Here is a 136897-nt window from a genome sequence, read left to right on the forward strand (position 1 = left end):
GCTGGGCCAGTCTTGCCAACATGAAGCATTGAGTGCCCCTGTGTGCCAAACCTGTGCAGGGCGCTGGGACAGTGGGGACAACATGCCAAGGGTCGACAGGGACACAGATGGCAGAGGTGGGAGTTGTGATACAGAGCGTTCCTGAGCCCTGGGCCTCCTGTTCTTCCACCCCGTCTATACGTCTGCATCTCTGGGCTCTGGAACATTCTAGAACATGGCCCCTGACTGGTACAAATCTGCATTATTATAAAGGTACCTGCGTACGCACTTGTGAAGTTGGTTAAAGTGCTCCTGCCTTGGCTGCTTGGCTCTGGGTTTGCCTGCTGGCTCTGGGCCCCTGTCTCAGGGCCACTCCGCGTGCCCAACGGCTGCATCTGGTGCACTGGGGGGCAGGATGACCCCTCTGGAGGTGGCTGTGTGACAGCCCTTCTCCCTAACAAGGGGATTATAATCAAACTTGCCTCCGATAGGACTGAGAGATGGGAGACCCAAAACTGAGGGCTTGGTTCTTAGCTGGTCGATAACCATGAATTTCCTCCCTTCCATCTCTTCTGGTTTTACCTCCCAGTACATCCCTGTGTCTGAGGCCAGCACGACTGACTACTGCTCAGAGCCCTGATGCCACTTAGACTCCAGGTTGGGGCTCAATTCATACATCAAGAATTGCTGGAGGCCTGCAAGGTCTTGGCGCCCTGGCCCTGTCCTGTTGTCCTCTCTGGGGTCCACACTGGCCTAGAGCCCTTCCTGCTTGTGGGAGGTTGAGGACGGTACTGAGCCTAAACAAGGAGCCAGGGAGACCTGGTCAAGGGCAGAGGGAGCTCCAAGGGGTGCTGTCGTAGAGGAGCAGGTGCGGAGACCTTTGCGTCAGCCTGAGCCAGCCAGGTGTAGGGGCCTGGGCGGGGAGCAGGCAGAGTCCCAGCCAGGAAGTGGGAGCTCAGCCAGTCACCTTTCTCCCTGGAACAATGGACCCGAAACCGTGCACGGGAGTGGGGCCCTGTGAGGCTCTGAGGCTTGAGTGCAAAAACCAAGAGGCCCCTCCGAGAGCTGCGGCTTCTCCCCAGTCGGAGATGATGCATTTTAGGGGGGTGACCCTCACCTACGACCCCCATTCTACTTTCTGTCGATGAGTCCCAAGCAGTGGTCAGCCCGTGGGCAGGCAGCGGGGCAGCAGGACACGCCCTGCATGTGTGCACAGGGCTTGAATAAAATGGGCGAGGCCGTTGCATGCTTCCTAAAAAAAAAAGTAACTAGAGCTGGCAGGTGGGGCCCTGGCCTAACCACCAGAACAGTTGCTCTGGCCAGCCAGGAGGAGGTGGCCCAGGAGAGGAGCCCGTACAGAATGCAGCCCATTGTCCCCACTGCAACAGCTGTCACTCGCCCCAGGCTCAGCTGGCAGGACCCCACCTCCAGGGTGAGGTGTGAGCCCCACTCCTTTGGCAGGGGCAGTCAGCTGTTGGGACAGGAGACAGCTGCTCCCAGGACAGCGATAAGGATGGGAGGACGTGCCTGACATATTCCCTGTTGGGAGGGGACTGCAAGGCCCTAGGGAAACCATCCCACTGAGTCTGAGCCAGACCCGAATGCAGAAAACAAAAACATTTTCTACAGAGGGAGAAAGGAAAGAAGACCTCCGTGTGTGGACGAAGTCCGTGCTCAAGGCCAGGAGAGTGTCACGTTATGAATATTGCAAAGTCCTCCTCGCCCCCGACCACACGGCTCCCAAATAAAGCTAGAAGTTCAATGCAGCGTTTCTTTGGAATCCAAATCGTGCAAACCCAGACTGTTTTGTTTGTTTTCAGGGACTGCGCTGTTTATAAAATTTAGAGGGAAGAGAGAAGGGCCAAGAATAGCGAAGTAAACAGAGAAGAAAGAGGGGACAGGCTCTCCAGCACCCATCGGCTCGTCTGCAGTGTGGGGACCAATGCAGGGTGGCAAGACTGAGGACAGACACAGTGGGGGACAGCAGGTTAAGCCTCCATGGGCGAAGCCGGCATCCCATGTGAGCACAGGCTGGAGTCCCAGCCGCTCCACTTCTGATCCAACTCCCTGCTAATACACCTGGGAAAGCAGCCGAAGATGGCACAAGTGCTTGGGCCCCTGCCACCCCCGCTCCCCTGGCTTCATCCTGACCCAGCCCTGACTGTTGCTGCCATCTGGGGAGTGAACTAACAAATGGAAGATTCTCTCCTCTTTGTCAAAGTCACTTAAAAAAAGTAAAGAGTAAACACAGTGACTGAGGAACTGACCCAACAACATCCTAAATTCATAGGGTGTGAAATGCAGCTGGATCACTCGGTGGTGCACAGGGAGAAAGATACTATTTGGGTCTCTGGCACATCAAACACAAAAGTGAATTCTGGCACTGGAGACCTGAATGTGAAAAGTCAAACTGTCAAACCCAGGAGCTGATCTTTAGGATTTTGGGGTAGTAGGAATTCTGACAAAGATCGTTGCTATGGAAATCTCCAAAACTGTGAGCTAGCACAGTGAACCCCCAAGGAGGGGTTCCTGGTGTCAGCAGTAAGGAGAAGACTTTGGATCAAGAAAAGATTCTGGAAAGAGCGAGGACAACCCGTGCCCCAGGCTGGGAGGGGTAACTTGCAATCCACATAACTGAAGCGGACTTAGCATTAGTCAGACGTGAAATACTTTCATAATCGATAGCAAAACAGCCAAAAAAATAGGCGAATGAACAAAGGCCGTTTCCCGCAGGGGACGCATGCCTGCTCTGCAGTGTGGAAAGCTACTGATCCACACCCGCAAACAGGCAGGCGCAAAGCCCATCCAGAGAGAGCTGGGAGCCCAGGGCAGGGCTGCGGGCAGGCAGGACTGCGGGCCATTTGGCAATAGTGATAAGCCTGGGAAAGCAGGTTGACCGTTTCCCTGGGGGACGGGGACTCTGGAAGGAGATGTGCAGATAGCCTTACGCAGGAGATGAGCTGGGAAAGTAGCTCCCGGTCGCCTGTTTTGTAACCAGAACAACAACCACAAAATCTGGAAACGGTTTAAAAGTCCGCAAACAGCAGAACCGAAAAGTGCCCTGGGCTGATATGGAACGGAACCCTGAGGCTCCTGAAATGTGTCTAACCAAGGAGCAGGACGCACATCTGCCCCACATGAGCCCATGGAACCGCACACAGCGGCTCCCTCTAAGGGCAGAGGCCGGGGTCCGGGAGGGGATTTTTAAGCTGCGTCTGTAATGTCTTATCCCTTCAAGAACACTGCAGGGAGCATGATAAATGCCTACACTGCCTCATGCGGCAGCGAAGGCATGGAAAACCTACGACGTGTTGTTTGCCATCTCTCTGTGTGTCTCTGCTACCCTGCCTACCATCCATTCAACAGTGGGTCACGGGTTGTTCTTCCTGACCTTTGCCTTCTTTCTCTGGATCTCCCAAGCTCTCTTCCATCCATTTCTCTCCCTTTTCTTCCCTGCTAGTTTTTGGCCCCCGGGAGAAAGGCAGTGCGGCTGGAGTCCGGGAGTGTGGTGCGGGGACACAGGCCTCTTGCTCCCTCCTTGCTCTCCTCCGTCTCTTCCCCAGCGGGTCCCTCTCCCCCTCCTTCTCTTCTCCAGCCCCCCACCCCCACCCCCAGGCAGGAGCTGGTTCTTTGTGCCAGGGAGTGGGGAGACCTGCCCGAGATGAGGCTCGTCTCTGGGGAGTGGGGACAGAGTGGACACAGAAGGGAAGCCGGGCACCTGCTTCTGTGGGGTGACCACACTGCACCACCCCATGGCTGTCCAGGGGAGCACAGCCTGCCCCCAGGGGTCATGGCCCTGAAGGATTGGGGGCCATCTGACCTCTCCCTGTCCCCCTTCTACCTCTGAGGACTCAGTGGAGACCACTAGGCTGGCTCTTCCCTCTCTTCCTCACCCTCATCTCCCTTGGTGAGAGAATTCTGACAATGTGAGGTTCTGGAAATTTTCATCCTAACAGAGACAAGGACTTGAATCCTTGTTGGGTTTGAGAAAAATACACCTGTTAGTATCATCGAAGATAGATCCATGCCAATCATGACAACAGATGTCTGTGTTTATTTCTCCTGATAAGTACTTATTATCTGGCTCTGCTAATATGAGTGTCCATATCCAGAAAATATAGGCACACTCTTTTTAAAAAAAAATTATTCTTTGATTTGAAAGGCAGAGTTACAGAAAGAATGAGGGAAGGAGAGAGAGAGAGAGAGAGAGAGAGAGAGAGAGATCCTCCACCTACTGATCCACTCTCCAAAAAAGCTGCAATGGCCAGAACTGGGCTGGGCTGAAGCCGGGATCCTGAAACTCCATCCGGGTCTCCCACATAGTGGCAATGCCAAAGCACTTGGGCTATCCTCCAGTGCTTTCCCAGGCACATTAGCTAGATTGGAAGTGGGGCAGCCAGGAATTGAACCAACATTCATATGGGATGCAGACATAACAGGCGACAGCTTAACCTGTTGTGCCACAATGCCGACCCCAGTAAACTTGTCTTTTTTTTTTTTTAAGGTTTATTTGTTTATTTTAAAGGAAGAGTTACAGAGAGGCAGAAGCAGAGACAGTGAGATGTCTTCCATCCACTGGTTTACTTCCCAAGTGGCAGCAACGGCCGGAGCTACCCTGACCCGAAGTCAGGAGCCAGGAGCTTCTTCTAGATTTCCCATGTGGGTGCAGGGGCCCAAGGACTTGGGCCATCTTCTACTGCTTTCCCAGGCCATAGCAGAGAGCTGGGTCAGAAGTGGATCAGCCGGGACTTGAACCAGCACCCATACTGGATGCCAGCACTGCAGGTGGTGGCTTTACCCACTACACCACAGTGCCAGCCCGTGACTTGCCTTTTAATATTATTTTTCTATAAAATTTTTTAAAATTTTTATTTTATTATTATTTTATTTTTTGACAGGCAGAATTAGACGGTGAAAGAGACAGAGAGAAAGGTCTTCCTTCTTTTTGGCTCACCCCCAAAATGGCTGCTATGGCCGGCGTGCTGCGCCGATCCGAAGCCAGGAGCCAGGTGCTTCTCCTGGTCTCCCATAGGGTGCAGGGCCCAAGGACCTGGGCCATCCTCCACTGCACTCCCGGGCCACAGCAGAGAGCTGGCCTGGAAGAGGAGCAACTGGGACAGAATCCGGCACCCCAACCAGGACTAGAACCCAGGGCGCCTGTGGTGCCGGCTTCTATAAACTTTTTGAGGCCATCATTTAGTGTCATTTACTGGAAAGACAGTATGGGATAGTGGTAAAACAAATGGAGTCTGGAGCTGAGATGCCCACGTTCAAACCCCAGCTCCTCTTCTAGTGCGAAATCTTGGGCAAATATACCTCTCTGTGCCTCAGCTTCCGTTTCCGTGAAGTGGAGCTCATTTGCTAGGATTGAGGGCAGTAACACAGGTTCAAGGCTGGAACAGTGCCTGGTGTGGGAAACACACCAGCACAAACATTCAGAGGAGAGCAGCCCTCTTTTTTTTTTTTTTGACAGGCAGAGTAGACAGTGAGAGAGAGACAGAGAGAAAGGTCTTCCTTCTGTTGGTTCATCCCCCAATGGCCGCCGCGGCCGGCGCACCGCACTGATCCAAAGGCAGGAGTCAGATGCTTCTCCTGGTCTCCCATGTGGGTGCAGGGCCCAAGGACTTTTTCTGGACCACAGCAGAGAGCTGGACTGGAAGAGGGGCAACTGGGACAGAATCCAGTGCCCCTACCAGGACTAGAACCCGGTGTGCCGGCACTGCAGGCGGAGCTGGCTGAGAGCAGCCCTCTTAATAATACACCCAATACCTCCTTAAAATTTTTTTTTAATTAATTTATTTGAAAAGCAGAGTTACAGAGGCAGAGAGAGAGAGAGAGGTCTTCCATCTGCTTGTTCACTCTGAATGGCCATAACAGCCAGAGCTGGGCCCATCTGAAACCAGGAACCAGGGGCTTCCTCCAGGGCTCCCATGCAGGTGCAGGGGCCCAGGCACTTGGGCCATCTTCTACTGCTTTCCCAGGCCATAGCAGAGAGCTGGATGGGAAGTGGAGCAACTGGGACTCGAACTGGAACCCGTATGGAATGCTGACACTGCAGGCGGTGGCTTTATCCGCTATGCCACAGCACCGGGCACACACACACGTGTGTGTGTGTGTGTGTGTGTGTTGGGGGGTGGTGGCAATACCTCCCATCCATAGATCGTGTTACAAGTTACAGGCCAATGATTTCTTTGGCTCTTGCTATCTGCCGCCCATCCCACCCCCACTCTTCTTTGACAGATGTGTGTAGACTGAGAGTCCAAGGCCTCTGTGACAGTCAGAAGAGGGCGGGGGCAGGGGCAGACCTGGGAGCGTTCTAGTTCCAGCCCCGACATTGGCCCTTGGAGAGCGTGTGCGAGGCAGAGCCTTGAAGGGTCAGTCATGCCATTCCCGGTGTGCAGGCTCCTGAAATGCGTCAGCGAGAAAAACAATCCTGCTTCCAACCTACCGGTCAGTGGGGCAGCAGAGGAGTAAACAGGAAGTCGCAATGCATGCAGAAATCCTCTGCCTGGCGCCTTGCGCCTTAGGAGCCTGGGGCAGGCAGCCAGCGAGGGGCCCGGGAGGGGTGAGCGAGTGTCAGAGGTTTCTTGCAGGCTGGGCGCCCAAACTGAGGCAGAAGGAGGAGTGGCTTTTGAGAGGGACTCCGGGAGGAAAAGCCGGTGCCCCGCAGAGAAGAGCAGAGGGAGACGGTAGAAGGTGACTGTGCCTTCCCTCCCCAGGCTCTAGGGAGGCAGGCGGAGTCCAGGTGAGGCACGGCAATGGCAGGAAGCCAGCTAGAGTGCGGAATCAACAGATGCCCAGCGTGCGCAAGTCCCGGCCTCCCTCCTGATGGAGGCGGGGCGGGGGCGGGGGAGGGGGGGGGCAGCAGTCACAGAAGCTGGCCAGCCAGGCCGCTTTATGGGATGGGCGGAGGGACTCGGGTTTCCAACCGGGTGATTCTGGGGAAACCCAGGGCAGCACCTAACACTCACCTGCTTTGGGAGACAAAGCGAGTACAAGGGACGACCCGAGAGGTAGGAAAGGGCAGCCCAAGGGGCCCAGCGGATCTAATAAAGCTGCTTTGTAAGTCGGCACACACACAGGCATTAATGAAGAGCGGCCGTAGTGAACCTGGGAGACGGAAAGAGAGGTGAGTTTTGGTTTCCTCCTGGGTGATTTTCAACACCAGGGAACTTCAAAAAGTTCATGGAAAATGGGAGTGAAGATTAGGGACCCGCGCTGCGGCATAGTGGGTGAAGCCAGCATCCCACACCTGAGCACCGCTGCGAGTCCCAGCTGCTCTGCCTCAGATCCGGCTCCCTGTATTGCCCCTGGGAAAGCAGCGGAAGACGGCACAAGAACCTGGGGCCCTACCGCCCCTGTGGGGGACCTGGATGGAGTTCCAGGCTCCTGGCTTCAACCTGCCCAGGCCTGGCTGTTGAAGCCATTTGGGGAGTGAACCAGTGGATGAAGACCTCTCTCTCTGTCTCTTTTTCTGCCCTTTCTGATGTTCTACCTTTCAAATAAATAAATAAGTAAATAAATATTTTTAAAACATGAGTTTATTTTGGTGAAAAATTTTTGGAAATCCATGTGCGATTGCCTTATGCATATTTCATGAACATTTTAAAGATCTCCTGTATTTTCTCTGTTCTTATGAGAATATATAAGCCCCGAAATTAGAAGGATGTGATAAATGTTATTCACACACAAGGAAAGCCTTTAATCTGGAGTCAGATGTCACCAGCGAGAGTCAGGACCTACAAGGACTTTGGGATGTGGCTGTGGGAGGGGACAGGAGTTCCCTGGATCAAACAGAGTCCACGTGGCAGGCGTTCAAACCCCGGTAGATAGGGACTTAGACTGGAGGGTGGGGACCCCACGTGCCGCAGCAGAGTGTCTGGGTGCAGCGCCCAGCTTTGGCCCCTCACCTGCATCCTGTTAGTGGAGGTCCTGGGAGGCAGAGATGACAGGATAGCTCAAGTGGCTGGGTTCCTGTCACCCACGTGGGAAGTCTGGGCTGTGTTCTGGGCTCCTGGGTTTGGCCTGACCCAGCCCTGGGATCTCAGGCGTTTGGGACTGAACCAGCAAATAGGAAGATATTCCCTCTGTTTGTCTGTCTGTCTGTCTCTGTGTGTGTCTGTGAGCCTCTCAAATAAAATAACTAAAACTTCAACAGTTGGTTAAGGGGCAGGCGTTTGGCCCAGCAGTTAAGCTGCTTGGGATGCCTGCATCCTTATCAGAGTGCCAGGTTCCAGACACAGCTTCATTCCCCATTCCAGCTTCCTGCCAGTGCCCACCCTGGGAGGCAGCCAGAGTCGGCTCAGGCTCTTGGGTCCCTGCCACCCATGTGGGAGATCCCGATTGAGTTCCAGGCTCTTGGCTTTGGCCTGGCTCAGCCTCAGCTGTTGCAGGTATCTGGGGAGTGAACCAGTAGATAAGGGATCTCTCTCCATCTTTCTCTTGTCTCCCTGCTTTTCAAATAAAAATTGGTTAATTAAGGATTTGGTGAAGATGGCAACTTTTATAATCCATACATTTATTATAAAAAATGTGAAATATTTTTAAAAAGCTGGTGAGCCTGTTGTGCGTTCTGTTAACTTTTACTTAGCATGGTCCTAGCTGTGTGGCATCCAGCCTGCTGCTCTGACTGGCTGGCTGTTCCCTGGTTTTCCAGCACACCTGAGACCCCGCCTTCTCAGGGCCCAGAGGACGAGGCCATGGAGGGCAGGGTTGCGACAGCTGGGATCTCAGCCTTTGCATTTGGAAGCTGAGAGGGTTCTGAGTGGGCTGGGAGAGGGGCCAGCAGTGAGCCGCCCAGAGAAGAAGCCCAGACTGCCAAGTGGCCTCCATCAAGGTGGACCAGCAGGCGTTAGGGAAGGCAGGTGTCATGGTTAAGGGCATTTCCCCAGCACAACTCAGCCACTGGGGCTGGGAACAGAAGGGATGCACGCTGAGGGCTAGAAGGGGCGGGGGCTGCCTGTCTGTGGTTACACCTCCTCAGGAGACAGCAAGGACATGGTGGGAGGGGCCTTAGGCTGGGAGCAAGTAAAGCTGACCTGGGGTGGGGTCTAGAAGGGTCTCATTTTCCACATTTGAGCTAACACTGCAGATAGCATTGCTAATAATATTTAAGCCAGTGAATATTCACGAATGCCAATAGCTATGTGTTGCCTATGCATATTACTCATTTAACTTTATATCATAAGCTTCATGCCACTTGTGCTCCTCGTTCAGTGGCTTGATATTTCCTCATATGTACTATCTAACGTGTTAGCATTGAACACTTGTTTTTCATATGATGAACAGTCCATGGTACAAGGGTTAAGACATCACCAGGAAACCCACATCTGGTATTGAGCGCCTAGGTTTGAGTTCTGGCACTGTTCCAGCTTCCAGCTCCCAATTTTCTGCTAATGTGTCCTGGGGGGCACCAGGTGATGGCTCAAGTATTTAGGTTCCTGCTACCCACGTGGACACCCACATTGGGTACTCAGTTTTGGCTGTTGCAGGCATTTGGGAAGTGACCCAGCAGATGCAAAATTTTTGTCTTTCTTGCTCTCTGCCTTTCAAATAAAATTTAAAAACCTAATATTTAAAAGGAAAATAAAATTTGGAAACAAAACATATTTCTTTTTTCTTTTATAAAAGACTTATTTATTTAAATGTTAGAGAGAGAGAGAGAGAGAGAGAGATCTTCCATTTGGCAGTTCACTCCCCAAATGGCTACAATAGCCAAGGCTAGGCCAGGCTGTACCCAGGAGCCAAGAGCTTCTTCCAGGTCTGCCACATGGGTGCAGGGGCCCAAGCACTTGGGCCATCTTCTACTGCTTTCCCAGGCCATTAGCAGAAAATTGGATCACAAGTGGAGCAATCAGGACTTGAACCAGTGCCCATAAGGGATGCCGGCATTGCACGTTGCAGCTTAACCTGCTGTGCCACAATGCCAGCCTCTAAATTGCTTTTTTGAAAAGCTCATGGGAAATATGTATTATGAAAAAACCATGCATGAATTTCAAATTATTATTTTGCACCAAAATAAACATCTTTTAATTCAGTTTTCCATGTATTTTTAGAAGGACCCTCACAGATAATACTGGAGTGAAAAAAATAGAAAGGCAAGTCCAAGTGCGTCACCTCCGTTGTCTCAGCTTTACACACAGCCCCACACCAACCCCGAGGTAGGCAGAGGCACCCCTACCAGACCGACGAGATTCTGTGATGGGTGGAGAACTGTTGTCCAAGGGCACCCGGCGAGCTGCCAGTGGCTCTGTGCCTGGGGCCACGAGGCTCACGGTGTATATAGGCAGTCTGTCTTATTACAGCCAGAACCGATTGTCCTGGTTGGGGAGTTTCCTGCTTGCCTTCCATCCTGCCTTGAGGTTGGCAGCATGGCACCACAGGGCAAGGAACAAAGGGCTGAAGTCAGCGCCTTCCTGGGGCTCCCAGAACCAGCCGTGACTGCTGGCACCTCGCAGAACCATAAAGGGAGGCAGGGCACTGTGGCGCTGCTGCTTGCGACAACCACATTCCACAGCAGAGCGCCAGTCCCGGTCCTGGCTACCCAGCTTCTGATCCAGCTTCCTGCTGCAGCGCTTGGGAAGGCAGTGCACGATGACCCAAGTACCTGGGCCCCTGCCACCCACGTCAGGGACCAGGATGGAGTGCCAGGAGTCAGCCTGGCCCAGCCTTGATTGTTGTTGCCATTTGGGGAGTGAAACAGCAGATTGGAAGATCTCTCTTGGCCTCTCCCTCCTTCTGTCATCCCGCCTTTTAAATAAATTAACACACACACACACACACACACACACACATCTTGAAGGAGCTGTTAGTTTTCAGAGCTCACTGAGCTCCCTGCTCCTTAGCAGTTCTGTGGGGAACAGATGTGGCCAGAGGGCAGACAAGGGATACAGAGATGAGCCTTTTAAGAGACTCTGGGCTGTCAGATGAGACCAGGGACGGAGAGGAAGCAGGGAGGGGTGGCAGGACAGGAAATGGCTCCTGGGCGACTGTGGAGACAGCAGCTTAGACCCAGGCTGGCTGGGTTAAGCCTTTGAAGTTGCAAAGGAAGCAGGGAGCAGGGCTGGCACAGATCAAGGAGACGGAAAGGCCATCTCTAAGCGGTCAAGGTGGGCGTGGGATGGGTACAAAAGGCAGCAGGGCGCAGAGGAAGCTGGAGGAGCGCACAGGCTGGAGCGCTGGGTGGGGGCGGCTGGGCACCGTCTCTGCCCGAGGTGCTGAACAGCTTGGGTGCCCAGGCCCCATGGTGACCGAGTGATCTGAGAGGACGGGAGGAGTGCAGGTGAGGGGCGGCTGGGGCTGGGGCCGGGCAGGTAGGGGCAGAGCTTCCGGGGTCAGGAGCTGGTGGACCAGGTGCCCAGGGCTTCACAGTTCCTGTGAGGGCAATGACGGGCAGCACTTTGCAACCGCTCTCCACCCACAATTTGAATCTGTGCATCTCTCCCTCCCGCTCTGAGCTCACCTGCTGCCACCTGGGCCTCAAGGCTCCCAGTCTCAGCCCGAGACTGCCCCTTCCTTATATAGCCCGTGGGCTGCTGCCGCTGTGGGACTCGTTACCATTGCACCTGTACACGCACCACTGGGGGCTCCAGTTTGAGGGCACAGATGAGAGGGGAGGCTCAGGGCCTGCAGGCCCCTAACTCTGCCAGCCCTGATGACGGGGTTTGCAGGTGGCTGGTTCCCTAGCTGCACCCCAACTGAGGCACGCACGGTTCTCTTCATGACAGGCATTGCTGTGCACTCAGCATCTGGCACTGCCTGCAAGTGCCAGCGGTGTCCCCGAGTCACTGTGATGGCCACACAGTCTAAGTGCTCCCCGGAAGTGGGGGCTGCCACCCTTGCCCAACAAGCTTCAGGATTTGCTTGATGCTGGGCAGTGGACTTCCAGCCCAGCCAACCTCTTCCTGTTGTACACACACAGAGACATGGAAGCCAGCACATGTGTTTATTACGATAATGTCCAGGAGGCAGGTGTGAGGGTCCGTGGGTGGGCGGGGGGCGAGGCTGGGCCAGGAGGCAGGTGTGAGGGTCCGTGGGTGGGCGGGAGGCGAGGCTGGGCCAGGAGGCAGGTGTGAAGGTCTGTGGGTGGGCAGGGGTGAGGCTGGACCAGGAGGCAGGTGTGAGAGGGTCAGGAGGCAGCTGGGAAGCAGGAAGTGAGCTAGGAGCCCCTTCCCTATTCTTGGCCTCCCTAGTCATGGGGGCACCAGGGAAGCATCACTTCATTTGTAGTAAAATCTATCCAGAGAGGGAGGGAGACTGTGAGGTTGATCCAGCTGCTCCCCAAGCCTGGCTGGGGAAACTGGGAGGATGTGCACAGGGTAAACTTGGCATCTGCGGCCTTTCCCTTCAGCTGAGAGCTGCGAGGACTGGCCCCCTGCTCTGCCCAGCACCCTCGCTGCGCCTCTATCCCCACATGATCGCCTGCAGCCACTGCATGGAGAGAAGACAGCCCAGGAGACAGCGAGGAGGGGTGGTTTTAGGAGGGGCACAGGATGGGCGGGGCGACTCATGGGGGGGCAGGGCCGCGGGTGGAGGAGCATCCCACGCACCTGCTGCAGGTTCACGTGAATGCAGCCAGTGTTCTGGGGATCCATGGTCAGGAAGAAGGCTGTTTTGGGGGGTGGCAGGGGAGAAGGGCTGAGCTGAGTCAGCGGTCTGAGAAAGACCCACCCCTGGCTCGAGAGAATGTCAGGGCACACGTTCTTCCTTGCTGCCCCCCAGCTGGCTCCAGTGGTCCAGGGCAGAATGACCGACCACAGTTCAAGATAGCTCTGCTGGGTGCCAGACCCAGTTCTGAGCCAGCCGTGGGGATGGCTGTGGAGCAGCACTGGCTGGGGGGAGGTGCGGGAGAGGGCCAGAGTCCTGGACTGGGCTGGGCAGGGCTGGGTAGTGGGCAGGTGCCTGACTCACTGAACATGGCCTTCAGCTTCAGAAAACAGCTGATGAAGCTGTTAAAGTCCACGATCATGTTGTCATCCGCGTACCTCGCCACCACCACCTGCATCACCTTGTTGTTCAGCTTGATGCCTGGGACAAAGTGGACAGGGCAGGGGGAGAAGCCAGGCTTCCAGCCACTGCCCTCCACTGCCACCCTGCCCCAAAGCCATCTCCTGGCCCCTGGTCCCTGGCCACCTGCTTTCTCAATTGCCAAGCGCATCTCGTAGGAGTTCAGGGTCCCTGAGTTGTCCTGGTCACACTCTTGGAAGATGTCCTGCAGAGGTGAATAGATAGGGCTGTGTGCATGGTGTGTTGCTGGGAACAGTGAAATGCCTCAGCACACTGGGCTCACAGCAGCCTCTGGGGCCCTGGGGCACCCCTCCCCCTCCCAGCTCCCTGTGCTCCTCCCACCTAGTGATCCACAGGGGGTCAGTCGGCACCTGCTGAGACTGGCCGGGCCCTGGCTGTGCTGGCTGTTCAGTATTTTGGCTGGCTGGTTGTCCCTGCACTCCAGCTGACCGTGCGTGCGTGCGTGTGTGCTCATATTTGTGTGTATGTGTGTGTGCGCGCGCGCGCGTGCACACGCAGCCGGGGACTCCAGTTCTAGCTCCGCCCTTACTGGTTTCCACCCTCCCAAAGACACCCCCCCCAGTACCCTTTACCGTCCATTTCTTGATTTTTTTCCACAGGATCTGGAACTCCAGAAGCCCCAGCTTGCCAGAGCCATCTTTCTGGGGGGTGGTTAAGGATAGCCAAGAAGGGGATGAGGAGGGCCTGGTGGGGGCAGGGAAGCAGAGGGCCACACAGAGGGGGCACACAGACGAAGGTTCTTGCATGGCAACAGCTGGAAGGGCTGGCATCTTCCTTAAAAAAGACTGTACTTATTGGGGCCAGCACTGTGGTACAGTGGGTTAAGCCAATGCCTGCGATGCCAGCATCCCATGTCAGAGCGCCGGTTCAAGTCCCAGCTGCCCTGCTGCCCATCCTGCTATTGCACCTGGGAAAGCAGCAGAGATGGCCCAATGGTTGGGCCCCTGTACTCATGTGGGAGACCTGGATGGAGCTCCTGGCTCCTGGCTTCAGCCTAGCCCAGCTCCGGCTGTTATGGCCATTTAGAGAGTGAACCAGCGGATGGAAGATCTCTCTAAGTGACACACACACACACACACACACACACACAAAGAGAGAGAGAGAGCGAGCTTCCATCTGCTGGTTCGCTCCCCAGATGGCCACAACAGCCCAGTCTGAGTCAAGCTGAAGCCAGGAGCCAGGAGCTGCATCCTGTTCTCCCACGTGGTTGAAAGGGGCCCAAGCTTCCCAGGCAGGCCTGGCATCTTTTGCTATCATGGAGTCCAGTCCCCAGCAAGGACACAGTGCACCGCTGGCTGGAGAGGCAGCCTCCCCTGAGCCAGGTCAGGGGTAGGAGAGCACCGGGCAGGACTGTCCACTGGACAGGAAGATACATCCATGAGGTTGACCATGCAGCGGCAGGAGTCCAAGCCAAAGTCCTTGCTCTTGAAGTTTCTGACTGTGGGGAAGGGCAGGGGCGGGAAGAAGAGGTGGAATGGAGGGAGCACTGTGGAGACGCAGGGAGTGGTCGGGATGGGGCCCGGGGCATGCGCAAGACTCACGTTTCATGGCCATCCTGTTGAGCAGCCTTTGGAGCTCATACATGTCTATCTCGTTGTCCTAGAGAGCAGGACTGTCAGCCCCTGCTGGGCCCCTCGGCCCCACAGCTGCCTCCCTTCAGCCCTGAGCCGACGGCTCTGTCACCTCTCCTGCCACGATCTCAAACAGACGGATGAAGTTCTGGTCCAACGCCTCCTCGGAGACATTCTCCTGGGGGAAGGGGAGTGGCAAAGGGGTCAGTGCTAACCAGTCATGTACACCCCTGGGTGCCATCTTGCAACCCAACCCCGGAGCCTCCCCTCACCTCCTGAAGCTGCTCCAAGTAGTTGACTTCATCCAGCTCCCTGGCAAAGACATAGAAGGCTCGGGGGTTACTGGGGTTGGGGGAGGGGCGTTTCCATGGGCTGGCTCTGGGAGAGGTGCTGAAGCACCTGGGGACCCTCCCCCCACCCTGGAATCTGGGGTCTGGGCCTAGCTCTGGTTCTGTTGACAGCTGACTGGACCTCTGCCTGTCTCAGCTTCCCTGACTGTAAAACAGGGACAACGTGCGCAGACGATGACAGCACCCTGAACTTGACCTCCTCCAGCTCTGGAGCAGGGAGGTGCAGCCCCTCACCAGGACTCGCTGTGCTTCTCCGTGAAGACCCGAAGCAAGAAGTCGGCGTCTCTGTGCGGCTCGAAGGTGGAAGGGATGATGATGTAGTCCCCGGGCGGCAGCCGGAGCTGGCTGCTCACCTCCCGGGAGTTGGTGAAGATCTCAGAGAAGCCATGGTCCTGATACTTTGTGAAAAAGTCCTTCTTCAAGTGGACATCCTGGATGTTCTGAAACTACACACGAGCCCCGGAGGTGGGTACAGGACTGGCACGGGAGGGCAGGGAGAGAGGGTCCCCCAAGGTGGGTGTCACTCCCAAGGGACCTGGTCTGGACACCAGCCAAGTGGCAGGAATCCCAGTGTGCTCTCTCTCTCTCTTGTCCCCGATTCCCATCAAGGCCAGAGGGTGCTGGAATCCCAACCCAGTGCCCCCCAGAGCCTTTCCCCATATCCCAGCCCCTGCCCATCCCCATGCAGCCAGGGTTAGGGTGAGTGCTGCCCAGGATCAAACCCTAGGTCTTCATTTTCTGTACCTCCTTCGGGACCTGGGAAAGGGGGAGAGAGAGAGAGAGAGAGAGAGAGAGAATCAGGTCTCCAGAGTAGTAAAGGGGCTCAGAGCTCTTACACACCATGTAAGGTGTGTGCATTGTGTGTGTGTGTGTGTTGGGGGTATTCCAGGAGCACAGGGGCACTGATGGTGGCATGGGGCCTGGGATCGTGAGAGCTAAAAGGTCCTGGCGTTAGGAATCTGTCTGCTTTGGCTCACAAAGAACAGTTCACACAAAGCTTTGCCAGGGCCTCGCCTAAGGACGGGAAATGGAATCCCAAAGGTGAGGTGACTCGCCCAGGCTCACCCAGTTAAAAGTGAGAGCTGTTATGGAAACTAAGAACATTTTCCAGCTGCTATTCCAAGGAACACCCATATCCTGGAGGACGTTAATGGGTGACTCTTGAACTTGAGGACTGACGTCAAGTACATGTGCAGAAAGCTGAGTGAAGTCAAGGTGAACAGAGCAGCTGCTGCCCTGCTGGTGTTCCCTCCAGGACTCGTGCTGGGACTTCATCCTCACGGCGCCAGGTTAACGGCTTCCGGAGGCGGAGCCTTTTGGAGGTCATGAGGTTTGGACGAGGTCACAAAGCTAGGGCCCCCATGGTTGCATTGGTAGCCTCAGAAGAACAGGAAGAGAGACCTGAGTCAGCCCGGGGAGCGCTCACAGCCCTGTGATGCCTGTCCCCAGGTCATGACCCAGCAGGAAGGCCCGCACCAGATGCCATATCCTTGGACTTCCAGAAGCATGAGCTAAATAAACGTCTTTCCTTTATAAAATGACCTAGTCTGGGGTCTGAAGTGACAGCGACAGGAAGCTGAGCGAGGCTGGCGCTCCACGGCTGGGGCTGCCAGCTCCCTTAATTAGGCTCCTGCACTCCATCCAGCTGGGGCTGCAGCAGAGCCCTTCTTATCCTTGGACGTGGCGTCTGCAGACACATCTGTTAATCTGGCGTAGGCCAAGGCTGTGCGTGTCCCTGCTCTCTGTTGAGCCCCTGGAGACTAGACTGGGCCCTGGCATGGAGCAGGTGCTCTCTAAATATTGTTGACGCCACAAAGGAGCAGACAAAGGACCATTCCTAGGGTTTTTGCAAAGCACAGGTTGTACTGGGAAATACTTTGCGGGGGTTTCTCTTGGCTCCTCGGTGAGTGTCACGGGTGGGGTGACTTGGGGGACCCTTGGGGGGTTGTGGAGAAGTTCTGAGTGCCTGGGAATCACAGACTCCACCCCTGATCCCGGGACCTGGAAGCCTGGGCAGATGCCCTCACCTCTCTGCCCTCAGTCCCCTCCCCTTCCTGCTTGCTGGAAGGCACAGGAAGGCAATGTCCCTCAGGCCTTGGGAACCATGCCCCTGGCACCAAGCAAGCCCCAGTTCCCTGTTGTGAATGTCAACCTGGGTGGGAAGAGCCCTGCCTCAAGGGACAGGGCTGTGGATGAAGCCTGCTGGAGCTTGTCTCTCTCCCTGGGCGGGCAGTGGTCCTGGGGAGGAGGGGTTCTCCTGGGCAGAGGCCAGGCAGGGGAGCGAGGGTGGCCGGGGGACCGGCCGGGGCGCCCACCGAGAAGATGACGAAGCCAATGGTGTGGAGCTGGGAGCCCTGCGGCCGCCCGTGCCGCCAGTTCTTCTGCATCAGGGCCACAAGGCAGGTGCAGACGATTGTGTTGTCCTCCGAGTCCTCGTCAGGGTCGTCCTCCTCAGGGAGAGAAATCCTGAACTGGGGGTTGGTCCAGAATGTGTCTGTGGGGGAAGCGGATCCGCACGGCTATGCTGGAGGGCAGATCCTTGACCGTGCCCTTCCCAGGGCGGACTGAGCTGCCTCAGCCACGGAGCCCGGCGGGGGGTGGGGGTTAATGGGAATGGGCCTGACCCCTAACTCAGGCCCCCCTGAGCCCGTGGCCCGTGACCCTGTGCCCTGGGCCTGCTTTCTTTTTTTTTTTTTTTTTTTTTTTTTGACAGGCAGAGTGTACAGTGAGAGAGAGAGACAGAGAGAAAGGTCTTCCTTTGCCTTTGGTTCACCCTCCAATGGCTGCCGCGGCCGGTGAGCTGCGGCCGGCGCACCGCGCTCATCCAAAGCCAGGAGCCAGGTGCTTTTCCTGGTCTCCCATGGGGTACAGGGCCCAAGCACTTGGGCCATCCTCCACTGCCTTCCCAGGCCACAGCAGAGAGCTGGCCTGGAAGAGGGGCAACCAGGACAGAATGCGGCGCCCCGACCAGGACTAGAACCCGGTGCGCCCGCGCCGCAGGTGGAGGATTAGCCTATTGAGCCGCAGCGCCGGCCTGGGCCTGCTTTCATGTCGAGCCCGAAGCCCACCCCTCCCTTCCTGCCCTCACCCACCGGGGTTATTCCTGCAGCCCCCCGCGGTGCTGCCCCTGCGCCAGCTGCCCTCGTAGAAGGTGGTGTGCCAGTAGCTCTTGTATTCCCCGGACAGCGTGTCGGGTGTGAGGTTGCAGATCTCCAGGAGCGTGAAGTTCTTCAGGAAATCCTGGTAGGACATCCTGGGTGGGGGTGGGGGTAGGGAGTGATTGGAGGCTCACGGGCACCCCAGGCCCCGCCCCCAGAGGCGCCACAGCCGAAGGGCTGCAGGGGCCCCCGCCACACTGACCAGAACTCCCCGTCCTCCTTCTTGTGCAGCAACTCTATCTGCATGTCCGGGCTGACCTCTTCCCATTCCCTGGCGCTGGAGCAGACACAGGCAAGAGCAGGGAGAGGGGTGGGGGCAGGCAGTGCCTGCTCCCCCCAACCCCGGGGGACACCCCCATCCCTGAACGCAGGCCTTCTGGGGTCCTGAGTTAAAATGCAGGATCTAGAGGGAAGGACCGGCCCTGGTGCTTGGGGTGTCCTCCCAGACGGGACCCCGGGTGCTCCTTTGGTGGTCCTGCCTTGCTCTTGGGGTCGGCCGAGTCCCCTGCTCCCCTCCTTGCCTGGCTCAGGGGCGCCTACTTGTCACTCCAGGCTCCGTTCCACTCAATCCGGCCCCATGGATTCTGCACCCGAATCAGCGTTTCCGCCTTGCCTCTGAAGAGGACCTGGGGGTAGCAGGTTGACGGTCAGGGGCGTGGGGTCAGGAAGAGGTTCCTGTCTTTCTCAGGGAAGGTCACAGTGGTCCAGACTCACGTCCTGAAGTCCGGTCACTGCATACGCATGTCCCCTCACCAGCATCCTGTGGGTCACGGACTCCAGGTCACTGTCACTGTTGACCTGCAGGACACAGATGGACGGGAGGCAGGGAGGGTCTGGGCAGAGGGACCCGGGCACCCAAAGAAAGTAGAGAACTCTGGTTCGTTTGAATTGTCATGACGCTTTCTGTTTGGAAACGACTATAGGTTCACACGCAGCTGTAGCCCACACCCAGTTCCCTGGGGTTGCAAAGCTGCAGCGTGTGAGAGCGGGACGTCCATGTGGACATGAGCCACCAACCTCACACAGGTTCCCCCATCGTGTGCCGGGACTGGTTAAGGTGCGATCCATGTGGTTTGGACGCCTGTGTAGCTGAGACATGGGACATTTCCATCAACACAAGCACACACGTGCGTGCACACACACACACACACACACACACACACACGTGCTGGGCCGCGCTTCTGTAACCACGCCCACCTCTTCTCACCCTTTCAGAGCCTCCCACCATCCTACATCCTCTGTATAACTTCCTCCTTCCTGGAATGTCCTATGAGCGGAGTCGCGCAGTGTGTGACCTGGGGGGAAGCTGGCTTTTTAAATGTGGCACAATTCCCTGGAGCTACGTCTCAACAGCGGGTTCCTCTGTGTTGCTGCCTAAGTAGCCCACGGTGCGTGATCGCCGTGGTTAGTTCAGCCGTTCATTCATCCGGGTCATTTCCTGATTTTGACTACTGGGAATACATTTGCCCGGCACAGGCATTTAGCCTGGCGGTTAAGGCGCCCACATCCCACACTGGAGTGCTGGGTTCATTCCCAGCTCTGGCTCCTGACCCCAGCTTCCTGCCAGTGCAGACCCTGGGGGACGGTAGTGATGGCTCGAGGAATTGGGTCCCTGCCACCCACAGGGGAGATCTGCATGTGTTCCTGGCTCCAGCCCTGGTCCAGCCTTGGCTGTGCCGGGCATTTGGGGAGTGAACCAGAGGATGGAGGGTCCTCTGCCTATCTGCCTGTCTCTCTGCCTCTGAAATAAACAAACAAACAAAAAAGAAGAAAAATATCATTTCAAAAAGAGTGAAGTTGCTATGAACATTTGTGACCAGGCTTTGCCTGGACACAAGGCTTCACTCCTCTGTGATGAACGCCCAGGAATACAACCGCAGGGTCACATGGGGGACACTCGGGGTTCGCTTGTTCAAATAAATATTTGTTGGGTGCCTCCTGCCTGCGGGGCTGTCTGGAGTACTGCCCTCGTGGACTGCGAATCCATTCTGGAGAGGATGGGCCCGGAAAAAGCACACAGACAGGCAAGGTATGGCAGGCGGCAAGGAATGTCGGGAACGTAACGGCGTGGGGGCTCGGGGGAGGCTGGTCTGAGGGGAGAATGGCTGGGCTCAAATGTGAGGGAGGAGCCAGGCTCGCAGCTGTCTGGGGAAAGAACCCTGAGGGGGAGAAGCAAAGGCCCTGAGGTCGCCAGCCCCCGCTTACTTCGATGGAGCAGCCCATGAGGGAGGAGCGCTCCACTGCCTTCCGCAGGAGCCTCAGCAGGTCAGGCGGCGGCCTCTGCAGCTGGAAGCTCTGGGCCACGCCCCCGGTGAAGTCCTCCAGGCCCTCCATGGTGCTGCCCCCCGCCAGCGCTTCGTAGGACCCGCTCAGCCTGCGGGCGGGCGCAGAGAGGCCGCGGTGAGGGAAGCGGGCCGCCCCGCCGCGCAAGGCCCGGCAAGGCGCGGGTTCGGGGCACTCACTTGGCGTAGGCCTTCTCCAGCAGGGCGCTCCAGAACTCCGAGTTCTGGACCGAGTGCACGAACACCAGCTTGTTGTTCTTGGTGGGCAGCCGGTCGTCCACCACCACGTCCATCCATTGCCCGAACTGCCAGAGCTGGGGGCGGCAGGGGGCCTCAGCCCGCCACAGACGCGGGCACCCCGTACCCCAACACGCCCCGCACCCCAGCGCCCCCTGGTGGCCGGGCTTGGTGACACGCAGGCCCGCTGTCCCACGCTTCAGGATGGCTCCACAGCGGGAAAGGCAATGCAGAGGCTGTGTCTGCTGACGTGGGGGGGCTGCCCACGTGCTGCTAAGTTAGAGGGGCAGCTTACAACCAGAATGTGGCAGAAGTAACGAGGCCACACAGGCACACATAGACACAAATATACAGAGAGACACATACATAGGCACAAAAACCTAGGCACACACACAGATTCACACACAGGCACACAGACACATGCATACACACAGATGTGCACACACAGAGACACAGACACAGAAGTGCACACATACACACTGACACACATACACACAAATATACAGACACATACATATACATATATGCAACGGATACGTAAATACATACATATACATACATGCACATGGATACGCACATGCACACGGAGATGCACACAGGCATACACAGACACATACACGCAGACACATACACACGCAGACATGAATAATGAGAAGGCAGGATGAGAGCCACAAACTAGTAAGGGTGGTTAAAAACATTTGGTTGTAGGGCCAGTGCTGTGGCGTAGCGGGTAAAGCCGCCGCCTGCGGGACCAGCATTCCATGTGGGTGCCGGTTAGAGTTCTAGCTGCTCTACTTCCAATCCAGCTCTCTGCTATGGCCTGGGAAAGCAGTGGAAGATGGCCCAAGTCTTTGGGTCCCTGCACCCACGTGGGAGCCCCAGAAGAAGCTTCTGGCTCTTGGCTTCAGATCAGTCCAGCTTTGGCCATTGCAGCCACCTGGGGAGTGAACCAGCAGGTGGAAGACCCCTCTCCACCTCTGCCTCTCTGTAATTCAGCTTTTCAAATAAATCTTTGAAAACATTCGCCTGTGTGGTTTTTTCCATGAGCAGAGTTTGCTGTCACAATTAGACCCAAACACACCCCCCATGAATGCTATTCTGTGAAATCAAAAAGAAAAACCGGAAGCCTCAGCGCTGGCGTGGATCCTGTCTGTCTCTCCTACACTGGCCCCCACCCCACGCAGCAACCCCGCCCTCACCTGGAAGTGGAAGATGCCTGCATAGTTCTTCCTGAAGCTCTGCCCCCTGGGCACCACGCGGTACAGCAGTTTGGGGCATGTGGTGAGGGAGCCGATGGCGGCCAGCAGCCAGCAGTCCCCTGAAAAGCAGGAGGAGGGGTTGCCCTGGCCACACCTTGCTCTCTTTGCCACAAGCAGGGCAGAATGGAGGCTACCCGCCCCCCCCGCCTCGGGGTCATCCACATGGCCCATGGGAGGCTGGCCTGAGGCGGCTCCGGTCCCTCTGCGGATTCTCAGGAGGTGCAGTGGGGACCAGCATCAGGGGCACTGAGTATGCTGGGGCTGCCCCTGTGTGATCCCTAAGACCAGCTCGTAGGACACTCGGCTCGCCTTCTCCCAGGAATCGCTGGCTTTGGGTGGGGGGGGAGGGCGGGCAGCGGCCACGCTGCGTGGACACCCGAACAGCCTCCTGGGAAGTCCCTCGGGCGAGGCCTCCTGACGCGTGACAGCACCTCTGGGGAGGAGAGCTGCCAGCTGCAGCCCAGGCTTCAGATGGCAACAGCCCGGGCTGTGACCTCACGGGAGACCTCCCCGGCTCCGCATTCCCCGACCCCTGGAAGTGTGTGTCAAGCCATGCTGGTTTTCTTTTTTAAGTCCCTAAGTCTTGGGTAACTAATTATGTGGCAATCGGTGACCAATGCTGCTTCCCAGATGCCCCCACCCCACCCCGAGTGCAGCAGGTGGAGGTGGCACCAGGTGCGGGGTGGGGCTGGGGAACGCGCACGACGCTCCCGCAGCGCGGAAGCGGCGGGACCTGGAAGCGGAAGTAGATGGTCTGAACTTAGGCACCCCGGTTTTCCAGCCTCCAAAGACACCTTGCCACGCCCTAAGTCCTCTTGCCTGGCTTTCCCCGCCTGCCAACGGAGCCCGGCTTCCCGCCCGGCTCACCGAGTATCCCCTGGCAGATGTCAGTCGGAGAGATCCCGTTAGCGATGAACTGAGGGTTGCTCGTGATGTCCTGCAGGGAGGAAGGAAGCAGGGGTTCAGGGGGCCCAGGACAGGCCCCCTGCCTTCCCCCTGGACTGTGCGCCGGGGAACAGCGTGGGGAGGAGCAACCTGGCGTTGCCTCAGGGCCGTGAGAGCCAAGGCTCACGGGTGACCTCCCCAGGGCTGTCTGGGGCCTTTGGCTTAAGCACATTCAGAACTGTTCCAGCTCTGTTGGTGGGGGGGAGGAAGGTGAGGGTCCAGGCTGGGCAGCGGAGTGTTGGAGATGAGCAAAGAGACTGTGGAGTCGCTACAAACCCAACCACCACCACCCTGCCCCTACGCCCACCCCCGTGGCCGGTGCCTCGGCTCCCAGGGCGCACCTTGGGCCGCTGCCAGCTGATGGCCTGCACATGTTTGGAGTTGGGGCCAAGGTCCTTGAAGCCGAGCGAGCAGGGCTCCGCGGGGAACAGGGGGTCCTCGAACAGCTCACCCCTCCTCAGACAGGTGGCCCGCAGCTCCTCAAAACTCTGGTTCCTGTAGCAGTGGGCATTGTGGTGTTGGCCCACGCCCTTGGCCTTGAGTCGGCTGTGGTTTATGTAAGCCACCATGCCCTTGTCGGGAAAAATGTCCTCTGCTCAAAAACAAAGAAGACAACCCAGTGAAAGAACAGGTGTTTTTCAGGTTGAGATTTACAAAGGACCAGTAAACTCGGTGTTCTTAGTCGTCAGGGAAATGCAATTTAAGAACAAAGCGAGAATGCCACTTCACACCCATTAGGCGCAGCGGGTTAAGCCGTTGCTTACGACCCTAGGGGAGTGCCCATTTGAGTGCCAGCTACTCTGCTTCTGACCCAGCGCCCTGCTGATGCACCTGGAAAAGCAGTAGAAGATGGCCCAAATGCTGAGGCCCCGGTAACCCGCATGGGAGACCAGAATGGAGCTCCTGGCTCCCGCCTGGCCCACCCCTAGTTGTTGCAAGTGTTTGGGTAGAAGTGGATGGAAGATTCTCTCTCCCTCCCTCTCTCACTCTTTAACTCTGCCTTTCAAATCAATACATCTTGTTCTCTTTTTTAAAGATGATTTATTTATTTATTTGAAAGGCAGAGTCATAGCACTGGCCCCAGTAAATACATTTTTAAAAACATTGAAAACAAAAGACAGGGGTCAGCGCTGTGGCGTGGTAGGTTAAGCCTCCACCTGTGGTGCCGGCATCCCATATGGGCTCCAGTTGGAATCCCAGCTGCTCCACTTCTGATCCAGCTCTCTGCCATGGCCTGAGAAAGCAGTAGAAGATGGCCTAAGTCCTTGGGTCCCTGCACCCGCGTGGGAGACCCAGAGGAAATGTGTGGCTCCTGGTAGCTCCAGCCGTTGTGACCAATTGGGGAGTGAACCAGCAGAGGAAAGATCGATTTCTGTAACTCTACCTCTCAAATAAGTAAATAAATCTTAAAAATAAAAAGGCAGGCCGGCGCCGCGGCTCACTAGGCTAATCCTCCGCCTTGCGGCGCCAGCACACCAGGTTCTAGTCCCGGTCGGGGCACCAGATTCTGTCCCGGTTGCCCCTCTTCAGGCCAGCTCTCTGCTGTGGCCCGGGAGTGCAGTGGAGGATGGCCCAGGTCCTTGGGCCCTGCACCCCATGGGAGACCAGGAGAAGCACCTGGCTCCTGCCATCGGATCAGCGCGGTGCGCCGCGGCGGCCATTGGAGGGTGAACCAACAGCAAAGGAAGACCTTTCTCTTTCTCTCTCTCTCTCACTGTCCACTCTGCCTGTCAAAAAAATAAATAAATAAAAATTAAAAAAAAATAAAAAGGCAAATATTAAGTGCTGGTGAGGATGTGGGGAACCCAGAACCCTCGTACACTGCTGGTGGGTGACACAGCCACCTGGGAAAAGTGGAGAGGAGAAAATCTACATCCACGCCAAATGTGCATATCAGCCTCATGCAGACACCGCCCAGGAGGAGCAGCCCTCCCACAGCCCCCTCCCCAGCGTTTCAGGTTCCACCTGTGCCAAGATGGAGCCCCTTCCTTCCTCCCCTCTCCCCAGGCCAGAGCCCTGGGGATCTTCTGGACCCCACCCTGTACGCTCACCCTATCCTTTACATTGTCAGTTGCACCCTTCTGCATCTTGCCTCTTCTCTTCCTCCTCCAGGCTGCCTGCCCTGCTGCTGCCCCTAGTAGAGCCACACCACACTGCTGGGAGCACCTGGATCCTTAACAGCCAGGACCCCCCACCCCCAGACACACACACGGCTCAGTCTCCCTGGCCTCAGCTTCTCCAGCCGTGCAGTAGAGTGATGCTCTAAGATGCTTGTTGTAGTTTCTGGCACAAAGCCTCTTTGAAACGTTAACTTCCAGGGCGGGCATTTGGCATAGTGGTTCAACCACCACTTGGGATGCCTGCATCCCGTATCAGAGGGCCTAGCTTTGTGCCCCAGCTCTGCTCCTGATTCCAGTTCCCTGCTGATGCACTTTCTAGAAGACAGCCAGTAATGGCTCAAGTCATTGGAAACCTGCTACCCATATGGGAGACCCAGGTTGGTTTCCTGGCTCCTGGTGTCAGTTTTTTTTTTAAAGACTTATTTATTTGGGGCTGGTGCTGTGGCATAGTGAGTAAAGCGCCTCCTGCAGTGCCAGCATTCCATATGGGTGCCGGTTCGAGACCTGGCTGCTCCACTTCCGATCCAGTTCTTTTCTATGGCCTGGGAAAGTAATGAAGGATGGTCTGAGTCCTTAGGCCCCTGCACCCACATGGGAAGATGTGGAGGAGGTTCCTGGCTCCTGGCTTCAGATCGGCGCAGTTCCGGCCATTGTGGCCATCTGGGGATTGAACCAGCAGAGGGAAGACCTCTCTCTCTCTCTCTCTCTCTGTAACCTTGATTTTCAAATAAATAAAATAAATCTTAAAAAAAAAAACAGATTTATTTGTTTTATTCAGAAGGCAGAGGCAGAGGAGTGGGGGGAGAAGTCTTCCATCCACTGGTTCACTCCCCAAATGCCACAATGGCCGGAACTGGGCCCATCCGAAGCCAGGAGCCAGGAGCCTTTTCTGGGTCTCCCACGCGGGTGCAGAGGCCCAAGGACTTGGGCCATCTTCCACTGCTTTCCCAAGCCATAGCAGAGAGCTGGATTGGAAGAGGAGCAGCTGGGACTAGAACCGGTGTTCAGATGGGATGCTGGCAGCTGTAGGCAGAAGATTAACCTATTGTGCCACATTTATGTCTTTCAAAGAAATTAAATTCTTTTTAAATTAAGAAGAGGTACATTTAAATATCAAAAGCCATTTAAAAGTCTAAGCCAGAAAAATAGTTTCCCCTTCTTTTTACCAGTTTCCTCCCTCCCTACCCTGAGGTCAAAACGCACCCGCCCCTTGCATGCTTTACCTAGCTGTCTTCTTGGTCACGTGACCCGCCCCAACGTGGCTGGTGCCTTCCTGGACACAGGCTACCTTCCTTCCTCAGTGACATCGTACTGTTGTGCCTCTGTCTGGGGTCATGCTGGTCCTAGGCCCACTGGGTCCACTGGAAAAAAGTCCCACTGGGCCCCCAGACCTTGCTCTGTGGCCTCTTCTCAGCCAACCTTCTCCCACCACACTCAAGTGAGAAATATTTTCTATCCACTGGTTCACTCCCCAAATGGCTGCAACAGCCAGGGCCGGGCCAGGCTGAAGCCAGGAGCCAGGGGCCTCATCTGGGTCTCCCATGTAGGTGCAGGGGCCCAAAGATTTGAGTCATCTTCTGCTGGCTTTCCAGGCGCATCAGCAGGGAGCTGAATCAGAAGTGGTGCAGCCAGGACTCGAACCAGAGCCCACAGGGGCAATGCAGGCAGCAGCTTAACCCACCACGGCACAGCACCAGCTCCGAGGACAGGAATTTCTGTCTATTTCACTTGCTGTTGTAGTCAGCACCTAGTAGATGCTCAACAAACGTTCTTTACTTATTTATATGTGTTTGAGAGGCGGGGATTGGGGGATTCCATTCTCTAGTTCACTCCCCAGATGCCTGCAATGGCCAGCTCCAGGTCAGGCCAAAGCTGGGAGCCAGGAGCTCCATCCAACACTGCTATGTGGGTGGCAGGGACCCAGCTACCTAAGCCATCACCTGCCGCCTCCCATGGTGTGCATTAGCCGGGAATGGGCTGGGACTCACACCCAGGCACTGGGACACAGGGTGTGGGTGTCCCAAGCAGGGTCTTAAAACTGCCAGGCTGAACCCGCCCAACGCAAGGTTTTAAGAGTTGTTTCCTGGCAACTCTGGAAGGGGGGGTGTGTGTGTGCTTCCCTCACAGCAGGGGGAGCAGTGAGGCTCCTTGGAGGGGCAGATGGCAGGGGCTCACCTCTGCACTCCCTCAATCAGGGCGCACCCCCAGAGCAGGTGCCTGGTAACTGGGCGGGCCCACAGATGCCCCCACATCACCTCCCGGACACAAACAGAGCTTGGCCCAGCCCGGGGATGCAGAGGGTTGGTGTGGGGGATGAGCAAAAGCTGGCCTGGCACCACAATGGCCTCTCAGGGGTTCCTTCGGGGGTCACGGGGGCCTGGATTCTCCCGGGCCCCACTCAGAAAGTTCTATCGGCCTTAAGGATCAGGTTGAGGGAGGACTTGGGATCTTGCTTCTTCCATGAGCCAGTGGCTTGGAGGAGCTGCTGGGACTCTTCCTTCCATTATAGCAGTACCAGCACTCCCGTAGCAGTTATAGAAGTCACCACAGGCCTGAGCCTGTCCCAAGCACTTTCCATGCCCCTGCCTGCGCCCTCTACTGGTTATGTTTATTGCTACCATTCCCCTGCTCCAGCTGGGAACCGCACAGGGCGATCGAACTGCCCCAAGGCCACACCCAGGGTGGGCAGCAGAGTGAGGGCTCGCACCTAGGCAGGCGGATCCGCGTCCCCCCCCCACCACACTCACTGCCCTGCTGGGTGGGGGCTGCGGTGGAGGGGGCCTGGCAGAGTGGAGGGGCAGAGGCTTTGTTCAAGGCTGGGTGTGGTCAGCAGACCCTCACCCACTCTCCCGCAGTTTCCACGTGGTCTTTGTGAAGTCCCCTTCCAGGACAGCTTGGGGGGGGCGATGAAGGGAAGGGGAAGGGGTGGGGAGGCAGCTGGTGCTGCATCGGAGGTGGGGGTGGGGGGAAGGGTGTTGCAGGATTCAATAAGACAACATCTAGGGCAAAGGCTGGCGTTTAGTTAGGGCTCAGAAAATGCCAGTTGCCTTCACTGAGCTCCTACGAGGCGTACACAGCCCCCTGCTGCGTGCCACGTGTCTGTCACAAGACTTCCTGGTGACTTTCCTCGGCCCACTGGGGATCACCAGGAGATGGTCTTCTTTGCACTCCAGAGGGCAAACCCCAGCTCACCGCTGCCACCCTTCACTCTGGGCCGGGCATTCCCGCCTGGAGTCTGCGAGGACCTCCCTGGCTTCAGCACCAAGGCCGCAGAGGCAGGGAGAGGCAGCCGGCTTGGGTGGGAGGATCAGGGAGGCTGGGGCATGGCTGCCCCCTGTCCTAGGCTCACCTCGCTGCCTCCCACCACCCCCTGCCCCGCCCAAGGTTCTGGCTCAGGAAGTATTAGCTTTGGGGGGTAGGGAAGAGGAGTGTGGGGCCAGAATCCAGGAATTCCCACCTGCCGCCCTCCCTCTTCCCACCTAAGTCTCCAGGGGCTCTCTTAGAAATGGTAGAAGGCCCCTGGCAGGTAAAGCCGCTGCCTGCAGTGCCGGCATTCCATATTGGTGCCGGGTTCGAGACCTGGCTACTCCACTTCCGATCCGGCTCTCTGCTATGGCTTGGGAAAGCACTGGAAGATGGCCCAAGTGCTTGGGCCCCTGCACCCACTGGGGGACTTGAAAGAAGCTCCTGGCTTTGGATGGGCTCAGCTTTGGCCATTGCAGCCATTTGGGGAGTGAACCAGCAGATGGAAGATCTCTCTCTCTGCCTCTGCCTCTGCCTCTCTGTAACTTTGCCTTTCAAATAAATAAATGAATTAAAAAAAAAAAAAAAAGAAAAGAAGAAAGAAATGGTAGAGGAAGCTTCCTCTGTCAGACTTGGGCAAATGATGAAAGGTGTGTGTGTGTGTGTGTGTGTGGTGGGAGTGGTGGGAGGTCTAGTTCTTTGTTCAAAGACACTGTGGGGGGTGAACAGTGGGGTCCCTTTCACAGGAGAGGGTTCAGAGCAGAAGGGGAGGAGCCTCTGGGAGGGATGATGGGAGAGATGAGTTCGGGGGTCCTCCTCAGAGTAGATCAGGAACAACGGACTGTCCCCACCTGCCCCAGGGGGACCCCAGGGTCTATGCAGGCAGGTCCTGTCCAGAGTTCTCCATTAGGGGTTGCCGTGTCCCCCAGAGCTGGGTCTGCGGGCCTCTTTGGTCGTCACAGCTGGCAGTGGATGCTACCAGCATCCAGCAGGGAGAGGTCAGACAGGAGCTGAAGCCCACGTGGGAGACCAGGATAGAGTTCCTGAACCCTGGCCCAGTCCTGGCCATTGTGGCCAGTGAGGGGAAGGAGCCAGTGAATAGATGTGTGTGTGTGTCTTTGTCTCTGTAACTCTGCATTTCAAATAAATGAATAAATATTTTTTTTTGACAGGCAGAGTGGACAGTGAGAGAGAGAGACAGAGAAAGGTCTTCCTTTTGCCGTTGGTTCACCCTCCAATGGCTGCCGTGGCCGGCGCACTGCGTTGATCCGATGGCAGGAGCCAGGTGCTTCTCCTGGTCTCCCATGGGGTGCAGGGCCCAAGTACTTGGGCCATCCTCCACTGCACTCCCTGGCCACAGCAGAGAGCTGGCCTGAAGAGGGGCAACCGGGACAGAATCTGGCGCCCCAACCGGGACTAGAACCCGGTGTGGCGGCGCCGCAAGCGGAGGATTAGCCTAGTGAGCCGCGGCGCCGGCCAAATGAATAAATCTTAAACAACAACCCTCCCCCCCCCCCCCCACACACACAAACACCATAAAACACAAAGCTTGGGTCTGCCTGAACTTCTTGCTCATCACGGAGAAGCCCCATGCCCATACACACCACTGCAGTACCCACAGAGCCCTGCAGAGGGCAGCACACCCAAGCCCTGTGATGCTGGCCAGGGGCTGGGGCCGGATGACACAGAGGGACAGGACAGACAGACAGGGCTGGCTACGGGCAGCACAGGCAGAGGCTGGAGCGGTATGGTAAAATGAGACGTGAGTAAATGGGAAGCTTTCTGTTCTGCTAGTACATCCTGTCTCCTCCGTCAGACTGGGAGCCATCACCAAAGGTGGAGGCTCCAGCTCCTCTACCAGGTTAGGGACCTGCAGGGCCTTGCTTGCCCCAGTTAAATCTATGCTAGTGTGCTTTTCAGATGACAGAAACTGTATTTGTCGTGTGCTACATGATGTCTCGGATCATGTATGCACTGGGATGGCTCCTGGACCTGACTCACACATGCGTTACCCTCACATACTTACCTTTTTTTGTGTGTGTGTGTGTGTGGTGAGAACACTTAAAATCTACTTTTTCAATGATTTTCCAAACACATGGCTCCTAGGGGACCTGTGTCTGTGTGGACAGCTTGATTTGCACTGTGACATCTCAGGGAATGAGTGAAGAATGAGGAGTGGGCGAGGGGTCCGCTATGAGGCCTCAGCTTCCAGGGGTCAGGGGCATGTGAAGGCCCAGGGCTGGGGGGGGCTAGAGGCCGCTGACCCCTGGTGACCCCCACAGGAGGCCCCAGCTGTCCCCGGCTGACGGTGAGGTGTAGGGCTGAGCCCTTCTGCCGGCCAAGGTTGGGGCCCTCTGACCCCCTACCCCTTCCTTCCCCCAGCGGGGATGGCTCCTCTCTGCCAGCCCGGGCCACCAGCCCTCTCTCGTGGACCTGAGTCCATCGGGTGGGGCCGTTCCCCATCTTTCTGCACCGAGGGCCTTGGAGGAGGTCTTCTCTGTTCCCTGAGCTTGGCCCTGTTCCTCACGTGGCCGTGAGCGTGGTCCTTCTCCCTTCCACACCCAGCCCCTCTCTGACTTCCTGCCCTGGGTCCTGCCAGCGGGTCTGACCAGCGGCCGCCTGTTTCTTCCCAAGCAGCCGAGGAAGAGGCCTCTGCTGCCCATCAGCATCCAGCCTGATGGAGGAGTCCCAGTCCCCATCCTCCGGGGGCACACAGTCTGATGGGGGACACACAGCGCCTTCCCTGCAGGCATGGGACAAACCCCATCTGTGCCTACCTGGGGAGGACAGCATGGTGGTGGCCAGTGCGGTGCTTGGCAGTTGAAGGATCTGGGGGGAGGGGCAGAAGAGCCCTCCCCCACCCAGAACCCTGCAGTTGCAGGGGAATTCCATGGCCAGTGGGCCGTTTTGACCACTGCCTTTCCCCTCTTCCCCTCCTTCCCATCTGTTTCCTCCGGGTGCTGCCAGCAACCCAGCCCTTTCCAACCAACCTGCCAGTCCTGATGCCCGAGCTGAGGCCCACCCCAGGAGGTCCACCAGCCTGGCTGACCTCACCTGTCGTCCAGTCCCTGCCTTCAGCCCATGCCTTCTGGGAAGGGGTGGTCCCTGTCACTGCACCTGAGCTTTTCATCCTGAAACCCCCCTTTCTCACCGCTGCCTCTGTCCTCCCAGGGCACTCCCCTCTCCTCGGAAGGGCCTTGGTCTGTGGGGGTGAGGTCCACCCACTTCAGGACCTCATCTTGGTGAAGTACACCTGCAGCAACCGCTCCACTTCCAAACATTCGCGGGCACTGGGAGCTGGGGCGTCCTCCATGTCTTTTGGGGGACGCGGATCACCCCCAAGGCTCCCTTGGCTGGTCCGTCTGTCTGCCTTCCTCAGGAAAGGAATCCGCCCTGGGCTTGGCCAGACTGTGCAGCTGTTGGGGACAGGCACTGTTGAGGTCATCCCAGGGCTCCCCGGCCCCACCTGGCATTCATCACAGACCCAGCAGGTGTGGGGCAGCACAGTCCTACGTGAGCCGGCCTCAGGCATGGCACCGTCCCTTCCATTCCTGGACCTCAATTTTCTCATCGACAAGAGTATGAATTCATTTATCCAGTTCTCACTATATGCCAACACTGAGCTAAGCACTTCCTACTTACTTAGTCCCTCAACAGCTAAGGTCATGGTATCATTATTCCCAGTTAATAGATAAGCAAAGTGAGGTCCGAAGGTCTCCTGTAACTTGCCCTGGGTCACGCGACTGGGGAACGGCTGTGCCAGAACTTGAACCTGGTGTTGAGCCTCAGCCTTTGTCTCCTTTACTTCTGCTGCCCCCAGCTGTAAGGGGTGGAAGTGACACGGACTTAGGGGCTCCTGGGGCCTCCCCTATTGCTTCTGTGACTCCGTCCCCGCAGTGCCTGCTCAGTAAATATTTATGCAGCGACCAGGCTGTAGCTCTCTTCCTGACCTGACCTGACCTGGGACGAGGCGCCAGGGCAGGCGTGAGCACGACCATGCTTCTCCGTCATAGCCTCCCGTCCTGGCAAAGGCTCTCCTCCCGGGCTCTGTTCTGGGTGCTCTCTTGCATTGTCTGCCATTTCACATCTGTCAACACTTAAACTTGGTGTTGTTTTTTTTTAAACAACCAGGTTTGATTTAAAATATTTTTTAAAAGTTTATTTATTTGAAAAGCTGAGTAACAGAGAGACACAGAGAAAGAATCCTCCATGTGCTGGTTCACTCCTTAAATGCCCACAATAGCCAGGGTCGGGGCAGGCTGAAGCTAGGAACTCCATCCTGGTCTCCCACAAGTACTTGGACCATGATCTGCTGCCTCCCAAGGAGCGCATTAGCAGGGAGCTGGATTGGAAGCGGAGCTGTGACTCAGCCTAAGATGTGGGCATCCCAGCTGGCAGCCTAAGCCTCTGAGGCCCAAGGCCTGCCCATTGAACTTGGTGTTGAACTTCAGGCTCTCAGGAGACTCTTCAGGTGGGGTTAGGAGACAGACTCCCTGCAGGACATGTGAGGGACCCAGGGGCTCAGGTGCATCCAGGCCACTGTGCAGGCCGTGGGGCTTGCCGGGCAAGTGGCTGTGGCATGTGGGCCCCCACACACAGAACACAGGTTTTGAGAGCACCCAGGGGCCTTCCCATAACCACACCAGGCGCATTACTAGCTGCCTACTGGCGGGCACCCCGCTCCCCACCCCAGCAGCTCCCCTTGCCCCACCACTCTGGGGATTCCACCCGGGCGTTCAACCCCCCCGCCCCCAGGCTGCAAATGAAGGCCATGTGACAGCTAAGGCCAGCACTAAGACAATGCCCTCCATCTCCGTCACCCGGGCACCCAAAGCCAGCTGCCAGCAGCCAGGTCTGCCATGCAGAGGGCGTCTCCTGCAGCCTGGGGGCAGGCCCTGGACACGGTTTGCTCCCGGCTGTTGCTGGCGCCCAGGGAATCTTTGTCAGGCTCCTGTCTGTGGCTGTGGGCTGTCCCCTGCTGTCTGCAGGCCGTCTGGGACCTGTCTCCTTCCTCCCCCTCTTCCTCCTCTGAGGCCTGCCCTCTGGCAGCTCCTCGTCTCACTTTCCCATTTCTGGGTCCTAGTGGCGAGCGGTGGTGGGGGCTGCCCAGGAGGCTGCTCCCAGGGGCCCTGGGGGTCACCTGGCCACCCTCTCTGATTTTACTTATGAGGGAACAGGTGCAGAGAGGGCTCTCAGGGTTGTGCAGCCGTTAGCAACAGGAGCAGGTCTGGAAGGCGGGCTCTGCAGAACGCACTGTGTGTGGGGTGGACCACGTGGCTCTGTGGCAGTGGCCGGAGCAGCCACAGGAGACGTCTCAGAGAAGGTGGGTCTTGGGGAGAGGCCTCTGCAGGGAGGCACCCACGGCAGGCCCTGCTCTCCTGAGCCATAGGCCTGCCTGAGTGGCTCTCAGGGACTGGGGGCAGGGTCAGTGGGGCGGAGCTGGTGTAGAGGCCACTTGGGTATGAAGCCCCTCCTACCTGAGGCCCCCTGAAGTCTCTGCTTGATACAGAGACTCCGAGGAAGAAGTCCCCGCCCAGCCCCATGCGGGGACTGTGGCCGGGCCCTCCAGACCCAGGCGGGGAGTCTGGCTATGTGTCCTGGGCAGCGGTGCAAATCAGACACCTGCCTCTTTTCTTTCTGTTTTTATTTTAAAGGAAAAAAAAAAAAAAAACAGTGCAAAAACCCATTTTCCAGTGTCAGCCATGCCCACCCCCCACCCCAGTCCCCCCTAGCTTGGGCGACCCCTCCTCCCGCTCAGCACCCCTTGCCCCTCATGCATCCCCAGGGGCTGGAGGCTCTGCTTCTCCGGAGAGCCAGATCCCAGGGGGATTTGAGGGAAGAAAGAACTGGGGGGGGGTGGCAGCCCCTGATCCACCGGGCCCCCCCCCAGGTCTCCAGCCGCGGTACCAGGTACCCCTCTTGGCTCTCATTAACCCTTTCCTGGCCTCGCTCCTAGCAGGGTGGGGGGTACTGGTCTGGGGGAACTCCCTGCGCACCCCTCCTTGCCCCGGGGCCGGCTCGGGGCTGCTCCTCGCTGAGGTTGGGGGGCTCCCTCCCGCCCTCCCTCGGTGGTGGGGGAGAGTGGCGAAGTCCCCGGGTTTAAATACCGTCATGAAAGCAGGGGCCGGGGAGGGCTTTAGATTTTAGATCTAATAAATTATTAGCGTTTTAGTGTCCGTGGGGGACGGGGGCGGGGCAGGGCACGGCCTCCAGGGCCCCCCTGCCCTTACTGGTGAATCTCGTTGTCCAGGAGGCTGTCCTCACAGGACTGGAAGTCTGTGTCCGTCAGGCCCTCGGGCGGCATCAGCTCCTCGTCCTGGGACGAGGACGACGGGGGCTCGTCCCCCGAGCTCCCGGGAGCCCCGTCCCCATCCCCGTCCACCTCTGAGTCCTGCAGCACCTGAGCGATGTATTTCTGAAGGCAGAGAGGAAGGAGGCGGCGGTGAGTGGGGGTGACTGGGGGACCAGGGCAGAGCAGGCAAGGGCCCCCAGAGGACCGGCAGAGATCTGCTCTCAACCAGGCCTCTCCCTGCCTGCCCCCGCACTGGGGTCCGGCCCTCGGACTTCCAGCCTTGGGGTCGAGTCTGGGGGAGGGGCCCCTACCCAGCCTTGACCTCGGTGTGGAGCACTCACCGCAGATTTGGGGACAGCGGCAGCAGTGGGGGGCCGTCCGTTGCTTCTGGGGCCCACGGTATCTGTCTCTGTGTGCTCAATCTTGGGAGGGTCCAGAAAGAGGCAGAGAGTGGGGGGCGTGTCCCTGCCCGCAGCCCTCGGCACCCGCCTGGAGGCTCTGGAACCCACAGCCACCCCGCTGTAGCCCCCACACCTTGTAGTTGTGGGCACTGAGGTATTTGAAGTGTCCGAAGCAGACGTGGCAGAGACAGATGACGATGGTGATGACCAGGACGACGAAGGTGAACATGGACGTGGGGGCTAGGAACCCTGGGGGTGGGGGTGTGAAAAGTGAGGCTGTGCCCCCTCTGGGCCTGGTCCGAGGGGCTCAGGGCCCCAGCTTCCGCTGCCTCCGGAACGCAGTCTCCACACTGCCACCTGCTCCGGCCTCACCCTGACCTCTCCCAGGCCCCCTGCCTGCGCCCTCTGGCCCCCTGCTGTGTGTGGCTGTGGCTCTGCCTCGCACCCCCACCCCCAGCTCCTCACCGGTGCGCATGGTGGAGAAGAAGAGCAGCCAGAAGAGGCAGAGGATGGGCGCGGCCACCACCTGGTTCACGGCCCCCGAGTGGATCTTCTTGTCCAGCTTGGCCGGCAGGTAGGCGTAGTAGAGGTTGTACCTGTCTACCAGGTGCTTCAGCAGCATGTACATGAGCCCTGGGGGAAGCCACACGGGTCCTGACCTCGGAACCACTGTGTGCCTGCCTCGGGCTGGCTGGACCTTCAGAGATGGTGGGAGCGGCGGCCCCAGCCCCCGCCCTGTTTAGCAAGAGCGCAGAGCTCCTGCCTCCCCCGCTGCAGTCCCTTAGGCCGCAGCCCCCGTTAGGGTTGCCGCTGTGGCAAACACACATGTGGATCAACAAGCGTCCGCACGAGCCCTACGGCTGTTCTCCCTAAACGCGCTGAGTATGAAATGCCAATTCCACTCCCGTGCAGGCCGAGGGGCTGGGGGCTTCACAAGGGGTTAAGGAGGTTAGTCTTGGAGCCTGGGCCTTTGGCTAACCAGGGAGGCTGGTTAAGGGGTGAGGATGTTATTGGGGAAGAGGGAAAGGCTGGAGGGGTTGCTGATGGTTGAAGAGAAACTCTATTGAACTTCTTTAGAAAGGAAGAGAGATTTGCCCAAGTCATTTCAGTTCAGCTATGGCAAGACCTGCCCTGTCCTGCATCGCTAGGGTTGTGTACCAATGTGCCCTGGGATGCCCGTGGAGTGTCTGGACGCGTCCGTGGGTGTAGGATATGTGCTCAAGACATCTGGTGGCGTGAAGGCATTGGTGTGGGCGAGGATGGCTGTGGCGGGGTGACCGTGCCCGGGGACTCAGCACATCGGGCGGGTCCAGCCTGAGCTGGCGTGGCTCTCCCCCTCCTTCCCCAGGCCGGGGCCCCAGAGTGAGCCAGGGACCAGGCAGGAGACCGGAGGGGCCGGTCTCCCAGCCAGGGCCCTGTCCACTCGGGGTGGCCTGCCTTGCTAGAGTGGAGCGGGCGAGGTCCTGGGTCCCCCCGAGCAGGGCCCAGGTCCCGGCGCGGCGGTGCCTACCGAAGGGCACGATGATGGGGCAGGTGATACTGTAGGTCATGACCACCGTGAAGACGCACATCATCCAAGCGTAGGCTGCGCCAAACTGGAACTCGTAGGCCTGATGCTGGGGGGGAGATGGGCAGGAGGGTGGCTCAGACTGGAGATGGACAGGGCAGGTGGGAGAGGGGAAGGGGCCAGGAGCTGGGGGGCTGGGAAGAAATCACGGGGAGCAGAGAGCTAGGGGCTGGGGAGAGAGGGGCTGTGGCCGAGAAGGTGTCCAGGAGGGGGCAGGGATGGGGTGTGTTCAGGGATTGGCAGGTGTGGGCCAAGAGCTGGGTGGCCTTGCTCCTGTGGAGGGTTAAGGACAGAGCTGCCTCCAACAAACAGGATGTAGGACTAGGCTGTCAGAACTGCAGGGGCCTTCAGGGTTATCTGTGTTGACATATGGCTGTCTGTATGGGAAGAGGAGGCCCCGGATGAGACGGGGAACGGCCCAGGGCCAGAATCCCAGCAGCCTCAGTGCACCCCACCCACCCATCCTAGGCTAACTGCTGCTGCTTCTGGTCGGGCCACCAGGGGGCGCGGTGCGGGCCGCTGCGGCCCCAGGCGGCCGTACCCGCTTGACGTTGCGCCTCTCGGCGGCCGAGCGCGCCAGGCAGAGCCGGATCATGTACATGAGCAGGCCTGGGATGCGCAGCAGGTCCATGGCGTTGCCGATAAAGGCTGAGGCAATGACGTAGTTCACGAAGAAGGCGCCGTTGTCGGGCAGGAACACACACCTGCGGGCACCGGGCGCTCCAGCACAGCAGCTCTGGGGGACCTGGAGGCTGCCTGCCCACTGCCAGCCGGCGAGCAGCACACCGCGCCTTTGCCCCAACCTGCTTCCTCCACGCTGACGGCCCGGCCTAGCTCCCAAGCGCCTGTGTCCCAGGCCCCTCCCCAGCGTCAGCAGATACCACCTCCAAAGTCAGCCCCAGACACGCAGAGTAGGAACAGACATAGCTGAGTGTGCCCAGAGGAGCCAGCACCTAGGCCCCGTGAAGACCCACAGAGAGAGTCCCCAGAATGCTTGCAGGACTGCGCTGAGGCCTCAGAGACCCGCAAGGGGGTCAGCCTCAGCAACACCCAGCTGGTTCTCCTCCTTGAACCCGGACCCAGAATCACCCCGGAGTATGTGCCTCAGATGCCACACAACCCAGCTTCAAGCCCCAGGGAGCCCAGGAGCCTCTGCCAATGCCCAGACACCCCTCGTGCGAGCCCAAGGTGACGGCAGAGGGCCTAGAGCAAGAACCTTATGCAGCCAAGGAAGGTGCCCCAGCTCAGCCTCCCAGGGGCCCCTGGGGAAGGCAGCCCACAAGGACCTGTATGGCACACCTGAGCACCAGCCCGACACTTCAGAGATGCCCCCTAGACTTGTGCCCATCAATTCCCCAGTGCCCCCCACTAGACACTGCCAGAGTTGTGAGGCCAAGAGCTCGCCAGACAGCCCAAAGTATTCAGAGACCTTCGGGGCTAACCCTAGGAGCCCCCAAGCCACTCCCAAAGCAGGACCGAGATGCCAGTGCAGATCCTGCCCCAACTTCCTGAGATCGCAGACTCCCACGGCTGGTCCCAGGATACCAGCCTGGGAGGCGCCTACACAAACCCAAGTGCGGCCCGGACCCCTGTACACCTCGGTGTGAGCTCAGCATGCAGACGGGAGCCCATCTCAGACCCCAGGGACCCCGCCCATGCACACCCGAGACACCCATGGCTGCCTTCCCTGCGCTGACACCGTCAGCCCTGTGATGTGCGCACACCCCCACCCCAGCCCAACCCCACTCGGGGAAGCTGGCAGCTTTCTCCTGCCCACACGTGGGGGCTGGCAGTGTCTCGTTCCCCAGGTCACTCACTCAAACCGAATAGCTGCCTCAGCCAAGAACTTCTTGTCAAAGAGCCAGCGGAAGAAGAGGTCCAGGCTGGAGGAAGGAGAGGCGAGATGGGGCAGGGGCCGGAGCTGGAGCCGGAGCAGCAGGAGGCAGCTCCCCCGGCACGGGGCGGGTAACTCAGGGGCCGGGATGCCCAGGAGGCCGGGAAGCTGAGCTGCTCCCCACTGCCCGTGCAGCGGCCCCCATGCCCCCGGCTCTGAAACTCACCTGCTCAGTCCCAGCGAGGGCAGGAGCAGCACCATGAAGATGAGGAAGGTGTAGCACTTGTGCATGGTGGTCCTGTTCTCCCCAGAGCTGGGCACAGGGCACAGAGGCAGAGGTGAGGGGAGCCCAGCCCCCACGCCTGCTGTCCAACCAGGGCAGGAGGGTCCCAGGAGGGTCCCCTGCAGAGGGGGGGGCTCCCCAAGGTGACGATGCTGGGCCTCGTCCCTTCCCTGCCTGCTCTGGGGCTGGCCAGGGCAGGGAGCGTGAGGACGGTCAACGCCCGGGAGAGTGTCCAGTGGGGTGCGGTGGGAATGGAGGAAGCTCACCGTGTCCAGTGGGCTTCAAAGAAGGCAGAGTAGTAGACGATGGTGGGCAGCAGGGCCGAGAAGCACCACAGCAACAGGGTGGGGAAGAACTGGGTGATGATCGGGTTCTGCAGGGGCACCCAGAGGCACGTGTCAGGTAGGGGCAGGCTCGTGGGCCCAGCTCGCTTCGCCTGTCTGTCCTCCTGTACTGAGTGCTAGATCCCACATCAGAAGTCCAGAGCAGGGGCCAGCCTTGCAGTACAGTGGATTCAACCAGTGCTTAATCCCATATCTGAGCACCAGCGAGTCCCAGCTGCTCTGCTTCTCATCCAGCTCCCTGCTAACGTGCCTGGGCAGGCAATGGAAGATGGTCCAAGCCTGCACCCACGTGGGAGACCCAAAGAGAGTTCTTAGCTCCTAGCTTCAGCCCGGCCCAGTCCTGGCTGTTGTGGCCATTTGAGGAATGAACCAGAGGATGTAAAATATCATTCTCTCTCTCTGCCTAACACTGTCTTTTAAATAAATAAATCTTTAAAGAAAAGAAAAAGTTCAGACTAGCTGGAGGGCCAGGGGCAAGGCCGGGTGCCTGGGCCACGGGTACAGCTCCAAGAGGATGATACGGATAGCACGCACTGAACACCTACTACGTGCCAAGCACTGACTGTATACTGCCCACACCTTAATCCTCTCAACATCAACCTGTTTTACACATGAGCAAAGAGATGACTCAGGAGCCTATCCAGCCGGCAAGCAGTGGGATAGGGGCTTGGACCCGGGCGGGCAGTCTGGGCCTTATCTGTTATGCCACTGCCACTTAGTGATCAGCCGTCAGGGTGCCCAGGAGGTGCACGGGCCCACCCTTCTGTCTGCAGAACAGCCTTGCTCGGCGCCTAGGCTCTTGTGTTGACATAAGGATCAGAACGTAAGTCTAACAGCCAAGGACCTGATCCACCTCTTCCGTTTTCTAGCTGGCAAGACGGAGGGATGAGGAAAAGGCAGGTGCATGTGTGTCATGGTGCGGTACGGGGGCCGGGATGGGGCATGGGCCTCACGTTGAGGTACTCCACAGGCTTGGTGACGTTGAACTTGTCCATGGTGGTGATGATGATGGCCGGGGTAGTGAGGAAGAAGAGGAGGATGAAGAGGACGACGTTGATGACCAGGCAGCGCAGCCACCAGATGAAGCCACGGATAGAGAGGTGCTCCCTGGGAAGGCAGGGGAGGCGGTCACTCGGGGTGGGGTTCAAGGGCCCAGCTGGTCCCGAGACACCTGGGACCTCCCTGTCCTCCCCAGGCCCGGCACCCCCGAGCGCTCACCAGTAGATGTTCTGGGGGTCGGGGGCGTAGGACACGGTCCAGTTGGAGATGTGCAGGGACTCGCTGCAGGAGGAGGCGCGCGGCTCCCCGCGGCACGCGCAGCCCTGGCACTTGCACACGTTGAAGTCCTTGAGGATGCTGGGGGACGGGCACTGGTTACCGTGGCACGGCCAGGGGTCCCCACTGCGGACCGCGGGAGCCTGGGCGGGCTGCTCGGGGGCTGGGACGAGGGCTGGGCGGGGGCTCACATGGCGGTGATGGTCTCATTGTGGAAGGTGACAAAGGCCATGCCCAGAGGCTTCTCGTTCACCTTCTCCTTCTCCCGCTTATAGTCCTCCTTCAGCCTCTGCTCCAGCTTCGTGTAGTACTCAATGGCTTCCACCTGCCGTGGCACGGAGGGCTCGGGCTCAGGCACCGCGGCACCCAGCCAACGCCCACCCGTGCCTGCCCACCCCCGTAGTCCAACCCACTTAACGCGCACAACCTCCCAAGGCAGGTGCAATCCCCCCCCATCTCATGGACAAGGAAACTGAGCTATGGAGCAGGGAAGAAACCTGCCGTGCTCAGAGCTGACCTCTTCCAACTCGGGGTTTGACAACCTGGTCACTGTAGGGACAGGGACAAAGCCAGCCATGGGAAGCAGAGCTTCTGGGACCAGGGTCCCAGCCTTGTCTCCCGGGGAGTTCAGCCTGCCTTTGGCTCTTACTCTGCATCACGCCACTGTGCGTGTGTGTGTGTGTGTGTGTGTGTGTTGCTCCTAGCTTTGTGGGAATGGGCTCCACCAGAGGGGAAGGGCCCTGACTGCCCAGGGCCTGTCTGACTCCTCCCCACACCTGTCAGGGCTGCCAGAGCCCCGCAGCCAGGCCGTGTCCTACCTGCTCACAGCCTCGCACCACGCAGCAGCAGAGGTGGCCGCAGGGCTTGGGGTTGATCATGGTGGGCACGTTCTCCTTGCTCTGCAGGTTGGTGAAGTAGAGCTTCCCCCTCTCCGCCTTCTTCCTGTGGGACCCAGGTGCCCCGTCACCTACCACCCGGCCAGGAGGACAGACAGGGAGCCCAGCCTGGCAGTCACCTGGCCCACTCCCCAAGAAAGGGACTGTCTTGTTCTGGGATTCGCTTAGGACACGTTTCAGACACGCGCCTACCCCAGGGCCTCCTCACCCATCCCTCAGGGGCCCTGGGGTTCTTCCTATAGTCTACCCTCAGTTTATCATACTGCAGCAAGAAAGGGTACGCCCTCGGAGCCAGTGGGACTGTGGCCACAGACTCAACCTCCAGGTTTTGCTTTGTCCAGAGCTGAATTAACATGCACTCCAGGGTAGAACTGAAACCAGATGCTCTGGGAACCCCTGGAAAGGGTGCCACGTTCCCCCGTGGGCACGGGACCCTCAGGGCCAGCCACGGCTGCCCCCAGCCCCATTACCTCTCTGCATCGAGGAACATAAGGCGAGCCACGTTGTAACAGGGACGGGCTTCCAGCACCGTGCAGTTGGGGTAGGCCTCCCTGAAACACAGCCCAGCAGTCACGTTCCACGGGGACCCCACCACCTGCCCTGCCCCAAACCCAGCTCCCTCTTTCTCAGTCTACAAAAACGAGAGTGGCCCAAGGTGGACACTCTGCAATCCCGCCTCCTGCTCATCTGAGCAGGCAGCGGGTGCATGGGGGCCGGGGGACTGTAAGGGCAGCGGGAGCTGCTGGGCTTGGATGTGGGAGGACACCGCCTGGGGCCAGCCAGCCATGGCTGTAGGCAGATTCCCGGCCAGGGCTGAGGACTTTAGGTGCAGAAGAGCTGCTTCTAGTCACTGGCTGCTGTTCCCTTAACCCTGTTCCCAGCACTTAGCCTTGACCACTGAGTAACGCCAACCAAGTCACAGCCTTGCCTGTAGAACGAGCTCTCCCTAACCCGGGCCCCAGGCACACCACACACTGATCCTGAATCCTGACCTGAGACTCACACTTAGATCCATAACCTAGGCCCAAGGCTGACGCCTTAACCCCGAGCTGAGAGTGACCTACACCTTGACTTGAGACTGATCTGGCAGGGACTTTTTCCATCCAATCACACACTCTTGATCCTAACTCCAAATCTCGACTGAGCCCCCTTGGCTGCACATTGCATTGGACATTTTAACGAAGGATTCCCAAGCACGAACGATACACAACACATGGTTCTGAATTAGGAGAGGCACTCAGAAACCCACGAGAACTTAGACAGTTACATCTGGGATGGGGGCCTTGCAAATGTCCTTCCTGGGGGCTACACACCTTTCCCTGACACTGCTGCTGCTCAAAACTCTTTAGGTTTCCTTTTTGGAAGGGTGAGCCCTCATTGTCACCAGACTCGTCTCTAATCTGCAACACCCGACCCATCCAGCCCCCAAGCCTCCCCACAGGCTGTCCCCTCATCCGGACAGACCACGGGCCCTGCCTAACACTGCAGGCCCAGCAGCTCCCGGAGGACGAGGCTGCTTCCTGCTCATCACTGCACACCCAGGCCTGTCCCAATGGCTTGCACATGTTAGGTGCTCAAGAAAACAGGTGCTGCGGCTGGTGCTGGGGTGCAGCAGGTTAAGCTGCTGCCTGCGACACCGGCATCCCATACGAGCGCAGGTTCCAGTCCTGGCTGCTCCACTTCCCATCCAGCTCCCTGCTAACACATCTGGGAAAGCAGCAAAGATGGTCTAAATACCTGAGCCCCTGCCGCCCATGTGGGAGACCCAGATGGAGTTCTAGGTTTCTGCTTCGGCCTGGCCCAGCCCTGGCCATTGTGGCCATTTGGGAAGTGAACCAGCACATGAAAGATCTCTCTAACTCTGCCTTTCGAATAAGTAAATAAATATTAAGAAAAATAACAAAACAACGTGCTCAACGAATGGACCAATGAAACGAGTCTTCCATCATGCGTACCCCACTGCTCCCCAACTATAGCTGGGACCACAGTCCCCCTCACCCCGCTTAGAGGCGCACTGCTGGACCCTTTCCTAAACAAAACGGCAGACCAACCCCTGACACCGACAGCTGAAACCATGAGCTCAAGGACACGGCTCAGGTGCAAGCCTCCTGTCTCCCGGGCACGAGGCACACAGCGGGCACCCAAGAGGTGGGTGCTGAACGAAGGGGAGGCTGACCGGCAGAGTCGGCTCCTCACTGCACTGGGCAGTGCCGCGCCCCTGCCCCCGCCACGGGAAAGAGCAGCCCTGCCTGACCCCTCACTGCGCCCCTGCCCTGCTCTGGTTTGCTCCCCAGTGCCTCCACGTGACTCAGTGTCTGTCAGCAGTTCCTTTGTTCACTGTCGGCCTCTCTACGCAAACGAGGGCAGGGCTTGCCCCAGCGTCCACCCAGTGTAGCCCACGATAGGTGCTCATGAGATATCTGAATTAAAAGAACAGACTTTTGGTACAAGCTGGCAACTGATTTCAATTACACTGTAATGTGTTTATTTTTATTTGGAAAGCAGATAGAGACAGACACACATGCATGGGGGGGAGGGAGAGGGGAATGGAGAGGGGGAGGGAGAGGGAGGGAGAGGGAGGGAGAGGGAGTGAGAGGGAGGAAGAGGGAGGGAGGCAGGGAGGGAGAGAGAAGGGGGAGAGGGAGGGAGAGAGAGGGGGGAGAGGGAGGGAGGCAGGGAGGGAGAGAGGGGGGAGAGGGAGAGAGAGAGGGAGGGGGAGGCAGGGAGTCGGGGAGAGGGAGAAGGAGAGGGAGAGGGAGAAGGAGAGGGAGAGGGAGAGAAGAGGGAGAGGGAGAGGGAGAGGGAGAGAAGAGGGAGAGGGAGAGGGAGAGGGAGGGGAGAGGGAGAGGGAGAGGGAGAGGGAGAGGGAGAGGGAGAGAGATCTATCTCCCATTGGTTGGCACCCTTCCCAAATACACACAACAACCAGGACCACTGCCAAAGCTAAAATGAGAAGCAGCGCCAGGACTTGAACCCGGATGCTCTGATATGGGATGTGGACATCCCAAATGGTGCCTTTACTGCTCCCCCAGATGCCGACCTCTAACAGTAATATTAAGCTGTCACCTAATTCTAAGCACACGCTGCTAAAGCTGACCGAGAGTGCCCCACGCTGATTATAGCTTGAAGCCCAAAAAAGATCCCAGAGAGGTCTCATGCTGACCCAGGATAATCTAATTGCTAAAAAGGATTTATTTATTATAAAGGCAGAGTGACAGGGAGAGAGAGAGAGAGACACACACACACACACACACAGAGAGAGAGAGAGCAAGAAAGATCTTCCATCCACTGGTTCTTTATCCAAATGGTCACAACAGCTGAGGCTGGGCCAGGCTGGTTTCCTATATGAGTGTGAGTGACAGGGGACCAAACACTTGAGCCATCTTCTGCTGCCTTCCAAGGTTCATTAGCAGGGAGCATGATCAAAAGTGGAGGACTCAAGTCAGTGCTCTGATATGGGATGCCCATGTTGCAGGTGGCAGCCTAACCTGCTGAGCCACAGTGGGTAATCTAAGCTGTATTTGATTTCTAAAATGGATTTACTGGGGCTGGCATTGTGGCATAGTTAGGTTAAGCTACCACCCGTGATGCTGGCACCCCACATGGGCGCTGGTCTGAGTTCCAGCTGCTCCACTTTCAATCCAGCTCCCTGCTAATGGCCTAGGAGAGCAGCAGAAAATGGCCCAAGTCTTTGGGCCCCTGAACCCATGCAGGAAGACCTGGATGAAGCTCCTGGTTTCTGGCTTCAGCCTGGCCTAGCCCTGGCTGTTGTGGTCATCTGGGGAGTGAACAAGCAGATGGAAGATCTCTCTCTCTAATTCTGCCTTTCAAATAAATAAATCAATCCATTAAAAAAAAAAAAACAAACCACAAAACTTCCTATTTTGGGGCCAGCAGAATGACACAGAGGGTTTAGCCACTGTGTGCAGTGCTGGCATCCCATATGGAGGCTGGTTTGAGTCCTGGCTGCCCCACTTCTGATCCAGCTCCTTGCTAATGCGTCTGGGAAAGTACCAGAAGATGGTCCAAGCGCTTTATCCTCTGCACTTGGAAGCTCCTGGCTCCTGCCTGGCCCAGCCCTGGCTGCTATGGCCATTTTGGGAGTGAAAAGTGGATGGAAGATTTCTCTGTCTCTCCCTCTCTCTCTCTGACTCTGACTTTCAAATTAAAAAAGAACTGTTTAAAAATTTTTCTTTATTTTAAATGGGGTCTCAAGAAAGTTCACTTTTTTTTTTTTTTTTTTTTTTTTGACAGGCAGAGTGGACAGTGAGAGAGAGAGACAGAGAGAAAGGTCTTCCTTTGCCTTTGGTTCACCCTCCAATGGCCACCGCGGCCGGCGCTCCGCGCTGATCCGGTGGCAGGAGCCAGGTGCTTCTCCTGGTCTCCCATGGGGTGCAGGGCCCAAGGACTTGGGCCATCCTCCACTGCACTCCCCTGGCCACAGCAGAGAGCTGGCCTGGAAGAGGAGCAACCGGGACAGAATCCGGCACCCCGACTGGGGCTAGAACCCGGTGTGCCAGCGCTGCAAGGTGGAGGATTAGCCTAGTGAGCCGCGGCGCCGGCCGAAAGTTCACCTTTAAATTATTTATTTATTCTTTTTAAAGATTTATTTATTTATTTGAAAGACAGAGAGACAGAGAAAGAGGGGGAGGAGAGCAGAGAGAGAGAGAGAGAGAGAGAGAGAGAGAGAGATCTTCTGTCCACTGGTTGACTCCCAAATGGCTATAACAGCCAGGTCTGGGCAAGGCTCAAGCCAGGTGCCAGGAGTCAGGAGCCAGGAACCCTATCCTGATCTCCTAGATGGGTGGCAGGGGTCCAGCACTTGGGGCATCTCCTGCTGCCTTCCCAAGCGCATTAGCAGGGAGCTGGATTGGAAGCAGAGCAGCTGGTACTGAAACCACACTCCAATATGGGATGCTAGTTTGCAAGCAGTAGCTTAATCTGCTGTGCTACAAAGCCAGCCCCTAATTATTTGTTTTAATGTATTAAACAAAAGAGAGAGGGCTGGTGCTGTGGCATAGTGGGTAAAGCTGCTGCCTGCAACACTGGGATCCCATATGGATGCCAGTTCAAGTCCCGGCTGCTCCACTTCCAATCCAGCTCTCTGCTAATGTGCCTGGGAAGGCAGTGGAGGATGGCCCAACTGCTTGGGCACCTACACCCACATGGGAAACCTGGGTGAATCTCTTGGCTCCTGGCTTTGGCCTGGCTCAGTCCTGGCTGTTGCAGCCATCTGGGGTGTGGACCAATGGATGGAAGTGCTCTCTGTCTGTCTTTCTCTCTCTGTAACACTTTCAAAATAAATAAATAAATTTTTTTTTTAAAGGCAGAGAGATACAGAGAAAGGTCCCCCATCTGCTGGTTCATTCCCCAAATGCCCACAGTAACTAGGGCTGCATCAGGTCAAAGCCAGGAGCTAGGAACTCCATCTGTGTCTCCCAGGTGGGACCCAAGTACTTGAGCCATCACCTGCTGCCCCTGAGGGTGGGCATTAGCAGGGAGTTGGATGGGAAAAGAACCCAGGCACTCTGACATGGGATGTGGGCATCCCATGTAGTAATTTAACTTAATGCCAAATGCTTATCACTAACTTTTTTAAAGATTGATTTATTTATTTGAAAGGCAGGGTTACAGAGAGAGAGAGAGAGATCTTCTACCTGCTGGTTCATTCCCCCAGTGGCTAAAACAACTAGAGCTGGGCCAGGCTGAAGCTGGGCCAGACCTGAATTCCATCCAGGTCTCCCAGGTGGGGTGCAGAGACCCAAGTACATGATCAGGGGCCCTGATCTACTGACCAGCTCCTCAAACAGACCCGCTGCTTTCCCAGGCATATTAGTGGGAGTTGGATTGGAAGGAGAGTAGCTGGGACTTGAACCAGTGCCCATATGGGATGCTGACATTGTAGGTAGTGGCTTAACCCAGCACAACACATGGAGACCCCATTATCACTATTTTTTTTTTTTTTTTGAGAGGCAGAGTGAGGGAGTAGGAGAAAGAAAGAGAGAGAGAAAGAAACAGAGAGAGAGAGAGAGAAACAGAGATGTGCATTTCTTTTCTAATTTGTGTATGCCCCAAATGCCTACCACAGTCAGGGCTGACCCAGGGTCAAAGCCACGGCTACAAACCCAGGCCTCCCAGATGGGTGGTCGGGACCCAGCTACTTGAGCCATCAGTGCTACAGGCAGTGGAAGTGGGTCGGGAGCAGGGCAGGCACTCTGATAGGGGAAATGGGCACGCCAATCAGCGGCCTGACTCCTGGCCAAACGGCCACCCTGGACGAGCTAACTTTGACAGCTGTCATGTTAACCGCGTGCCAGTAGAGTTGTTTTCTGTTCACTGACGCCTGGCACGGAGAAGATGATCAATGCACGCATGCTGTGAGACTGGGTGTCTTTCCTCTTGATGCACAGGGCTCTGGAGTGTGACCCTGACCAGCCCCTGACCCCCGCCCTGCTCAAGCTCTGTCTCTGATTCCATCTCAGAGGGCCTGCTGTAGGACAGTGGCTGAGCTCAGACAGCCGGCGGGGAACTCAGACTAAAGCTTGCTTCTGATTAGCCCGAGCCCTGATGCAGATCACCAGCTCCCCTGATGGTGACACTGGCCAGACCCTTCAAACAGATCTGCACACCATGAACCCCGAGGCTCCCCGCAAGCACTCACGTCTTGGTCCCAGAACGCCCCATGTGACTCACGATTAACCGCACCCGAGAAGCCTTGCCAAGCTAAGACACAAACGTGCGGCACAGCCCGATCCTGCACAAAGACTGTCCCTGCACGTCCCCGAGGGAGCCCTCTCCCCCACTGCCCCACCCGTGGGTGCTGACCAGGGGAGTTGCCTCTCCCTTGCCTTTTCTCTGGTTTCTGCCCAACTCACGGTCCAGGGCGCCAATCAGTCTGCACACCCTCTCCAGAAGGCACAGGAACCCTGGGGAAGCCTTGTATCCCCCACAGACCTGAGCCAACAACGTGTGACCCAGGCCGGGCTGGGAGGAGGGAGTACGTTTCTGTCACGGTCCTCCTGTTCTTAAAGGGACTGGCACCCAGCCCAAGCGCACGCGCAGTGGGAAATTAAGGATTTCTTCCTTCATCTATTCTCCGTCCCTGCCGCAGACCCCAGGAGTCAGAGGAGGGCGACACTGTCCTTGGGGTTCAAAGACAAAGGTGGATTTGCAGGGCCTGAGCTTACTCACTCAAAGTGCTTCTTGATCTTCTCCGACTCGGCGTATTTGGAGATGCCGTTGATGAAGAGGGTCCGCTTGACCTGGGTGGGCACGGGGTGGGAGTGGGGTTTGCCTTCCTGGAGCTCAAGCCCAGAGGTGTCAGAGGCTGCGGGGAGGGGCTGGGAGGGGGCCTTGTGTGTGTGTGGGGGGAGTGCCAGGTCCCAGGGGAAGCGGGGAGGAAACTAGGCAGTGAGCCCAACGAGACAGCCCCCTGGGTTACGGAGGGGATGCCACAGGCCTCCTCTCCATCCTTAGATCCTGACCCCCCAGTGCAGTGGCTGGCGTGGACTTGGACTTGGTGAGTGATCCAGCAGAGAGGGGGGGAGGTGCCGCTGCCATACTATCAGCCATGGCCACTGCCCGAGCGCCAAGCACAGCACAGGTGCCTCCACTCTCACCCCGCACACCTTCCCAGCCACCTGGGGCGGGGGGGGAGGGTCCTGCTGGCGTCCTCCCATCTCACAGGTGAGGAACCTGAGGCTTGAGTGGCGGGGGTGGGGCGGGGCGGGTTGTGTACCTGGCAGGACAGGAGCTTCTGCGCAGCGGAGCCAGGGTTCACAGCCCGCTGGCCTGACTCCCCTGGGCCCTGCCTCACTCACCAGATCGTCCTCCTTGTAGCGCATCTTGGAGGTGTGTCGGCGCATGCTGTAGACGGTGAGCAGCAGGTACAGGAAGGCAAAGGAGGTGTGCAGCCACAGCAGGTTGTTCCTGGGGGCACAGGGGCGCCGCTGGGGCTGGAACACACTCAAGACACCGCAGCCGCCCGGCGCTAAACCCTTGGTGCACACGTGGGCCCTCACTGCCACCAGCCTGCCGTGGCAGGCCTCACCCTCCCCTCAAAGCCCCAAGATCGTTCCCTGCCAAACGCGGTGTCCCCACGAGGGCTCCTCTTCTTGGTCCACCCACAGGCTACAGCACTCTTCTTGGTCCACCCACAGGCTACAGCACGTTCCCCTGGCCAGAGGCTGCACCCTCCTCTTCTCTACCTAGCCACATCAGGGGATCCACCTGTTCCCTCTGCAGCCCCAGCTGTCTGCCCCCCCCCACCATGAAGTTACAGCTGAGACCCTGGCCCCATCGGGGCCCCACCTGGACCCCACGGCCCAGCTTCCCAACCTCACCCTGATTTCAAGTTGGCAATGGTGGTTCTCCCAAAGCTGTAGGCATTGTTCTCTGGGGAGGGAAGAGAGGGACAAGATGATGGGGGGGTGGGCAGCGCACGTGATCACCTCCCCCCGCCCCAGCCACCCTGGGCCTTCGCTGACCCAGCAGGTCCCCTGAGAAGTTGACAGGCAGCACGATGCCCACGGAGAGGACGCCCACGACGACCAGCAACCCGATGATGTGCCGCTGGAAGGACAGGTAGTGCACGGCGTCGCCCCCACACTTGTCCCGGATCTCGTCATCCCTGCAGGCCACGCAGTGCACAGAGGAACTGGGTCAGGACCGGGGCAAACAGGGGCTGCCCGTCCCACCCACGGCCACCCTAGCCCCTGCTGAGCTGGCAGCAGTTACGGGAACTCTGGGAGGGGGAGAGGGAGTGGAAATGGCGGGGAGGCAGGGAAAGGGAAGGGTTGGGGAGCACAGAGGGAAAGAGAGGGGTGGGAGAAGGAGGAAGACTACAGGGAAGAGGGACATCGGGAATGAGAGGGGAGGACGGGGGGGGCAGCAGCACCTTATGGGTGCCGGCTGAGCTTGGGTGGGGAGCCCACCACACCTGGGCAGGGCCTGGGGAAGCAGGTGGTGGCAGTGCTGACCTGGTGAGCTTCCTGCCTTTCTCAGCGCTCACTGCCTGCCTGCCGGACTGGCTCGATCTGCTGGCTCCTGCCTGCTGCTGGCTGGCTGCCTCCAGCCTGCCTGCTGCCCCTACCCGCTGGCTGCACGGAGGCTGAGGCGGGGGGGTGGGGCAGGGGCATGGGGAGCTGTGGGCAGAGCCGGGGGGGGGTGCTCCCGGGCAGAGGAGATGTGGGATAAAGCGGGCGGCGGGTAGGGGGCCAGCAGCGGCCTTGGAGCAGGGAGCAGGGCGCTGGCCCGGCTAGGAGCTCTGAGGCCCTCAGCGCCGCAGGCCCCTGCGCTTTGGAGGGAGGTGGCAGGTTCTGATGTTCTCTGGCTCTACAGCTCGAAGACCCTTCACTTACTTTATCCGGAAGATGGCTGTCAGCCAGGAACAGAAACCCTGGGGGGACAGGGGGCCGTCAGCTGCTGTCCCATCCCACCAGCCCAAGCTCCCTTGCCCCTCACATCCCAGCCACCCCTTCTGATTACATCTAGGCTGTGGCTCACCTGGGCACACACACCCCCACACCCCCTCCCGTCCCTAAAGACACACCCTACACCCTGGGACCAAGCTCAGCCCCAGAGACGGAGGGAAGGAACAAGGCTGCTGTTCCTGCACAAACTGGGATCCGCACGTCCCCAGCCACAGACCCCTGCAAAGGGCGGGGCTTGGGAGTTCAGGACGGGTAGCAAGGTCCCCAGATCCCCAGAGAAGAAACAAATTTGCCACGTGGCTGCCAACAAGCACAGGGGTGGGCCCTGCTGCCTAAGTCCCAGCTGTGTCTTGCAGTCCACCCTCAAGGCATGAAAGCCATAGTCACGTGGCCACGGAGACGTCTCTGTCCTCTCCAGACCCCCAGGCTGCCTTCAAGCAGTGGTCCCTTGGGGGACAGCCATCCCCATCTCTTACCGGGAGAAGGCCCAGGATGCCCTTCTGCCAAGACAGGGCACCATGCCTCCTGCTGCCACGGCCCCTGAGCAGGGGACTTATCACAGCTTCGCTAGCACGGTGGGGGGGCCCTTTGCGTCACCACTTACCGGGGAGTCCAACTCAGCAAGCCGACGGCCGCCTCTGCTGAGGCTGCTGCAGGGCCCCTGGCCTGAGCTGCACCAACCAGCCCCACCCCACCGTGTGAAGGTTAGCGTTCAGCTCACGCCCCTCACCCTCGGCGTGACAGGGGCAGGTCGCAGCACCTGTGCGGCAGACCCGACGTGAAAGGGAGCTGGGGTCTGCGTGAATGCTCACAGAGAGGGGCTGCAGCTGCTCAGCTCCACCTCCCAAGCAGGTCACGGGACCCCATGAGGCCAGGGCAGCCTGCCTGCAACCTCTGGACGTGACAATGGCATCTGTGGGTGCTGCTGGGCAGGCCTGGAAGGCTCACTACGATTTCTAAGGAAAGATGGCAGCCTGAGGGTGCATCAGCAGAGGCGGATAGGGAAGTCCACCGCGGTGTCACAGCTTGGGATCCACGGGTGCTAGGGCTGTGCCAGCATGGGGGATGACAGAGAGGGCAGGAGGTCCTATGGATCCTAGACAAGCCCCTTCCCTAGCCGAGGAGGAGGCTAGGACCGCACGGCACAGGAAGCCAAGAGGGCACTGGGGAGGGGTCAAGACATCTGCAGAAGGGCACTCACGTTGTCCCTTTGGTCAAAGTCCACAGAGCTGGAGACAGAGGTGAGACGCTCGTACCGGTCATGACTGTCCCCGTGCATAGCTGAGGCCACACTGGGGGGTGGGGGAGACGAGAGACCAGGGAGCTGGGTGAGTCTGAGCCCCTGGGAGCAGGGTGACACAGTAGGGCTCCAGGGTTACAGAAGGCACAGAAAGCGCAGAGGCTGAAGCGAGAGGAATGACTGCCCCCCACCCTGCCTCCCTCAAGTACACCTCTTCCCCACAGAGGGAGGGGCAGCACGATGCTGGGTGGTGGGGCCCTAAGAGAGGAGCGTCTTCATCTTTCACCCAGGAGGTTGAAGGCAGAATGCAAAAGGGCCCTGCAGTTCCAAGGATGACCAGCAGGGGGTGGGGTGGGGTGGACCCAGCCAAAAGGATGCAAAGAGCAATGGGAAAGTGAAGGAAAGTAGGGACCTAGGGGGACCCAGAAAAGGACGGGGAGGGGAGGGGGCTGGGAGATGTCTCCTGGGTGGGGCCCTACCCTCCCTGTTCCCCAAACCCAGCAGCTGCTACAACTCCGGTCCTACAGACAGAGACCACGAGATAACACACAGGGCCAGACTTGGGGGGCTCCTCGGGCAGCCTCCACCTCAGGCTTCCAGAAGGAGTGAGCAGGGACCCCTGGAACGTGAAGAACTAGCTGTTAGGAGACAGGAAGCTGCGGGTGACGCCCAATCTTGTCTCTGCGTGACTGTGCTGAGGACTGTAGCGTGGGTTCCCTGGAGGACCACAAGGCGAGGGCACACAGGGAGGGACCTCTCCCAGGCAGGGAGCCAGAGGGAGAGGTGGCGGGGAGGGGGGGGAGGCAGAGACAAGCTGGGGAGCCCCCTGCTCTGCAAAGCACACCGCCCGCGTTAATCTGAAACATGAGCCTGCAGAGAAAACTGCAAAGAGAAACCAGCGACTTGGCAGGAAGAGAAGAGCCGCGTGAGAGAGAAGAAAAGGAAAAGCTGGTTTAGTGGGGGCGAGGGGGCCGGTGCCCCACATACTATTCCTGTTCCACTCGGTCTCCCTCCTGCCGCCGGTGCCTGGGGACAGAGAACGGCAGGGTTAGCAGGGGCGGAGGACGCTCCTGGGGACGGGCAGGGAACAGAGGCCCGGCGAAGGGTCCTCGCACACCCCACGCCCACTCTGGGACGAGGCCCTCTGTCGTCCCCCAACAGAGGGGACGAGAGAGGGCGGGCGCGTTCTTGTTCCTGGGGGGGTGTGGAACAAGGGGTCTTCGAGGAGAGGTGGAGAGAGGCCTTTACCTGTCTGCATCTGTCACCAAGGCCAGCCGCCCATAGTCCCAGGCCACCTTCCGGAGGATGGAGAATAAGAACAACAGTGCCTGGGGGAAGAGGGGGTGGTTGGCAGGTGGAGAGGCTGCCACAGATGGGGGACAGGGGCGGGGGGCAGAGGGGCTAGACTTGTGTCTCAGGAGAGGAGGGCCCTGGCTTGGTGGAAGGTGAGAGGTGAGGCTCGGGCTGCATTGGGGAGACAGGGTTATAGCCGGAGCTATCTGCCGGGCAGGTACTGGGCCTGGGTGCCGGAGGCAGGAAGTGGCATGAGGGCACTCACAAGGAAGCACATGAAGTCCAGGGCCAGCACGGTGGGGACACCCCCAAAGGGCAGGCCCTGCAGGACCGTGCTGCGGATGCGGGCGCTGTAGCAGTAGTCCTTGGGGTTGCTGCTGTTGAGGGCCGTGGTGCCCAGTGTGGCCAGCAGGAAGGGCAGCATGGCTGCTACTGCCGCATGGTCCTCCTGGGCAGAGGGCGAAGCAGTCAGCTGTGCCTGCCCCCCGCCCCCCGCCCCCCTCCAGCCTCAGGAGGGTGGGCATGGGGAGGGGGCGATGAGCCCAGATCACAGGGCTGCCGGGTAGGGGGAAGCTCTGGCCACTGGAGATAAGGGCCTGGGTGGGAGGGGTGAGTCACATGGACTTAGCTCCACTGCTTTAGAGCTGCGACCCCACCCCGGGTCCGGGGAGCTCAGCCCAGATGCCAGGCCAGACTGGGGAGACTGGTTCCACTGAACGGGAAGGTATCTGTGATTCTGGAACATCTACCTCCGCCCTCGTGCACACACCATAAATGCCTCCCTCTCTCTCTCCCCGGCTCTCATTCAGGGTGCAGAACCCGGCCTGAGTGAAGATAGGGAGGGGTCCCAGTTCTGAGGGTCCCAGGCTTCCAGGCCAGGGGAAGATGGGCCAGAACCAACTGCCTTGTTGGGATCTTTTCCTTCTACCCCATTAGAAGATGGCATGACTTCATGTGTTTAAAATTTGCAACTGGAAAGCACTGTAGCCTAACTGGCTTCGAAACAAGATGTTCAACTTCTGATCTGCCCCCGTCCTTGGAGTTGGGGTCCGAGGAGGAAGTCAAGAAGTAGGATGTCTGGGTTTCTTACCTGCCTGGCATCACCTATTCCTGCTCATCCTACACCTTTTCTCCCCTCCAGCTTCCTCACCTCTCCAACTATCTGCACAGGAGCACCTGAGTCGTGTGAGGACTACAACTCCCAGAATGCCACTGCTCCTGCCTCCAGAGCAGGGCACGCTGGGAATGCTGTGCCCTCCAGCGAGCTTTTCCATTGGCAAAGGAGGGGTGAGTGGGTGGGGGCCTCTTAGCCTGCCTAAGCCTCTGCAGCCAGGCTCCTGTCCTGCTGCCCCAGTCTGCAAGGCTGTTCAGCCCTGGATGCTCTGGGTGAATGGGCTAGAAGACAGTGGCAGCCAGCTGGGATGCATGCTTGGGTTCTGGAAGTGCGTGGGGACAGAGCTGAGCCAGGCCCCCGGGTGGTGAAGTGTGGTGTGGCTGCTGCTGCAGAGGCGGCGCTGCCCCACCCCATCCTCCCAGGGGGCCCCTGGGGACCCATCTGCTGACTACACCAGAGCTCTGCCGGGGGAGGGGGGACTCCCCAGGGAAGAAAAGGACTCAGACAAAGAGAGAGAACAACAAACCTACAATCACTGACTGCAACTTTGGGAGCAAGTGTCCCTCAGCCCCGGGGGTGACCAGGAGGGGTCCCCCATGGCTCTTCCTAACCCGGACCACAGGGCAAGGGGCACATGCCATCAGATGTGTGTGTGTGGGGAAGCTGGGGTTGTTTATGGGGTTCATCTGCTCCCTAGGAGCCTCCGCAAAGTTCAGGTGAGGGAGGCTGAGTAACGGTCCTGTGCGTGTGTTATGCTGCCCTCTCTTTTAGCCCAAGCCAGAAATACCAATTTAGTCATTGAAGCAGGTGCCACTTACCTAGTGCCTAGTCTTTCAAGAATAATATATGGATGACTGTATTTAATCCTCAGCACTCCTGTGTATCACTTCCTCAGGACGCAGGGCTCTGAGAGGTTAAGAAGCATTCCCAAGGTCACACTGCTAACAAAATGATGGACTCAGGATTCAAACCCAAGTCAACTTTCTAAAGCCTGAACCCTTTCCATAGCCTCAGGATGCTTTCCGACGTGCTTAGAACAGGGCTCTGCAGATCACGGCAGCTTCATCGATGCTCATTACGTATTTTCAGGGCACTGTGGGAACGTGTGTGGATGTGTGTAGTGTGTGCGGTGGGAGGCAGGTGACTGCCTGGCAGCCGGTGGAAGTGAAGGGAGCTCTAACTGGCAGCGTGCACATGGGTGTGTCTGGGAGCCTGGCATGCAAACAGAGGGCACAGAATCCAGAGGCACCAGGAAGGCTAAAGGTTAAGTGTAGGTATCTTGGACTGGCGGGGGATTGGGGTGGGCGACTCTAATTAGCACCTCTTTCTCATCTTCCAACTCCAACATACTCCAGAAATCTCACCAGCCCGCTCCCTCGCCTGTGTCCCTGAACCCCAAGGCCCCACCAGGTCAGAATATAATGAGCACCATCCTCCTCCTCCTCCCCTAGTGCTTAGCTCTTCTCCAAAGTGAGGCAGAGAATTCTGGGAGCTTCTACAAGAAGGTACCCCAGTGGGGAGGGGAGGCTCTTGATCCTCTCACCAGAGGAGGGCAGGGCACACTCACATCATTACCCCATTTCACGGAGGAGGAAGGAGAGACTCCCAAGAGGTCACAGGGCATGTTAGGGGCGGGGCAGGGCTGGTGGCTCTGCCAGTCCACAGGGTTAGGCCAAGCTCTTAATTGTGGGGGCGGGGTTGTGGCCGAGTTTCATCAAGGGCAGCTGCTCCCAGAGCCAGCACTGGGCTGAGCAGCAGAGAGGAGGAAAGAGCCTGAGGCGGAATAATGGGGGGGGGGGTGGAGAGGCAGGGGCAGATCTGGGGGGGGAGGGGGGTTGGAGAGGCAGGAGCAGTTCTCCCAGTGTACAGAAGTGCCTGAGCCAGCCTGATCCTGGGGTTTCTCTGTTTGAAACTGAGGCTTTAGCTGGGAGTGTGTGGAGAGAGTGACAGGATTTTATTCTGAGCTAAGGTTACTATTTTACCATTATGGAGTGTGTGCATGGCAGGGGCTGAGGAGTTATAAAAAAAATTTTTTTTATGTTGTTACTGGGGAAAGTTTAATTTTGGGCTTGGGATCCTGGGAAGGCCATGTGGACTGATGGGAGGAGGTAAAGATAGAGGCCGGCTTTGTTACTAGGTAATTGCGGACCTCAGTCCTCCAATATGTAACAAAGAGATATTAATATCCTTGTCTTAGACAGATAGGTAAAAATGTATCCACAAGTTAAGGATAAAAGTAGTAGTGAAAGAAGGCATGTATCAAATGCTTATTAAACTCTGGGGCAGGGAGCCCAAAAAGCCCCCGGAATATGTACATCATGAAAAATCTATGCATGGGGGCGGGTGGGTTAAGCCATGGGGGCGGGTGGGTTAAGCCCCTGCCTTCCATGCTGGCATCCCAGATGGGTGCTGGCTGGAGATCCAGCTGTTCCGCTTCCAATCCAACTCCCTGCTAATGGCCTGGGAGATCATCAGAAGAAGGCCCAAGTATTTGGGTCTCTGCCACTCACGTGGGAGAACTGGAAGAAGCTCCGGGCTCTGAGATTTATCCTCAGCCCTGGTCGTTGCAGCCATTTGGGGAGTGGACCAGCGGAGGGAAGCTCTCCCTCTCTCTCTTTGACTCTTCTCCTCTCTCTGTAACTCTGACTTCAAATATATTTTAAAAAGAAAAAACTATGGATGGATTTCAAACATTTTTTGCACCACAGTAAACTTCTGAACTTTGAATTCCATCTTCCACAAACTTTTTGAAGTGCCCTTGTATTTTGTGCCAGGCACTGTTCTAAGCACTGAATAAATCCTAACGCATTTGCTCCCCATCATGACTCCCGGAGGACACCCAGACACAGAGAAGGCACTGAACTTGACCAAGGTCACACAGCCAGTCTGTGGTAGCCCCAGATATGGACCCAGGCAGCTTGGCTGGAGTCTATGCCCTTAACCACTGCACTTTGCTGCCTCTGCAAATGTTACAGCCACTTCTACCAGGGAGCCAGGGGCTGGGGCGGGGGCAGGGGTACCACCAGCTACCACTCTGGAGAAATGCCATGCCCTGTCTCTACCCCCCTGCCTCCCCTCTTGCTCCAGACCCTGTACTCAGGCTGTGGGTTTGTGACTTCAGGGCAGGGGACAGGCACACCATCTGGGGGGTAAAAGCACAGTTTCTAGGATGGGAAAGATCTGACTGCCCACCTAGGCAAATTACTCAGTCACCCTGGGCTTTGGCTCCACTGGCTGGAAAAAGGGGACAGTAAACCAGTCACCTGGTCATTTTCAGAATTACACAAGATGACTTGTATAAATCTCTCAATACAGCTTAAGGCATATACTAACCCCCTCGTCCTAGCACCTATAGTTATCAATAAGATGTAGAATACCAGGGTTTGGTTTAGTGGAGGAAAATTGGTAAAAATAACAATAAAACTTAGAACTTAATGTAACAGAAATAACACAGAGCCCCTCAGTCAGGTCAAGGGCTTACCCTGGTGGAGGGACACTGCTAAAGTGGCAGCAAATGTTCCCAGGCTCTGGCAATACACCCCATGCATCTGTTTGAGGTGGGGCTGCAGGCGCAGGTGGGTGCTTCTACCCCAGGATGGGTCAGAAGTTCAGGGCCACTATCGGCCAGCTCCCAGACAAGGTGCCAGCGTCCACCTGTGCTACCCTGCTTGATCCCATGACCAAGCCTGTCGTGGCCACTATCGGCCAGCTCCCAGACAAGGTGCCAGCGTCCACCTGTGCTACTCTGCTTGATCCCATGACCAAGCCTGTCGTGGCCACACTTCTTAATGGAAACTGAGGTCCAGAGAGGTTAGGGAACCTGTCAAGGTCACCCAGTTAAAGAGTGGTGGAGCTAGGATTTGAACTCAGACCTCTCTGATCCTGTTATACTTGGACAGAACTTGTATGATACCCAGAAGGGGTTCTTAGTTTCCCGGGGCCACCTTCTGCCTTGCAACATCCCCACCGACCCACCTACCCACCCATCCACAGGCCAAGACTGCACCAAGCCAGCCAACAGCAGGCCCCAGCATGTGCGTCTTGGGGCACGCCAGGGCCTGGGCTTTCTGGTGCCCTGGAGGGCCATCACGCTGCCAGCACACTCCCACCTAGAGCCTGGCCGACACTTCCACTCCCCTCCTCACCTGTGCCTGGTGAGGCAGGCCAGGGACACAGTCTCATTCTTCCCGGGGTGGCTGCAGTGGTACCGGGTAGGGAGGCCCCAGCCTCTCAGGGCAGTGGAGTACTCAGGTTGGCCCCCAGCGTCCAGACCTCTGCCCAGGGGACCCAGGGAGGTGGCAGCACAGAGCCCCAAGGGCAGCCAGCCCCTCTGACCTCTCCTGCCCACTTCCCAAGCGTCCTTCCCTTTGCAGGGCAACAGGACGACAAGTGTTGGGACTGTCGCTCTAGGTGGTCAAGACAGCCAGAAGGGACAAAGCGCGCCCCCTCCCCCCAGCAGGGCCCTTGCCCCACTCGCCGTTCCCCGCCGCACCCTCCGCCGCAGGCATGAATGAACTGCACTGTGCGGGGAGCAGGCTGAGGACGCGCTCCCCGGGCCAGCCGCCTCTCCCGCCCGCCGACCGGTCCCCAGCCGCGCCAGGGGCAGCTGCCGGCCGCGAGCCCGCACCCGCGAACCCTGCCCTTGCCCGAGCCCGAACCCCTGCTCCTGGGCAGCTTCGGAGTACCCGGCCCCCGCACAGTAGAAAAGAGAGAAGGGCTCGAGGGCGCCGGACTTGGCGACCCCAGGATCCAAAACTCGGAGGCGGGGGCGGCGGGCAGGTGCGGTGCAGCGGGAGCCCCGGAGGGGCGCAGGGCGGACGCGCACCTGGGCCGGGAAGGTGGAAGAAGAGTGGCACTAGGGGGCCCGGGCGGGGGTCCCACCCCCTGGGATCTCCCTAGGGGCTGGAGACCGAGGGCGGGGCACATATGGACCCGCGACGGGGGTCGGAGGACTTGCATTTGGCTACGGATGGTGTGGGGTTGGGGGCAGCGGGGTCCCGCGGGCCCGGGCACCTCTGGGTCCCTCAGGAGGGAGAAGGGAGGGGACGCGCAGCTGAGTCCGGGTTTTTCCTCCGGGTGGTGGTGGAATCCTCAAAGACAAGGGAGGGGGCTGGGGAGGGGGTCGCGTACTCACCCCCAGGCGCAGACTCGGCTCCGGCTCCGAGCCCCGGGCTGGGGCGGGGCGGGGCTGGGGGAGGGGGAGGGGGGAGTCGCTGGGCGGCTCGAGCTCCGGGCTCCTGCGGCGGCCGCGGCAGCGGATGGGGGAGGGGGAGCGGAGGAGGGAGGAGAGGGGCGGAGCCGCGCAGGCCCCACCCCCACGCCGAACACGCACGGCGCGCGCGCACTCGGGGCGCTGGACGCCTGGCCGGGCCCTGGCGCGCAGGCGCCCGGGAGGCCGCGTTGTGGCGGGAGGCGGCGCTGGGCCCGCGGCACCCGAGGCGGGAGATTCCCAAGCGGCGAGAGCGGTACGGAGGGCGCGCGGGGGACGCCGGGTTCCCTGCTCTCCTTCTCTCGGGCCCCATTCTCCCCTGCAGAAGCGGGAGCGCCCTCCCCGGGCGGGGGAGGAGAGGCGGAAGTGGGAGGGCAGTGGGCTCTTTGGGGGCAGAGGGTCGGCGGGAGGGTCCCAGCCTGGAAGGTGGCCTCCGAGCCGCCGGGACTCCGCGGGGCGCGCGCTCACCTGCCTCCCCCGGGATGCGGAGCCCGCGGGTTCCCGGGGCGTCCCTCGCTGCGCTCTCTGCCGGGCCTGGAGCGGGGTCTGCTGGGCAGCTGTGGCGGCGTCTGTCGGGCGAGTGCGCGGCTCCCGGAGTCGGGGGTTCCCTGGTTTCTCCTTTCACGAGAGATCGCGGCGAGCAGTGATTAAGACAGGAGCGGGGGCGGGCTCTGCACATCAGATCCTCACGGCGGCTTGTCTGATTCCGGGTTCCTGGAAGTAGGCATTAAGGCCTTGTTCCTTTCCGTAGCGGGCTGTAAGTGAGCCCTGCCGCCCTGTGAGATTGAGTGGGCTGAGTGTGTGAAGAGGTTTAAAGGCATGGACACAGTCACCGAGGGTTGCTTGGGAAACGCCGGCCACTTGCGACTTAAACCTGGTCCTCAGAGCCATAGGACTCCCTCCCCGGGGTGCCCAGTTCTTGCAGCGGGTCAGTGGCTCTGTTGCCTACTAGCTTTTCAAGGGTTCATTGGCAGCTTGTCGAATGCACCTGTAAGGTTTGAATTGTCGCAGGTTTAATTTATTTATTTAATTTATTTTATTTGAAAGGCAGAGAGAAGTCTTCCAACTGCTGGTTCACTCCCCAAATGGCCATAATGGCCGGAGCTGGGCCGATCAGAAACCAGGAGCCATGAGCTTTGTCCAGGTCTCCCACGTGAGTGCAGGGGCCCAAGGCCTTGGGCCATCTTCTACTGCGTTCCCAGGCCATAGCAGAGAGCTGGTTCAGAAGAGGAGCAGCCGGGACTAGAACCGGCGCCTGTATGGGATGCAGCGCTGGCCCCCGAGTATTTTTTTTTTTTTCCTTAAGATTTTATTTGAAAGAGTGACACAGAGAGGGGAGAGACAGAAAGGGGAGTGAGAAAGATTTTCTATCTGCTAGTTCACTCCCTAAATGGCTTCAATGGCCAAGGCTGGGCCAAGCTGAAGCCAGGAGCCTGGAACTCTATCCAGGGCTCCCACATGGGTGGCAGGGGCGCAAGTAGTGGGCCATCTGCTGCTGCTCTCCCAGGCACACTAGCACGGAACACATCAGAAGTGCAGCCAGGACTTGAACTGGCACTGCTATATGGGATGCCTGTTGCAAACCGTGGCTTAACCTGCTGCACCACAACCCCAGCCGCGGAGTAGTGTTTCTTGACACCTGCTTCAGGTGTGAGGGTATAAGGAGGTGTTTCTGTGTGTCAAGTTAGCGAACTTTGAAAAGCACTGGTGTCTGGTATGCTCCTGCTTGCTTCTTGCTGTCCTCAACCTGAGTTTTCAGTGAGGGAGGTCCGTGAGCATGCTGCTAGTGTATTGTATACCAGGAATGTACGGTGCAGAACAGCCTGGTGCTGTCCAGGAATAGTTACTGCCAGAAGCAAGTTCAGTCTTCATTCGCTGGAAGTGCCTGCAGCTGACAGACAAGGGTTTCGCTGAGGGTAGGAAGTGAGTTGGCTTTTTTTAGAAAGGGCAGTTTAGATTTTCAGCTGTCACAGACAGGAAGATGAGGATGAAGCTGTCTGCCTGGTGGGAGGAGTCTTTGTAGGTTTAGGTTTAGACTCTGGTAGTTGGTTTGGGTTGGAGCAAGCAGTTCAGATGAGAAGGAATCTAGTGTTTTTTGTTTTTTAATATTTATTTATTTGAAAGTCGGAGTTACACAGATAGAAGGAGAGGCAGAGGCCGAGAGAGAGAGGTCTTCCATCTGCTGGTTCATTCTCCAATTGGCTGCAGTGGCCGGAGCTGTGACAATCCGAAGCCGGGAGCTTCTTCTGGGTCTCCGACGTGGGTGCAGGGGCCCAAGGACTTGGGCCATCTTCTACTGCCTTCTCAGGCCATAGCAGAGAGCTGGATTGGAAGTGGAGCAGCCGTCACTCGAACCTGTGCCCATATGGGATGCTGGCACTGCAGGCGGTGGCTTTACCTGCTACGCTACAGCTCTGGCCCCGGTTTGTGTGTGTGTGTGTGTGTGTTTTTTTTTTTTTTTTTTTTACTTTTTTAAAGGATTTATTTATTTGAAAGGCAGAGTGACAGAGATCTTCATCCACTGGCACAGTTTCCAAATGGCCACAATAGCTGGGGCATGGCCAGGCCCAAGCCAGGACTCAGGAACTCCATCTGAGTTTCCCACAAGCATGTCAGGAACCCAAGTACGTTGGGCCGTCGTTCGCTGCCTCCCAGGCTCATTATCAGGAAGCTGAATGGGAAGCCTGCAGTAGGCAGGACTTGAACCAGGCACTCCTGTATGGGATGCAGGCGTCATAAGAGGCCTCTTAACCTGCCACGCCACAGTGTCTGCCCTTGCTGCAGTTTTTTAGGAATTTTTTTTTTTTTTGTCTTAAAAAGTATACTCCATTTTATCCTTAGAGCTTCTTGGATGTATTTTTCCTGTGGAACTTTTTTTTTTTTTTAAAAACTCCATTCAAAAAATTATTTATTTATTTATTGGAAAGGGAGAAACAGAGAAAGCTGTTCCATCTGCTGGTTCATCCCCCAAATGGACTCCAGAATGGGATGCCGTTGACCCAAGTGGCAATTTAACCCGGGCGCCACTACCCTGGTCCCTCCCACGGAGCCCTTTGATTTGATGGGTGTGAAACCTGTGTGATCCATTGCTTGTGTCTAACGATAAAATTGACTTTGAAATCAAATAACTCTTGTAGTGGATATCTGGAAAGTAGTCAGCAGGTCATGGTTACCCGGTTTTTGGACCTCTGAAGATGACCAGAAGTCATTTCTTATATATTAATACTTTAACAGTGTTTTATTTTCTGTGTTTGAAAGGCAGAGACAGATACACAAATGAGTGATCTCCCATCCACTGATTCATTCCGGAAATGCCAGCAACAGCTGGAGTTGGGCTGGGCTGAAACCAGGAGCTGGGAACACATTGCAGGACGCCCACGTGGGTGGCAGGGACCCAGAGCTGATACCTGCTGGCTCCCAGACTGTGCCCCAGGAAGCTGGAGTTGGGGAGCAGAGCTGGAACTCAACCCCAGGCACCCTGATTTGGAATACAGGCATCCCAAGTGGCTTTTTTTTTTTTTTTTTTTAGATTTTGTTTATTTGAAAGAGTTAGAGATGTAGAGACAGAGAAGTCTTCTATCCACTGGGTCACTCCCCAAATGGCTGCACTGGCTGGAGCTGAGCTGATCTGAAGCCAGGAGCCAGTATCTTCTTCCGGGTCTCCCACATAGGTCCAGGGACCCAGGGACTTGGGCCATCTTCTGCTTTCCCAGGCCATAGCCGAGAGCTGATCAGTAGTGGCACAGCTGGGACTCGAATCAGTGCCTCTATAGGATGCCGGTGCAGCAAGCGGAGGCTTAGCCTACTACGCCAGAGTGCCGGCCCCTGTTTTGTTTTTTAAAGATTATTTATTGATTTCTTTGAAAGGCAGAGTGACAGGGATCTTCTGTCTGCTGGTTCACTCCTAAAATGGCTGCAATAACCAGGTCTGGGTTAAACTAGGAGCCCAAACTAGGAGCCAAGAACTCCGTCCTGGCCTCTCATGTAGGTGGTGGGGCCCAAGTTCCTGGGCCATCTGCTGCTGCCTTCCAGGATGTGCTAGCAGGAAGCGTCATCAGAAGCAGACGAGCTGGGACATTGGCGTTAAAAATGGGTGCTGGCCCTGCAAGCAGCAGCTTACCCTCCTGAGCCACCATGTCAGGCCTCTCCCTGCCTGTAGCTCATTAGGACCACCAGCTGTTAACTGTCGTCTGTCCTCAAGAAGGCTGTGAACTGTTTAGGAATGATTTCCAGACAGGAGGGGAAGCACCTCAGAAGTCCCAAATGAGAACTGAATTAGTGTGTTGTGGGGTCTGTGAAGGAACAGTGGCCGAAATGTTCTTACTGTTGCACCTGAATATCAACATTAACGTCCTTCCCTGAAGTCCATTGGAAAAAAAATGTGTTGAGAGGCAGAGAGCACACTTGCATCTGCTGGTTGATTCCCTGAACGCCCACAATAGCCAGGCTGGGCCAGGCTGAAGGCAGGAGTTGGGTACTAGCTAAATCTGGGTCTCCTGTGTGGATGACAGCGACCTAATGAGTGGTCACCTAGTGATTCCTGGGGCATGCATTAGCTGGCATCAGGAGTGGAGGGGGAATTCAGACCCAGGCACTCTGATGGGGGACGTGGGTGTCCAAGTGGCCTCTTAACTGCCGAGTCGCATGCCCCATGACTTTCCATTTCAGAGCTTGCTTTGTGGCTCGCCCAGGTGTGAACCAGTGTGATTTTACATGTATCATAGCAGGGACAGCTTGTGGTGACTGTATTCAGATCTCAGAAATTTTGTTACGGGTCAGTGAATGTGGCAGATAGCTTATTATTCACAGAACAGGAATTGCCTCCCTCAGAGGAGGGAGGAAGGCTGTCTTCTTCCATGGCCAGTTTTTTGTTTTTATTTGAAAGGTAGCGTTAACAGAGAGACAGACAGAGCTATCTTCTATCCTCTGGCTCACTCCCCAAATGGCTGCAAAGGTCAGAGCTGGGCCCATCCAAAGTCAGGAGCCAGGAGCCTCTTCCTGGCCTCCCACAAAGATCCAGGGGCCCAAGTACTTGGGCCATCTTCCTCTGCTTTCCCCAGGCGTATTTAGCAGGGAGCTAGATTGGAAGTGGAGCAGCTGAGGCTGGAACCACTGGGCAGCTTTACCCACTACGCCACAGCTCCGGCTCCCCACGTCCAGTTTAAACTGAAAACGTGCAGACACTGCTCGTGCTTCCCTAAGAGTCCAGGTGTGAGGCTGCCTTTCCTAGCCAGCATCTGGGAAAGGGACACTTATCCTGCAGACCTGGTCCTGCGGGACAGTCCCGAGAGCGGTCCCCCAGGTTGAGGTGGTCCCTTTGTGAGTGAAGGTAGGGCACTTGCTGAATACCCCTGCCTGGCCTGGAGGAGGGACTGACTGCAGGGTCACAGCCCTAGGGTAGTGGAGATAGGCTTCCTTCTGCAGGGTTTCCTCTCCTGCCTGCAGGCCTTGCCTTTCCCTTTCCCTCACTGTCGCCACCCGTCCCAATCTCTATACATCTGGCTCCTCGCCTTGGGCCCTGTGTAAGTACTAACAGGAAAGGATAGGTGTGTAAGTAGAACTTAACTTTTTTTTTTTTTTTGAAGATTTTTTTTTTTTATTTGAAAGAGTTACAGAGAGAGAGACAGATCTTCCATTCACTGTTTCACTGCCCAAATGACTGCAATGGCCAGGGCTGGGCCAGGCCAAAGCCTGGAGCTTCTTCTGGGTCTCCTATGTGGGTGCAGGGCCCGATGACTTGGGCTACCTTCTGCTTTCCCTGGAGCATTAGCAAAGAGCTGGATTGAAAAAGGAGCAGCTGGGACTCGAACCGCTGTCCATATAGGATGCCAGCATTGCAGATAGTGGCTTAACCCACTGTGCAACAGCACTGGCTCCAGAACTTAACTTTGCCTTGTGCAACTTTTCCTGATTCGACCATGCTAAGAATGTTACTTATATCTGGATTATAGGTGTTTGCATAACTGTGGAGTAGGAGCTTAGGAGGAGAAAAGCTAAAAGAAATGAAACCATACTGGAAAAGCAGCTTGGGGGCTGATGCCCTGGCTCACTTGATTAATCCTATGCCTGGGTGCCGACATCCCATATGGGCGCCGGGTTCTAGTCCCGGTTGCTCCTCTTCTAGTCCAGCTCTCTGCTGTGGCCCAGGAGGGCAGTGGAGGATAACCCAGGTCCTTGGGCCCTGCACCTGCATGGGACACCAGGAGGATGCACCTGGCTCCTGGCTTCAGATCGGTGCAGTGCCGACCATGGCGGCCATTTGGGGGGTGAACCAATGGAAGGAAGACCTTTCTCTGTCTCTCTTTTTCACTAACTCTGCCTGACAAATTAAAAAAAAAAAAAAAAAACCGGCTTGAATAACTGATTTTTTTTTTAAGATTTACTTTATTTATTTGAGAGGCAGAGACAGAGGTCTTTCATCCACTGGTTCACTCCCCAGATGGCTGCAACGGCTGGAGATGCGCCAGTCCAAAGCCAGGAGCTTCTTCTGGGTCTCCCACTTGAGTGCAGGGGCCCAAGGACTTGGGCCATCTTCTGCTTTCCTAGGCCAGGCCACAGCAGAGAGCTGGACCAAAGGGGAGCAGCCAGGATGGGAACCGGCACTCAAATGGGATGCTGGCACTGCAGACCAGGGCTTTAACCCACTGCACCACAGCACTGGTCCCAAATAACTGATATGTCTAAGAACCACTGCTTTAAAGATTTTATTTATTTATTTGAAAGTCAGAGTTAGGCAGAGAGAGAGGGGTCTTCTGTCTGATGGTTCACTCCCCATTTGGCCACAACGGCCGGAGCTGCGCTGATCAGGAGCTTCCTCTGGGTATCCCACGTGGATGCAGGAGCCCAAGGACTTGGGCCATCTTCCACTGCTTTCCCGGGCTGTAGCAGAGAGCTGGATTGGAGGTGGAGCAGCTGGGCCTTGAACCAGTGCCCATATGGGATGGTGGCACTTCAGGCCAGAGCGTTAACCCACTGCACCACAGCGCCGTCCCCAGAACCACTGCTTTAAATCCTCTGTAACAAAGCAAGGCATAAGTTAAGTAAGTAAACAAGTACAAGACAAGAACCCTGGACATGTTTTTCAAACTTGGGAAGGGAGATTTTCTCAGTGATAGCTGTGGTAGAAACATCCCAGCGTGCTGTCGAGGGATGCTTGGCTTACGATAGCAGTGCTGTGAAAAATCACAGCAGGCCGGGTGAATCAGATCTGCTTTGGTCCTAGATGTGGTACAGATATTTACCAAAAGGACAGCTTTTTGTTTCCTGAATTTTTTTTAATTTAAGATTTATTTATTTATTTATTTGAAAGAAAAAAAAGGTCTTCCACCTGCTGGTTCACTCCCCAAATGACCACAGCAGCTGGGGCTGTGCCAGGCTGAAGCCAGGAGCCTAGAATTTCTTCCAGGTAGGTGGCAGGGGCCCAAGTACTTGGGCCATTTTTCGCTGCTTTCCTAGGTGCAGGGAACCAGGTTGGAAGTGCCAGTACTCGAGCATAGGGAATGCCAGTGTTGAAGGCGACAGCTTAACCCACTGTGCCACAATGCCCACCCCTGTTTCCTGAATTTATTTAAAGATGATGTGCAGGCTTGACAAAGGAGGAGCCCTTGGCCCATGTGCATTGTGTGCTTCTGTGAAGTTTGCTAGTGGTTAAAGCAGCATCTTGCCTGTGCAGGGAGTGAAAGACACAGCTGTGGGCCTGGGTCTGGTTTGCTTTTCCTTCTGACCTTGGACAAATCAATACATCTCGTAGCATTTCTGACTTTATTTCTCCAACTGCAAAATGGTAATATGTGAAGCCAGCAGAGCAGTTCAGTATCCTGGGCAGATCAGTCCCTTGCAGACTCTGACTCTTGCTTATATATGTTTTCATTGGAGGCCCAGAGGTGCAGTTATCAAAGAAAGTGATGGATGTGGAAGTACTTTGAGAACTGTCTCATGTTATACTCCTGTGAGATTAAAAACACACCCATATACCCCAGCCACGGACTTTCTGAAGGTTGGACAGCAAAAACAGCCCTGAATCCTTAACCAACAAATAGAAGGCCCACCGGTTCAGAAAGATGGGAAGAGGCCTGCCAGGGGAATGGGGGTGGGGTCTGTGTGACCCCAGGAGGGTCCTGGGGGTTCCCTCTTTTGACTCCTCCAGGCTGCCAGGCCTTGGCTTTTCCCTGCTTTAAGGAAAACACTTATGTTCCCAGGCTAGCAGAGTTTGTCCTCTGTGTGGCTGGTTTTGTATTTGATTTCTCTAGATTTTTTTTTTCCCATTTGTGATTGAATTGAACATGTTTGTTTTCTTTCTCTTAAGCCCCTTCCTCTGGAAAGGCCTTTAAAATGTGGGGGCTGTGCCAAGCCTCTAGAGATGGAAGCTGCCCAGGTGGAGACAATGTGTGAGTCTGTAGATCCGTGTTACTCAGTATCATATTTGGGATCTTCAGCACTCGGTCACTGGCCCCTGGTTTTTTCCCCGAAGCATCAGAGGTGTCGGCTTTTTCTGCCTGCATTTCCAACTCAGACTATGTATGGAAACAAAAAACAAGCCCCAGTGCCTAGAAGTCTCCCCTAAGTCCCTGGGAGCCTGGGTGAAGGGCACAAGAGAACTTCCCAGCCCCAGCATGGAGCTTTTCTGGAGCTGGGGTCGAGTCACAGATCAAGTCTGTCCAGTTGTCCATAAGATAGTCCTCCGCTCTCGTGCACCAGGCACTGGCTTGGGCACTGAGTGTCTGGCCCGGAACCAGGCAGGTTCCCATCCCTGCCCTCGCAGAGCCTACATTCCAGTGGGACCTACACGGTGATGCCAAGTGAGCAGCTTGCTGGGTGTCCTCGAAACCCACAATCCTTCTCGCCTCTGCAGCGGGGGGAGAGGCTGAAGTTAAACGAGGATGGCAGAGCAGGCTCTTGGATTGTAGTAATTGTCTTTCCTTCCTCTGACTCAGATCTCCCCACCTCTCTCTTGTTGTGATTCACTCCCTGAAATGGGAGGCGGGTACTGGGTGCTGACCAGGAAGGTGTGAAGCCCTTCCTGGCCTTGTCTGAGTGCCAGGGTTGTAGAGAAGGAAACAGCACGGCAGTTCATCTCGGCATCAGATGGCGTCCAAGACATAGCATTGCATGTGCAGTAGGTCTGAAGTGAACCAGGGCCTATGTCCACAGGGTGGGTTTGTGCTAGGAAAGAACTTCAGGGCACCTTGCAGTTGCTTTGAAAGAAATTATTGGCTCCATTCCTGATCCACAGCAGTTATTTGGTGTTGGGATGAGGTATTTCCATGGTGGGCAATGCAGGCACCAGGCCCTAGAGAAGATTCCAGGGGCTGAAAGCAAGGAATGGGCTGTGAGGCCGTGTCCTGCTTCCTGTGGTATGGCTAAGAATCCCGCAGAGTCTGGGCCTCACTGTGTGGAGCTACGGGTAGGAGTGGCAGATTTGTCTTTCTCCTGGCTACCTTGTTTATTTTTTATTCTGCGAATCTTTATTGCACTCCTGTTTACCAGGACCTTCTGGGCTGGAAGTGGAGGGAACAACCCCCCCCCCCCCAATATTTTCTTTGTAAACATTTGTTTATTTGAAAGGCAGAGTTACGGAGAGAGGGAGAGTGCGATCTTCCATGACCACAATGTCGGGCTGGGCCCGGCTGAAGCCAGGAGCCTGGAACTACATCTGGGTCTCATGTGGATTGCAGGGACACAAGCACTTGGGCCGCCTTCTGCTACCTTCTGAGGTGCATTAGCAGGGAGCTGGATCCAAAACAGAGCAGCTGGTATTCCAACAGGTAGTCTAATGGGATGCTGGCATTGCAGATAGTAGCTTAACTTGCTGACCAATTTTCTCAAATATTCACAATCCACAGTTGATTGAACCCAGATTGAGAACCCATGAAAAGTTTGAAAATATTCAAAAAAGAAAAAGATCTGTACTGTCATTATTCCTAAGCAGTGTAGTGTAATGACCATTTACGTAGCATTACACTGCACTGGGTATAAAAACCATCCAGAGGTGCTTTAAGTTTATGGGAAGATGGAGGTTATATATGAATGTTGTGCTGTTTTATATAAGGGACTTGAGCATCTGAGATTTTGGTGTCTGGGAGGTCTCCTGGGCCGAAACTGAGGGACAACTGTATTCAAAAAGTGAGTATTTCATTCTGTGCTTTCAAGTTCATGGGAAGGCTCACTGTTGTCCACTTGATTCTGAGGCCTTTCGGTTTGGGTCTGGGGTTCAGTGTCAGCTCCACTGAAGAGCTGCTAGAAAGTCACAAGCGAGGAAGTGTTCTGTGGGTGCACGAATAGGTTGCTGTGTGTGAGTGCAGCCCAGGTCCCTCTGCCGTCTGAGTCCATGGGGCCTGGATCCCTGCAGCGAGCTTGGATGCTGTGCTGCCAGGAGCTCCATGGTGTCTGAGTTTGAGATAGTAAGGAGCAAGAAATAGGGTGTTATGGGACATCAACCTTCACTCAAAGAAAGCACCCAAACTTACTCAGCAAATGCAGCCACCTGTTGGCGTTGGGTGCACGGCCACGTCCACTGGTTGTGCATGAGGGCCAGCGGAAGGTGCTGCAGTTTGACATTAGGCTTCCTGAGGAAGTTGCCCTTGGAGCAGTGTCACAGGGCACTGGACAGTGGGCGTGGCTTATGAGCAGCAGGGTCTAGATCGGGGGCCTGGATTAGAGTTTGTGCACTGACAGCCCTACGTAATTTAGGGAGGTGCTTTGAATGGTGGGGTTTGTAAAGATAGCCGAGTCAGGACAGTTCTGGGAAGCCCCTCGCTGCTTCTGTAGTTCTGGACTTATGGCAAAGCTCTTGAGGAAGCAGGGTGGTGTGGAAGGGCCGGTGTTGCAACTTTTTGGAGAGGGCATGTAGGCGGTGCCAGCTGCATCTTGGGGCCTCCGTGGAGTAGCCTAGGAACCTCTGCTCTCCCAGGGAGTGAGGCCAAGGGCCTGCCACCATGAGGGAATGCTTGGCTGGGATTTGAGGAAGCTCCAGCTTGGACCAGAAGGACTGCTTTTCAGAGCTATAGTGCTGTTTTGTTCTGTTTTGTTTCGTTGCCAGTTTTTAGGTTTTGCTCAGAGTGCAGAGCCCGTCCTGCCACCTACTACAATTGTCTTCCAAACTGAAATTTGGCAAAAGTGAAGAATCTTCAGCTGGTGTTCGTGCGTTTCAGTTGGTTCGGCAAGCCCTGAGTCGGCTGTGAGGAAAGTGTGCTTGTGATAGCAGTATTCTTGATGGAACAAGAGTGATTGGAAAATATTAATAGTGAAAGGTTGCCGTGTTTACTCTGTTGTGTAAGAGCATGGGTTCTGAAAGCCGCTGCTGAAGTTCAGAGTTCAGTCTTGTCACTCCTAGCTGTGTGAACTTGGCCAAGGTATTTACCTCTCTGGGCCTCATTTCCTTGTGTGTAGCACTTAGACTTATAATAGTAAGCATTTCAAAGAGTTTTTGTGAGCTTTAGATGCAGTGGTCAGGGAAAGCACTCAGTCTGCTGCTTGACACGTGATCGTCAAGAAAAACTAGGAGAGGCCAGAGCCATGGCGTAGTGGGTGTGCTTGCAGTGCCGGCATCCCATATGGGCGCCGGTACAAGTCCCAGCTGCTCCGCTTCCTATCCAGCTCTCTGCTATGGCCTCGGAAAGCAGTAGAAGATGGTCCAGGTGCTTGGGTCCCTGCACCTGCGTGGGAGACCCCAAAGAAGCTCCTGGCTCCTGGCTTTGGATCTGCCCAGCTCTGGCCATTGCAGCCATTTGAGGAGTGAACCAGGAGGTGGAATACCTCTCTCTCTGCCTCTGCCTCTCTGTGGCTCTGCCTTCTAAATAAATAAATAATTCTTAAAACAAAAACAAAAAACCTAGGAGATCAGATGACCCTCAGAGCTCACAGACACACACATACACACACACACTCCCGCCGGGGTGCCCTTGTGCGCCCTGAGCCTGACAGGGCAGAGTGAGGTGAGAACTCCTTGGACTGAGGCCAGGTCCGCCTCTGGTTCTGATTGTGCCCTGGACTGGCTGTGGGGCTCTGTGCGAGTCACGCAGTCTGTGTCTCAGTTTCCTAACGTGTGAAATGAGACGTGACATGATGAAGAGGAGGAAGACAGCTAATAGGTACTGATAACCAGGCGCTGTGCTGAGTGCTCCTCAGAACTGGTCTCTGTGCATCGTCCTGTCCACCTGGCCAGGAGGCACTGTCCGGATCCCTGGGCTGTGGATGGGGAACTGCAGCTGGGCCGTGTGTTCCCCCTCCAGGGTTACTTAGGGACAGTAAAGCTGGCCTCATATGACAGCCTGTGCTTCTGAGTGCGTCCGAAGTGGCTGCCTTGTTTCACGTTTAATTTTCTGTCATAACTACGTTTTGGCCAGCGTGTCAGGGGTTGTTGTAAGGAAAACAGTTGGGAGTAAGTTTGGGATTTGAAGCTAAATTGTAGTTAATAAGCATTCCTGGAGTGGAGTGCCTAGCTATTCCTGTAGAAGTAAATAGTGGACTTTTTCCTCATCCTTGTTAAATAAAATCTTACCCACGGTGCTTTGAACTTGTGCAAAGCAAAGCTATGTGTCAATACTACAGTGCAGAGGCCCCTCGTGGCAGAGCTCTCGACTGAGGCCCTGAGCACGCAGGCATTTGGGTGGCAGGACAAGGTGCTTGGCAGTTGGCACCACCAGCTGGCTGTGGGCATCTCTTAGCCATGCCCCGCCGTGGGGGCTTGGGTTGCGGGACACTGGCGCCTTCCGTGTTTGTCAGTGCTCAGGAGGATGGCGTTGGGCTTTTGCCAGCTGGAGCCACGAGTGTTGGGCTGTTTGCTCTGCCATCTCCACCTTGCTCCCCGAAGCCTGCCTGCAGCTGGGGTGTGGTGGAGGTGGTTTTTCCATGGTGCAGTGTTGTTTGGGAGACTGGCCTGAACAGACTTTGGTCACTGGGCAAGGGCAGCCTCTGGCTCTGTCTGCTTTGCCGGCCTTGAGCTGTGTAGGTGCGCTGACCTTCACAAGTAGGAGAAAGGCGATGTGACAGGCGGCCTGGGCGGCTGCTTGGATGACCCACTGCCCTGTGGGTGCCAGCGGGCAGTCCTGTGCAGCTTTTCCTCTGCGGAGGACTTGGGAACGAGGTGCTGGCTGGCTGTGTGCATACAGAGGGTTCGTGCTCTCATCCTGCCCGTGGAAGACCGTCTCCGTGCTGCTGTGGACCATTCCGGCTCTCTGACCCCAGAGTCAGAACATGAGTCAGCAGAATTGGAGCTGGATTCCGGCTATTCCTCTGTGTGTCTCTTAACCGCTCAGAGTTCTGTTGAGTGACTAATGATCTTGTGCTAGGAGTGCCATCCTCCCACGCGAATCCCCAAAGAAAACTGGCTCTGAGTAAGGGCCCTGGCTCAGAAATCATCTGTCCCTCCCTCTTCCTGCAGGATTTGTCACTTTGGGATCCATGGCTTTCTTCCCTAGGCTCGGGTCCTTCGCCTGCGTAAGCAGAGCCCGGAGCCAGCGCTGTTTCAGGTAACTTTTCCCACCGAGTTCCAGGAACTGTGCCTTTGAGTCAGTCTCCTGTGCGGGGCCGGGTGTAGGGTGATGAGAATTGGGAGTGGCCATGGGGCAGGGGTGCTGACAGAGGAAGGCTGAGCTGGAGTTTGGTCAGCCACAGGGCAGCAGGGAATGGGTAGGGGGGAGGTGGTGTTCTTGGGGTGGGCTGGGGAAATGGCAAAGGCGGGAAGCTGCTGCTTGCATTCCTTGCAAGACTGATCTCTCGCAACCCTGTCATTGCCCTAGCACATGAAAACTCTAGCCCTTTTTTTTTTTTTTTTTTTTTTAAGATTGATTTATTTGAGAGGCAGAGTTACAGAGAGAGGGAGAGACAGAGGGAGAGGTCTTCCACCTGCTGGTTCACTCCCCAAATGCCCACAACAGCCAGAGCTGGGCTGATCTGAAGCCAGGGCCAGGACCTTTTTCTGGGTCTTCCGCATGGACCCAGGGGCCCAGGCACTTAAACCATCCTCTGCTGCTTTCCCAGGCCATTAGCAAGGAGCTGGATCGGAAATGGAGTAGCTGGGACTTGACTGATGCCCATATGGGATGCCGTTGCTGCAGGCAGAGGCTTAATTTACTACGCCATAGCATAGTAGGAGCATTGCTCCTAGCTCTGAAAGGAGCTTACATTTGGTCACAGGTGCAAACTTGAAAACAAATCATTCTAGAGAAATGTGAGGAGTATAACAACAGGCTTCCATGGTGCTTGTGAGGCTTGGGACAGGAGCTGCAGTTGCAAGAGGAAGCATGGAATGGAGAGGCTGCCTTCCCAGATGAAAGAGGGAACCATTCCTGCCCGCCCCAGGGGGGTGATAGCTGGGTGTGCTCAGAGAACTCTGGTAGTTCCCACCAGCCCCTGGGGCACAAGGTGCCCGTGTGAATGCTAGGGTGTGGAACCTCAGAAGGTCGGTGAATTGGGACCAGCTGGTTGATAGTGTAGATGGTAGGGAACCATGGAGCAAGTCTAAGCGGAGGAGTGGTGTAGGTTTTTTTTTTTTTTTTTAAGAAGTGAAGCAGCTGGGACTAGAACTGGCACCCATATGGGCTGCTGGCGCTTCAGGCCAGGTCGTTAACCGCTGTGCCACAGCGCCGGCCCTGGAGTGGTGTCGTTTTAAAGAGAATACTTTGTCGGCAGAGGGAGGTACAGTGGGACCCAGTTAGGACCCTAAAACCTTGGTATAGGTGTAGGGGAGGGAGCCTGAATGGAATAGGTTGTCAGTGAGGGCCAAGGGAAAGGACGGGAGCATAGGTAGCACCGTGAGTGGGACCCTGTGGCCAGGGGGTGTTGGTGGAGAGGAAGGTTAGGGCCTGGGAGCTGGAGGTTCCAGAGAAGCTGTTTCTGCAGGGATCCAGTAGCAGGGGGAGATCTGCCAGGCAAGGCAGCAAGGTCAGTTGGGACCTCCTAAGTCTGCAGTGCAGTGTGTGTAGGGTGTGTTGTAAGGAGTTCAGGAGAGTGGAAAACCAGGGCCAGAGTAGAGGAGGGAGGTGGGCCTCGAGCTGAGATTTACTAGTTGGCAGCAATGGGAATGGGTAAAATGGCCTGGAGCAGACATGGGAAGTGGGAGCAGAGTCCCTAGGATCCCCAGCAGAACACCAGCGCCTCCACGTGAGCACTGGCTACCGGATTGCTTACTCGGAGCTTGTCTGCTCTTTGTGGGTGCTCTTCTAAAACATTCCTGCTTTGCAGGGAAACTGTGGAAGCAGAAGATCGGGGCCTTGCTTCGACCAGTTTCTGCCACGCTGTGTCGGGGACTTCCTAGGAAACTCGTATCTCTTGACCCCCACCCCCCAGCAACATGCTTGTAGATGAGGAGATTGGGCACGAGGATGTGTGGGGAAGCGGGTTTTGCAGGACAGGCTGGGGTTAGGTCAGGCCCGTAGGGATTCGTTTATGTCCTCCACGTCCTTGTGGGAAGCAGAGGCTTTCAGTTAAGGCTTTACATAGAGTTTGTTCTAACAGGAAGATTGGGTTCTTGTTAAACGCCATCCCAATGGAGGGCTTGGCCCACCCGCAGGAGCTCTGGTTGTGAGCGGACCACTGGATATGGGCGTGGCGTCCTTGCAGGCCCTGCCTCCTGTCAGTTCCTGCTTGTGCTTTGCTCCTCGAGAGGTGCTGGCATGCTCGCTGGGCCCAGCCGTGGCCTCTGGGGGGCCTGCAGCCTGCCCTGGGGAGATGCCCTCACAGCCTTTTCTGTCTCCCTCCAGCACCACCGGGAGCCTCAGCGCAATTCAGAAGATGACACGCGTCCGTGTGGTGGACAACAGCGCCCTGGGGAACACCCCCTACCATCGCCCTCCTCGCTGCATCCACGTCTACAACAAGAGTGGGGTGGGCAAGGTGGGCGACCAGATCCTCTTGGCCATCAAGGGACAGAAGAAGAAGGCGCTCATCGTGGGGCATCGCATGCCTGGCCCCCAGATGAGCCCCAGGTTCGACTCCAACAATGTGGTACTCATTGAGGACAATGGGAACCCCGTGGGGACCCGAATTAAAACACCCATTCCCACCAGCCTACGCAAGAGGGAGGGCGAGTACTCCAAGGTGTTGGCTATCGCCCAGAACTTTGTGTAAGCAGAGCCCAGGCCTCTGGCTGCAGGGGCTCACGAGGGAGCGGGGCAGTTCTGGGAGCCTTGGCTGGGCTGAGAGGGCGCCTGGGGCCACGCGGCTGTTCCCCTCAAGCAGGGTAGCTGTCCTTCTAGCGAATAAACATTTTGTGTCTGTTTTCTTAGTTTTCTAGGGTGCGGCAGTGATGTAAATGACACTGAAGCAGGTGAGGATAGCCCAGCCGAGTCTGGCCACATGCAGTGGCTGTCCTTGGGCCAGGGTCTGGGTCCTTGCTGTCTTGTTTGAACCCTATAATGTGAGTTTATCCAAGATGACCAGGCTCTGAAAAAACTGGGCTGCAGACAAAATGTTGATTCAGTTTTAAAATTTTCATTTTGTTTGAAACACAGAGCTCTTCCATCCACTCGTTCACTACAGATGCCTTCAACAGTAGAGGCTGGGCTGGTCCAGGACAAAACCAGGAGCCTGGAATTCCTCACAGGTGGGCAGTACTCGAGTCATCACTTGCTGCCTCCCGGGGGAAGCGTCAGCAGGAAGCGGATCAGAAGCAGAGGAGCCCAGACTCAGCCATGTACCACGTGGCATGCAGGTGTGTGTCAGCGACCTAACTGCTGTACCAAACGCCTGCCCCACGAATGCCAATTTAGAAGTACCGTGGAGCCGGCGCCACGGCTCACTAGGCTAATCCTCCGCCTAGCGGCGCCGGCACACCGGGTTCTAGTCCCGGTCGGGGCGCCGGATTCTGTCCCGGTTGCCCCTCTTCCAGGCCAGCCCTCTGCTGTGGCCAGGGAGTGCAGTGGAGGATGGCCCAGGTGCTTGGGCCCTGCACCCCATGGGAGACCAGGAAAAGCACCTGGCTCCTGGCTCCTGCCGGCCGCGGCGGCCATTGGAGGGTGAACCAATGGCAAAGGAAGACCTTTCTCTCTGTCTCTCTCTCTCACTGTCCACTCTGCCTGTCAAAAAAAAAAAAAAAAAAAAAAAAAAAAAAGTACCATGGAGCCTGATACTTTCTAACCAAAAGGATTTTTAAAGGCTTTTAATTTTATTAATTTGAAAGGCAGAGAGAGGTCTCCCCCCTGCTGGTTCATTTCCCAAATGCCTACAACAGCTGGGGCTGGATTAAACTGAAGCCAGAAGCTGGGAACTCTATCTGGGCCTCCCTTGTGTGTAGCAAGGACCCAAATACTTGGACCACCACGGGCTGCCTCCCACGGCATGTGTCACAGGAAGCTGGAATTGGTAGTGGAGCCAGGTCTTGAACCCAGGCACACTGATACGGGATGCAGACACACCCACTGGCAATGTAACCACTGCCAGCCCCTCTGAAAGGTGGTGGCTCCCCCCCAAGCCCCCCACCCAATGTATTCTTCCCTGTGTGTGAGGGCTGGAGACACGGTTACAAAGATTACTGGATCAGCACGGAGGAAGAGCAGTGGGACATTCCCATTTAAAATACCTGGGTGCTTGGTCGTCACAAACCTCACTGGCCTCCGAGAGCCAGAGCAGGGAATGGTGAAGAACGCAGGCTATGTAGCCAGACAGCCTGGGTGTGGGCCCTCGCGCTGCCACTCATGCCTGGGTGAGTCAGGTGACTTTCCTGTGCCTCAGCTTCCTCATTTATGAAATGGGGACGTAATAATGGCACCCACTCCATAGGGATGGTGTGAGGGTGAGATGAGTTAGTACCTGAGAGTGCATAGAACAGAACTGGCGGTAGAAGTGCCCAGGGGGGTCTCATTTCCTTCCTGTCACCGCTTGCATACAGCACTGGGACATGAAGACAGTTCAGAGCAGATGTGGCCTGTGCCCTCATGGCATGCTGTCCAGAGAATGCTGATGAGAATCAGTGTCTCAGTTAATAAGGGCCTCTGATAAAGGAGGTACTTTCAAGAACGTTTTATTTGAAAGGCAGACACAGAGTGACAGGTAAACAGGTTTCCCTTCTGCTGGTTCACTCCCCAAGTGCCCACAACGGCCGCGTCTGGCCCAAGGGAAAGCAAGGAGCCAGGAACTCTGCCCAGGTCTCCCGCATGGGAGGCAGGGTCCCAAGTACTTGAGCCCAGCTTAGTCACAGGAGCCCTGGCCAGGCTCCACTGCCAGATGCGACACCCAGAGCCTCCCTGCTGCCTCCCGGTGTGCGTGTTAGCAGGAAGCTGGAATGGAAGCAAAGGAGCCGAGACTTGACTTTGTCAGTGGGAATCAAAGCAACCACAGTGGGAATGGGCGTTGTGATGGAAGTCAGAAGAGTGGCTACCTGGAGGTGGTGTGACCGGGAGGCAAGAGTGAGCCTTCTGGGTCCTGGGGTGTTCTCAGGTCTGAATAACCATGAGCTTGGTGGCTTTGTCCCCCTTACCCAACACTAGTGTAAATAAGTGCACAGGCATTTGCTGGGTGACAAGAGGGGAGAGTGCAGGCAGAGGGAAGAGCTGTGTGCAGGTCCTGTGGCAGGAGGGAACAGGATGAGGCCCAAGAGGAGGCCTCGGAGCCCTGGGGAGGAGGGTTTTTTAAGATTCATTTTATTTATTTGAAAGAGTAACAGAGAAAGAGACAGAGTGGTCTTCCATTCACTGGTTTACTCCCCAAATGGTCTCAACAGCCAGAACTGAGCTTATCTGAAGCCAGGAGCTTCTTTGGAGTCTGCCACCTGGGTGCAGGGTTCCAAGGACTTGGGCCATCCTCTGTTGCTTTTGCCAGTGCATTAGCAGGGAGCTGAGCTGGAAGTAGAGCAGCCAGGACTTGAACTGGCGCCCATATGGGATGCTGGTGCTGCAGGCCAGGGCTTTAACCTGCTGTGCCCAGAGCCCATCCCCTGGAGGCTTTCCTTATCCCCAGGGCATTGGATGCTGTTGAGGACCCTTAGAAGCAGGGTAGGGGTGGAGAGGGAGACAGGAAGTTTGAGCTGTGGAGCAGTTGACTGGGGAGGCCCGAGGGGACGAGTTTGGTCTCACAGCGGACTCTGCAAGATGCTGCCACTGACTTGGGTGGCCTGGGGCAAGTGGACACCTTCAGGAGGGACCTCTGGCCGCATGTGGCAGTGGGCTAGAGTGGTGGGAAAGGCTGAAGATAGGTCTGAGGTTCCTGGCTCCCGTTCCTGGGCGGTCAGTCACGTGGAACATTGGCCAGGGTGCTGTAGGGGAGGCTGAGGGTGGGCAGTAGCGGGCAGGCTGTGTGGAGGTGCCCAGGGTCATCACAGAGATGCTCCGTAGTACTGGGGATAAGTAAGTTTAGGTTGGAGTAACAGCGTCTTTAAAACGTGCACTTAACAAGGAGACCTCAGGAGGTATGTAGGAAAATTATAAGAAATTTATTTGGGTGCAAAAAACATTGAAGTCCAGGCAGTTTTCCACGAGTATTTTAGAGAACCCCTCATAGATTCTTGGTCTTCCTCATAGTCCCTGGGTTCTGCAGGCCCCCGAGTCTCACAGGTTAGTGGTTTCTCAGGGTCCCTCGGCTCAGCAGAGTCCGAGCCAGCCTCAGCCAGATCCTGCGACCCCCACTAAGGGGTTTTCCCACGCCTCCCAGGGCTGACCCTTGGGGCTCACGAGGCCTCTGCATCTGGACGTGATCCCTGCTGGCTGGTGCCCCAGCGGCCTGTGTTCTGATTTTTCTCCGTGCCATGGATGCTGTTTGAAGCTATCACCGACTCAGCCTGCACTGCAAGGAGGTGGGGGGCTCTGGGTGTCGCATCTGGCAGTGGAGCCTGGCCAGGGCTCAGGGTGCTGTGGGTGTGTGGGGAGCTAGTGTCCCACCCCATGGGCCCACTGGCAGGCCTGGAGGCATCTGTGACTGACATGCTGGGCTGCAGCTGGTGGACGTGGCCGCGGAGGGGGAGCCTCACCAAGACCAGCGATGGTTTCTCCCCCAGCAGCTCTGAACTTGGCTGCTCTGTGTGCTGCTTCCCAGGGGAGTGGCAGGAAGGGCCCCCTTGCCTGAGGGAAAGGAAAGGTGGCGTCTCAGGGCAGGACCTGTGCTGTGCTTTGGGGCAGCTTGACCCCGACTGCTCTTTGCCTGGTGGGCTCTCTCGGGTCAGCTCACTGCTGCTTCTGCCTGTGGTCGGGCAGGAAGTGCTGTCTTCCTCACACCTGCTCTGGGCAGCTGGTTGCTCTGCCACCTCCCAGCTGTGGGGGTTCCCCGGAGCCATGCAGATTGTCCTCTCTGTCCCTTCTGCTCTTCCCACTCCTCCCAAGGTGCTCCGTGCTGACCGCTGGAAGGCTGTGGTTTCCACACAGCCGGGTGGCGGGGCCTGTGACGCAGGCCCATGCAGCACACAGCCCAAAATAGCCTGGGCCTGGCCGCTCTCGCCACTGCCCTATCACTCTGCAGCCTGGGAGCCAATTTGCTGGCCACCCCCCCTCCCCCCCGCCCATTCTCAGCCAATGCTGCTTGCTTTCCCCATGAAATATTTAGACTCCGGATTCAGTTTCCCAAGGAGAATACACTTGGCTTTTGTTTTTTTTTCCCTTCCACGCCCTTAAGAAGCTGCCCCTGGCAGGTCAAGGGGCCCCATCTCTGGGTCCGTGGACTCTGGGGCAGTGTCTTTGCTGAAGTGCCCTGCTTTGCCTCTGTTAGGCCACTGCCAGAGATATGGATGGGATGTGGCTGGGAGACCTGGGTGCAGGCCGGGACCTGCTGCTAACCAGCCGTGTGGTTTCAGGCCAGCCATAGCCTCGGCAGGTGCTGTGAGCTTCTGTGAGAGGCTGCCGCAGGAGCCCTGACTGGTAGGATGCTGAGGGCCTCAGCAGGACCCGGATGCGCCCTTACAGCCTCTGTGAAGGGCACGCCCTTTGCTGCACCTCAAGCAGCCCCTACTTGGAATCCCAAGCCCAGCCCTGCTGGGAGGAGGGCAGAGAGCACAGTGGGGTCATTTGCCTGTGGCTAGGTCCCTCTGAGCTGGTGAGGGGGAGCCACGTGGCAGCCCCATTCTCCCACCTCACCCTGTGGCGCCTTGTCTGCCACCCCGCTCAGTTCTTTCCTTTCATTGCCTCATAAGATGTACCATGGGCATTTATAATTTTTTTTTTTTTAACTTGAGAGGCAAAAAGAGACAGACACACACTCCTCAAATGTCCAAAATGGCTGGGACAGGGCTGGGGGCCAAAGCCAGGAGCCAGTCTCCCAGGCTGGTGACAGGGCACAATTACATGAGTCATCTCTGCTGCCTCCCGGTGTCTGCCTGAGCAGGAAGCTGGAGCCGGGTATCAAACCCAAGTACTCAGGTGTGGTATGTGAGCTTCTTAGAAGCCAGTCTAAATGCCTTTCCCAGACAGTTTTAAAAGATTTTATTTATTTTTATTTGAAAGGCAGAGTTACAGAGAAAATCTTCAATCCACTAGTTCACTCCTGAATGGCTGCAGTGCCAGGGGCTGGGCCAGGCCTAAGCCAGGAGCCTGACATTCCATCTGGGTCTCCCATGTGAGTGCAGGGGCCCAAGCACATTAGCAGGGAGCTGGATTGAAAGTGGGGCAACCGGTGCTCACATAGCTGCCTGTGATGCCGGCTTAATCCACTGTGGAGCAATGCCGAGCCCTCCCAGGCATTTGAAAAATGAAAATTAAACATTTCATTTTGAGAATCTCACAAGAGCTCTTGAATAATCAGGATGCCCTTGGATATTATAAAGCAGCTGTTGTGAAGTCAAATGTTCATGCCAAGTGGAGGCAGTTCCAGGTGAACTGGGACACGGGACTTGGGTGTGGCCACAGCTGCCCGCCCTGCTCTCCACCCTGGCCTCCCTGTTGGTTTGTACTGACTCCCAGAGGGCTGCCCGGCCCAGGACTGAAAGCAGAACCTTCTCTCCCAACTGCTGGCCTTTTCACAGGACGCCATGTCGGGTCCCAGCTGGCTGGGCGGAGGCTGTGCTGCTCCATCCCACAGGTTGCCCTGTGCCCTCCTGGGTGGCCATGGCTGACGCCCACAAGGAGCAGGCATCCGTGGGCCAAGGAGCCAAGTTTTCAAGTGTCCTTCCACGGCCCTGCGTACTTCACTGACTGCATGGGCTTGTCGACTTGCTGCTAGCTCTGATCGGAAGTTGGCTGGCGAAGAAGAACCAACCTTTGCTTGAAGTGAGGTTTCTGGGGTCTCTGTGGGTCTCCTCTCTCTGGGCTGGGTCCCCACAACTGAGAGTGCTTGTGGTCTCCACTCACGCGGCAGCTTTGGCCACAGGTCTCCTCCCCCAGTCTTGCCTTCGTTCTTGGTTTGCGTAGGGAACTGCTAGTCCATGCTGGTGTATGATCACTTTTGTTACATGTGGAGTTCATTTCAGTCCTACCCAGGCCCTTTAGAAGATCACGTGTTTGTGGTTTTAGTAAGTCTGATGCTGGGGCAGTGTTTGGTGTAGTGGGTAGGACACCACTTGCAGTGCCTGCATCCGGTCTGGAGAGGGCTTGGGTTCCAGTGCTGGTTCTACCCCTGATCCTAGTTTCCTGCTAATCCTAGCCACCCCCACAGCCAGCAGGGGTGGCTTGGGTAGTTGGGTCCCTGCCACCCACATGGGGGACCTGGATTGAATTCCCAGCTCTAGGCTTCATTTAGCCTGTTGCAGCCCTGGCCATTTCAGGTGTTTGGGGAGGCAAGCAGTGGATGGGTGATCTGGCTGTCTCTGTCTCTGCCCTCCCCTGATCTCCACCCCCCCACCTCTTTGCCTTTCAAATAAATAGAATAAGTAGACAGACACACACACACACAAAGGTTAATGCTGAAGTTTTTAGGAGCACAGTGTCAGCATGTGTCCCAAAACACCAATTTATGACTCTAAAGGAGGGGATATGACAATTTCACTATTATTCCAACTTCGAAAATAATTTTCAAAGTAATGTTAGGGATAAAAGAAATAAAGAATTGTTGCTTTTTCTTTATTTTTTAAATCCTGATGTTAAAACCAAATCAGTGGCCGGTGCCGCAACTCACTTGGCTAATCCTCTGCCTGCAGCACCGGCACCCCGGGTTCTAGTCCCAGTTGGGGCGCCGGATTCTGTCCCAGTTGCTCCTCTTCCAGGCCAGCTCTCTGCTGTGGCCCGGGAGTGCAGTGGAGGATGGCCCAAGTGCTTGGGCCCTGCACCGGCATGGGAGACCAGGAGGAAGCACCTGGCTCCTGGTTTTGGATTGGCACAGCGCGCTGGCTGTAGCAGCCATTTGGGGGGTGAACCAACGGAAAAGGAAGACCTTTCTCTCTCTCTCTCTCTCTCTCTCTCTCTCTCTCTCTCTCTCTCTCTAAACCTGCCTGTCAAAAAAAAAAAAAAAAAGAATCAGTGTCTGAAGAGTGTCCCGGCCCGCCACTCCCCAGGACAGGGTGCTCAGCCTGGGCTCTCTGCCCTGCTGGTGGGGACTGCAGTTCAAGGTGCAGGGGCCAGGCCTGCTTGCTTCCATTCACCGCTGGCTGTGTGCCCGCTCTCGGGCTGCCTGTCACGTCTCCCCATCCCCCTGGGACCTAGCCTCCAGGGTAGGTTGGCAGCCATATTTGAACATCTGCCACATAGTGGGTTTGCAGTCAGTGTCAAGTTCCATTCATGTCTGGAGTGTAGCTCTAAAGGAAGGGAGAGCTTTGTGCTTCCTTGGTGTCCTGTGGGGCTGGCATGTCCTCTGTGTTCTCTCTGGGGACATGCATGGGGCACCCTTCTCCAAGGGCGGGGCTCTGAGTTACCCACAGTGGCTTAGGAGCAGTGAACTCCCACTGTGCTTGTTTGCACTCTTAGCATGACCATGTAGAGTTGGGGGCTGGAAAACCCCCTCCATTTCCCACATGAAAGTAGCAGGTGCAGGACAAAAACTAACGTTTCCTGGCTCCCCGTCTAGTTCTTGTCACCGCATCGCTGAAGTTAAAAATCAGATGAGCTTTCTGAAAAATACTTTGGAGGGGGCTGTAGCTCCCTCCCTTTTTGTGGCCAGTGTGGCTTCCACGCGTGGTGCCCAGGCCGGGGTGCAGTGATGGGGGGAGGCAGGGTGACCATGATGCTGCCATCTGAACCCCATCTCAGCCCCTTTGTTCCCCACTGGGCCCGACAGCCTCCGGGCCTGCCCCACTGCCTTCTGGGCTTCCGCCTGAGCTGCAGTTGCCTGCTCTCTGGATCTCGTAGCTTTGGGATGCTGCCACTGCAGGGTGCCACCTCCGGGGCCGTAGCCGCCTGGCACAGTGCCTTCACCTGTATGTCCTCCCGCTGCTAACGTTTCTCCAAAGCCTGGAACTTTGACTGCAGGCCCGGAGGGGCCCCTTCCTGTGTGGGTTCAGGAGGCTCCGGCCTTAGAAGCCATCTCTGGCTTGTTCACCTCCGGTGCCCAGCAGATGCACAGGAAGTACTGCGGTCACCAAGGTTAAAATTTAGGAGTCTGGCCGGCACCGCGGCTCATTAGGCTAATCCTCCGCCTTGTGGCGCTGGCACACCGGGTTCTAGTCCCGGTCAGGGCACCGGATTCTGTCCCAGTTGCCCTTCTTCCAGGCCAGCTCTCTGCTGTGGCCCGGGAGGGCAGTGGAGGATGGCCCAAGTGTTTGGGCCCTGCACCCCATGGGAGACCAGGATAAGTACCTGCCTCCTGGCTTTGGATCAGCGCAGTGTGCCAGCCTCAGCGTGGCGGCCACTGGAGGGTGAACCAGCGGCAAAGGAAGACCTTTCTCTCTGTCTCTCTCTCAACTGTCCACTCTGCCTGTCAAAAAAAAAAAAAAAAAAAAAAAAAGGAGTCCGTGTCCCAGGCGTGTGCAGGGACCTGTGCTGGGTGGGGTTGCCTCCCTCCACACAACCTTCCCCCCAGGCTTCATCCACTAGGCCCGTGTCTCCTGCTCATCTATTTTCTAGGCTGATAACCCAGTTAACTGGAGTTCATGTTCACGTCCAAAGCCCATGATGTGGTATGGCTTTTTGGCCTGAATGTTGCTGTTGTCCCAGGACCGCCTGGGCAGGAAAGAGGAGCCCTTGACCAGAGAGCCCTGTGACTCTCTGTGCCAGATTTGAGCCCTGTGCTGAGCTTTCCTCCGGTCACCCAGAGCTCAGACGCTCAGGCAGCAGGGCAAGACAGCCGTACAAGTGTGCGGCCTGGGCACATCGCCTCAGGCAGGACGTGTGTCTGTTGGGTGGATGGACGGATGTAAGGAAGGGGTAAGGGGGATTGAAATGGCTCCACCCTGGGCTCACCAGAACTTAAATGGTGTCTGAAAGCAAGCAGCCATCCTCAGAGCTGGGCAAGGGACGGAAAGGAGGCAGCGCAAGGAGCTCAGGAGGGACCGAGAGGCGTGAGTGGGCCAGGGGCAATGTCGCTGTAAGTCGGCTCCCGTGTGCCTTAGCGCCTTGGTTGTTGGCTGCGGCTTCTCTCTCTCTCTCTCTCTCTCTCTCTCTCTCTCTCTCTCTCTCTCTCTTTGAAAGAATTAGAGTTTCCATCTACTGGTTCACTCCCAAAATGACTACAATGGCCAGTGCTGGGCCAGGCTGAAGCCAGGAACTTTATCCAGGTCTCCCCCGTGGGTGCAGGGGCCCAGGCACTTGGGCCATCTTCTACTGCTTTCCCAGGCCATCAATAAGGAGCTGTATTGGAAGTGGAGCAGCCAGGACTCGAACCAGCACCTCATCCTCCCCACCAAACAAGGGCATCGAATAAGCAGGTTTACTGATGGACTGCAGTTGAGTCTTCTGCTACTCATGTCCAGGAGGAGAAACTGGGCAAGAGACAGGGCAGTGGTTCCCAAGTGGGGACGTGTCTGGAGACAGTGAAGGTTGTCCCCACCGGGCAGAGGCCAGAGCTGCTGCCGGTCAGGCTACGATGGGCAGGACAGCCTGCTCGACAGAGATGGACCATCCCTGAGCTTGGCAGTGCCGTGGGTGAGGAACCCTGACGTCAGACTATGCAGGCATGGCGTGGCTGGAGGGGACAGAGGGCATCTGGGCAGTGGTTCATAAACAGCCGTGTGGGATGATAGGAACGGAGCCCACATTGCAGTCTACAAGATTTCACACTGGACCATGGTTTCCTGTCCATTGCTGTGATGTGAGCCTGAAGCCGGGACAGGTGCTGGGGAATTTAGGACAGCTGCAGCTCACTGAGGGGTTCAGATGGTCCGATGGAGTCAGGGTGGTGAGTGGACTGGGTTGGGGGCAGGGCCCACGGGACTGCACGCAAGCTGGGGGCTGAGGGCCCGGCTCTGTCCTGGGCTTGGCTCCTCTCCTGGGTGTTGGGCCCTCGCGGCTTTCTCAGCACTTTCTTTCTACCCCTGCTCGCATCCTTTCATGGTTGTTCTAGCAGCGATCCTACCAGACGATTTTTTTAAAAGAATATTTGAAAGGCAGAGTTAGAGAGAGAGGGAGAGACAGAGATCCGCTGGTTCATTCCACAAAAGGCCACAATGGCTGGGGGTATGCCAGGCTGAAGCCAGGAGCCAGGAGCTTCTTCTGGGTCTCCCACGTGGGTGCAGATGCCCAAGGACTTGGACCATCTTCTACTGCTTCCCCAGGCCATTAGCAGGGGGCTGGACTGGAAGTGGAGCAGCCGGGACTCAAATAAATGTTCATACGGGATGTGTTGTGGCAGTGGTGGCTTAACCCATTGTGCCACGATGCCAGCACCGTGATCTTTTTTTTTTTTTTTTTTTTTTAAGATGTATTTTATTTATTTGAAAAGCAGGGTGACTCGGCCGGCGCCACGGCTCACTAGGCTAATCCTCCGTCTTGCGGTGCCGGCACACTGGGTTCTAGTCCCGGTCAGGGCACTGAATTCTGTCCCGGTTGCCCCTCTTCCTGTCCAGCTCTCTGCTGTGGCCCGGGAAGGCAGTGGAGGATGGCCCAGGTCCTCGGGCACTGTACCCGCATGGGAGACCGGGAGAAGCACCTGGCTCCTGGCTTGGGATCAGCGCAGTGCGCCGGCTGCAGCGTGCCGGCTGCAGCAGCCATTGGAGGGTGAACCAACAGAAAAAAAGAAGACCTTTGTCTCTGTCTCTCTGTCTCTGTCTCTCTCTCTCTCTCACTGTCCACTCTGCTTGTCACAAAGAAAAAAAAAGCAGAGTGACAGAGGAAAAGGACAAAGAAAAAAAAGACCTTCCACCTGCTGGTTCACTTCCCGAATGGCTGCAGTGGTGGGGGCTGGGCCAGGCTGAAGCCAGGAGCTCCATGTAGGAGCCACTCTTGGGTTTGTCTTGCTGCTGTTCCCTTTCCCAGGGTTGGTCTTCCAAGGTGCTGCCTGTTCTATGGTAGAAATGGCCTTCTTCCTTCCTTCCCTCATCCTCCTCCACCTCAGGACCCCTCCTGGGCTTGGGGCACTGCCGACTTACTGTGACAACCTGGCCACTCACGGGAGGGCGGCTCCAGGAGGTGGGAGCCGCGTGGGTCCGGAGCACATGGTAGGAGCAGCCGAGAAGCGAGACCAATGCACTGCGGGCTTGCTTTGCCCCTGCGTCGTGCTGGGCACCTCCCTGTTGTCTCACCGTGGTCCTCACAGTGGCGCCACTCAGTCCTCCCTGTGCCTGACTCCTGAGTGTGGGTGACCCAGGCCGGGAAGCGGTAGGATCGGCTGTCAGAGCTCCTGCACTCCCTGCTGCGCTGACCTGTGGTGGAAGCTTTTCTTGGTAGCAAGCCCTCCCTCGCTGTTAAAGCTGTTTTCCGGAAGCACGCGTTGGATGACCACTGCGGACACTTGGCAGTTGCTCCCAGCTGCCTCAGGTCAGCTCCGTGCCGCCCAAGCCAAGGGCACTGCTCCCTGCCCAGGCCAGCTCCCTGCCTTATGTAACAGCGCTGCTGCCTGTCACTCAACCACTTGGCCTCCTTCTCCAGCCTCCACTTACACACGGCCCAGGGGTCTTGCTCGTGACGGCGTCCTCCCATCCATGGCGCAGGGCTTCTCAGTGTCTGCGGAAGGAGTGATCTTAGCAAGAGTGGGGGTCCTTCCCCATCGCCAACCCCATGTCCTCATGGCCCAGAAAACCCCTCTGAGGGCGGCCTCCACAGCTCCGCCCTCCGGCGGTCAAGGGGAGAGCTTTGTCCCTCTCAGAGGCCACTCACCTGCGCCTTGGGCCCCAGCCATCCACGCACCTGTAGGAGCTGCCAGAGACCTGGGGCATCTGTGCACCTCTTTGGTCAGGAATGTTTTTTCACCCCAGGGAGAGGGGGTCGGTTGTCCCATGGCCCTGCTCAAACAGCTCCTTAGCCAAGTCCTCCTCAGCCAATGTCAGGTCCTCAGGGCCTCTCTGGGTTCCTCTTGTCCTTTTCCATCCTGTCCTGTGCCCTGGGAGTCAGAGCTGCTTCCGGGGGGCTTGGGCCTGCTCACCTCTCTGTGGGCTTGGCCAGTGGGAGGGGCCGGCAGGAGCTACAGGGACCTGCCAAGAAGAGAGAGCTTTGGGGTGTGTGTCACCCCTCCCCTGCAGGGCTGGCCACGCCCCTCGGCTGCCTGTCATGCAGTAGCTCTCCACGCTGCAGGGTTTGGGTTCCCCCTGGGTGCACCCAGTGGCCACAATATGATTCCAGCCCCGAAGATGCTCCTGGGCAGGGCCCGGAGCCAGGCAGGGCTTTGTTCTCCTGTGCAAATGTGGGGACACCTGTGTGCTGATGCCTGCAGCTGTGGCTTCTCGAGAGGCCTAGAACCTGGGGCCTAGGGGTGAGTAGGGCTCAGGTGAGTCCCACCCCAGCCTCAGCCCTTTCACCCCAGCCCAGGGCAGAGTGGGATGCCCAGGGACCTGCTGCATGGTGGGCTTCCTGGCGGTGGCAGGGAGGCCGGGACAGGGAGGCCTCCGAGGGTGGCACCACGGATGGGAACCTCACCCCACCGCTGCCCTGCCTTACATGGCCTCAGCATTCATGTCAGGGGTGCATCTGTCAGGATCACCAGCCGCTGCGCACAGAGCTGCTCTGAGGGTGCGGCGGGTGGGAGGGGCCAGGCAGGAGGCAGGGGCTCCAGGGAGCGCAGGAGGAGGTCAGAGCAGTGTGGGGGTGGTGTCAGGGGTCGGGGGAGTAGCAAGAGGTTGGTATAGAGAAGCCAGTCTGGGAAACAGGGCGTGGGTCCAGAAGTTCAAGTGAGCACCACCAGTGATTTTTTTTTTCAAAGATTTATTTGTTTATTTGAAAGAGTTTTAAAAAGAGGGAGAAACAGGGAGATCAATCTTCCATCTGCTGGTTCACTCCCCAAATGGCCCAGTGGCTGTAGCTGGGCCAATCCGATGTTGGGACTAGCAGCTTCTTCCAGGTTTTCCATGAAGGTGCAGGGGCCCAAGGACGTGGGCCATCTTTTGCTGCTTTCCCAGGCACGTTAGTAGGGAGCTGCATCAGAAGTGGAGCAGCTGGGACTCGAACTGGCACCCATAAAGGGATGCTGGTGCTACAGGCGGTGGCTTTACCTGCTACACCACAATGCCAGCCCTGCACCTGGAACCCTAAACCTACTGCACACCCAATTGTTAAATGTCCCCAAAGATGGACTGAGCAGGATCTGGTCGATGTCTGCAGGTGGAACAGGGGAAGGTAGGTAACTTCCAGGTCTCCAGGCGTGGGAGCTGGGTGGGGTTCCTCTTGGAGTCTGGGACCCTGGATGGTGGAGGGTTCCCTTCTGCCTGTTGAGTTGCTGGTGTTTAGGGGATACTGAAATTCTCTAAAGGTAAGGTCAGAGGAGGGAACAGGGGGAGAGACTTCCGAGGCCTCTGGACATGTGTGGCACTTCACATCGCGGGGTCACCCTAGGAGAGGGCAGGGGCAGGGAGAGGGGAGCCCAGGGGAATAGGAGAGGCAGGTGAAGCAGGAGGGGGCTGGGCTGGAGATCTGGAGGGAATGGTCAGGGAAGGAGAGGGAGGGGAAGTGGGGAAGCAGAGTCCCGGAAGTCGGGGAAGGAGGCTCTAGAAGGAAGTGGTCAGCCTCCCTGGACAGGGAGGTGGCTGCAGCTGTCGCTGGTGGACACTGGGGTCAGAGGCAGCCTGCAGCAGGTGATGAGGGGACCAGTACCAGAAACGTGGATGAGTCTTCCAGAAGCTTGGCTAAGCCGGCCACACTGGAGTCTCCTGGGGGTGGGAGAGAGACCTGAGCTAGTGTCAGTGGAGGAGTGGATCCTCTGCCTTGCCGTGGGGGGCTCTGGTGGGAAACAGCACGGTGAGGACTATGCATCAATGTTCTCAGCCAGGAAGACCCTGAGCGCCCTCCCCTGGGACACGTCTGCTGGGTGGCGAGCTGGGGTCCTGCAGGGGGTGTGCAGAGACTCCTTGTGGGGGCAGAATCTGACTCAGGTGGAAGGGTGCTTTGATGGGGACAGTAAGAAACCATCTGATGCTGTCCCCTGGGCCCTGTCCCTGGTCATCTAATGACCACTTTTGTGTTGGGTGCATGGCCACAGTTAGTGAACCCTCCCTGCATGTCCACCCATTTTATGTCCCTGTTAATGTCCTGCCTCCCCAGGGGCCCCAGGAGGTAGGTTCTAACAGCATCCCTGTATTGGACCTTGTGCTTCCAGTGTGGAAACTGAGGCACAGGGTGAGGGGGTGACTTGGCTAAGGCCACAGGGCTGGAAAATGTGGACCTGGCTGCTTCATGGTTGCTGTCTGTGGCAGCAGAGAAAGGGAGGAGCGGGTGGTAGGGAGGGGACATGACTAAGGAAGATGCCAGTAGGGAGAGGACACCGGGGGCCCTGACCAGCAAAAGGGGACTTCATTCCCTGAGCCTGGTGGGCAGGTGCATGGGATGGCCAGAGAGGCATTGAGGAGGGGCTGGGGCAGGCAGCGGGAGGCTGTCTCCTGGGAGTGTGGTTAAGGTGGGACAGACAGGGATCAGTTGCTGAAAGGGGAAGGCCCAGGGTCCCCCCCCCCATCAGAGAAGAATTCTGTTCTGTAGGGCCCGGTGGCCATGTAGGGGTGGGGGAGGGGAGGGGTCTGCAGAGCAGGGGCATGCCCTTTCCCCAAAAGGTTTCCTGCCCAGGAAGAGTCAAGCCCGCCCTCCTTCTTGCTTCCTGGGTCTTGCCCATGGTCTCTGTCCCTGGGAGCCAGGCACAGGACTGTGCTTCCTGGATGACGTATCTGACTCAGGAGGATCTGTTGTGTCTGGCTTGGAGGCCAGCAGTGGGTCTGTTTGTGTCTCCAGCCCTTAGAACCATGCTTGAACTTGGAAACATTGCTTGAGGGTGGGCTCTGTGGGACAGTGGTTGGCTCTGGCTTGAAGGGGCTCACACCCCTTATCAGAATCCCAGCCACTCTGTGCTTCCAATCCAGCTTCCTGCTGATGCACCTACAAGGCAGCAGATGATGGCCCAAGTACTTGCGGTCCTCCACCTATGTGGGAGATCTGTTGGGGCTCCTGGCTCCTGGCTCTGGCCTGGTCCAGCTCCGGCTGTCGTGGGCACTCGGGGAGTGAGCCAGCAGGGGGAAGACCTTTCTTTCTCCCTCTGCTACTCTGCCTTTCAAATAAATAAATCAGTCTTTAAAATAAATAAATGCATGCATTTTGCTTGAACCAACAGTCTTCTATTTGTCCCCTGTGATCCCAAGGACAGGAGCAGGACTTGGTGTGTCGTAGTGATCAAATATTGGTCCAATCAGCCTAGGAACGCCTCCAGGGGAGGGGTTGGGGCAGCTGCAGCTGCCTCTCTGGATACCCGTTCCCCTGTGGTTTCTGTCTCCCGGGCCTGAGGGCACACACACGTGCAAAGATTCCCCGCTACATGCACACACACACTCGCACAGCCACAACCCCCCCCATGCAAAAACACACACACAGCCACTCTGCCACACACATGCACACACACACGCACTGCCACCGTCACACAATGCACACACTCATGCAAGCCACGCCCCCCCACAGCCACACCCCTGACATTCACACACACATGCACAGCCACCCCTCATGCACACACACACAGAGCCACACACCCCCACATGCACAAACATGCACAACACAGCCACGGCCCTCACATGCACCCGCACACTCATGCACCTCCACCCTCACACAATGCACACACTCATGCAAGCCACCCCCCTGCACACACACATGCACAGCCACGCATCTCCCCACACACATGCATGCACACTCATAGCCACACCCTCCCACATGCACACACTCACACACAGCCACACTCCCATGTATACACACATTCATGCATAACCATACACCCCCAACATTCACACACACGCACAGCCACCCCCATGCACACACACACAGGCACAGCCACACCCCCACACGCACACACACACTCACGCACAGCCACACGCAGTCACAGCCGTTCCTGCAGGGCCCCTCTGCAGCAGCGTGACCCAGAGCGCCAGGCCCAGGACTGCGCTTGTAGCATTCTCCCCCTAATTTGCCCACGACAGATTTAAGCTCAGAGCCCGGGGAAGCTGCAGAGTCTGGGTAAGCCCCAGTGCCTGCCCTTGGGGAGGGCCCAGCTGCCAGCACCGCGTGTTGGAGCCAAGGAGGCCATGGGCACGGATGTGCAGCTGCGGCCACCGCATGTGCAAGCGCCTGGCTTCCCTCTCCGCAAGCGCTCTGCGGAGCAGCTCCTGTTCGCCTTGTTTGGCAGAGCGGAGACTGGGGCCAGGATGTGGGTCTGTGTCTGGCTCCGAAGGGCCTGTTTTTCAGCTCTGGTTGGAATCCTTGCCACAAAACGAGGGAGAGGAGGCTCTGTGCTGCCTGCGTGGTCCCCCTGAGCACTCCGCCTGGTGTTACCTGGAGCATAAAGCTAGGGCGTTAGCACAGCCCAGCACTTCCGGCTTTTATGGGGCAGGTGCTAGGCGCAGCAGTTGGGACACTGCATGGGGCACCTGCATCCTGTCTGAGAGATCAGCTCCACTGCTGATTCCAGCTTCCCACTACTTTGGACCTGGGGAGGCAGCCAGTGATGGCTCAAGCCCCTGAGCCCCTGCCACCCACGTGGGAGACCCGGATGGAGTTCCAGGCTCCTGGCTTGGAGCTGAACGCCTGTAGGGAACATTTGGGGGAAGATCTGTCTCTGTACCTTTAAATGAGTGATAATGAACAAACCTAGCCTGAAACCTGGTAAGGGTTATGTACGCTGTCCTTAGAATGCTTCAGGCATGCAGAGTCCCACGTAGGTAACCTTGGGTACCACCTCCAGGCTTGCAAGCCCCCGTGTGATGGGTGAGAAGTGGTGAGCGGCCGTGCCTTGCACAGAGCACATGGCGCAGTGGGCACAGAGGTCTGTACATGTACCAGGAGGCTTTCGAAGATGTGCATAATGAACAAACTATGAGTTTGTTTCAAAACTTTTTTGCACCTATGCAAACTTTAATTCCATTCCCCCTCCAACTTTTTGAGGTCCCTGCATATGTTGGTTTCAGCCTCCGTGTTAACACTGACAGTTGCAAACAGTCTGAATGCCTGTCTGTAGGGGACTGTGCACGTGAGCAGTGTCCATCCGTGCCCCAGGGACACCAGCAAGCAGCTCCAGGTAAGGGCGAGGTGGGAATGAGCAGATGTCCACTGTCCAGGAAAACCCATGCTGGGGAGTGGTGCATGGTTTGGGTAAAAAGGGAACAAAATGAAAACACTCAACAGGATTACTTATTTCCTCCGGCCGTAGGAAAATGTGTGTGGATGCACGCAGAAGGCACTAGGATGCTACCCAAGATGTTGCTGACAGCAGGGGCTCCTTTAGGGGCGGTAGATGGTTCTGGTCAAGGCGAGTCCGCATTACCCAGAGTCCTTTAATTTTTAAATAAGTAGAATGTATCCCTGTGTGTGTGTCTTTAAAACCCCAATTTAAAAATGTTGAGCACACCCTGGATGTGTGGAGAAAGGAGGGGTGGAGTTTTGAAAGAGATGGTGTGGCCAGCAGAAAGTCTTCATGTCAGGCAAGCCTGAGTTCTAGTTCTGACCTTGGTAGTGTTCTGCTCTTGACCTTGGGCGAGTCATTCACTCTCAGCCTTGACCTACTCGTTTGTAAAGTGGAGATGATCTCGTCCACCTGCCAGGGCCCTGGGGAGGATGTGGAGCGGGATGCAGGACTTCCGGCACACAGCAGGTGCTCAGCGCATCATAGCCAGTGTTGTTCTTCCCACTTTTGGCCAAAAAAAAGGCCTGTGTTCTTACTAGATGATGGTTGGGTTAAGAGCTTGGGTCTGTATCGGATTCAATCAGAGATGACTTCCTGGAGGAGACTGAGCCCCTTGGATGCGTGTGTGAAGCAAGGCGGCCGTGAGAGAGGACTGGGCAGAGGCCTGTGTTGGAAGTCATGGTGCGCCTTGTTTCTAGCTTGCAGACAAGGAGACCCCCAGGGGCATGGAACTGGCCACAGATGCAGAGCTAAGAAGATCGCATTGGAAGCAGAGAGCGTGAGAAGATGCCGAGAGCTGGGATGGTTTGGGGTGGGCGGGGTGGGGGAGGTACAGAACGGATGTTGTGATCAGAAAGGCTGAATGAGAGGGCGGAGGGGAGGGTTCCATGGGCGAGGCTGCCAGGGGAGTGGGCAGGACCGCAGCTCTCACCTTCACAAGATGCCCTTGCTGGAGGCCCGGGGCCAGCAGGGAGACTGTGGGCCAGCCCACAGGAAGGGCAGCCTGGCCGAGCAGCCCCTCCAGGGATCCCGTGGTGGGGAGCCTGGGGCTGGTTTCCTTGGGTTCCAGGCAGGGTCGTTCGGGGTCACACACAGGCAGGACATTAGAGCAGGTGTCCTGGGGATGACATGAGTCCACAGAAACATCTTTGAGCTGCAAAGGCACTGTTTGGCCTGGCGGTTAAGACAGCACTGGGACTCCTGTGCCTGGTGTCCCAGATTTATTTTATTTATCCAAAAGACAGAGTTAGAGAGAGAGGTAGAGACAGAGAGAGAGGTCTTCCATCCTCTGGTTCACTCCCTAGATGGCCACAACTGCCGGAGCTATGTCAATCCAAAGCCAGGAGCCTGGAGCTTCTTCTGGGTCTCCCACGTGGATGCAGGGGCCCAAGAGCTTGGACCATCTTCTACTGCTTTCCCAGGCCACAGCAGAGAGCTGGATTGGAAGAGGAGCAGCCGGGACTAGAACCGGCGTCTATATGAGATGCTGGTGCTTCAGTGCAGGGCTTTAACCCGCTGTGCCACAGCGCCGGCCCCAGTGCCCCTGGGTTTCTTGCCTGGCTCTGGCTCCTGACTCCAGCTTCCTGCTAATGCACACCCTGGGAAGCAGCAGGGGGTGAAGTAGTTGGTCCCTGTCACCCACGTGGGAGACCTGTCTGGAGTTCCTGGGCTATCTCCCCGCTCGGGGGCTGTTGTGGGCATTGGAAGAGTGATCCAGAGGACAGGTGACCTCTGTGTCGCTCCGTTTTTTTTTGCCTGTCAAGTAAAAACATTTTATTTTTAAAAATATCTATCTATCTATCTATCTATCTATCTATCTATCTATCTATCTATCTATTTGAAAGGCAGAGAGAGAGAGACAGAGAGAGAGATATTCTATCCACTGGTTCAATCCCCAGATGGCTACAATGGCCAGGGCTGGGCCAGGCCAAAGTCAAGAGCTAGGGGCTTCTTCTGGGTCTCCCTCATGGGTGCAGGGGCCCAAGGACTTGGGCCATCTTCCGCTGCTTTCCCAGGCCATGAGCAGGGAGCTGGACCGGAAGTAGAGCAGCTGGGACTCGAGCTGGAGACCATATGGGATGCTGGCATTGCAGGTGGTGGCTTAACCTACTATGCCACAGCACCAGACCAAAATAAAAACATTTAAAAAAATGGTGCCTGGGACCTGTGCTGTGGCATAGCAGGTAAACCCACTGCCTACAGCTCCTGCATTCCCTATGGGTGCCCATTTGTGACCTGGCTGCTCCACTTCCAATCCAGCTCTCTGCCACGGCCTGGGAAAGCAGTAGATGATGGCCCAAGTCTTTGGGCCCCTGTGCCCACGTGGAGACCCAGAAGAAGCTCCTGGCTCCTGGCTTTGGATTGGTACAGCTCCAGTCATTGCAGCCAACTGGGGAGTGAACCAGCGGATGGAAGACCTCTCTCTGTCTCTCCCTATTTAACTCCAACTTTCAAATAAATTAATTCATCTTAAAAATGTAAAAAAGTGCCAAATGGAAAAAGAAATATACAATGTGCTAAGAATGGGAGACTTTCAAAAAGTTTGGAAATGGAATTTAAAAATAAGTTTATTTTGTTGCCAATAATTTTGGCATTTTCCATGAACTTTTTAAAGTACTCGCCGATGAAACTAAAAGACATATGCGCCTGATTGACAAGCGCACATGCAGATGTTTGGCCCCTGGCAGGGGTGAGGATCTGGGATAAAAGTGAGATAAACACAGGGGTGGGTGGCCAGACTCCATCTCTCCGCGGCGGTGGTCAAACCACACTTGTGTGCACATTGCGCCATCTAGTGGGCACGAGGGGTCACAGCTGCCCTGGTCGCTGAGCTGCTGTGCTAGGGCGGGCCCTGGAGCAGAGGTGAGGCATGAGAGCTGCCGGCGGTGGGCGGGCGACAGGCACGCGTGGCGGTGGGCCTGGCCTTGGGGGCTTGCAGCCATCTGTGGGGTCAGCTTCCTGAGGCAGCAGAGCCTGAGGCTCAGATTCCCAATCCCCACCCGCAGCTCTTGATCCTGGCAGATCTCGGCGCAAATGGCAGGCTTAGCATGGCAGCCAAAAGACGGAGAAGTCAGCGGTGGGGAGAGACGCTCAGGGTCCAGAGACAGCAGTGCCTGCCTCAAGGCACAGCACAGAGCAGAGCTGCAACACCAAGCCTGGCACCAGACCGTCAGCGTTCATCCCCTCGGCAAGTCCCTCGTGCCTCAGTTTCCCCTCCTGGTAATGCAGTAGTACTTACCTTGCAGGGCTGGGGTGGGCAAAAGCAAAGCTCTTACAGCAGGGCTGCTCTCCATGTGTGAGCCCCCCCTCCAGGCCCTGAGGGGCCAGCACCCCAGAGAATGATGGCTGCAGGCTCTGGGGAGGATGATGGACCTGGGGCCAGGCTGGTTTCAGGGTTATGGGGTAAAGCAGGGTGGGGGCCTGTGCTGGAGATACCCCAGTCCTGGGGTCCACAAAATGTTGTCCTGGGGCCGGTGTTGTGGCATAGTGGGTAAGGCTGCCGCCTGCAGTGTTGGCATCCCAAATGGGCACCAGTTCAAGTCTCGGCAGCTCCACTTCCTATCTGGATCTCTACTGTGCCTGGGGAAGCAGTAGAAGATGGCCCAAGTCCTTGGGCCCCTGCACTGTGTAGGAGACCTGGAAGAAGCTCCTGGCTCCTGGCTTCGGTTCGGCACAGCTCCGGCCATTGTGGTCATCTGGAGAGTGAACCAGCGGATGGAAGACCCCTTTCTCTCTCTCTTTGCCTCTGTCTCTCTGTAACTCTGCCTTTCAAGTAAATAAATACATAATACATAAATACATACATCTTTATTTAAAAAATGTTGTCCTGGGGCCGGCACTGTGGTATGGCGGGTAAAACCGCCACCTGCAGTGCTGGCACCCCATATGGGCACCAGTTCAAGTCCTGGCTGCTCCACTTCTGATCCAGCTCTCTGCTGTGGCTTGGGGACGCAGTAGAAGATGGCCCAAGGCCTTGGGCCCCTGCACCTGCATGGGAAAACCTGGAGCAAGCTCCTGGCTTCCGGCTTTGGATAGGCACAGCTTCAGCCATTGCGACCAATTGGGGAGTGAACCAGCGGATGGAAGACCTTTCTCTCTCTCTTTCTCTTTCTCTCTCTCTCTCTCTCCCCCCCTTCCTCTCCTTCTCTGTGTAACTCCGACTTTCAAATAAATAAATAAATAAATCTAAAAAAAAGTTCTCCTGTCTACCGCCTGAGCATTTGTGTGCCCCCAAGCACCTTGTGGCTGGGCGTGGAGGGGTGTGGTTGGGAAAACAAGTCCCGGGGTGCCTCTGGGGCATGAGGGGCTCTGCCCCGCCCCTTCTCCCCCTAGCCCTCACCACCCCCCTCCTTCTTCCTCCTCTTCCCTCCACTTGGGCTCCTTCATTGATGCAGGCTTCAGAAAGTTTGTGGAGGAGCCAGTGCTGTGGTGTAGCAGGCAAAGCTGCCACCTGCAATTCTAGCATCCCATATGAGCGCCGAGAAAGCAGTGGAGTTTGGCCCAAGTCCTTGGGCCCCTGCACCCACATGGGAGACCTGGAAGAGGCTTCTGGCTCCTGGCTTCGGATCGGCACAGCTCTGGCCATCGTGGACATTTGGGGAGTGAACCAGTGGATGGAAGACTTCTCTCTTTCTCTCTCCATCAAATCTTTAAAATAAAAGTTTGTGGAAAGTGGAATTAATGTTACAATCCATACATAGCTCTTTTATGATATGCATTATGCATTTTCCATGAAAATTTTTAAAAAATAGTTTATTTGAAAGGCAGAGTTACAGAGAGGCAGAGGCAGAAAGAGAGAGAGAAAGGTCCTCCATCCACTGGTTCACTCCCCAATTGGCTGCAACGTCCAGAGCTAGGCTGATCCAAAGCCAGGGCTTCTTCCGGGTCTCCCATGTGGATGCAGGGGCCCAAGCACTTGGACCATCTTCCAGTACCTTCCCAGGCACACTAGCAGGGAGCTGGATGGTAAGTGCAGCAACCAGTACTCGAACTGGTGCCCATATGGGATGCTGACACTGCAGGCAGTGGCCCTACTCACTACACCACAGCACCGGCCCCTCCATGAACTTTTTTTTTTTTTTGACAGGCAGAGTGGACAGTGAGAGAGAGAGAGACAGAGAGAAAGGTCTTCCTTTGCTGTTGGTTCACCCTCCTATGGCCGCCACGGCCGGCGCGCTGCAGCCGGCGCACTGTGCTGATCCAATGGCAGGAACCAGGTACTTATCTGGGCCTCCCATGGGGTGCAGGGCCCAAACACTTGGGCCATCCTCCACTGTACTCCCTGGCCACAGCAGAGAGCTGGCCTGGAAGAGGGGCAACCGGGACAGAATCCGGCGCCCCGACCGGGACTAGAACCCGGTGTGCCGACGCCGCTAGGTGGAAGATTAGCCTAGTGAGCCGCGGCGCCGGCCCATGAACTTTTAATAAGATTTATTTTTATTTATTTGAAAGGCAGAGAGAGGGAGAGAGAGCGAGCATCCATTGGTTTACTCCTAAATTGGCGGTTGCAGCCAGGACTGGGCCAGGCTGAAGCCAGGAACCTGGAGCTCCAGCCAGGTCTCCCACATGGGTGCAGGACCCCAAGCCCTCAGGCCATTATCTGCTGCTTTCCCAGGCGCATTAGCAAGGAGCTGGACTGGAAGAGGAGCAGCTGGGACAAGAACCGGCGCCCATATGGGATGCCGTTGTCACAGGCGGTGGCTTAACCCTCTGTGCCACAATACCAGGCCCCAGGTGAACATTTTCATTCTTAGCAGTAGAGAAAGAAAGATGAGTTAGGGCTTCCTTAGAAAGGCTGGGGGCTCTCTCACCCTGGCATGTTGAGCCGGGACGGGGGGCACAGGCAGCGAGCGGCTCAGGAGCTCTCGGGCTGGGATGCATGGGCGTGTAGGAACATTCTTCATTTCATTGTACAACTGCAGCTTCCCACGAGTCACCCAGCTTTCTCTGAAAAGTGCAGATATCCGGGGCAGGAGCTGTGTGCGCTCTGCCTCCTAGCAAGGGGCTTGTTCTCACACGGACTTCTGGGGATGAAGGTGGACTGGCCCCTGTGGCAGGGAAGGAGGGGAGGGGACTGGCCAGGGCCCCTGTCTGGGTCAGGTTCCTGCTTCTCACAGCAACGCGCTGGGCTGCTGCTTCTGCTCTCCACTGTCCCCCTGAGACACCAGAGGCCCACTGCTGTTCCTGGGGTCACACAGCCAGGGGCAGAAGCAGCCTTGCTATCCAGGTCTGTCTGAACCCTAGGCCAGAACTTGCATTTCTCCAGCAGACCAAAGCGTACACAGGTTTGAAACAACCGTGTCCCGACTCCTGGCTGCAAAGCAGCTGGTGGCTTGCTTGTGACTTCTGTGTTTGTGGCTGACTCTGTGTCACAGCTCCCAGGCCCGCAGAGGGATGGGCCAAGGACTGGTTTGGTCCAGGCTTTGCCATTAACTCACTGTGCATGTGTGTGCATGAATGTATGTGTGTGTGCATATGTATGCAAGTGTGCATGTGTGCTTGTGTGCTTGTGTGCATGTGTGTATGTTTACTATTCTTTAAAACAGTCCGGGGATTGGGCATTTAGCCTAGCAGGTAAGTCTCCTATGTCCCACATCAGGGTGCTGGCTTTGATACGCAGCTCCGACTCCAGCTTTGGTACGCCATCCCCCTTCAGGGCTGAGTGCTATTCCACTGTGAGATATGCCCCGTGGGGCGCATCAGCTCAGCTCGTGCACATTTGGGCTGTTCTGAATTTTTGCTCACTTGTGGATTATGGTGCTATGAATGTTCTTGCACAAGTATGTTGTCTGAAGAGCTGTTTTCAAGGTTTTGGATGGAAACCAGGCGTGGGGTTATGAGGTCCTGTGAGAATTCCGTGTTGGGCTCATGGCACAGCCACCACACTGTTCTCTCTAGCAGCTGCGCCCTTTGCCATTCTCGCCAGCAGTGCGGGGGGCACCCAGCTTCTCCACATCCTTGCCGACGTGTGTCATTTTCCATTTTGAAATTTTTATTTTGGGGCCAGCCTTGTGGTACAGTGGGTTAAGCCTCTGCCTGTGACACTGGCATATCATATGGGCGCCTGTTCAAGCCTTGGCTGCTCCGCTTCTGGTCCAGGTCCCTGCTAATGTTCCTGAAAAGGCAGAGGAAGATGGCTCAAGTGCGGAAGTGAGAGATCCGGATGGAGTTCCAGGCTCCTGGCTTTGGCTTGGCTCAGCCCTGGCCCAGCTCTGGAGGCTGTGGCCCTTTGGGGGAGGGAACCAGCACATGGAAGATCTCTCTCTCTTTCTTCCTCTGCCTGTCAAATAAATCTTCAAAACCAATTTTTTTAAAATTTTTATTTATTTTTTATTTTTTTGACAGGCAGAGTGGACAGTGAGAGAGAGAGACAGCGAGAAAGGTCTTCCTTTGCCGTTGGTTCACCCTCCAATGGCCGCCGCGGCCGGCGCGCTGCGGCCGGCACACCGCGCTGATCCGATGGCAGGAGCCAGGTACTTCTCCTGGTCTCCCATGGGGTGCAGGGCCAAGCACTTGGGCCATCCTCCACTGCACTCCCTGGCCACAGCAGAGAGCTGGCCTGGAAGAGGGGCAACCGGGACAGAATCCGGTGCCCCGACTGGGACTAGAACCCGGTGTGCCGGCGCCGCAAGGCCGAGGATTAGCCTAGTGAGCCGCGGCGCCGGCCCAAAACCAATTTTTAAAAAATGTTCTATTGCAGCCATCCTGGGGGTGGGAGGTGGCATCTCACGGGGTGTCATTGGCATTTCCCTCGTGACGAATGCTGGTGACTCTTGGCGGGGCCTCCAGCAGGGTCCTCACCCACTTCTTGCTGCAATTTCTGCATCTCTACGCTGAGATGCTATGCGGGGAGAGGTGAGGCGAATTGTGTGGAGAATCCGGCACCTGTGCCAGGTGCATAGCCGGGACGATCAAGGTCAATGCCAAGGTCAGCTCAGGCAGCCCGGTCCAGCCTTGGCGGCTGGCGGGGAGGCTGGCCTCGTGGGCACCCTCCCAGCTTAGGGACCTGCCAGGACTCTGCTGTGTAAGGTAGAGCTGCTGCCCTCTGCCTGGCAGTCCCACCCCCTGGACGCCATGGGAACCTCAGCTTTTCAGAGGCTGGGTGGGCATTTATGGAGGGGCAGATCCCTCCAGACCCCCCTTTTCCATTTCCATACACCCTTCCTGGCCTCACGCTGGGAAGTCCCCCTCCCCTCCCCAGCCCCCACTCCTGGCATCAGGCCCTTGGCCAATGAGTGCAGGAGAGCGAGGGCCCCACCCCTTCCCTGGGGTGGGGACATCCCCGGGCACAGCCCAGAATTCCCCTGTGGAACTTGGCAGAGCCCTGCCGGAGGCCATGCCCTGTGGCCGAGTCCTTTCCCGTCAGGGGCCCCTGTGCCTGTCACTTAGCCCCGGAGCCCCTCCTCCAGCTTCTGTGAACCTGGCCCAAGACAGTGAGCACCCTCTGTGTGCACAGCCCCATGACAGGACCACTGAGGCAAGCTCCTGGCTGGGGGCCGGTCCTGCGCACAGTTAGTAATGCTAATAGCCAGCGCTGCACTCCTACTATGTGCCAGGTTGATTGCCTTGTGCCCCTTGCTTCGTCAAAGCCTTGTCACAGCTCTGCGAGGGGATGCTACTGTCTTCTCCTGTTTACCGGCGACAACGGCAGGCCCAGAGAGGTCAATGCAAGGTCCAGGGCTGCACAGCTGGAAGCAGCAGCAGCCACTTGGAGACGAGCACTCTAACTCTGTGCCACCTGCCACGTGGCCTTCTTCGCAATTGCCCCCTTGCCCACCACGTCAGCCACCGCCGGCTCCCCGGGAAATGAGCAGTTTGGCCTTAGGAAAAGGCGGCAGTGGCACTTTGAGAGTGAACGGGAATGGTTAAGAGCACAGAGCCTAGGCAGCTTGCCTGGGACCAGGCCCTAGCTCGGCTGCCTGCGAACTGAGGGACTTGGGGAAAGTCAGTCGCCCTCTCTGTGCCTTGGCTGTCCCAGCTAGGGAGTGAGGACACTGGTGTCCCAGGTGACACGGCCTCACCCTGTGTGTGAACCTTGGTACGGCTGTAGTGCAAGGGGAGACAGGCCAGGCTAAGGCTCAGACACAGGTCCCTGGAGCATCCCTCTGTCTCCAATCCTCCCTCCCCGGCTTGCATCTCCACAACACATGCTCCCTTGAGTCAGAGGTGTGAGGGAGGGTCTCGGGGGCACCACCCTGGGCTCTGGATGAGAACACGCCGTGCACTGGCCCGCAGGCCTGAAGGTGGGGGTGGCGGCTGGCACCGCGCACAACCTGGCTCCGCCACCACCTGCCTGTGTGACCTTGGCCAGCTCCTGCCCCTGGTCCTGGTAACTTTTATGGGCTCTTATGAAACCTTGCCTCGTTTAATCCTCAGGCTTGCCCAGTGATTCCAGTGCCGGTCGTAAAGACGCAGAAGCAGAGGCGGCAGGAGCAAGGAACACGGAGAGACTGGGTTGGGACGGGCTGGGCCAGCGGGCGCTGCTCCCCGCCCCCCCCCCCCCCAGCCTGATCACGGCCTGGGACCCACGGCACATTTCCTGATGCAGGCAGGTGCTGTTGACATGTGAACCACGTGCAGGGTGGGGCTGGACCTGGAACCCTGCCTGACGCTTGGCTCCGGGGCGTGGAGCTAAGGACAGGACCATGCCTGTGTCCTGCCAAGCGGCCCCTGGCCGGCAGTGGTGGGCTAAGGAGACGCAAAGGGTCTTGCTTGGCCACAAGGCTGGCAGGGGCCTGTGTCTCTGCCATCAGATTGGCTGCTCCCCAAGGTCATACGGAAGACTTTATTTTTTTTTTTCTGAATCTTTTAGGGATGCCCTCAAACCCACACAGAGGGAGAGAGCCAAGTGCTGGGAGCCCATGCACTTCTTCCAGGCTCGGCCAAGCTGGCTTCATCCCCCCCGAGTCCCTCGCCCTCACCCTCAGACTGCAACACCACAGCTTTGCTCTCTGACTGTGTGTCTCCCTACAGACAACACACCCAAGAACCACCGAAGGCCGGAACCTCCACGGGGGCAAAGGGGCTGCTTCCCACTGCCTCCAGGCATCAGCCTTCCTCCCTGCTCCCCCTCCCACAACACCCCCACACCCCGCCCCCTTCCATTTCTGGCCCCGCCCCGGAATCTACGGAGGCTGTCTCTGGCCAAGCCCCTCCTCTGTCCCTGAAGGGTGGGTGGGAGAGGTGACCTTGAGGTCAGCACCGGAGCCAATGCTAAGGGCTCTGGGGACCGCTGGTCTCCTGTGGACCTCAGTTCACAGCAGGCTCACTGGCCTTTATTTATTTATTTATTGGTTTAAAATTCCCTCCCTCCCTCTCTCCCTCCCTTCAAAAGACTAACACGGAAAGATAGAGAGGCATTGGCTTCTTTGCTGGTTCACTCCCTAAACATCAGGAGCCAGGAACTCCATCCGGGTCTCCCACGAGGGTGGCCGGGGGCCCAAGGACTTGTGCCAGCCCCAGCTGCTTCCCAGGCACTTTCGTGGGAAGCTGGGTAGGAAGTGGAGTGGGACCCAATCCCAGCTGCTCCTGTATGCTCCCCCACCCCCCTCGTTTCTTGCTTTGTTTCTGCCCCCCCACCACCACCCCGTCCCGCCCCTGGTCATGGCACTTGGTCCGCGCCTGTGTCACGGTGCGTTTTACTCCCTGTGAGTCAGGGAGCTCAGCGGTGTGTGTAAACCCAGGGCTCGCTGCTTCAGACCACCGCAGCGGGGCCCCTGCTCTGCTCTCGCCGGGGACGGGGCTGGGATTCGCAGGATGCACTCCAGAGCCAGGTGGCTGGGTCACAGGGCAGTCCGCGTGTTTAATGTGACTAAGCACAGTCACCCCAGTCCGGAGCGGCTGCCCACAGAGCCAGGGCTCCGCGCCCCCCCGCCTCCCCACCCACGCAGGGCTGCATTCGCGTTTGCATTTTTGCTGGGGCGTCTCAGCCTCTCTCGCGCTTGTTAGCTTTTGGGGGTGTTGTCTCCTCTGCTAGCCTGTTCGTCTCCCTTGTCCATTTTTGGGGCGGGGTACGTCCAGGGTGGTGGCGGTGGCGAGGGCTCCGGGGGCCGGCTCTGACACCAGGACATCCTCTGTCATTCTTCAGGCCCTTTGAAATCCGACTCCTGCCCTCTGCTGCCGCGCTCCTGCGCGGGTGCCATCAGCTGCTCTTTCGGTAAATGCCAGGCATCTGGGACAGGGGACAGCTTGCACCAGGAACTTACTGGGAGCATGGGGCCCCGGGCACGGGGGAGGGAGGAGGGAGGAGGAGGAAGATGCCAGGGCTGTGCTCTGTCCCTCCCCTGAGGCTCATGCTTAGAGCTCCCTCCCTCCACACAAAAGCTACACTGGAGCTGGATCGTGGTGTCCGACCTGGGGCTTCCAGCTGGGCTGAGAGTCTGCCTCTGGCCTCAGAATCTTGATGCTGAGGGAAGAGAAGAGACCACATGGGCAGCCCTGACATCACTGGTCGGGGGTGGGGTGCTTCCCAGAGGAGGTGTCCTCTGGTCTGCTCTGGAGGGGTTCAGTCTTCTCTAGGCCTCAGCAAGATCTTGGTGCAAGGTCTGAGTGGGAACAGGAGTGGGGTGTTCCTAGGCACCGTGGTTTCTAGGTCTTTCCCTGCGGGCGTCGGAGAGGTACGGGTGAGGGCCTCACTCGGGCCTGCTTCCGTCCTCGCTCTCTGAGTGACTTTGGGCAGGTCCCTTCTCCTCTCGGAGTGGTGAGGACTTGGGGTGCAGAGAAGTCCCTCTAGGGTCCCCCAGAGTCCTCTGCAGATGCTGGCGCCACAGCAAGGGCCACTTGCCCCTCCTCTTCACCTACCATGCCCTCAAGGACCAAGGGCAGTGAGGTCAGGGGCCCCAGACCCTCGGCTGTATCCCTCCGCGGTCACCGCCTTTCCAACAGCCCTGGGTGCTGGCTGGGCTCCTTGGCAGCTTTGCTCCTGGAGCCTCGTGTGCTGGCTGTGAACAGCTGCCATAGGCGGGGTGCCCTGCTTGCCAGGTGCACCACCTGGCGGTTCACAGAGAAGATCCCACTGCCTGTTCACCCAGTGGGTGCTACTATAACCTCCCTGTTACAGATGACACAGAGGCTCAGAGAGGGTCAGCCACCTGCCCATGGTCCCCCAGCTTGTAAGTGGCAGGGCTAGGGCCCAAACGGAGCTGCTCCAAGGGCGGTTTCCCCATCTCTCCCTGTGCCACGCCACGCCACGGGGCCCTTCCCTTTCCCTGGTTCTAGCTCCTGCTGGCCTCCCTTGGCCGAGCCCCTGGCACACACACCTACCACTCCCAGCCTCACCCCCTCTCCTTTGCCATCCCCGCCCCCTTTCTCCAGGGATTCTCCTCCTTCGCTCTGTGTCTCCCAAGAGCGGGCAGATCTTTGGGGGTCCCCAGCGCCCCCGCCCTGCACTGAAGCCTGGCCCAGAGGAGGGGCTCGGGGACTCCCCACCCTTGCTGAGGCTGAGCAGGGTCAGCCATAGGCCAGGCCACCCTCCAGGGCCCAGCAGGCCTGGGGCGCTTGGCCCTGGCAGCTTGCCTGGGACCTGCTGGCCGCGGCTGGCCCGAAGGCTACGTGCCTGTCCTCCTGGAAGCAGCTGGGTTATCACAGGGGAGTGGAGGAGCTGAGACACCCCGTCTCCTGGGACGTGCGGGGCCTCACGCCACCGGGTATGCATGCGTGCGTGTGTGTGTCTGGCCCAGGGCACTGGGCGGGGGGTGGAAGGGCGAGCTGGGCTTTGGGGAGAGCTGTGTCCGACACTCGACTCCCATGCATTTAACAAAGTCAGTACCAGGCGGGGACAATGAGGCCTCTGAGCTGTCCTCACTGTCGCTGTTTCTATAGTTGGGGGCTAACGTCATGTTTTCAAATTTTCCTTCTAGGGAAATCCTGTCTCCTACATAGATGGAGGGGGTGGGCTGGGAGGAGGCGTGTGTGGGAGACTCTCCCCACCCAGCCCTGCCTTCCCACCTGGATGGCCCTGGGTGGTTATGAGTGTGGAAGGCCCCGGGGCGTGCAAGCTACCACAGTACAACATGAATGTGTGTGCGTGTGTGTGTGTATACATGTGTGTGTGTGTGCATGTGGGTGCTGTTCAGCACCTTTTACTCCCACTAGGCGCCCCAGCAGGCCCAGGAGGGGTCTCTGACCAGCCCCTGCCTCTGAGGTAAGGCTGCACCCTGGAAAATGGGTTGGGTTTCCTGCAGCCCACAGACGTGCAAGATGGTTGTGCAAGGGACCCTGGGTGAGTGAGTGAATGACTGCATTCCAGGAGAGGATTCCATGAAGGTGTGGTCAACCCAGAAGTTCACTGCTGGCCAAGTGGAAGGTCCTGAGTGGCTGGGCAAGATGACCTTGGCCCGCGGGGTGGTGGGGTACACTTCTCACTGGGGCGCTGTGCCCTTTTCACTCCCAAGCCCCCCTACTGTCAGGGCTGGGCTGGGCATGGACCTGTGCCTCCCACAGGCGTTCCTGGGCCAAGCCACAGGGACAGCCAGCCCATCACCAGGGCAACGGAGGCCCAGGTAGGCTGGAAGCGGTGAAGTGGGACAAGGCCAAGGCTGTGTGTGCACGGTGAACACACGGCAGGGCTTTGGGGCTCAGCCTGGAAGGCTTCCTGGAGGGACTGGTGCTGCTTCTCAGGGCGGGAGCCGCGACACTGGCCCTGGCCACGCTGGATTTGCAGTGATCGGTGTGCACCTGCCCTCAGCATCCCCTGCCTCATCCAGCCCAGGTCCCAGGAGGGGCCGGGGGCTCCTGATCAAGTGTGTGCAGCAGGTCCTGGGGTCCCTTTGGTCCTGACTCTGCACGAGCTGGGCTAGGTCTCGCCTCTCAGAACCCACATGCTCCCCTACAAAGCGAGGGGCTGCAGAGGATCTGCTGGGGGACACCTGGTCGACCCCTGAGCCCTGGTGCCCAGAGGTCAGGTGCAGGCCTCAGTTTCTCTCTTGGCATTTGCCCCTGCTGGAGGGCCAGGGGAGGGGGCTGGGAAGTGCCCCCAGCAAGGCTCCCTGGCTCACACCTGCTCTCTCCCCCGCCCCACTTTGTCCCCTGGCTGTTACATTCCACAGTGGAAAGCGATCTCTCCGTGAGGATTACAGGCAGGCGGAGGCCCGGGTCGCCCTGGGAACCTGCACAGAACCCTTTCCCACCGGCGCCCTCCGCCAAAGGCAGGGGTGGGGCGGCCCCAGCCTGGGGGAGCAGCAGGGCCCCTGGGGTTAGGGTGCTGCCCAGCTCGCCTGCCAGGGGTCAGCAACCCCAGGGAGGCAGTGAACAGTGTGGAGGGACCCCTGGTGGCCCCCATAGGAGGTGGCTGGGGCCTAGGTCCTGGGGTCTCCACGTGCCTGGGCTCCCCTGCCCCCTCACTTCTGTCCTGACCCCCTCTCCTGGGCTGAGCCCCCTCCCCCCACCCCTACTAAGCTGGGGATTTCCGCAGGCTGAGCCAACCGCCTGACCCTAATTATGGCGCCTTCATCCTGTTGGGGTTAAGCTCCCTGTGGCCTCTCCTCACTGCCCCCCACCCCCCCACCCTGCCCCAGCCCAGAGGCCAGGCCTGGGGTCAGGGACTCAGGAGGCTCCAGATGGAAAGGGGGCTCCTAGGGGTGGGGAGGCAGCTCACCCCGGGGAGCTGGGGGCGGTGAGGTAAGAAGGTTTCTCTGGGGCAGCCGTTAGGATGGCAGGTGGCCTGGGGACCTGACCCCTGCGGCCTGGCTCTGTGCTCAGCCCTGCTGTGCATGGAATCATCTGGGAAGGCTTCTAAAAACACCCATGCAGCCCCAGCCCACTGATTCTGGTCTCCTTGTAGGACTGGCCAGGCGTGGACGCCTCCCAGATGGCTCCTGTGCCGGGGCGGTCTGCAGAGGTCACCCACCCAGCGAGCTGGCACAGCCTCTCTCTCCAGGGAAGCCTGCTTCCTCGTGGCCTCCTCTGTCCCCTGGAAGCTTCTTTGTGTCCTGTTGAATGCTACCATTTCATCACGTGGGCTCTAAGTGGCTGTGTGACCCTTGGCAAGTGGCTCACCCTTGCTGTGCTTTGGTTTGCTCTCTGTGATGCTAACAGATCCTACTGATGAGCACTGAGTGAGCTGTTGCCTCCATGATGTCCAGCAGCACCCGGTGGAAGAGTGACCGCTGCTGCTTTCAGCCTGGAGCTGGGGCCGGGGCCACATGGGCTGGGCAGAGCCTTCTTTGACCATTGCCGCCCCTCGGTCAGGGGCAGCACTTAGCACTGGAGATTTGGAGGGCGGAGCAGGGAAAGCGATTGTTTAGGAAAAGCACTGGGAAGATCGGCTTCCTCATACACCTAGACCCCACGATCTTCCAGAAGCCCGTGCACAGATCAAGGTCCTGCAGCTACATAGGCAGCCACCAGGTGTCACCCTCAGCTCACAGTTGAAGTGAGGCAGTGCAGCCAGGGAAAGGCGCTGGGCTGAGAGAGGGGGAGGACACCCCACCCCCACCCCAGGAGCCAAGAGCTTGGAGGAGACCCAAGGCGGCAGAGGTGGCGCCTCATTTCTGCAGGCAGGGCTCCGTTGGTCTGCTTTCAGAGTTCTCCCCCTCCATGCTGACGCCAGATCACAATTCAACAGGTTCTTTAGGGGGCACCTGCTGCTCATCGAACAGCGAGAATCCCATGCTGGGCACATGGGCCAGGCAATGGCCACAAGGGCCTGTGTTACAGACAAGACTTATGGCTGTCCTGTGTTGTGCCCAGCGTCACCCAGCTGGTGGAGGTCAGAGTTCTGGAGTCTGACATCTCCAGGGGGCTTCGTGCCAGGCTGGGAGGGAGGCGGCAGGTGGCACCCTTCCCTGGCTCTGCCAATCGGGTGGCAGTAAGGAGCCTAGCACACAGAGGAGGGGCTTTGCTCCCTGGGATGGGTGGGGGTGGCCATGGTCCTCTCTGATTCATGTCTCCAGCCTGTCCATTCTAGGGGTGGACTTTGTGCCTCCAACGCTTTGTCCATGATCCCTGTTCCCTCCCCAGCTCTGTGCTAATCACAACTCAAGTAGGACACATGGATGGACAAGACGGGCCACCCCCTGCCCACAGCCTCCCCACCTGGAGTCCAGTCCTGTGCCCCTTGTCATTCAAAAAATGGTTGCACATACACCTGTAACAGGAATAGCCTTTTATATTGTTTACCTTGTAAAATGCACTCACACTACACGGGGGAAAAAAAAAGCATGCGGTGAACAAACGAGCCATCCAACAGTTGCTTCCAGAATCCCCGGAACCACGCCCTCGAAACCCTGGGCTGCAGGAGCTGGGTGGATGGCGTGAGCTCACTCCCACTGGGGATGCACCCGTGGCCAGTGGTCCCTGACATCCTTGCTCAGCCTTTATGTCCTGGTGAGGGAAGGGAGGAAGTCCGGGGAGGGGCAACAGGTGTGACAAGTGTGGGCAGACAGGAAGCACCAGCAGGGCCACGTCTGGGGAGGGGCCCAGCGCGGGCACAGGCTTTCATCGTAGACTCAGATGCTGAAATGTCCTGAGCACTCTTCAGGGGGCGCGCAGAACCAGCACCCGCTGTCCCCCGGGGGTATCTGTGGTGTAGACAGTTCCAGTCCACCTCCAACAGTGCGGGCTGTTCCCCCCTGCCCCACGGGGGCACCCCTCCCCACACCCACTTAGGAAAGGACAGAGCCTGCCTGGGGAGGCACTCGGGGTACACACGGTGAGCCTTCCGTGCCCCCTTGCTGGGCAGGCCCCTCAGGGAAGCCCCCATGGTCCCTGCTCCCCTGGCAGGTCCCTGGAGAAGCTCCGTGACTGTAACCACTGCAGGACAGTCTGGTTTGCAGAGGCGTCTGTCTACCCGGAGGGTGGCGGCCAGGCTGGCTGGCCCGGTGTGGGTGCCTCTGTGGGTCGTGACTGAATGTCTGTCTCTGCAGTCACTGGGCGCTTGTTCTGGGGGGTGAGGGGTATGGGGGTGGGGGCATGGCCTGTGGCGGGGAAGGTACGTGAGGCCGGGCACACACAGCCTCACCCACCAGCCCTACTCCTGCCAGGTACAACCAGCTGCTTTGGGACTGCCCACCGCCTCCTCCCTTCTCTCAGCACCGCCAGGCCCGTGGGTACCTCCCCTACCGCTGGCCCCCCGGGGCAGGCCCGCTCACCTGGGGTGCAGGCAGGGCTCTGCTAGGTGGGTGCTCTGCCAACCTCCCTACTCCCTTCCTAACGGGGGCGGGGTGGGGTGCGGGTACAGCTAAGCCTCCCCCCACCCTCCCCTCCGGCCCCGCCTCGGCTCCCACACTGTGGATCAAGGAGCCGGCCTGGGTGGGGGGGCTGATGCGGGGGTGGGGGGAGGTGGTTTCTCTGTTGAGGGCCAGGAAACGATTTCCATGCAAATGAGATGCAAACTCCTTAATGAGTTTGCAATTAGGAGAGCGCGGCCGCCAGGCCCCGCGGGTTTTATGAATGGGCCGGCGTGGGGGAGGAGCGCGCCGGCCGCGCCACACGTCCCCGCCGCGGCGCCCGCGACATGCGGCGCCGCACGTTGCTGCCGCCTGGCTTGGCCGGCCGCCAGCAGGTCAGCTGCTCGAGGCGGCGCGGGAGGCTGCCGGCCAGAGTCCCCGCCACGCCGCCGGCCGGCGACACGCCCCCCCGGGGCCCGGCGGGGGCTCCGTCCGCGGGCGCCCCTTTCCCGGGTTCACGGGAACGGCCCCCCGCGGCAGGGCCCAGTGAAGCCGGCCTCCGGCTTCTGCTGCGCAGCCAGGGACAAGGAGGATGGGCCCTTACCTCGTGCGGGGGAGGGGGGAGGGGGCGGACAATGACCTTGGGAGGTGACAGGAGAGGGCCCAGTTCCCATACCAGTGTCCCCTTCTCACTCCAGTTGGCACCACCCCAGGACACCTGCTTTTTTCTGACCCCAGGGCTGAGGCAGGGTGGCCCAGGTTGGGGAGGGGGGTGCTGGCCCGAAAGGGACTCAGCAGCTTGGAGCCCCGTCAGGCCTCAGTCCCCTCCTCCCTCGCCGCCCCTCCCCCCTCCCCCACGGCTTTGAGGATACATTAACTAATTACCTCCAATTAAAGCGCCTGGCTCTCTCTTCCCTCCCGGGCCTCAGTCCTGCCCCTGGGAGTCCGCAGGGCCCAGGCTGGGTCTGGAAGGGGGCCTGGCCGGTCAGGTAGGAGGCAGTGAATCAGCCCAGTCGGCCTGGAGGGCGGGGATGGGGGTGGTCCCGGCCACCAGGCCTCTGGCTTTGCCGGGTTGCAGAGCTGAGTGGGGCCCTGGGGGATGTGGCGCCTGCTGGGCCTGCCTTGGGAGAGCCGACCTGGTGAAAGGTCTGCACAGGTGCTGAGGTCCCCAGGGCCTCTCTGGGAGGCCCTGGAGGGGCGGGTGCTAGGAGCCCCCAGGGCTTGGTGCACCTGCGGTTCCCTCACCTAACTCACAGTGAGAAACTCCAAATGCAGGGCAGGGTGGGTTGGGGGGTATCTGGTGCCCCCTCTCTGTGGGCTGTTATCTGCAGCAGGGAGAACCCTTTCCTTCTTTTCCTGCTGTCCTGCCCCTTGGTGGCCCTGAGGCCCAGGGCCTAGCACCTGCCCAGCCCAGTGGCAGCTCTGGCCCCACCCTGGTCCCACGTGTGAGACGTGATGGGGCGTCCACAGGCAAGGTGATGGGTTGCTGACCCAGATCTCACCTCTGGGCAGGCTGGCCTCTCTTAGGCAGGCCTCTACCCCTCCTCCAACCCCCCCATGCCGAGGTTCTGGGCTGGGGCCACTGCGTGCCTACGTGAGGGGGGAGTGGGCAGAGAGAGGTCCTTGCTGCCGGCTCCCCTGGGGTCACCTTCTCCCCTAAAAGCTTGGGCGTGGCTAGAAGGCTCAGGGCTCCCAGCTGGCAGGGATGTGTGAGAGCTGAGACTCAGCACCCACGGAGGGCCACCCTGGGGCGTCACCCTAGGCCCACGTAAAGCTTGCTCAACCCCTCCCCCCACCCCGGCAGGCTGCATCGTGCCTCCCTCGCCGGTGGCCAGCTCCGTTTTCACTGGATCTGGGCTTGTTCTTTTCCCCAGACTCCCTGAGCGGGCAGGCACGGCTCTGTTCTTTTCCATACTTCTCCATGTGCCAGCAGAGGGCGCCGCCGACAGAGCGAGGCCATGGGGGGGGGGGGGGACCGGAGAATCTGCCCCGATCGTGGGTTGGTGACTGTGTGTAATGAAACCGACCCAAGACGCCTTCCCTCTTGGTGCCCTGGACTTCACCTGTCAGCAGAGGCCTAGGGGTTACACCGCAGGCTGCACTTCAGAGGCAGCCTTGGAGGTGAACCTGGGCAGGAAGAGGAGGATGAGGGAGTTGCCCCCTCCCGGCAGCCCGGATGGGGAAGGGGCACTGGAGGTCACGAGCTTTCCTCCGCTGACCCTGGAGGAAGGGCTGGGAGGGGCGGCGTGGAAGAGCTGGTGTCCCACCCGTTGGGAGGGGACAGCTGTGGACATCTGGGCCACATCTGGATTCCCCGCAGGACAGGAAGCTGGTCTGTTGGGGACCTTCAAGGTTAAGCTGAGACCCAGCCCCTGGTGGTCCCTCACCGTTGCATTCCCGGGGAGCTCTTTCCAAACAGGAGTGTGGGTACAGCCTCGGAATGCCAGTCTAGCCCTCCCGACGTCCCCTGCGACGCGGCACTGGGGACCCCGGCAGCAGCCTGCCCCTCTGGGCCACCCACTAGTGTGGCTGTGGTGCAGGGTGCATGGAGAACGCTGGGAAATGTGTTCCGGGGTTCAGGGTTCGTCCTGCCCGCTCCTCTTCCTCCCGGGGCGCGGGGCGGGGGGGCTGAGAGAAGGGGAGTGAGACTGCAGCACCCCGTGGGGACCCCGCAGCCCGTGGAAGGGGAGTGGGGAAGGGCTGGCTGTTGGGTCATCCCGTACAAAAGCTTGGGAATGTGGCTGGGTGGGGAAGGGGGGCGAGGGGACAACACAAGTGATTCTTTCTTGGGTCTGGATTCTGGGGAGGGGACAACACGGGGAAAGTCCCTCTCGGTCGGCTGGGTTCCAGGACGCCGGGGCAGGGAGCAGGGGAATGACCGCCATGGCCTTGCAGAACGGCGCGTTGGTGAGGACGCGGGGACGAGGGGGGGGGGCGTGTTGAGTGTCGAGCCCACCCAGACTCTCCCCCTGCCCCCCCCATTCCGGGGGCCCGGCCCCACTTCCCCACCCCTCTCTCGCCCGGCCCGCCGCGGCCCCTCCCCCAGGCCGGCGCGCCACCTCCCCCTCCCCTCCTCCTCCCCCTCCCACCCGGCGCTGCAGCTGCTGCCGACGGACCATTCTGCACGTAGCGAATGGAGGAGACGCACAAGGGAGGCCTCGAGTGCGCGCGCGCGGGAGCCGGAGCCGCGCGGGCGGGGGAGCGACGGCCGGCGCGCGTGCGCGTGCGGCGCCGGCCCCGAGCGCGCGCGCGCCGAGCCCTGGAGCGCGTGGTTCCTCCGAGCGCCGGGCTTGGGGGATGCTCTCAGCCCAGGCCGTGCGCGCCCCTCGTCCCGGCTCCCCGCGCTGTGTGTCCGACTTGGCAGCGGATCACACCTCTGCCCCGGGCCTGCTTTCATGTCCCACTCCCGCCCCACGCCCCTTTCCTGCCCGGCTGCTGGCGTGAGCTGCCCGGCTCGCCCTCCTCAGCCCTGCAGTTAGCCAGGTGCGGCTGAAATCGCTGACCCCTGGTGGATTAGCTTAATGACCCTAGAGGCCTACCTTTGTCCTAGGAGCTCAGCCCGAGGGCCTTCACCCCCTCCCGCCCTGGACTTCAGTTCAGGGACACCCCCATAAAGCCCCTTCAAGGACATGCTGGGATGGGGAACTCCCAAGGGTGTGCCTTTCCCTGTCACCTCCTCTTTCTGGGTGCCACCTGCATAGCTCCTACTCCCTGGGATGTCCAGGACTGGACTCAGCTCTGCCCGCACCCCTGGTAAAAGTGTGGCATGGTGAACGCAGAATCCTTGTCCTGGCTTTCTCACGGAGGGTAGGGAGGCTGTGCTGGGTGCTGGGAGGCAGTATCCTCATCTTGGGAGTATCTCCTGAGTTCCAGGGCACCCATCCGCTGCCTCCCCCCCTCCCCGGCCCCGAATCCCTGACCTCTGGGGCCAGCAGGTGCGTGGCCTGGGCGCTGTCCCCTCCTTCCTCAGGTGGCCCAGGTTGGCCCCTTACTGCACTCTGCTGTGTGTGCAGGGAGACGGTGGTCGGCAGTGTGCGTGTGCGCGCGCATGCGTGTGTGCAGGTGGCTGAGAGCTCATTGTCACATGCTAATTTGAACTTACTCGGTTGTCTAACCTCTCTGAGCCTCAGGTTCCCCACTAATGGGAGTGTAGTGTTGGCCTGGTGGGGCTGTTGAGGACTGAAATACAATTTGCCCATACTGCACCTTCCAGCGCCTTCCGCGTCGAAGGCAGAAGCTCAGTAAGGAGTAGGGTTGTTTTTTTTTTTTTTTTTTTTTTTTTTTTTTTTGTGCTTGGGGTGGTTGACGGCTGGAACTTTTGCCTGCGCTCCCTTTCCCCGATGGGGAGGATAAAGACCTGAGTGCTGGCAGCTCCTTGGAATGTGGAGGTGGGTTCTGAGTAAACTGCAGAGAGAGCAGTACTATGTCATCTTTATGTCATCATCTGAGAATGAGCCGTTTCACATCAGCGTTCCAGACGTTAATATCCGAAACCTTAAAAAGAGAGATCCTGGGGAGGCTTTGCCAGTGGCTGTTACACACTTCCCGTCCTTCTTAATCAGGGGTTACAGAACATGTGAGTCTCGGTGACTCAGAGATGCGGTTACCACTGTCCATCTCGCCCCTGGTTGTGATCCACTGAAACGCTGGAGCCTCCTCGGCCCCCGTGCTTGCAGCTCCCGCCATGAGGGTCACATTTTTCAAAGCGACTCCTCTGTCAGCGTCTGCTGCCGTGCCCGGGCAGCATGAGCCTCCTGCCTCCCAGCGTGTCTGCCGGGCTGTGGGCTGGGCAATCGGGAGTCGCATCTGTTGGAAGATGGGAGAAATACAAGATCTTTTGAACTTCACAAATTGTATTACAGTTTGTCTGGAGAAATAAACAGGCAAAAAGAGCTTGGAAAATTCTGGGGCAGAAGCATTGCAAAAAGCGACTGGTGCTACTAAAACGTTGTATAAAGCTCCAGTAATAAAATAGTTGGGCACAGGCGGAGCACCAGGCAGACAGATCAAAGGAGCAGAGTGGAGGCCAGACACACACCCATGAACAAATGGAAATTGAATATATCATAAAGTGACATGTTAGATCCAAGGAGGAAAGATGATTTATTCAATCAAATTGGATAACTGGCTAGCTGTTTAGGGAAAAAAATAAACCAGGTCTCTATTTCATTTCTTCTTCTGAAATAAATCCCAGATGGAGCAAAGATGTAAATGCAAAAAGGAAACCATAAAATTACTAGAAGAAAACATTAAAAAAAATCCCAAAGTGTCTATTCTTGGATTGGGGAAAGTATGACACAAAATATAGGAATGGCAAAGAGAAAAGGTTTTAAAAATTTGGCTTCAGTAAAATGTAATATCGTAAAGTCTGAAGGCAAGCTATAAACTGGAAAAATATTTTCTCAACATAGATCACAGATGAGTTCTTACATGTCCAGAAGGAAAAGAAAAAGGAAAAGAATAATAATGGGCAAAGCGTGGGAGCGGGAAAAGAGATGGCAAGGACGAGGAGGCAGAAGTGCTGACCTTCCATCGAAATGTTGCAACAAGTCGAAATTAAGAATTGAGAAGATTCTGTTCTCACCAATTCAATTGACAACAACTATAATAGATGAGCCCTCCCTGTGTGGACACGGGCATTCTCAGAGGTGGTGGGAAGGCAACTGCCCATTTACTGGACAAGAATTCATTCCCAAACCACTGTACACAAGGATTCTACATCTAGGAATTAATCAGATGCTGTCATACATTTGCCTCAAGCCTTCCAGTAGTGTGTTCATTGCAATTATATTTTCAGACCTGAAAAACTAGAAACAGTACCAAGTTCACCCCTAGGGGAGTGACTGGATATGTGATGGGGCACCCAAACACCAGAGTAGCACGCGGTGGTTAGAAAGAGCAATCGAGGAGCCAGTGTTGTGGTGAGGTGGGTTAACCCACTGCCTGCAGTGCCGGCATCCAGCGTCCCATATGGGCGCCTGCTCCAGCTGCTCCACTTCCAACCCAGCTTCCTGCTAATGCGCCTGGGAAAGCAGTAGAAGATGGCCCAAGTCCTTGGGCCCTTGCAGCCTTGTGGGAGACCCGGAAGAAGCTCCTGGCTCCAGCCCGGGCTATTGTAGCCATTTGGGGAGTGAACCATCGGATGGAAGACCTCTCTTTCTGTTTCTCTCCTTCTGTAACTCTGCCTCTCAAATAAATGAATAAATCTTAAAAAGGGGGTGAGGGGCTATCATTGTGGCACAGTGGGTGAAGCTGAGCTGACACTAGTATCCCATATCGGATGCCAGTTCAAGTCCTGGCCACTCTGCTTGAGATCCAGCTCCCTGCTAATGCACCTGGGGAGGCAGCAGATGATGGCCCAAGTGCTTGGGTCCCTGTCATCTATGTGGGAGACAACGATGCAGTTCCTGGCTCCTGGCTTTAGCCTGGCCCAGCCTGGGCTGCTGTGGTCATTTGGGGGAGTGAATCAGCAGGTGGAAGATTTCTTTTTCTCTCTCTCTCTGTAGCTCTGATTTTCAAACAAATACATCTTTAATTTTTAATAAGGTTATTTCAAGGCTAAATAAGGAAATCCATGCATGGTTTTATCACAATATACATTTTCCATGAACTTTTTGAAGATCCCTTGTATGCATGGATTTCAAAATTCTTCCCACAAAAATAAACTCACCTTTTACTTCCATTCCACAAACGGTTTCATATGTGGTAAGAGTGGCTATCAAGTGGCCTGCTTTTCTGTCTTGAAAACCTGAGGAATGCGCCAGAATGGTTTACCACGGGCACAGCCAAGAGGGGGGACAAAGGCCATTTTTGCTTCATCTGCTCCTGAACCCTTCAGAATTTTCACGGAGCCAGGCAGAGGCAGGTTGCTTTTCTGCAACAGTAGCTACCTGAACTGAGACACAGGTGTGCAGTGAGTGTGGCTCCGCCTTTCACGCCAAGGGGGCTGGGAAGCAGGCTGAGGGTGTTATGCTGATACAGTTGGCTGGTCCCTAACTCAAGGCTGCTGTCTCTGTTCACTTCTGTGAGGCACCCAGATGAGCCCAGTGTGCAGGGACAGAGAGCAGGTGGGGCGGGGCCAGGCCAGGGGGTGGGGTGGGGTCCGTGGATGAGGGGCGCCGAAGCTGGTGGATGGCGGTGCTCCCACAACACCAGGCAGGTGTATAATGTCCCCGACACGGACCCTGGAAAATGGCAAAGATGGTCAATTTCATGTTCTGTGTGTTTTACCACAATGTAAAAAAAGGAACCAATAAATAGCTAGCTGACCAAAAAGGTGTGGAAAGTAGGGTGATGGACGGAAGCCGCAGGTCCTGGGTTGGAGCCTCCGTCAGGGTCACAGAGGATGAACTTGAGGGTTGAGCCTGATGACAGGAGCCCCGTGGCATCAAGCCTTGGCATCCGATGAGAGAGAGGCCGCGTCCTTGCCCGCAGAGCAGGAAGCAGGCCTAGCAGCTTGCGGCCTTGAGAGATGGCAGAAGCTGACAACAGGGACAGAGAGGAGAGCGGGTGGGTGACTTCCTGTAAGAGGCTCACCGGGGTTGTTGCAGGGGAGTGTCACAGTCCTGTCCCTGGGGTTGGGGTGGTGTCGGCTCTCCTGGGAGGGTCACAGCCCTGCAGAGAGTATGCTGGGCCCTGTGGCCCTGCCGAGATGGCTCCTGTGGGGAGAGGAGGAGAGGACCAGGGATGGGTGAGGGAGGGTGTGCTTCCTCAGGCCCAGGTCTGCGCTCAGGCATCTGGCCGGGGCAAGCACAGGACTTGTAGGACTGATGGCACCAGGGTCGGGGTGAGAGGAGAGGGACACTGGACGTGGGGGAACCTGGCCAAGTGGGCCTAGCTGCAGCCATCTGGCTGGGGCCCAGGGCCAGGGACAGCACGTGGACTTCTGCCTGCCCTTCTGCCCAGGCTCTTGGTGGCCTCTCCAGGTGGCCCACTCTGGCCTGGATGCACACAGCTCCCTGTGCCCCCCAGGATTCCTCCTGCTGGGAGCCAAGCAGAGGCCCACAGGGTGAGAGGTCCTGGAGTCTACCTGGTGAGGCAGAGGTGGCGGGAAGGATTCCTCCACAGGCTTGGTGCTGGAGCTGGCCCCCTTCTGTCCGCTCTGCAGCAAAGCCCCTTTCAGAGAGCTAGAGACGAGCCCCTGACCCGAGGGTGGCCCCCGGCTGGCTGGGAGGGAGGCCACCCTGGCTTGGGTGGAGTAGGGGTCCACCACATCCTGTCCAGGCCACTGCAGTCGCAGGCCTCACTCTCCCCATCTGTACAATGGGCTTGCTATCTCAAGGCACCCCCTGCCATGGCGATGCCCATTTCTTGCTGTTAATGGGGGAGACACAGAGTCTGACCCTGCCAGCTGGAAGGAGCTGCATGGTTCTATGTCTTATTTTCTGGAAGAAGGTGCAAGAGGAGAGGCAGAGATGGGAGCTGTGTGTGTGTATGTGTGTGGGGGTGCTGGGGGGAGCCGGCTCAGCTATAAAAGATAATGAAGGGAGTGGAGAGATGTCCCCAGGCCTGTACCACTGTCTCCTGCTTCCTTCATGGCCAAGGGTGCCCCCTGCCCAGAGAGCCACAGCCTTAGGAAGCCTCTCTCCCCGCTAGTGTGTGGGCTGCAGTGTGGGGTTAGGAACTGCCGAGGGGGCTGGGGCCCCACTTCCTGTACCGATTTGGACTCACGGATGCAGGAACCTGCCTAGTACGGCTTCCCCAGGTGACAGACACAGGTGCCCTGGCTTAGGGGCCCTCCCGTCCCCGGCGCCACCGCGATCCCAAGGTCCCCGCAGTCCCTCCAGCTGAGAGAATGCCAGAAAGCGCCTACTCGCTCCACTGGACTTCCCCTTACCAGGGGCTGCACACACGCCCTGTGGGCGCCCCCAGCCCAGCCCGCCCCCCGGGGTGATGCAGCATGAGAGACTGGGGCTAGACACCTAGAGGCTGGCATGTGAGGGAGCAGACCTCCCCCACTCCAGTCTGAAGACCCCCGTGATGCCGGAGACGGCGAACGTGCCGCCTGCCTTAGGCGGTGAGGGACATTCAGCTCTGGTTCACTCGGGTGGGCTGGCCGCAGCCCCTACCTGTGCAGAAGTGCTAGTCTGAGGGGCGGCCTGGCCCGGCTCTCGCTGGATGGGGAAGTTCCATGCTCCTCTGCTGGCCAGTCCCTGGGCCGGTATTCCCCTGTGCCTACCTCACCCTTTGTTCTCCTGGTGATTTGCTTCCCTTTGATAGAGTTGTTGTTGGTGGTGGGGTGATTTGGAAACTCCTGGCTTGCTGTGTGGCCTCCTCCATGCTGACTCCCAGGCCTGCTCACCGTCCTGGAGAGCTTCGTGCAGTGTGATGATTCCAGGCAAGGAGACTGAGTCATGGTGACTCAGGGGACACTAGACCTCCTCTCCCTGCCTCCCCTGCCCCCGCCCCCAGAGTGGCCGGAACAGGAGGGACATGAGGGCCATGGGGAGGAAAAAAGGGGCTCCCGTTAGCCCGCGGCCCCAGCTACCCCGTCTCACACGCGCTGGAGCTGTGCGCATGCGTGCGAGGGAGCGCGTGCCATCAGACCAGACACCCATGTGCTGCGTCACGGCCGACATGTGAGGATGGGGTGAATCATGGACAGGAGGTGGATGTCTGGAAGCCAGATGTGGCCCAGCTGTGCAGGGCAGCAGGCCCAGCCACCCCCAGACCAGATGTGATAGCCCTGCTGTCTCTCCCCCCCCAGTCCCTCCATCTTCCAGGACACAGAGGCTTTGGGAGAGACGCTCTGCCCCCTGCCTACCCATGGCTTCTGTGCCCTCCCAGCAGCCGAGGCCAGGGCGGGAGTGGGGGAGGGTGAGTGAGGTCCTTGGGGGTTGAGCAGACCCCCACATCCACACGTGCTCACACATGCAAACCTCCACCACCGGGCTCCCGAGGTCAGGGTCACAGCCCAGGTAGGAACCAGGTCTCCTTCGACCCGGGAGGGCAGCCTGACATGGGAGCTACATCTTCTGCCATCTGACTCAGTACAGAGCTGGGTCTCCCCCTTCAGACTGGAGGGCTGCAGGAAGCCAGGCAGGGCACGGACACACAGATGTCCACCCTCACTGGCACTCTGCCATCTGACTCAGTACAGAGCTGGGTCTCCCCCTTCAGACTGGAGAGCTGCAGGAAGCCAGGCAGGGCATGGACACACAGATGTCCACCCTCACTGGCACGCACGCCCCAGGCTGGGGCTCCCCGAGGGCAGGGGCGGGCAGGCACCCCCAACACACTGTCCTGTCCTGTGAGGCTGCCGCCCCTCCCTTGAGAGAAAGGAATGCCTCCTCTGTGAGCCTGGGAGCTCACTGGAGCTGAAACCATATCTGCCGGGCAGGCCAGGTCCTCCAGAGTCCCCAGTCCTGTCCTTGTCCTGTTTGGCCACCTCCCCGTTCCTGGAGGCTTGCTTGTGCCTCACGAGACCCCCGCCGTGACCACGGGAAGGTGGCAGGATCCCCAGCAGATCCAGCGTGGGTCTGGCTCGGCCCGGGGAAATCCCTGTGCCTTCCTCCTTGTCGGAGGCCCGTGTCTCCCGGGCAGAGAGCCTGGGCGGTCTCATGGGAGGGGTGTGTCGTGTCCCTGCGGATTCGGGCGTCGGCGTCGGCCTGGGTGCAGCGAGGGACTGCTGCACCATTGCACAGCAGAGGAGCTGGGCCCGGGCAGGCTGCAGAGCGGCTCGGGTCACTCAGCTCCTGCTAGCAGCCTGGGGCAGGGGTCCAGAGCACCTTGCTGAAGGCCTGCCCGTGTGCATGGCCGGGGAGGCAGGGACTTGGGCCACAGGCAGGGGCCAGTGTCCCCGGGAGGCAGAGGGGCAGTGCATGGGCTGTGTGAGCAGGGCCCCAGTGCCAGGGAAGGGGGCTGCCATGTAGGTGTGGCCCCAGGGAGGGGAGGCCAGGTGGGTGGACACCAGTCAGCCAGGCCAGGGACAGTCGCATCGCATCACAGTGCTGCTGGAATGCACGAATTTCAAAGCCCCTTTCCTGCACATGGCCCACGCCGCTGCACCTCCTCACCAGGCCACACTGCCCATTTCCCAGGTAAGGCCTCGACAGGAGCTTCACTGGCCCCGGAGCACACGGGTCGTGGCCTAGAGCCCCCAGGATCCAGGCGGCGTCCTGCTGGGGAGAGGCTGAGAGCTTGCTTCTGTCGGTGCCTGCTGTGTGTTGTGGGTCAGTCACTCAGCCTCTCTGTGCCTCTCTGGCCCAGTAGAGTTGTGAGGATCACACGAGAGGACTCGGTATCTGATCCTGTTAAGAGGAAAGACGGGGTCAGCGCCTTGGCTCACTAGGCTAATCTTCTGCCTGCAGTGCCAGCACACCAGGTTCTAGTCCCAGTTGGGGTGCCGAATTCTGTCCCGGATGCCCCTCTTCCAGTCCAGCTCTCTGCTGTGGCCTGGGAGAGCAGTGGAGGATGGCCCAAGCCCTTGGGCCCTGCACCTGCATGGGAGACCAGGAGAAGCACCTGGCTCCTGCCTTCGGATCAGTGCAGCGTACCGGCCGTAGCAGCCATTGGAGGTTGAACCAACGGTAAAAGGAAGACCTTTCTCTCTGATTCTCTCACACACTGTCCACTCTGCCTGTCAAAAAAAAAAAAAAAAAAAAAAGAGGAAAGACGGATGCTTACAACCTGGAGACCCCAAGTGTTCATACGAATGCTGCAGCTTCTCCCTTTCTCTGTGCCCCACCCCCAACCCCGCCCCGAGCCCCTGCATCCAAGGGCAGAGGGGCACTTGTAAGTCAGGATGTGGCCCCCCGGGTACGTGGCTCCTCGCAGGCAGGGACAGGAGGTCTCACTCCCCTCTGGTCTCTTACCCCCGAGCCGTAGCGCGAGGGCACGTGGGCTCCTGGCACGTACCCGGTGATAAGGGCCACCCAGGCGGCAGGACGTGGGCTACGTGAGGGGCCAGCGGCTGCCTGTCCAGCTCCAGGGGCCAAGGCCGGGAGGCTGGGCTGTGGGGTCCATTGTCTGCCCGCCACCCCCCTTCTGGCGAGCACAGGCTGGACAGCAGCCGGCAGCAGCCCTTGGCAGTAGCCCGGTCCTGTTCCCCCCACGCAGGCACGCCCTGGCCCGCACGTCCTCGCTTGGGCCTCCCGCCACGATTGTGCTGCGCTGGCCTCCAGCGGCTCTGCCTGGGCACCTGGGAAGCCCTTGCAGGATGAGCCAGTGCCTGGGGGCTCATTTTAAGGCGCGTGGGGTGGAGGGGGTGGGGGCCTGGGGTGTGGCAGGCTGGGGAGAGGCGAGAGGGAAGTGGGGGGTGCACAGCGCAGGGGACGACGGAGCAAGGTGACCCCGTGGGTGTGGCTGGAGAGTTACTGAACCGTCTAAACTGGTCAACAGGTGGGCGAAGGGGCAGGCTGTGGGTGCCGCTGAGTGGCCGTGTGGCTCTGGGCCCCCTCTCTCCGGCCCCCAGGGGACCTGTGTGCAGGTTTAATGTTGAGGCAGCCCTGCTCTGCTTGGCTGGGCTCAGCCCCAGACAGAACCAGGGGCAAGAAGGGGCATGCTCTGGTCTGGGGCTCTCCTCTGTCTCTCTCCCTTTCCTCAGCAAAGTGGGGGCACGGCCTGGGCTCCCTGCTGCCCAAGGCCCTTGGGCTTCACTGAGGTGAAGTCTGCCGGCTTCCTCCCCCCAGCGCCAGGGCCTCCCGGGGCCAAAGCTGTGGCCTCTGTTCAACAAGTTAAAAATAATCCCCGTGGGCTCTTCTGCCCCCACAGGAATGGTGTTTGTGTTGGCATCTGGGGGCCCCCAGGCCCTGCCAACTCCCACAGCATGTGACACGGTCAGGGCACCAGAGGTGTGAGGAAGGCGTCCGCCACAGGGACTCCAGGTGAGGGTGCAGAGCCGAGGTCACAGCTGCCTGGCAGCGCCGCTGGGGCCACGAGGCTGCTCACGGGGCTGCGGGCAAGCAAAGCCCATGTGTGGGTGTGGGCAGCAGGCTGGGTTGTGCCCAGGTACTGGGCCAGGCCCCTGCAGGTGACACAGTCCAGGTCTGACCTGGTTTTTGGATCCCAGGCCCCAGACCCATGCGTCCCGAGGCTGAAGAATGCAGAGATCTTTGCAGCTCACCCTCCAGCCCACAGCTCGGCTGGGCTCCCCGGGGGCTGTCCTGGGTGCTGGCCCTCGCTGGCACCCACTGCCAGTCTTCCCGGCAGGCTTCTGAGCTCAGCACTGGGGAGTGCTTTGGTTTGGTTTGAAAAGGAAGAAGAAACAAAGACACAGAGGAGTCAGGTAGCAATAACGCAGCCTTATACTCCCTGCTGTATGATTCTAAGCCCCACAGCCGTAACCCTGACCTTGTCCGACTTAACGCAGGTGGAGCCCAGAGCCTGGAGGCTGTGCTAGGCCTTTAGGGCCAGGCCACTGGGTGCTGCCCATTTTTACTCATGACTCCATTGCCATTCCTTCCCCGCCGAGTCCTCGTCCCCTGGTCAGTCACGCCTCTCCCTCAGGCCACCTGCAGTCACGTGGGCTTCATTGCTGTTCATTTATTTGAAGGATGTCACATCTTTTGAAAACATTATTTTCATCTTTTATTTGAAAAACAAAGAGAGGAGAGAGAGAAAAAAGGGAGAGAGAGAGAGGTGGAGGGAGATCTTCCATTGGCTGTATCACTCCTCAAATGCCTACAACAGCTAGTGTAGGCCCAGGCTGAGTCCAGGATCCCAGAATTCAGTCTGGGTCTCCCACGTGAGGGGCAGGGACCCAATGACTTGTGCCATCATCTGCTCCTCCCGGGTGTGCATTAGCAGGAGGCTGGGTGGGAATGAGGTAGCCAGGACTCGAACCAAGCACTCCACTATGGGGTGCAGGTATCCCAAGAAGTGACATAGCCATTCTACTAAACGCCAGCCCTCTCTTTATTTCTCAAATGAGTTCTTTTTTTTTTTTTTAATCAAAATCAAATTATTTGAGAGATGAGATGTAGAGAAAGAGAAAACTCCTGTCTGCCAATTCAACTCCCCAACACTGACACCAGCCCAGCTGTCCGAGCTGGCACTGCTGTCCCCTAGGGTGTGGGTCGGCGAGAGGCCGGGTCAGGAGGTAGGGCTGGGGAGCCGTGCAGGCCCTCCCGTGTAGGGCGCAGGTGTCCTTCACCTCGACCTTGACCTCAGATCCCGACTCCTGCTTTTCTCCTCCGGGCAGATGTGACAGCCCCTCGGTTCCCCCTCGCAGCCCTGCGCAGCGTTGGCCGTGGTCACACTGAGAATTCGACAGCCGGCTTTTTCTGGGGACTTTGAGGAAGAGCGGCTCTGCATGGGATCTCACCTAACAGCCAGCCACAGCGCTGAGGCCATGGGAGCCTTCCCTCCCCAGGGAAGGAGCCCACAGCCCCTCCCCTCCCCCTCAGGCCCATGTCTCCCTCTTGCTGCCTATCCTGGTCTCTCTTTCTCTTTACTTTAGTTTAAAGATTTATTTATTTATTTGAAAGGCGGAGTTACAGAGAGGCAGAGGCAGAGAGAGAGAGGTAGAGGCAGAGAGAGAGAGAGAGAGGTCTTCCATCCACTGGTTCATTCCCCAGATGGCCACAACAGCTGGAGCTGCGCTGATCCGAGGCCAGGAGCCAGGAGCTTCTTCCCATATGGGATGCCGGCACTGCAGGCGGCGGCTCTACCCACTATGCCACAGTGTCGGTCCCCAGGCCCGGTCTCCCGCCAGCTCCTTGGGACCTAATGTGGCCTCGACCTGATGGCTGTTCCTTCAGGGGGGTCCTGGAAGGGGAGCCTGCAGGTCTCCACCAGGTCTCTCTCCTCTCTCCCTCCGTCCCTCCCTCCCATCCATCCATCCCTCTGTCCCCCACCCCTCCCCATCTCCCCCTGGGCTCCTCCTGGCCCCACAGGATGCATCCAAGGAAGTTCTGCTAATGGGGATGTCCCATCCGTGGTGACTCTCCTTTTCCAGGTACCTCCCCCGTTCCACCCCACTCAGCACTTGCGTGTTTTGTGGTGATTCCTCCAGATGAGTGACCTGCAGCAGCTAAAGTTTGGTTTACATAAGACAGAGGCGCATTTTCTGTTCCCGTACTTGAACTCTGGATGAACATTCCTGGGATGGTTTGGTGGCTACAGGCTGCCAGAAACGGGGCGGCTTCTGCATTATTGATCTCCTGGGTGTGGCTTGGGCTTCCGTTTCCAAGCTCACCTCATTGCCCAGGATGGCTGCTGGTGCCCCAGCCAGTGGGAAGGAGGAGGAAAGCCTGCACAAAGCCACGGCTCTTCCCTCTAAGGAAGCGTCCCATTGGTCGGAAGCCAGCCCTCCAGCCAAGCTAGCTGCAAGGGAAGCAGGGTGGCACCAGCCTTTGTCGGGGGGCCCAGCTAAACCTGGGGGGAAGGGAAGAAGGGAGAGAGCTGTGCCGGCGCAGAGGGTGGGTGGGGTCTGCTGCAAGCAGCCCCGCTTCCCGCCCCTTTTCTGAGACCTCAGTTCTTGGCTGGAACTCAGTCTGTCCTGCCTGGAGCTGTTAATGGTGGCAGCGCCTGGCCAAGGGTGGCTGCCGTCGGCTGCTGCCCGCGCTCCGCAGGCCCAGGATGGCATCTCCTGCATTCTCCCGACGGCGGAACAGGTGTTAGATTTAGTCTCATGTTGTGGTTGAGAAAATTCAGGCCCAGAGAGGGTGGGTAATTTGCCTGGAAGCAGCCAGCGAGGCTCTGAACCCTGTGCCCCTGTTTCTCTCTCCCTCCCTTCCTTCCTTCCTTCCTTCCTTCCTTCCTTCCTTCCTTCCTTCCTTCCTTCCTTCCTTTCTTTCTTTCTTTCTTTTGCTTTGGAGGCTTCCCCAGAGGGGCGGATGCCAGCAGGGAGGAAGTGGTCCCAGGAGTACCCTGTCTGGGAGGCTGAGGCAGGCAGGGGCGTGGCCTCAGTCCGCAGGTGCCTCCTCGGCGCTTACTCAGTGCCACGGTCAGCGTGCACGTCTGAACAGGGTCTATTGACGGCCTGAGGATTTCTGCTGGCGCCAGGAGCCGGCCACTGTGGCCACATCCTCAGCCACCACTTTCCCCAGCCTGAGGGAGTGAGAGCAGCACGGGGCAGCCTCTCTCACTTCCCCTTTTTCCCACCAGGGGGGGAGCGCACTTCCGCCTCTGCCTTCCCCTGGGGAAGGGGCAGCAGGGGAGCTGCTACCCCAGCTGAGCTGCTGGGCAGACAAGCCGGGGTTGGGGGGAACAGCAGGTGCAGCCAGCTCTCAGGGGAAGCAGAGACACTGCGCCCTGCGGGAAGACCAGCGCCATCCTGGCCATCCCCCTGCTTCTGGGCAGCACTGTCCTTGCTTGCCGCTGACCCCGGAGGGTGAGGTCATGGCTCTGGCCTTGGGGTGGGGGTGGGGGGCTCCAAGCGTAAGCATGGTCACTGCTGCTCGCATTGCTGTGGTGAGTAGTGTAACTGTAATATCTGCTCCCCGGGCTGTGGCTACAGGAAAGGTCCACGCGTCGTGAGTCACAGCTCGCCGTCGACACTGGGGTGTGCTGGGGATGGCCCAGGACTCAGACGTAACCTCTGCCCTCAGGAGTCCCAGCCAAAAGCAGATGATGAGCAGAAACAACAATGTGAGACTGGAACCATCTCCCCCCTCCACCAGGAAGTCTCCCTTGATTAATCGCCCTGCGATTGCTCTCGAGTTGACCTTGGGGTCTTAGCTCTGGCAAGATGGGCTCCATCCCATCCAGTCTGGGCACAGAGCACCTACAGGTCCTGTGCTAGGGGCAAGGGTGCAGCAAGAATGTGGCACTGTCTCTGAAACCATTCATTTATTCAGCGAGTGAGCCCGCTGGGCAGGACTGAGCCCTGCTCTCCCAGAGTCTGAGTGGGAGACACTTGAAACAAGGAGCCACACAAAGGAGACAGAATTGTGGGGGCAGCGTTTAGCCTGTGGGTTAAGCTGTGAGTGAAGACGCCTGCATCCCACACTGGGGTACCTGGGTCTGCTTCCCGGCCTGGCTTCTGACCTCAGTGCTGATGGCTGAAGCCCTTGAGGTCCTGCCATGTATGGGGAAAACCTAGACTGAGTTCCCAGCTTCAGCCCCTGCCCAGCCCTGGCCATTGTGGGCAGTTGGGTGTGAACCAGTAGACAGAAGCTCCCCCCCCCCACACCCATCTTGCTGCCTTACCAAAAAAAAATTTAGGGGCTAGTGCTGTGGTATAGTTGGCTAACCCTCTGCCTATGGTGCCAGCATCCCATAATGGGCACTGGTTTGAGTCCCAGCTGCTCCTCTTGCAATCCATCTCCCTACTATGGCCTGGGAAAGCAGTAGAAGATGGTCCAAATGCTTGGGCCCCTGTACCTGCATGGGAGACCTGGAAGAAGCTCCTGGCTCCTGGCTTCAGATCGGCCCAGCTCCAGCTGTTGTGGCCATTTGGGGAGTGAACAAGTAGATGGAAGACCTCTCTTTGCCTCTGCCTCTCTGTAACTCTGCCTTTCAAATAAATAAATAAATAAAATCTATAAATTGCAATATGTGCTGGGAAGGAAAATCACAGGGGCCCGTGGGGAATATTCTAGGGACTTAGTTTAGAGGAGGGTGTGGTCCGACTTTTAGCTGAGCTCCTGCCCTGCTCTCCCAAAGCCCCAGCCTGGCTTGGGAGACACAGCCATGGAGATGCCCAGGAAAAGGTGATGCTTAGGTAACCACTTGCTGTATCATCCTCTTGCTCTGTCCCAATGCCCCCCACCCTTTAAAAAGATTTATTTATTTGAAAGGCAGAATGAGACAGAAAGAGTGAGAGAGATCTTTCATCTACTGGTTCACTCCCCTATGGCTATAACGGGAAGCCAGGAGCCTGGAACTCCATCCGGGTCTTCCACATGGGTGGTAGGGGCCCAAGCACTTGGACCCTCCTCTATTACTTTACCACGTGCATTAGTAGGGAGCTGGATCAGAAGCGGAGCAGCTGAGACTCGAACCAGCTCTGTGATATGGGATGCTGGCATCACAAACAGGAGCTTAAACTGCTGTGCTCCCCCCCACCCCCCCCGCCAATGCCACTGAACTCCCTGCGTGGCTGGACTGTATCTCATGCTTGCAAGGTCAGGGTCCTGCCACCAGGCTTCCGGCCACAGTGGTGCCTGAGCAAAGCTCAGCCTGCCATGGGGAGCCATCTGTCCACCACCCCGTTAGCTGCTCCACCAGCAGAGGTGGCGGCTCTGACCTGTGTGGTGGTCCAGGAAGGCTCTGGGGATCAGGAGGGCAGCGACTCGAGTCTGGAGGAATGGGGGTTAGGGTAGAGGGTACAGCAGGGGACTTAGTCCTGCCTGGGGACAATGAGGAGATGGGGAAGTCAGTGTTCCTTGGGGCAGGTGCCACATCTCTGCCCTCAGACGGGCAGGTCCCAGGCAGTGGGAAGTGCCTCCTCCCTCAGACTTTAGCCCCCTGTATTCCACAGGACCTGGCTTCTGGAGGCTGGGATGGGCCTGGGGGTGGAAGCCGGGTCTGTGGACTGGGCAGAGCCTGGGGTTCTCACTCTGGTCTGCATCTGCAGGCAGCAGGAACCCAGCCCTGGGCTTCCCTCCTCTGACTCCCTCGGGATTGAGCCCTGGCTCCACTGACCCAGCCTGGGGTCCATCTCCCAGCCTCAGTGCCCTTCTCCCTGCCTTCTCTTCAAGGCAAGGCAGGGCCTGGGGCAGGGTGGGGTGCACAGGGGCCTTCCTGGGGCTGTGCCATTCCTGGCGGGCGCTGCTCTCCCTGTAAGCCCCTTCTCTGCAGGGAGACAGCTCGCCGACGCGTGGCACGCTGCCCGCCAATGGGGGCCGTGCCAGGCGTGATGTGATGTGTGCCGATCCAGCTCCCCTCCTCACTGAGAACTGGCATCTACTGTCCCCGCAGCACGGAGAGCTGGGGTGCTCTCCCATGGAGAGACGCTGGAGCGGGCAGAGGGTCCCCCTTGTGCTGCAGGTGGAGGGGCCAGTGCGAAAGCAGCTCCCTTATCTGCCTGAGCCGGCCTCCCACGCCCAGGTGAGGGGGCACTGACCGGGCTTTATCCCTTCTGCACCTCACTTCCACCCCCAAGAGACAGAGGGGGGGGGCCGTGGGCGCTGTGCTCTTCTCATCCATCCCGGAGTACGCTGGAGACGTTTTAGAGAGAGTAAGGGACGGGCTGGGAGGGGACACGAGGCGGTGCTGTGTTCATAGCCTCGGGGCTGACCGATGCGAGTCACCGGGCTCCAGCTCGTTTCCTTCCACTGTGCTGGGTGCGAGGAAGCTCAAAGGCAGGGCAGCCGTTTCATTCAAATGTGGGCTCAAGGCTTGCACTCACCCAGGCTGATTTCCTAGGTCTCAGTGTTAAGAAGGCCCTCAGGGGCCGGCCAGCACCACTTTTGGGTCCTGGTTTGAGTCCCAGCTACTCCTCTTCCGATCCAGCTCTCTTCTATGGCCTGGGAAAGCAGTAGAGGATGGGCCCCTGCACCTGCGTGGGAGACCTGGATGAAGCTCCTGGCTCCTGGCTTTGGATCTGAGCAGCTCCGGCCATTGCAGCCATTTGGGGAGTGAACTAATGGATGGAAGACTTCTCTCTCTGTATTTCCCTTTCTCTGTTGTAACTCTGCCTCTCAAATAAATAAATAAAATCTAATAATAGGAATAATAATAATAATATTTATTATTATATTATTAAATTGAGGCTCCTCAGTGTTTGTGGCGTCAGTGGTCAAGGGTCACACCTGCTGTTGAGGAAAGAGTTCAGATTATGGAGGTGGGAAGTCGGGGGTTCCAACCCCAGCTTCTCTGCTTCCTCTCAGTGTGATTTTGAGCCCTTAGCTCGAGGCCTCAACCTTCTCATCTGTGTAATGGGACAGCGGTACCCACTTTGAAGACCAAATGGGGCAAGTGTGGATAAAGCACCAGCGTCTGGCACAGCGCCCTCCGTGTGCGGCTGGCTTGTTCGCTTTCCGGGCAGGGTTGGAGCCCCCTGTCCCTCCCATCACTTGGGGGATCCTGGTGGGGTGAGGGAGGTTGGGAATGAGGCTTGTGCAAGGACAGCCCCCCCGAGAGGCTGCTGCTGCTGAGTGAGGACTCCCCGCCCCCCATTTCTCAGTTCACTCACCTACAATGGGTTAAGCCGCTAGCAATACCCGATTCCCTTATTGGAGCCCTGGTTTGCGCCTCAGCTGCTCCACTTCTCATCCAGCCCCCTGCTAATGCACCTGGGCGGCGGCAGGCTACAACTCAAGTGCTTGAGTCCCTGCCACCCAAGTGAGGGACCCGGATGGAGCTCCTGGCTCCTAGCTTTGGCCTGGCCCAGCCCTGGCTGATGCAACAATCTGAGGCAGTGAACCAGGCATGGGAGGTCTCTCTCTCTCTCTTTCTGTCACTCTGCCTTTCAAACAAAGAAATAAATCTTTAAACACACACACACACACATACACACACACTCACCCCAGATGCATAGCCCTGAGTATTAAGCACTATTCTGAGTCCAGTAACTAATATAAGTCTTCAATGTCCCATTTTACAGATAGGGGAACTGAGGCACAGAGGGGCTGAGGCAGCTGCCCAGGATCACACATCTAGAGACCCGTAGGGCAGGGACTTGAACCCAGGCCGTCTCCATTTGGCGCAGGCCCCCTGGAGAGAGGGATGGCTGTGCCTTCCCTGCATGTCCCTCTGAGGCAGGACTGGGGCTGGGCCATCCAGGCTGGGCCCTGATGGGCCTCTGGTGGCCTCCCTGGCTCCAGTAGCTCCTGCCCACCCTTCCCTGGGCTCCTCTGCGGTTGTCACCTCCCGCCGTGAGGTCAGGGCTTATTTTCTCCAGCTGGGAGCATCTGGACCCCCCAGGAGCTGCGGCCGGGCTGCCTCGGGCTCAGAGCCCAGGGATGAGGTGCCTCCTGCTGGGACTCACCCGGCAGCCCCAGTGGCTCTGCTCCCGCCGCCCTCCGCGGCCGTGGGCACCACAGCACCTGCCCCGCTGGGTGCTGTTTATAACCAGTAAATCACAGCTGTCCCCACCCGTGGCCTTCACGGGGGCCTGAGCCCGCCAAGGCACCATCTGCTTCCCTTTAGCGGGACCCATGCGGGCGAGGGAGCGGGAGCCCAGACTGGCAGTTGTGGGGTGGGCGCAGGGGAAAATGGCCTCCCGCCCACCCCAGCCTGCTGTGCTCTGGGGGGACGCGGACGGGGCTGGCTCTCTGCCCTCCGAGGGGAGCCTGGGACTCCCCGGCAGCGGCTCCGCGGTGACTCACTTGTGCTGCAGGGAGCCCCATTGTGCGTGGGCTTCCTGGGGATTTAGGAGCCAGATGTTGGTGTTAACAGAGGTATCTGGGTACGGGAACCGGCAGGCGGCAAGGCTGGGAAGAGGGAAGCCGCCGGCTGCTGAGGTCACAGCACGCAATCTGGGTATTCTTCCGCTGATCCGGGGGTTTACGCAGCACCGACCGCTGCCCGGCACCTATTGGCACACCAGCTGTGTGAACCAGGCCACAGGAGGGCGCGCCTCTGGGGAGGTTAGGACTTCCTGGAGGAGGTGGGCCCCCTCTCCAGGGGAAGGAGTCAGCCCATGTCAATTCCTGCACTTGCTGAGGTCAAGTCCGGGACTCGGAAACCTGCTGGGGGTGAGCCGGTGCCAATGCAGGGTCAGAGTTTCAGCTGGGGAAAAGCAGGCGGGCGCAATGGGTTGGTGGGCAGATGCTGAGTCAGGGAAATCAGTGCGCAGCCTCAGGAATGTGGCTGCTTGGAGCAGGAAGCATCTTCCGTCCACTTCTCTCTCAAGTATGTGAGTGATCACGAAGCACACAGGTTGCCCACATCCACTTCTGTACCCCAGGCAGGCATCACTGGCCGATCCCAGCACTCTCTGCTCAGTCTAGAAGCAGCTTCCCCCTTTTTCCTCTCCCCCAGGTCCGGGCTGTCACTATCGACTGATCAGAGTTGATAGCCAAGATGAGATCTCTCTACCACCCTGGCCTGGGATTCAGACACACAGAGGGGTCTAAGGAAGAAACCACTAGGAGAGAACTCATCTGGAGAGAAGAGAGCTGGGTCCAGGACACTCACTGGCCAAGCGACAAGAGCCGGAGCAGATCCCAGCTGGGCTGATGGCCCCCCACCGCCCGCCTCTGAGCCTGCTCTCTGATAGAGACCCATCTGGGTCCGAGAGTAGGACTTACAGCACTGGGTGCCACCCAGGCTTCCCCTGCCGAGAGTGGGGTCGCCTCCGGTTGGGTGCAGAAGGCAGCATTCACTGCAGAGAGTGAAACAGTTGCGGAACTCCTGGGCAGACCCAGCAAATAGACTTGGAGTGAGTTTTCAGAACCTCCAAGAGCCCCCTTCAAGACAGGGCCACCAGGGAGCTGCAGTCATGGGGCCGCCAGCTCCAGGACCACAGTCAGGAGCCAACACACACACAAATCTCCCAACCTCTCAGTCCCCCGGAAAGCAGGAGCTGTAGGCGCCCAGCCTTCCAAATCTCACACCTGCACATCGGATTGACCGCTCACACGCAGGGAAAGGCAGCTTTGTAGTTCTTCCTTTTCAGGACGGCACACGGTAGGTGGTCAGATGGACGTTGGCAGCTGGCCTCGCGTGTCAACTCACACTGTCTCCTGCCCAGGCAGGGGACTGGTGGGGGTTAGAAGCCTTCCCGCCTTTTGGCCGTGAGCCGCTGTGTAGCTGTGGTACCTCAAGGACACAGTTGCATTGTGGGTCTCCAGGACCGCACGAGATGGGAGCCTCTGGGCCTCAGAGTCCTGTCCAGGATGGGTCGCTGGGGTGGGGAGCAGCCGGGAGCAGCAAGCATTAGATGGTTAGTTGCTGAGATCGGCGTGATCGCATTTGACCCCAGGCGGGATCCGTAGACGCTGAGGGTGCAAAAGGAAGAACCAGCGGCGTCCCTCCCCGCTGGGTTGGGTGGCATCTGGGCGGGGTCCTGAAGGGCCTGAGGATGCTGCGAGGGGCCCCGGGTAGACAAGGGCAAGTGTGAGAGAGATGCAGGAGAACCAGCCCCAAGGGGAAGGAGCCCTCATGGAGGAACCCCGGCAGGGGGTTCAGCTTCCTCGTGCAGGCTGGGCTGCGTGCAGCTGGGCCACGCACCTGCATCTGGCTGGGCCCTCCGCAGGCTGTGGGCTGGGCCTTGCTGCTTCTGCTGGCACAGGCTGCTGGGAGTGTGACTCATGGCCAAGGAGGCACTTGGGGCAGCCACGAGCTGTTGCCCAGGCTGGGGGCAGCAGAAGAAACCAGCCCATGTGGGCAGGATGGTCCTTGTCACTCCACCTTGGGCCTCCAGGCAACAGGGGCATGTGGCCAGAGGGAGCCGCTGGCGCCCCAAGTCCCTGCATCCCCTCCAAGCTGCTTCCCTGTTCTCTTCCCAGGGCGGGCCTGCCCACCCCTCCCTGCAGCCCACTGCCACCCGGTTGCAGTTGGGCGGCTGGGGGAACCCAGGCTGGGGTTATCACAGGCCACAGATGCCCGAGGGTCAGAATGGAGGCGGCCCAGCCGTCAGCTGGAAGCCATGAGAGGCCAAAGCAAGGCCTGGCAGCAGGCAGGGCGTGAGGGCAGCTGGCACGACCTGCCCTTAACCCTTCCCACTCTGACTCCAGGGTGTGTCCTGCCACTTTCCCGCCATGGCGGGTAGCTCCTGGGTGCTGCTTCCTTTTGCTGACGTCACAGGGAGACCACACCCCTGCCTCCGGAACCCCCACCCCCATCCGCGAGGAGGGAGCCAGCTCCCTCCCTGCCTCTGCTTTCAGGAAGACCCGAGTGGACACTGAAGCTCAAATCTAGTCTGAGGGAGGAAACAGCCCCGGCCTCAGGGAGCCCAGTCTGAGGGGGGAGACACTGGCCCGTCCTTAAGTGGCTCTGAGTCAGAGATGTGGATTTTGTTTCATTATTAAGCTGAGAAATCTGTGGCACCGCTCTTGACTTTCCATGTGGTTTTGTGAGGAGTCAGCGACTTGGACACAGCCTTCGCTGCACAAACCCCAGCAATCACGCGTCTGTCTGCAGATTCGGGGAGCTGGCCCCGGCTGCCTGCTTTGCTGGGACCCCCTCCTCACCCCCAGGCTGCTCATCTCCAACAGCTCATCCCCATCCTTCTTCAGGATCCTCGTAACTTATGTAACTCAACGGCTTTCAATGAACGATTAAGCTTGGTGAGCGAGGGCACCAAGGGAAACGCGGCTGCGTGCCCGGCCCCTCCTCAGCTGCATGGTTTAGATGTCCCGGGTTTATTTTCCACAATTAGCGGCTGGCCTCCTCCCAGCTTCTCTCCCCCGTTCTCTTTGAAGGGCCTGTGGCTGGCCGGGCACAGCTGCCTGGGGGCACCCCTTTCTCCAGTGCTGGGATCAGCAAGAAGCTCCGACCGCTTGGGTACTGGGCTGGATGGGGAAGACGAGGGGGCCCCGGGCCCTCCCATGGGCTGAGAAGGAAAAGCCCAGAAATGCCAGAGCCTTTTGCAAGCTTGTATTCTGCACCTCAGCTCCTTGGCCTTGGTCTTCTCATCTGTTAAATGGGAGTCAATAGTCGTGGCAGGTGGTCCCTGAAGTCCCTTGCAGTCAGATGTGGATGGTTCTGCTGGCTCCCCCCCCCAACCCCCCCGGGCTCTCCAGACACCCAGTTGTGTCTGTGTGGGAGGGTTAATCTCTAACCTGGTTAAGCAGCAAGTGGGCAACCAGGCCACCTCACGCTGCTGTCCAAAGGGCTTCTGCCCCGTCTCCTCCTACCCTGGCCTGGTGTTCTGATGCATGTAGACACTTGTGGGTCTACAGGCGAGTGGAGAGAGACACTCAGTCACAGGGCCTAGAGCCCTGCTGAGCCAGCCACAGGGCCTTGCTCCAGAGGGGCTCCTGGCACAGCGAGGTGGCCATATGGGAAGCTGAGGCTGTTTGCAGATGCTAGGAGTTGCAGACACCTAGCGAGCACCTGCCGTGAGCCAGGGCCTGGGCTGGGCATGACTCAGCAGACACAGTTCGGTTCCTTGTGGCACTCAGAGGCACGCGTGCAGGTGCCAGGATCAGCCCTCCAGGTTCAAACCCTGGGCCAAAGCTCACTTGGACGGAGCACTTTGTCCGTGCCTTAGTTTTCCCATCTGTGAAACGAGGACGACATGAGTCAGGGTGTGGCCCTCAGAACTCACAATTCCTGAGCACGTCCAGGGCACCTGCTGGGACCCAAATCCCTGGCTCGGCTGCGAAGAGGGGCTTCGAGGGAGAGAAGGTGCCATGGTTTGGTCTTGAAGGATGGTGGCAAATCCAAGAGGTGGTGAGGTGTAGGACATTCCAGGAGGAGGGAATGGCACGGACAAAGGCCCTGAGGCAGGAAGTGGACAATGTATGGGAGGAACTCTGAAAGGGCCATGAACTCTGTAGGCGAAGGGAGCCATGGACGGTTGTTGAGCAAGGGCGTCCTGGAGGGAGGTAGAGCTGCTATATGTAAATGAGGTAGGAGGGTTAGTCTCCCTCGGTGACGACCGCGCCACAAGGAAGACACCCAGAAAGCTTTCATTCTGTAAATGACAAAGTCCGCGGGTCATCACGGCCATTGGCTAGGTGAGCTGAGCTGGGAGGGATTAGTGCTCCTGCCTTCCAGGCAGTAAGACGAGGCTCGCCCAAGGCCACCGGGCAGGTGGATGGTGGAGCAGGAGCTAACCCACTCCTCTTGGCGTCGGCGTGGACGGCCCAGTGGGAGCAAGGCCACAGGTCCCACCTGGTGGCTGCCCCCAGAGCTGCAGCATCTTCTCACACGCCCCCTGTAAGTCCCCTCTCCTGCCAGGTGGCGTCTGCTCCACATTTAGGGCTTGGGGACCTGGAGATGTTGGGGGAGGTGGCGGGGGTTCAGGATGTCTGTGGGGGGAGCCCTCCAATCGAGTCAGCCCCGGGTCTACTGTGCTTCATTGTTGGGGGCCGGCTGTGGGGCACCCACTCCCAGGGCGTCTGACTTCTTCTGGCTGGGACTGAGATCGCTGCTGTCCTGGATGGGGAGTGGGTGATGGAGCCACTTCTGGGAAGACCGGAGGGCTGGTGCTGGGGGGAGCCAGGGGAGTGGGTGGGCAAGAGGGGCCCAGGGTGGGGGGGACAGCCCCACTTGTGGCCCTGCTGTTACAGTAGCTATTCACCCCCATAGAGGCTGAGCAGAGCCAGGGAGGGTGGGGAGACGCCCCCATCCACCTGCTGCTCCCTGCCTGGCCGGCAGTTCCTACACCAGGGCAGGGAGTGCAGCCCCGTAGGCACGGCTCTCTCCTCTCCTTAAGCTCTGAGGCTCAGCTCGTGCCCCTTCTCGCTTCCACACCGGGGTCTTCCTTCTCTGCTGTGGGTTTTCCAGGACCTGGGGTTCCACAGCAGAGCCTGGGGGTGAGGAAGGCAACGGCAGAGCCCTCAGCAGCTCCCCACCCCCACCCCATTTGTGGCTCCCTTTTTTGGAGCACCCAGCCCAGGGTGCATCTGTCAGTTCTGTCTTCAAGGGGAGACTGGGAGCCCTGGCGGAGCTCGCTGGAGGCCGCAGGAACAGGAGTGGAGCCACCAGGAGCCTCCTTCTTCCTCCAGCCCTGAGGCTGGAGCTGAGCAGGACTTGAATGGGAGGGGGCTTGGACAGGAGTGGACTGTGCAGGGGATTCTTCCCAGGGGCGGGGGAGCCAGCCTCACCATGCCATGCAGTGTGAAGCAATGGGTTGAGGGGGACAAGCCTGCTCTCCTGCTGCCAGTCTGGGAGGAGCGGTGCATCCTGGTCCCCAGTCCTGTGTAGTGACGGGCATAGGCTGATGGGTGGGCATTTATCCAGCACCTGCTCAGTGCCAGGAGGTCTGTTTGGGACTGGAGACTCACGGGTGGCTAAGACCCTTCCCTCCTGGACATCCTGGTTGGGACATGAAGGCTGATGAGCAAACAGGCTTTGGTGCCAGTGCCAGGATGGCAGAGATGCAGGGGCTGGGAACAGAGAAGGGGGGCCTTGGCTAAGGCTTGGGGCAGATCTGGGATGCCTTCCTGGGGGAGGAGGAGCTGAGACCTACAGGATGCTGAATGAGGGTCCCA

At 57.9% G+C, this 136897-nt stretch overlaps 3 protein-coding genes and 3 long non-coding RNA genes across 20 annotated transcripts; 4 read left to right on the forward strand and 2 right to left on the reverse strand.

The window, feature by feature from the left end:
• The first annotated feature begins 6586 nt into the window (after nucleotides 1-6586).
• LOC149126644 (uncharacterized) lies at nucleotides 6587-7518 on the forward strand. The gene is made up of 2 exons (XR_016234578.1): nucleotides 6587-6724; nucleotides 7148-7518. It is a non-coding gene; the product is annotated as an uncharacterized LOC149126644 (long non-coding RNA).
• A 4394-nt stretch (nucleotides 7519-11912) lies between these two features.
• On the reverse strand, nucleotides 11913-30987 carry CAPN11 (calpain 11). Its single transcript, XM_051854681.3, has 22 exons — nucleotides 30948-30987; nucleotides 23149-23399; nucleotides 22730-22799; nucleotides 21803-21921; nucleotides 20547-20680; nucleotides 20290-20458; nucleotides 18799-18882; nucleotides 18625-18710; nucleotides 18287-18361; nucleotides 18019-18179; nucleotides 17242-17420; nucleotides 15671-15682; nucleotides 15161-15372; nucleotides 14849-14888; nucleotides 14689-14754; nucleotides 14547-14604; nucleotides 14379-14443; nucleotides 13578-13646; nucleotides 13111-13189; nucleotides 12889-13005; nucleotides 12528-12586; nucleotides 11913-12408 (listed from the first exon to the last, which is right to left on the reverse strand). The coding sequence occupies exons 1-22, from the start codon at nucleotides 30961-30963 to the stop codon at nucleotides 12382-12384; spliced, it is 2148 nt and encodes a 715-aa protein (XP_051710641.2). The 5' UTR covers nucleotides 30964-30987; the 3' UTR covers nucleotides 11913-12381.
• Nucleotides 30988-33799: 2812 nt separating this feature from the next.
• Nucleotides 33800-60009, reverse strand: TMEM63B (transmembrane protein 63B). 7 transcript variants are annotated; one of them, XM_070074054.2, is made up of 25 exons: nucleotides 59275-59407; nucleotides 54959-55078; nucleotides 53292-53474; nucleotides 52982-53061; nucleotides 52721-52759; nucleotides 51695-51785; nucleotides 50422-50459; nucleotides 49549-49691; nucleotides 49405-49456; nucleotides 48883-48991; nucleotides 48254-48324; nucleotides 41533-41613; nucleotides 40985-41108; nucleotides 40358-40491; nucleotides 40110-40247; nucleotides 39845-39998; nucleotides 38814-38920; nucleotides 38491-38577; nucleotides 38248-38313; nucleotides 36972-37134; nucleotides 36374-36479; nucleotides 35329-35496; nucleotides 34997-35112; nucleotides 34804-34884; nucleotides 33800-34585 (listed from the first exon to the last, which is right to left on the reverse strand). In XM_070074054.2, exons 3-25 carry the CDS (start codon nucleotides 53448-53450, stop codon nucleotides 34397-34399), a joined length of 2496 nt encoding a protein of 831 aa, XP_069930155.1. In that variant the 5' UTR covers nucleotides 53451-53474; nucleotides 54959-55078; nucleotides 59275-59407; the 3' UTR covers nucleotides 33800-34396. The 7 variants fall into 7 exon arrangements, with proteins under 7 accessions (XP_069930155.1, XP_069930156.1, XP_069930154.1 ...); XM_070074055.2 differs by lacking the exons at nucleotides 54959-55078; nucleotides 59275-59407 and adding an exon at nucleotides 59818-60009; XM_070074053.2 differs by lacking the exon at nucleotides 54959-55078 and having other exon boundaries at nucleotides 59275-59417.
• On the forward strand, nucleotides 59522-75574 carry MRPL14 (mitochondrial ribosomal protein L14). Of its 8 annotated transcripts, none has more exons than XM_002714441.5 (3): nucleotides 59522-59605; nucleotides 72731-72818; nucleotides 75051-75574. In XM_002714441.5, exons 2-3 carry the CDS (start codon nucleotides 72751-72753, stop codon nucleotides 75415-75417), a joined length of 435 nt encoding a protein of 144 aa, XP_002714487.1. In that variant the 5' UTR covers nucleotides 59522-59605; nucleotides 72731-72750; the 3' UTR covers nucleotides 75418-75574. The 8 variants fall into 8 exon arrangements, with proteins under 8 accessions (XP_002714487.1, XP_089190020.1, XP_089190017.1 ...); XM_089333891.1 differs by lacking the exon at nucleotides 59522-59605 and adding an exon at nucleotides 59652-59698 and having other exon boundaries at nucleotides 72730-72818; XM_089333892.1 differs by lacking the exon at nucleotides 59522-59605 and adding an exon at nucleotides 60402-60502.
• On the forward strand, nucleotides 75571-97054 carry LOC149126645 (uncharacterized). Of its 2 annotated transcripts, none has more exons than XR_016234579.1 (3): nucleotides 75571-75706; nucleotides 75801-76000; nucleotides 96788-97054. It is a non-coding gene; the product is annotated as an uncharacterized LOC149126645 (long non-coding RNA). The 2 variants fall into 2 exon arrangements; XR_016234580.1 differs by lacking the exon at nucleotides 96788-97054 and adding an exon at nucleotides 86623-87134.
• Nucleotides 97055-128737: 31683 nt separating this feature from the next.
• LOC149126646 (uncharacterized) lies at nucleotides 128738-129522 on the forward strand. The gene is made up of 2 exons (XR_016234581.1): nucleotides 128738-128897; nucleotides 129303-129522. It is a non-coding gene; the product is annotated as an uncharacterized LOC149126646 (long non-coding RNA).
• The last annotated feature ends 7375 nt before the right edge of the window (nucleotides 129523-136897 follow it).

This window comes from Oryctolagus cuniculus, chromosome 5, assembly GCF_051225735.1.
Source record: "Oryctolagus cuniculus isolate XC-2025 breed Fujian yellow rabbit chromosome 5, ASM5122573v1, whole genome shotgun sequence".
NCBI classification, from domain to species: Eukaryota; Metazoa; Chordata; class Mammalia; order Lagomorpha; family Leporidae; genus Oryctolagus; species Oryctolagus cuniculus.

Coding starts and splice junctions, on each gene's coding strand:
- TMEM63B (XM_070074055.2), bottom strand. CDS start 53,450: ATGCTGCCCTTCCTGCTGGCCACACTGGGCACCACGGCCCTCAACAGC. Junction 51,786..52,720: donor GACCGAGTGGAACAGGAATA/GTATGTGGGGCA, acceptor CCCACCCCCCAG/TGTGGCCTCAGCTATGCACG. Junction 38,921..39,844: donor AGCCTGTGGAGTACCTCAAC/GTGAGGCCCATG, acceptor GTGCCCCTGCAG/AACCCGATCATCACCCAGTT.
- CAPN11 (XM_051854681.3), bottom strand. Junction 18,711..18,798: donor CAGTGACCGGACTTCAGGAC/GTGAGTCTGGAC, acceptor TGCTACCCCCAG/GTCCTCTTCAGAGGCAAGGC. Junction 14,605..14,688: donor TTGAGATCGTGGCAGGAGAG/GTGACAGAGCCG, acceptor CCTGCTCTCTAG/GACAACGAGATAGACATGTA.
- MRPL14 (XM_089333895.1), top strand. CDS start 72,199: ATGGTGCAGTGTTGTTTGGGAGACTGGCCTGAACAGACTTTGGTCACT. Junction 72,299..72,730: donor GCCGGCCTTGAGCTGTGTAG/GTGCGCTGACCT, acceptor CTCTTCCTGCAG/GATTTGTCACTTTGGGATCC. Junction 72,819..75,050: donor CGGAGCCAGCGCTGTTTCAG/GTAACTTTTCCC, acceptor GTCTCCCTCCAG/CACCACCGGGAGCCTCAGCG.